Consider the following 137436-nt stretch of genomic DNA (forward strand, 5'->3'; position numbering starts at 1 on the left):
CACAGCCGTTCTTTTTCATGGCTGTGTAGTGTTCCGTGGTGCTGTGCGGTCAGGCATGGAGCTGGCTGCACAGACCTCCGTGTTTTCACGTTCTAGCCACCCGTGGAGGCGTGGGGGCGGGCATCTTGCTGTGGTTTCGGGGTGTCCTCCCCCCCATGGCTGAGGACGGCAGAGCTGCCGCCACATCTGCGCTTGCTTTGGTGTGAATTGTCGTTCCGCTTGCCACCATTGAAGGAAACCCCAGGGGCTCAGGTCTTCCTCGTTCTTCCGAGCCGGCCCTTGTCATCTCTGTCTAGTGAAGCTTGCTCGTTCTGTGTTTATTTTATTTTTTGCCAGTCCTGGGCCTTGGACTCAGGGCCTGAGCACTGTCCCTGGCTTCTTTTTGCTCAAGGCTAGCACTCTGCCCCTTGAGCCACAGCGCCCCTTCTGGCCATTTTCTGTATATGTGGTGCTGGGGAATCGAACCCAGGGCTTCATGCATGCCAGGCAAGCACTCGACCGCTAGGCCACCTTCCCAGCCCTGAAGCTCGCTATTTCTGTGTCTTCCCGGTCTGGCACTGGTCTGACAGCCTCTAGCCTTGGGGCCCAGAGGGTATAGAAGGTGCTAGAAGTGTGCTGGTTGGCCCTTCCCTGCTGCGCTCTGGCCCTGCGCCAGGGCGGCAAGGCCTCTGCCCTTGGCCTCCCTCCCAGCAGTGTCACCGTGAGGGCCCCTCCCCAAGGCCCCACTTCCTTGTCTGTTCCCCTTCCAGAGCGCGAAGCAGGACCCTTTCCTGGGGACCCCATCACCCCCACAGTCACGTCCCCAGGCAGTTCCACTGGTCTCTGCCCTGCTGGCTTCCACCTTTCCACCACCCCGGCCCCTGGGCCTTTGCATGGGCTCCGCCCCCTCCCGCTGCCCTGCTCATTGGCTGCCTGCCGTTCTGGCCCTGGGTGACCCCCTAGTGCCTGGCCAGCCCGGGAGGTCAAAACGCCTTCCCTGCGCACAGTTGTAACCCCACCATCCTGCTTGTTCATTTTGGTTGGTCCTGGGCTTGAACGCTGGGCCTGAGCTCTGTCCCTGAGCTCTTCAGCCCAAGGCCAGCGCTCTACCACTTGAGCCACAGCTCCACTTCCAGTTTTCCGGTGGTTCACTGGACAGAAGAGCCTCTAGGCACTGAGAGACAGGACCGCCCCACGCCCGGGGCCGCGGGGAGTAGCTGCTTCGGGGCGCGGCCCCCTCTGGGGGTGAAAGTGTGTGGATTGGTGTGGAAAAGCCCAGCCCAGCAACAAAGGCATCGGCCTATTTCAGAACCGTGTGCGTGGCCGCCCGGCAGACTTTGCCCTCTTCTTCTCTTGTAACTCTAGAGATGGAGCCCAGGGCCTGGCACTGAAGGCAACTCCTCTTCCCCTGGAGCCCCAGCCCTTGTGTGTGTGCCTCTGTGTGTGTGTGTGCATGTGTGCCTGTGTGTGTGAGCACGCGCATGCCAAAACTGGGCCTTGAACTCATGGACTTGTGTTCTTGCTTCGCTTTTGCTCAAGTCCGGTGCGCTATCAATTGAGCCACAGCTCCACGTCGGCCTTTAGCTGCTGGAGTGAAGATAAGAGTCGTACGGACTTTGCCGCCTGGGCTGGCTTTGAACAAACATCCTCAGATCTCAGCCTCCTGCGCTGCTAGGATGACAGGTGCATTTGCTGCAGTGTGTGTGTGTGTGCGCGCACGTGCACACACACGTTGAGTCCTGGGACTTGAACTCAGGGCCTGGGGTCTGTCCCTGGGCTCCTTTGTGCTCCGGGCGAGCGCTCTACCATTTGAGCCACAGCGCCACTTCCGGCTTTTTCTGAGTAGTTAGTTTATCGGAGGTGAGGGTCTCCCGGGCTTCCCTGCCCGGGCCGGCTTTGAACCGGGATCCTCGGATCTCAGCCTCCTGAGCAGCCGGGATGCCGGGCGGAGCCGCCTTCTGCCGCACTCTGTATGTTCCTGTGCAGGTGCCGCGCACAGGGGTCACGGGGGTCACGTCGTACGTCAGGTAATGAGTGCGCGTCACCCTTCCTTCCCCCCCCACACACGGTGCCCACGGCAGCTTGGCTGCGTTGGTTCACCGTCCGCCGCCCGTTCTGCACCCCGTCAGCCCCCCACGGAAGCAAGGACGCAACCCTGAGGCGGAGCCCACAGAAGAGCGGGTGTCCACTGCCCGCGCGTTCTGTTTCTGCGGCAGACAGCGTCGTGATAACTGTGCCCGGCCGGCCTTGAACTCGAGGCCCCGCTGCCCCGACCGCTGCACCGCTGGGGGGACCGGGGTGAGCCACCGCGGCGTCTCACTTCGCCATGGCCTTCAGGCCCCGCAAGCCCTCCTCCCCCCGCCCAGGCCCCACGGCCTCCAGGGCCACCCCGGGCCCACGGACCGGCCCTGAGCCGCTCCAGGCTGGAGGGGACTCCACCCGCAGGCTCAGGGCCGCCCGGGGCGCCGGGCCTTGGATCCCGGTCACCCTTTGGCTGGACCTGGAGGGGGGCCTGGGGGGGGCCTGGAGGGGGCCCTGGAGGGGGGCCTGGAGGGGGGGCCTGGAGGGGGTCTGGAGGGGGGGCCTGGAGGGGGGGCCTGGAGGGGGCCCTGGAGGGGGGCCTGGAGGGGGTCTGGAGGGGGGGCCTGGAGGGGGTCCTGGAGGGGGTCCTGGAGGGGGTCCTGGAGGGGGGCCTGGAGGGGGGCCTGGAGGGGGTCTGGAGGGGGGGTCTGGAGGGGGTCTGGAGGGGGGCCTGGGGGGGCCTGGAGGGGGGCCTGGGGGGGCCTGGAGGGGGCCCTGGAGGGGGCCCTGGAGGGGGGCCTGGAGGGGGGGCCTGGAGGGGGTCTGGAGGGGGGGCCTGGAGGGGGGGCCTGGCCGGCGCCTGGCTCTGAGTGGCTCAGACACCACAGGCCCCGCCCCCTCAGGTTGACTGACATCCAGACAAACTCCCAGGATGCCCTTCTGCTCTCCACCTCCGACCTTGGGCCGGCGCTCGGCTCCCCTCCGCCCTGGTGTCCCGGCTTCTGTCCTCACTCAGAGGAGGGATCCCCAGGGAACCCCCCCCCCCAGTACAGCCCTCTCTCAGAACCCCCAGGGTCCCCAGAGTAAAGCCCACGCGGCTCCCATGGCCTCGGCCCGTGGCCTCCTCCGCCCCGGCCCTTTGCACGCGCTGTGCCGCCCTCTCCCCCTCTCGGGGCCCCTGCCGCCTGCGGGGGGCGGGGCCCCCTGGACCTGCGCCCCGGCTCCCCCTGGGGAAGCTCCGGGCCGGGCAGGGCCGGCCTGTGACTCAGGAGGGAGCGGGTGGACCAGGGCCCGGGGCTGCGCGCGGGCGGGCGGTGCCCGGCGGTGCCTGGTGCCTGCGAGGCCTCGGCCCGCGCACCGCCCGGGGAGGCGGCCCTGCAGCTCGCCAGGCCTTCGGGGGTGCGGGGTGTGGGGGGACCCCAGCCTCGGCGGAGAGGCCTGCCCCGTGGGGCTCCCACCCGTGAGACAGGCTCCCCCCGAGCTGGGCCACCCCGACCCCCAGGCTGCTGACCCCTAAGCTGGGCGACCCCGCGCTGGAGCCTCCTCCCCTCCTCGTCTCCCCGTCCCTTCTAGAACCTCCCTCTCTTCTAACCTCTTTCCAACCTCCCCCTCCCATCTCTGCTTAACAGCCCCCACCCCACCCGACACCAAGCTGCCTCCTTCAGCCTTCCGGTGTCTGAGGTCCTCGTCCATCTCCCACCCACCTACCCACCCACCCACCCACACACCCATCCACCTACCCACCCACCCACCCACACACCCATCCACCTACCCACCCATCCCCTACCCACCCACCATCCATCCACCCACCAACCACCACCCCACCCACCACCCACCCACCTACCACCCATTCATCCACCCACCCACCACCCACCCACCTACCACCCATTCATCCACCCACCCACCACCTACCCACCACCCATTCATCCACCCACCCACCACCCACCCACCTACCACCCATTCATCCACCCACCCACCACCCACCCACCTACCACCCATTCATCCACCCACCCACCACCCACCCACCTACCACCCATTCATCCACCCACCCACCACCTACCCACCCATCCACCTATCATGCACTCACCCATTTATCACCTACCCTCCCCCCCCCAGTGTGTTGGAATGATGGCTGCCTGTCGGGCACTGGGACTGGGCGTCCTGAGCAGGCGGGCTGGGCGCCCTTGGCCGCCCATCATCCCCGTCCACAGGGCTGGGCTGCAGGCCTCGCTCTTGTCCTCCTGGGAGGCCCGACAGCTTAGTCGTGGAGCAGCTGTGATTTGAACTCAGGGACTTGCCCTGGCCGGGCAGGTGCTGCACCGCTCGAGCCAGGCCCCTGGCGCGCTGTGCGTTTCGGTTCCTGTGCTCCGGCGCTGCGGTCCTCCTGCCCCGGCCTCTCCCGTCCTTGGCTCCCGGGACGCTTGGCCGGCTGGGTCCTCTAGCGCTTGGCCTCGGGTCACCTCCGCCGCCCGGCCCACGGCGGCCCCGGCCCTGACACGGCCTCCTCCCGCGGGGCGGGTTCGGAGGGGCTGTGAGTGTCTGGAACCTCCCCAGTCCTTCCCACCCCAGGGTGAATGAGTCCGTGGCGCCCCCCAGAGGCCCCGCTCGGTTGCCTCCCCGCCCCCCCCCCCCCCCCCGCCGTCGCCCTCCCCAGTGAGAATGAGAAGTGAGAGCGGACGGGGTGGCTGTCAAATGTCCCCAGGGAGCAGAGTGAGTCAGGAAGTCCCCTGGCCTTGCTGCGGACAAGTGACATGGGGGGGGGGGGCGGTGAGACCCGGGGCCTTCCGGAGGCCCAGCGCAGCCCAGGCAGACACAGGGGCCTGGAGAGCCCGACCTCGCAGGGCATTTAGTTCTTATTTTATTTTGTTACCACTAAGACACACACACACAGACACGCACACACAGACACACACACGCACACACACACAGACACGCACACACAGACACACACACACAGACACACACACACAGACACACACACACAGACACACACACACAGACATACACACACACAGACACACATGCACACACACAGACACACACACACACACACAGACACTTTTGCTTTAGTTAATTCTGCAGACAGGTCTTATGCTTTTGCCCAGATCCGGCCTTGAACCCTCATCCTCCTACCTCTGTCTCCTGAGTGGCTGGGATTACAGGCGTGAGCCGCCGCTCCCGGCCCTCTGGAGGGTGTGTGGGTGGTGTGAAATCTGGGCAGAGAGCCTCGGGACTCAAATGGCCCTCGTCGTCTCTCTGGGAAGGCTCACGCACCCTGCAGTGATTAGGTTGGCAGCCTCCTGCACACTGGGTACATGCTAGGAGCTTCGTGTCACTTCAGCCTTCTCTCTCTCTCTTTCCGCCATTCCCGGGGCTTGGACTCAGGGCCTGAGCACTGTCCTTGGCTTCTGTTTGCTCAAGGCTAGCACTCTGCCACTTGGGCCACAGCGCCACTTCTGGCTTTTTCTATAGATGTGGTGTTGAGGATTCGAACCCAGGGCTTCATGTATGTGAGACAGGCATTCTACCACTAGGCCATGGTCCCGGCCCCTCACGTCAGTCTCTTTGCGAGGTAGACGCCTTCTCAGCCCCTAGTCTGTAGATTGGGAAACTGAGGCACTGGGCGGCAGAGGCAGTAGCTGGGCCTTCCGTGGCAGGGCCCTTGGGGGGCTCCTCCTGCCCCCCAACTTCATTCTTCGACCCCACCCTTTGGCCCGTTCACTTGGGAAGCCCCACCCCACCCAAATCCCTCGTGGTTTTTTTAAACCTCAGCACCCGGCGGCCGCCACATCACAGCGCGGCGGCTCCTGAGGCTCAGGCCGCAGCGGCGGGCGACGGGCTCTGTTTATTAGAGCTTCTTCTAGGTGGTTTCCCAAAGCTCTTCAAAGGTGGGAAGTGTCCCCCCCCCCCGCCGGCCACGCCCACCCGGAAGCCCCGCCCCCGGGAGGCGCGCATCGTCATTGGTTGATGTCATTGCACGCACTGGGAGCCGACTCAGGTCCCGGCTCGTCCGGCCGTTCAAAGCCGGGCTCAGGGCTTTCATGGCGGCCGGTGAGCGGGAACCGGCGCTGGCGCTGCGGCCTCGGGCAAGTCCGCGTCCTCTCTGGGCTGGCTTTCCTCGCGGTGGCGGACGGCCCGGAGAGAGGGCGCCGTCCGGGACCGGCGGCTCACGCCCGTCACCCCGGCCACCCGGAGGCTGAGAGCTGAGGATCGCAGTTCAAAGCCAGCCTGCGCAGAAAAGCTGCGGTGGGGCGCTAGCTTTGAGTGACAACGCCAGGGACAGCGCCCAGGCCCTGAGTTCAAGCCCCAGGACCGGCCCCGCGCACGCGCGCGCACACGCCCACCCAGGAAGCCTGTGGTGACTCGCGTGGGAAGGGAGGAGGGCGGAGGGAGCTCTGCTCTGGAGGAGGCTCCGCGTTTGCACCCCGGTGCTGGAGCTGGCACAGTCTGGGCCCAGCAGGATGCCGTCCCCGGGGGAAGGATCTAGAAGGACCGCGGGACCGCGGTGCACCCACACTCCGCCCCACCGCAGCGACCGCCCCCCCGGGAGGACACCCAACGGGAGGTTATGCCTGGTGTCAAGCCATTTATAGAACCTTCTGGAAACCACACAGTGGTAGCAATGGAGAACACGGCTGGGTGGGAAGTGGGTTCGGCTGGGACGGGGCCGCCCCGGGGCTCCGTGTGGGAAGAAAGTTCCGGATCTCCATGGTGCCCTGGTGAGCGTGGTCCGCTGGGGAGGCCGCGGGGTCCGTGTGCGGCGGCGTGTCCAGTCCACGCGCGTCTGGACGAGGCCACGAGGAGATGCGGTGTCCGTTCTACACCAGGCACTCGGGGATCAGCCTGAGCGCCGTGCCTCTGTCACGCGGAGGCCTGCGGGGATCCGGCTGCAGGCCCTCCCTTCCCTGCCTCAGTTTCCCCGTGTGTGGCACCCATGTGGTCGCTGGGAAGCTGCCTTGTGGGCCGCAGGAAGCCTGTGAAAGCTCGCACCGGTCGTCCTGGCTACGCAGGAGGCTGAGGGCCGAGGATCGCGGTTCAAAGCCAGCCCCGGGCAGGACGGTGGGGGGAGACGCTCACCTCCCACGAACCCCCGAGAACCGGGAGCGGCGCCGGGGCGCCCGTGGCAGAGCGCCCGCCTTGAGCCGGGGAGCTCGGGCACAGCGCCCGGGCCCTGAGTTCTGACCCCCCCAAAACCCACACACCTGCGGCTGGGGAGGCCGGGACCCCGCGGCCCGAGAGCCTGGGGGGCCTGCGGCTCCGTCCCCCTGCAGCAGCGCCCCAACAGCGACGGCACCCCAGTCCCTTGTGGTGCCTGCGGACTGAGCAGCTCAGGACGCCCCAGTCTTTGGTAAGGACCACGCAGGCTCCCCCACTGCGCGCCCCCGGGCTCCCCAAGATCTCCCGGCCATCCTGGTGAGCGGGCGATTCCCTGCCCTTTCACACGGGGGAAACTGAGCCCAGGAGAGACGAGCAGCCGCGCCCACGGCCACGCAGGCTGAGATCCGCCCCGGCCCGGTCCGCGCGATCGGAGCCCGCGTGGCCTCCGGGGTGCGGCCTCGGCCCCCCTGAGCGGCGCCGCCTGGCCTTGGTGGGGTGCGGCGGCTGGAAGGGGCCCCGATGGCAGCGGCCACTCCCGGGCTCCGGGTGCTGACACAGCGGGGTGGGGAGGGGGGCCCCCCGCGGGCCGCCCAGACGGTTTCCATACGGCAGGGAGGAAACCAAAAGCCACAGTCACGGGGCGGGGGCCACGCGGGGCGGACGCACAGGCCGCACCGCACCCCAACTTGCTGGAAAGACGCCGCTCAGAGCGAAACTCCCCATTCCGCTTCCTCTTCCAGGAAGCCCGCCGGCCCGGGAACAGCCGGCCCTCCTCCCTCCCCCTTGCAGCCCTCCCCCCTGCTCACCCCGCCCCCCCCTGTCGGCTCACAGTGGCTCCCGTGGGCTGCTCAGGTGCCCAGGGACCTGTGTGTGCAAGCGTGCGTGTGTGCACACTCGTGTGTGTGCACGCCCGTGCCCACCCATGTCTTGCACACCCTGGGCATCTTCTGTGCCTCTCCCTGTGCCCGTGCGTTTGGGGCCGGCTTTGCACACGCGTGCACACTTGGTCCACAAGCTCACACATGCCCGGGTCCACATCTCCCACCCCACGTGTGTCTGGTGTGTGGTCGCCACACTGTGAGGGGGACCCGCCTCTGCTGTGTTCTAGAACCATCCATGCTCCCTTTCCCTCCCCGGAGATCCCTCAGCCTTCCTCCCCCCTCCCCGGCCCTCCCCCCTTCGGACCTCGGTGCCCTCTGCCCCCCACGTGTTTCTCTCTCAGGACGCAGCTCCGCGCACGCGTGGAGTTACACTTACCCATGAGTTGAGTGTCTCTCCTCGGAGCCAGAAGTGCCAGAATCTTCTTTAGGCCGGGCCCAGCCTCTCCCCCCCCCCCAGTCCTGCATTCAGTGCGTTTGGGGCGGGGGCGGCATGGGCAGTGTGGGGTCACGGCTGAGCTTCCTCCTCCGGACTGTCTTTTGGGGCGTCTCCACCCTTGGCCCATGTGGAACCCTGAGCTGACCCAGCACTAACCGGCTCGTCTACGGGACGGCGACCCACGCCGCCAGCCTGCTGTGGCTGAGAGGAGACGACGCCTGAGAACACGGCCAATGGGGGCCCAGAGAGAGCCCGAGTGCGCCTGGATACAGCGGCGCCTGAAGCCCCGTCCCAAACTCCTCGGCTACCTAAGCCCATGCAGCTCTTCGCGCCCTCTCTCTCTATAAAACCCACGGCAGCTGCGTCTCCGCGGCGGTGAGAATTCCTCACAGACATGGGAGCTGAGTGGTAACTTTTTTTTGGCGGCCCTGGGATTCGAACTCGGGCCTCACCCTCGCCCAGTCCTCCCACCACCAGCCCTGGAGGGACATTCCCGCATGCAGCCTGCACCGCCGCAGGCCGGCGCCCCACCCCCGCCCGGGCCCTGGCCCTGGGCACCCGGGACCAGGCCCCTCTGAGAGGACAGAGCTACAAGACCTTCCCAGATGGGTTCTGGAAGCGTCCCAGCCTTTGTGCAATCAATTCCTGGGGCCGAACACCCCGCCCCCTTGCAGAGGGGTTTAGGAGAGGGCAGAGGGCCGCCAGGAAAGGGGAGCGCCAGGTCACCGGGCCAAGGAGGCGGCCAAGGGCAGGGCCCCGCCCCCTGTGCCGTGATTGGTTGAGGCTGGACGTGGAGCAGTGCTGGCCAATGGGATGTGGCGGCAGCCTATCGGGGGCGGGCTCCTCGTGGAGGCCCGTTATGCAAGCGCAGAGCGCCCTGAACGCGCGCACCTGCGGGCTGGCGGCGCCCGGACCCCCGCGCCGGCCGGCGGCCGCGTCTGGGTCAAGGTCCCTGCAATCCCGAGCCAGGCAAAGTCCCCACGAGACTCTCGTCTCCCGTGAACCGCCAGAAAACCAGAGGGGGAGCCGTGGCTCCGAGAGGAAGAGCGCTCGCCTTGAGCGGAAAAGCGCAGGGACAGCGCCCAGGCCCCGAGTTCAAGCCCATAGGCGCGCTCTCTCGTTGGGGAGGGGGTGTGAAATGTGGAGCAGCAGCAGCCTTCTTGGAACACTGAGGCGAGCCCCGTGGAGAACCAAGCCCGGGTCCCCGCGCCTGGGTCCTTCACGAGTCGCCCTTGGTAGCGTCAGGGCCGGGAGATGGAAAGTCCCCAGCTTTCACAGACGCTTCACGTCGAGTTCTTGGAAGCCCGGAGCCTTGGGCCGCGTGCCCGGCCCTGCGGGTCGACGGCGCTCCCCAATGACCCTGACCGTCCACACTGGCTGCCCAGCCGTGCGGAGGGGTATGCCAGCGAGGCCGGGCCCCTGAAGTCTCGCCCGGTGTTGGGGAGCCCCCTGTGTCACCGCGCGGGCAGTGGAGGAGGGGCGCCCGGGTGTTTAGGGGGGGCCCAGTGGCGGAGCTGCGGGAGCTGCTGGGCTCCCGTGTGGTGACCAGCTCAGGAGAGGCCCCCCGTCCCCTCGGGGCTGACCAGACATGCTGGGGGGGGGCCGTGAGCCTTCCCAGAGCCCTGCGAGGGGGTGTGGGCCCGGAGGCACCCCAAGGCGGCGGCTCCCACACCGGAACAGACCCTCATCATGGCGGTGGGGTGGACCGCGGTGCCCCGGATCCCAGTGCCGACTCTCCGCCGGTCCCCACAGGGCGGCGGGGCCGGGGCGGACGGGGCCCCGGGCCTGGGGCAGGGCGGAGGGGCCAGGGCAGAGGGGCCCCCGGGCCTGGGGCAGGGCGGGGAAGCCGGGGCAGAGGGGGCCCTGGGCCTAGGGCAGAGCCAGGCGCCAACCTGGGCTCCACACAGGGGCCAGGGACCCCTGGCTGGGCCTTCGGGTGCAGGCCCTGCTTCCTAAGCTGCCCCACCCTGTCTTGGTTTCTCGGGGTGCCCCATCCTTCACCTCTATAACGAGCGGCGCACCTGCCTGGCCGGGCCTGGGCACCGGATGCCCCCGGGGCGAGTGCGGAGAGCGGCCTTGTGGGGCGAGGTCAGCGGTTCCCCTGCCCCAAGCCCCCCGTCTGGCCACGGAGCTCGCTCCTGGAGTGAGCGCCGGCCCCGCCCACCTCCCCAGGCCACGCCCAGCTTCCTGGAGTGAGCGCCGGCCCCGCCCTCCTCCCCAGGCCCCGCCCACCTTCCTGGAGTGAGTGCCGGCCCCACCCACCTCCCCAGGCCACGCCCAGCTTCCCAGAGTGAGCGCCGGCCCCGCCCACCTCCCCAGGCCACGCCCACCTTCCTGGAGTGAGCGCCGGCCCCGCCCTCCTCCCCAGGCCACGCCCAGCTCCCCAGAGTGAGCGTCGGCCCCGCCCTCCTCCCCAGGCCACGCCCACCCTCCTGGAGTGAGCGCCGGCCCCGCCCTCCTCCTCAGGTCAGGCCCACCTTCCTGGAGTGAGCTCCGGCCCCGCCCTCCTCCCCAGGCCACGCCCACCCTCCTGGAGTGAGCGCCGGCCCCGCCCTCCTCCTCAGGTCACGCCCACCTTCCTGGAGTGAGCGCCGGCCCCGCCCTCCCGCCCAGGCCACGCCCTCCCGCCCAGCTTCCCAGAGTGAGCACCGGCCCCGCCCTCCCGCCCAAGCCACGCCCTCTCCCAGGCCACGCCCCAGCTTCCCGGAGTGAGTGCCGGCCCCTCCCTTCCGCCCAAGCCACGCCCTCCCCCAGGCCACGCCCAGCTTCCCAGAGTGAGGGCCGGCCCCGCCCTCCTCCCAGGCCACGCCCAGGGCGAGGCGGGGCCTGTGAGTCACCGGCAGGTCCAGCGCCTGGGTGCCCCCCCCCCAGGGGCCAGGACGGAGCTGGACGCCCGCTGCTCCTCCAGGGGGGAGGGGAGGCGCTAGTCAGTCACCGGGACAAAAGCCGGCGCGAACCAGTTTGAGCAGAGGAGAATGTATCAATGTATCGGGTTCTACCCCCACCAAGACCCGTGCCCTGCTGCAGGCTCGGCGGGATCCAGGTGCTTCCCGGAGCTCTGCGAGTCGGCTAGGAGGCGGGCGCCACGGCGCCCGGGGGTACTGCCTGGATGTGCCCGACGGCCGCCTCGGGGGGGCGAGCAGACAGGTGCGGGCGGAGATGAGAAGGTGGCGCCTGGCAGAGTGTGCCGAGAGAAAGGAAGGGGAGCCCCGTGCGCAGAACGCTCCTTCAGGCGGATGTGCAAAGGGCCTGGGGTAGAGACGGTGAGCTGGGGTCTGGTTGAGCCCTGATCTTGCTTCTGTGCGGGAAACTGAGGCATGAAGAGTGCAGAGGCCGGGCCCAGGGTCACACAGCTGGAGGGAGGGGGTGAAGCTAGGGGTGTGGAGGAAGAATGGGAGCTTTGGCTTCTGCAGGCTTCTCTTCCCGTCAGAATCTTCTAGAAGGGCAGCCAGGCCTCCTGAGCCATCCCAGCTGTCACGGGGGCCGGGCCTGCCCCTCAATCACACAACGGCCTCTGCGGCTGTGGCGCCGTCCGCCTTCCTCCCCGGGGGGCCGGGGGCAGGGGGGGGGGCTCAGTCCACGCACATTGGCTCTGACAGGCCCGCCCTCCCCGCACCGGCTCCGCACAGGGATCCGTCCTCGCCCGTTGTTGTTTTCGTTTGCTGTTTGCTTGTGGCGGCCACACTGTTGTGCGTTTTCTTTGCCTCCCCCGGAGCGGGGCCAGCGTGGAGCTCTCGTCTCCGAAGGTCACCCGAGGCTCTTCTCCCGCATGAGTGGGGTTGAGAGCGAGGTGTCCGCCTTTTCTTGTTGTTTCTGGAGGGCTCTTTGCATAGGAAGGACCCGAGCCCTTCCCCGCAGTGCCTCGCGCTCCCCGCTCCCCCCCCCCCCCCCGGGCTTTCGGAGGCCGCGCTGGGCCCCGGCCTGGCCCCCGCTCGGATGGACGACATCTGGAAATGAGCTGGGCCATCGCCCACTGAACCGTCCTGCCTCGCTCTCTTCCCCCCCCTCCCTGGCGGGTGGGGGCGGGGTTCACGGCCGCCTCCTGCGGGCTCGGGGCCACTCGACCCTTTCCAGAAGGATCGATCTGATGACACGGTGGCCAGCATTCCCGCCGCTCACAGAAGGGGCCGCTGACGCATGGGTCCCCCTCCCCCCACCCCCAGCCCGGATGACAGTGTCCGGGAGGAGGGAGCAGGGCCGGGCGTGTGGCTCTGCCCACTGCCCTTCTCCGAGGCCCCCCGGCTCCCTGACTGGGACATGGCACACACCCCCACCTCCCCCCACCCCCCCCCCCCCCGTCCTCCCAGCTGGACTCCCATTCTTCCTGTTCTCCACCCCCCTCCCCCCCTCCTTGGTAAATGACAGCTGTTTCTCCTCAGGGCCACAAGATGGCTGCCGCTGCTCCAGGCATCACAGGCAGGATAACATCAAGGAGGGAAGAGGGGGAATACTTCTTCCTTTTAGGAGAAAGCCCCCGCGCAGACTTCCCGCTAACTAAGATTGGATCAAGCCCGCAACTAGGAGACAACTGCCGACCGGGGAGGGAGATCGCTTGGCTCTCGGGTGACAGAACCGACTTTGAGGTGCTCCCCGCAACACCTGGACGGTGCTCGCCCAGGCTTCACTGCGTCCTGCGGAGGAGGAGGCCCCGCAGCCCCGTCAGCCCGGCTCCCGGCCCGCGTGGGCCCTCAGCACCCGGCACGGGGCGGCTTTGATAGCCATTTTCCTGAAAATAACACAGAATCAATGCACCCCGGGCTCTGCAGCCAGAACCCGGAGCCCAAGGGGCAAAGCCCTGCCCTCCGGCTCCGGCCCCGGGCTCCGACGTGCAGGGCCCCCGGGTCAGGGCCGGGCTGGGCTCCAGGGCCCCGGGCGGGGCTCTGCTCCTCCCTCGCGCAGCTGCCCCCGACGCCCCGCCCAGACCCCCGCCCCCCTGCCCCCGACCACGCCTCCTCAGGAAACCCAGCACCCAGCACCCAGCGCCCCAGCCAGTGGGAAGAGAGGGTGGGGGGTGCCCGTCCTGGGCTGGGGCGCCGGGCTGGGCGCCGTCCTGGGCGTCTTCCTCCTTCTCAAGCTGGCGGCTCCCCACAGCTCCCCTGCCCGCTTGTTGGTTTGTTTGGCCCTTTGTGGGGCTTGAACTCAGGGCTGCGGCGCTGACCCTGAGCCACTTTGTGATCAAGGCCGGCGCTCGACCACTTGACGCTCGGCGCCGCACTGGAGATCGGTCTCCCGGGGGCTTCCCCGCCCGGTTCCAACCGCGGTCCTCAGATCTCAGCCTCCTCAGTAGCCGGGACGCCGGGGGAGCCACTGGCGCCCAGCCAGCCCTGCTGGCTCCTCTAGTGAAGAGTCCATCCATTCACACATCCATCCACCCACCCGTCCATCCACCCATCCACCTGTCCATCCACCCATCCACCCACCCGTCCATCCACCCATCCACCCACCTGTCCATCCACCCACCTGTCCATCCACCCACCCACCCACCCGTCCGTCCATCCACCCATCCATCCATCCACCCACCCACCCATCCATCCATCCACCCACCCACCCATCCATCCTCTCATCCACCCACCCACCCATCCATCCACCCACCCACACATCCATCCTCCCACCCACCCACCCACCCATCCATCCACCCACCCATCCATCCATTCATCCATTCACTCACCTATCCATCCACCCACCCACCCATACATACATACATCCACCATCTATTCATCCATCCATCCACCCACCCGTCCGTCCACCCACCCGTCCACCCACCCATCCACTCATTCCTTCCCCAGTGCTCGAGGAGCAGCCCTTAGTCCTGGCCTCAGCTCCGAGTCCCAGAGCTGCAGCTGAGAGCAAGATGGTGGAGACTTTGCAGTCGGCCTGGTGCACACACGGGCGGGACCCCGAGGCGGGTAAGAGGGGGGGTGGCGTGGGGGGGGCTGAGGAGCCCGCGCAGAAGAGGTGGGCTGCAGCACGCCTGCGCTCGCTGTTTTCCACTGGATTTTAAGGAGAGGCTGACGCCTGAGCAGAGACCTGCAGGGGTCGGGGGGCGAGGTTCCAGGGGGGGACCCCGGACACGCCGGGGTCCTGCGGTGCGCATGCGTGGCTGTGCAGGGGTCGAGGGGCGAGGTTCCAGGCGGGGTCCTGCGGTGCGCATGCGTGGCTGTGCAGGGGTCGAGGGGCGAGGTTCCAGGCGGGGGCCCCGGACACGCCGGGGTCCTGCGGTGCGCATGCGTGGCTGTGCAGGGGTCGGGGGGCGCGGTTCCAGGGGGGGACCCCGGACGCGCCGGGGTCCTGCGGTGCGCATGCGTGGCTGTGCAGGGGTCGAGGGGCGAGGTTCCAGGCGGGGGCCCCGGACGCGCCGGGGTCCTGCGGTGCGCATGCGTGGCTGTGCAGGGGTCGAGGGGCGAGGTTCCAGGCGGGGTCCTGCGGTGCGCATGCGTGGCTGTGCAGGGGTCGAGGGGCGAGGTTCCAGGCGGGGTCCTGCGGTGCGCATGCGTGGCTGTGCAGGGGTCGAGGGGCGAGGTTCCAGGCGGGGTCCTGCGGTGCGCACGCGTGGCTGTGCAGGGGTCGAGGGGCGAGGTTCCAGGCGGGGTCCTGCGGTGCGCATGCGTGGCTGTGCAGGGGTCGAGGGGCGAGGTTCCAGGCGGGGTCCTGCGGTGCGCATGCGTGGCTGTGCAGGGGTCGAGGGGCGAGGTTCCAGGCGGGGTCCTGCGGTGCGCGTGCGTGGCTGTGCAGGGGTCGAGCGGCGGCTGCTGTGGGCTCCCGGGTCTTGTGGTTGTTGTTCCAGGAGCAGTGGTGCTGGAGGAAAGACGACCATGGAGAAACGAGTGGAGGAGACGCGGCGTGGCGGCCGCGGGGCCCAGCCCGGGGCGGAGCGGCTCCCCAGCTCGGCCCCCTGCATCCGGCCCCGCGGCCCGGGGGCCGAGCCTGGGCCGAGCTCCTAGGCCCCATCCCGGCCTGGCCTGGCTGGCTTTCCCGGCAGCCCCTGCGTGCCCCCCCCCCCCGCCATGCAGGGGCGCCCCCCCCTTGCACGAGCGTGGGCCGCGCAGGGATTCTGTCACGGGCCGGCGGGGCCTGACCCACTTTCCCGCCCTCTGGGACTTTTCCTAAGCAGGGGCTGTGCCCAGAGCGTCCCCGCTAAAAATAAAGAGGAGACGGGGAGGGGGGGGGAGGGCGGGGGAGGGGACGGCCCGCCCCGCCGGAAGTCCCTCGCGAAGTCTGACCACAGGACACCGAGTTCCCACACGGGCAGGGCACACGCAGTGCCTTCCGACCTCAGCCTCCCTTCCCTTGGAAGCGGGCAAACCCAGGTTCGAATCCTGCCTCTGCCACTGGCCAGCTCGCTCGCTCGCTCATTCATTCGTTCGTTCATTCATTCATTCCACCGTCCGGTCAGTGGGCTGACTTCTGGGATGCTGTGAGTCTCTGAACCAAGCAGACAGGTCCCCCCGCCCCCCCCACCCCCCTACCCCTGGCCAAGCCCGAGGGCGCAGCGAGGGGCCCAGCGCAGCGGGGAGCGTGGGCCACGTGGCTGGAGCCCCATTGGCGGGCAGAGGGCTGAGCGCCCGGGGAGGGGCAGCGGGCGCCAGGCGGGGCGCGGGCGCGGGGGGGGGGGGGGGGGGTACTGCCGGGCTCAGCCACGGGCAGGCGGGCGTCTCAGGGACACCGCCTCGCACGCACTTCCCCCCTCCGGCCCCCCCTCGGCTGGGGCCTCCTAGGAGGGGGAGGAACCCACGTCACGGGTGCAGCGCGTGCAAAGGCCCTGGGGTGGGAAGGAGCCCGTGCTGAGGAGCAGGCGGGGAGCGGGGGGGGGGGGGTGGCCGGTAGGGAGGGCTCGGAGGGCTCCACACGGGTGGGCGGAAAGGAGGGCGGGCAGCGGGAAGCAGAACTGTGGCTCACGCGGCGCAGCTCCAGCCCTGAGTTCGAGCTCACCCTGGGCTGCACGGCGGGGGGGGCGAGGACAACGCGCCAGGCCCCGAGCCCAGGGCCCAGAGGCCCAGAGGCTCGCCCGTCCGGGGACGGCCCCGCCAGGCTCGCGTGGGGGTGCGGCGGCCTCCGTGGCTCCGCGCCCTCCGCGTCGGGCTGCCAGGGTGTAACGTGAGCCGAGGAAAACAAGCGGCACCGCGTGTGGCCGCGAGGGACACGGGGTTGGGGGGGGGTTGGCGGCGGGTGTTCTGGCGCTCCTGTGCCCGCCTGCGCCCTGCGCCCGCCCCCGCCCCTCTCCAATGGGCTTGGGGAGCATCTCGGCTGGCAGCCCCCCCCGCCCCCACCATCCCTGGAAGAGCCCAGGTCGCGGGCCGGGGAAGCGGGGGCCCTGCGCCCCTTCGCCCGGTCCCCCGGCCACCGGGCCAGGGCTGGGCTGACAAAGGTGGTGCCTGCTTTGAAATGAACTTTGGGCACAGCTCGGATCTGGAAGGATCTTTCTGGAAGACTCTGACCTGGTGAGCCAGGCTTGGTCCGGGGGCAGCAGCAGAGCACGGCCCCTGTGGGGCGCGGCCGGTGTGGACGGGCCTCGGCCCTCCAGCCCTGCGCCCGCCTTCCTACCCAGCCACCCCCCAGAAAAGGACCCCGCGGAGCCCGCCCGGCAGTGATGAGGCACCGTGAGAACAAAGCCAGGCCGGGGGCTGGGGCAGTCGGAAGACTCTGGTTGTGGGGGGGGGGGGTCCCCGGGCCAGGCCCTGATCTCACAGGTGACACCAGGCCACCTGGGCCCTGAGAAGCTGGGCCTGGGATTGGGGGGGAGGGCGGAACACCACGACGACGGCCGGCCGGTGCAGCGGCTAGTGCCTGGCAAAGCAGCCTCCGTCCACGCTCACAGACCCCAGCTTCGCGCCCACTCAGGGCTCTGCACCCCCCCCCATGCACTTCTGCGGTTTGGGTTCCCCCACCTGCAAGGTCAGATAAGCATGGCGCTCACCAAGGCCAAGAGGCAGGAAGAGAGCGGACCAGAGCCGCCTGGACTTCCGCCCCACCACCCCCTCCCTCCCTCCCCCAGGCTCTCCTGCTTCCCGAGGCTGTCAGCCGGGGTCTCCCCCCCCACACACAGCTCCGCCTGGTCTTTGGCTCAAGGGGCCCCTGGCACTCTGGGTCTCTGGCGTTGTTACTTGGGTGACTGCTGACCTCCAGGGAGTCCAGGCCTGAACAGCCTGGCCACGCCCCCGGATGACCACGCCCCCGGACGGCCACGCCCCCTGGGCCAGGGGCTTATCTGAGAGTCACAGAATTGTCCGCCCCTTCCGGGTCTCAGGAAGCCCCAGGCCACACACAGCTGACCCGGCCCAGCACCGCAGGGTTTTGCCATCTTTTTCTTTTTTAATCGAAAGCTGTGGGAGCCCTTCGCCGGTGGCTCACGCCGGTCACCCCAGCTATTCAGGAGGCTGAGACCTGAAGATCACAATGCAAAGCCAGCCTGCGTAGAAAACGCCGGCAGACGTCCTAGGTGGACGGGGAGGCGCGGCTCAGGCGGTGGAGCGCCCGCCCGGAGCAGAAAAGCTAAGCCAAGTGCAAAGGCCGGAGCTTCAGCCCTGGCAGAGGAAACAAAACCACCCGTCTCTGGAGAGGGGGCGTTTCATCGAATCCAGATGCCAGCACAGCGAGTCATAGGTCTCCCGCCTCCGCGCACCTCCATCCAGATGCAGAGGTTTCCCGTGAACCCGCTGGAGGTCTGGCCTGTCCCGGGTCCTGGCTCTGCTTCCCCCCCCCCCGCCCCTCCCCACCGGCAGCAATGGTCCGGAGCTGCCCGCGGCGACGGCTCCACTCCCGGCCGTCAGCCCTGCGGTCAGGTGCGGCTGGGCGAGGCTGGCCCAGGCTGGCCCCTGGGGCGTGGCTTCCTGTCACCTTCGGTAGCCCGGTAAACCCCGCTCCCAAAGGTCGGGCTTTGGATGCTCGGCTTCCCAGGGAGGAGAAGGCGGGGAAAGGAGCGGGAAGGTGTGCGCGGCAGAGGGCTGGCTTCCGCCTCGGATCTCCTGAGGTCAAAAAGGCGGGGAAAAGCACCTAAACAGCGGCTCCGCCCTGATAGACCACGGCCACACCCAACCTGGGGCCGGGACCCGCCCCGCCCCCCGCGCAGGCCCCGCCCCCAGAGGGAAGCCCCCGCCCTCCACCCGGAAAGCCACGCCCAGCCTGGGAAGCCCATTCCCCACCTGGGAAGCCACGCCCGGCGCGGAAGTCCCGCCCCCCGGCCCGGAATCCTGGCTCCCGGAACCCTTTCACCTTCCCTGGTGAAGACCGGTGGCCGGCAGACCGCGGAGTCCCCGCCAGGACCCCTCAACTCGCTGCTGGGTTTGGGAAGGGCTCTAAGCCCAGGAGGGACCCTGTCGGCCAGCTGGGCGGCCCGGGCTCGGCCCCTCGCTGTGTGACCTTGGACAGCTTCCTTGACCTCTCTGGGCCTCCGGGTCCTCTGGAAAGCAGGGGCACCGGCAGCGCCCGGGCTGCGGGGCGCAGGCATCGGCACGGGCAGAGAACGTCACCACCACAGGAAGCCACTGGGCAGCACTGCCCGCCCTGGAGATGCCCAGGTCCTCCTCTCCCGTCTGCAGGCATCATCGCGCAGCACCTGCTCAGGGTTGGGCGCCCCCAGCCTCCTGACCTTCGGTGTCTGACATTTGACCTCCTGACCCTGGACCCGCCTCCCTGTGTTGGTGGCTGTGGGCCACCCTTTGCAGACGCACAGGGAGGTGGGCCGGGTGGCTGCGCCCCGGGGGGGGGGTCCTGCATTCAGACCTCAGTTCATTCCTCAAACCCCACGAGGGCCTCTTGGGACAGAGGGACTCGGGGTTCCTCTGAAAACAGCGGGCGGTGTCCCCAGACCGTGACCCGGCTCGCGTTTCAGGGGCGGGAAGGGGAGGAGCTGGTGATAAATCAACCCCCAAAGTCTCCAGGTCGCCCCTGTGCCCAAGCTTCCCACCGCCACCGCCATCCAGGCGAGAAAACACAGGCTTGGAGGAGGACGTGAACTCGCCGCAGCTGGGAAATGTCCAAGCGGGGATCTGAACCCGCACCTGAGGGCCCCCCCCCCCCCCGACCCGGGCCTCGGCCATTTCCCGAAGGCCACACCTGGCCCGCTCCCCAGTCCGGCCCACGAGGCTCAGTGCCGCGGCGGGGGGCTGTGCCTGGCGCCCCTTCCTTCCCGCGAGGCCTGGGGCAGCCCGAGTGCCGCCCTCCCGCCCCGCAGCCCGGGACCTGCAGGGCCCGGTGCGCGGTCACCCTGGCCAGCGCCGGGGAACAGGACGTCCCGGCCCTCCGCCCTGGCGGGACCCACGAGCTATTTCGGGCACGTTTCTGGATGAGAGTCGTCCCCGCCTGGACCCATTCAGGAGGAGGCCCAGGCTGGCCCAGCTGGGCTGCGGGTCGGGGCTGTGCTCCCCGCAGCCTCCTCCTCCCGCCCCAACCCCGGCCCGGGGTGCAGGGCTCCTCGCGCGCTCTGGAAACGGCCGTGATCCCATGGGCACGGATGGACGCGGGGATCACACAGACGGCTGCTCCCGAACCTTCTGGAGCCTGAATCCATTCCTAGGGGTCAGGACCCAGAGTAGAGAGGAGAACAGGTTCCAAGGCCAGACATGTGTCCTCTGCACAGATGAGGAAACTGAGGCTCAGGAAGAGAAATGGTTTGCCCCAGTCATGGCACAGGTCTGGGGTAAAGGAACTTGCTTTGAACTCAGGCCGAAGAGGGAATCGGGTGAGCTGCGCCCCGGACCCGGGCGACCGTCCAAACCCCGCTCCCCTGGCGGCCCCTGGCCTCGGGAGGCGACCTCTGCCCGGCAGCCCCAGCCGCAGAAACCCAGAGAGCACAGGGGCTTGCGAATCCACCCGCCGCTCCCCGCGAATGAATGAATGAACGAGTGAATGAATCCGCCAAGAGCTGCCGGCTCTGGGATGGCTGAGCTGTGGTGGGGCTGTTAAGCTACACGCAGGGGTGCTTGGGGCTGGGCATGGGGGGGTCAGCGACTCCCACAGACAGAAGATAGTGGGGTGTCTTTGGTGTGCGCCTGCGTTTCCGGGGGTTGAGTGTGCGTTCAGCTTGGGGTTCCTCCCCAGCACTCCACTCCCCCCCCCCAAAAAAAAAATCATCTCATGGGCACGGGTGGCTCACACCTGTCATCCTAGCTACTCAGGAGGCTGAGATCTGCGGATCGCGGTTCAAAGCCAGCCCAGGCGGGAGAGTCCCGGGAGAGGGAGGCGCGGGAGGGAAGGTGGAGGGAGGGGAGCGCGCACTGGAGGTCAGGAGCCGTTCAGCAGGGCTCCCGGCTCGCGGCCCCCTCGGGCTCTGCCCTCCCCCTACCCCCCCCCCCTGCATGGGGTGAGGCGGGGCTTGGTGCCCCGCCCTCTCTGGAGTCTCCGGGCTGGGGGCGTGGTCGGGACCCGCCCCACTTCCCATCAGCCCCCGGGTGCCTGGAACTGAATGAGCTGTTTGTTGTTCAGGGAAGCCGCGGTGCGGTCACCCCACGGGGCCGCCCTGCCCTCCGGCCCAGCCCGTGGGAATGCGGGCGGGGAGGCCGGCCAGGGCCCGGGTTTAAAAATACTGCAGGCTCCTAGGGTGCCGCACGGAGGGCGGGCGGGGCGCCGGGCACCGCGCTGACCCCGCGGCCCCGGTGCTCAGGGGCCCCCGGGGACCGCAGGGACAGCGGGCACGTGTGCGGGGGGGGGGGCGTGCGGGGGCACGCGGGCTGCGCTGCGGTCTCCCGGGACCTTCAGCCCAGAAGGCCGGAGCCACGTTTAACAATGACGCTCGACACAGCCCCCCGGGACGGGCAGCGGCTGGCCCTGCCCCAGCGCCCACTGGGTGCCAGACACCCAGAACGGGGGGGGGGGGGGCTGGGGAGGGAGCAGGCTGGAGAGGGGCAGCTTGGGGGAGGGGAGATCTGTGGGGTGCAGGTCCTCACCCAAGTATTCAGAGGAAGGAGATTTCCCTGCGGTAGGCGGGAGCCTCTGGAAGCTGGTGCTCTACCACTCGAGCCACAGCCCCGCCTGTCGCTTTGTGCTTGTTCATTGGAGTCTCGTGGACTTTCTTTTTTTTTTTTTTTTTTAGCCAGTCCTGGGGCTTGGACTCAGGGCCTGAGCACTGTCCCTGGCTTCTTTTTGCTCAAGGCTAGCACTCTGCCACTTGAGCCACAGCGCCACTTCTGGCCGTTTTCTGTATATGTGGTGCTGGGGAATCGAACCCAGGGCCTCATGTATATGAGGCAAGCTCTCTCGCCACTAGGCCATATCCCCAGCCCTCTCGTGGACTTTCTTGCCCGGCCGGCTTCGAACAGCCACGCTCAGATCTCGGCCTCCTGTGTAGCTAGGATGACAGGCGCGCGTGTGGAGAGGAATCCACGGAGGGCCTGTGGCCCGTGGGCGGCGGTTCGGCGGGAATCCAGCTGTGGGTGGGGGTGGGGAAGCCCGGGGTGCTGGGAGGGAGGGTGGGAGAAGCAGGTGGGGACCCACTGTGGCTCCCGAGGGCGGCTCCTGCGTCTGGCAACACCAGATACAGGAGGCAGGCCACGGTTACCATCGACAGACCAAACGGCCCGCGAGTGGCCGGACACGCGGGCTCTGGCGGAAGCCACGAGCTGGGGGACAGAGGAGGGGACGGGTCCGGCCACCCTCTCTGTGTGCCGGGCACAAGGAGACTGAGGCCCAGAGAGGGTGAGTGCGTGTGTAAATCACACTGCGGCCCACGGTGCGCAGGGCCCAGGGGCTCCAGACACATCTCTCCCTCCTCCAAGTCCCTGTGCCGCTGCCGGGGGGGGGGGGGGGGGGGGCTGTGGCCCCGAGGCTGTGACCTCTCTTTCCACCCATGACGAGGGACAGGAGATGGCAGCTCCCGCTCTGAGCCAGACAGCAGGGCCACTGAGGCAGGAGCACAAGACAAGGGAGAGAGGACGCCGTGGGGGCTGCCTGTGGCTGACTCTCACACACACAGACACACTCACACACAGACACACTCACACAGACACACTCACACTGGCTTGCCAGTGTTGATCACTCTTGGTACAATGCACTATTCCAACATTTTTATTTACATGCGTTTGCCAGTATTAATCTTCACCCAAATGCATGAAAGAGGCCCTGCTTTCTGTCTTAGGGGTTTTTGTTTTCTTTTCTTTTCTGGGCCCATACTGGGGCTTAAATTCAAGGCCTTTTTTTTTTTTTTTTGCCAGTCCTGGGCCTTGGACTCAGGGCCTGAGCACTGTCCCTGGCTTCTTTTTGCTCAAGGCTAGCACTCTGCCACTTGAGCCGCAGCGCCACCTCTGGCCATTTTCTACATATGTGGTGCTGGGGAATCGAACCCAGGGCCTCATGTATAGGAGGCAGGCACTCTTGCCACTGGGCCACGTTCCCAGCCTTCAAGGCCTCTTATTCTTGCTTAGCTGCTTTTTCCCCTCAAGGCTGGCGCTCTGTCGCTTGGGCCACACACAGCTCCACTTCCAGCACTCCACCGGGTCTTGGATTTCATCTGCGCGGCGGGGCTGTGAGCCGCGATCCCCGGAGCAGCTGGGATGACAGGCGCGAGCCGCCCAGCCCGGACCGCGTTCCTCTCCCCTTCCCCACAGGAAGGAAGTGCCCAGGACCTTGTTTGACTTTCCCGGAGCTGGCGGCTGCCCCAGCCCGAGTCCCGCCCGGGCAGGCGGCCGGGGCCACCGTGGCCGCGCCGGGCAGAGCGGCCCACGGGCGGGCGGGCTGGGCGTGGGGTGCGGAGCGCCTCTCCTTCCCCTGCTTCCCGTCCTCCCCCGGCCACAGGGCCGTTTTCCCTTTCCGCCTCCCGCGGGAAAATCCCGTACGGGCCCCGCCGAGGCGCGGCCGGGCAGCGTCGGGCCGGGTTATCGGGTTTCGCGGTCAGCGGCCTTCGCCCCAGACCGGAGCTGTCTTTCCAAAACACAACGTCCAGGCCCCGCCCCGCCGCCGCCTCCCTCGCGGCCTGGCCCCGCCTCCTGAGGCCCGGCCCCGCCTCCCTCGCGGCTCGGCCCCGCCTCCCTCGCGGCCCGGCCCCGCCCCGCCTCCCTCGCGGCGCGGCCCCGCCCCGCCTCCCTCCGGGCCCGGCCCCGCCCCGCCTCCCTCGCGGCCCGGCCCCGCCTCCCTCGCGGCCCAGCCCCGCCTCCTGAGGCTCTTCCCGGCATCCTCTGCGCCCCTGCCCTCCACCAGGACAGCGGAGCAGAGCAGGCGGAGGATGAGAAACAAGAGACTGGGCAGGCCGGACAGACAGACACCAGGACCGAGAGGACCCGGCGGCAGGGGTGGGGGAAGAGACAGACAGACATGCAGTTACCCCCAACACCCGGAGCCCGCCCTTCTTCCCAGGGGCCCTAGCCTCCCGCCCTCCACCGGCCGCCTCTCCCCGACCCTGCGCCCCCGCGCTCAGGGCCTGGCGGGTACCCGTGGCTTCCTCTCCCGCCCGTGTCGGGCTAGCCTTGCTTGGCGCGTCCGGCACAGAGCGGACGCTCAGTGGGTGCGGGCTGCCGTGGGGTGTCCTGACCCCCCCACCCCACCGGTCCTCCCATGCGGTAGGGCCGGCAGCTCCGGGTCTGTGTCTGCAGTGTCTGGAAGCCTCCAGCCCAAGAGCCCTGGGCCAGCGACTCCCATACAGCCTGAAGAAATCCTACCGGTCCACGTCAGCGCGTGTGCGCGTGAGCGTGCGCACGCCGGCGTGGGCTGCGCGTGTGTGAGTGTGCACTAGTACTGAGGATTGAGCTCAGGGCCTGCGTGCTCTCCTCTGGTTTTTTGGCTCCAAGCCGATGCTTTGCCACGTGAGCCACAGCTTCATTTCCGGCTCTTTGCTGGTTAAGGCGATGTGAAGTCTCTTGGATTTGTTTGCTCCGGCTGGCTTTGAACCTTGATCCTCAGATCTCAGCCTCCTGAGTAGTTACGATGCCCGGCGTGAGCCACCAGCGCCGGGCTTGAATCATTTTTAAGCCAGTTAAGTGCAGGGCAAATTCTCCCTTCAGCCCTTTAAACGGAACCCAGTCCTAGACGCAGCCGCCACACGCCGCCATCAGGCCGCTGGGCGGGCTCTGCTGCGTGTCCCCCCCCCCCCCCGCCCCTGAGACTCCAGGACACCGTGCTGGGGCTGCCCTCTGCCCTCGCAGCCACAACTCATGTCACACACTTGTTTTCCCTCTGAGCAACTGTCTAGAAGAGACAAAGTGTTTGCACAAACATCTTCAATGTCACCAGTGGGCCTCGGGGCGGGGACGCTGCCGGCCTTGTCCTGAGCTGGGGTGAGGCCCGGTGGGGACGCTGCCGGCCTTGTCCCATGGGTCCTGGGTCGCCCCACCCTCGCTGGCAGAGGCCAGCCTGGGGGGGAGGGGTGCCCAGGGACCTAGCAAGGGGCAAACTGACTGACACTCCAGAAACTTCTTCTGTCCCCTCCCACCCTCGCCTGTGGATCTGGCCGTCCCTGTCACCTAGGCTACCGGGCTCGCTGGGCCCCACTACCCTTTCTGAGGACGCCTGGCCGGGACAGCGGCGCGCAGCGGCCTTGTGCGCTCCTCCGCGCTGCCCCGTCTGCCCAGGCCCGGCGCGAGCACTGTTCCGTGAGGCGGCTTGGCTGACACACCCACTGGGCCCGTGTGAGCGGGGACAGCACAGCTGCACGATGGGGCCCTGCCCGGCAGCCTGGCCGCCTTCCCGCCGCCCGCCACCCTGCCGGGCCTCCGAGAAGCCGGCCATGCTTGCTCTGGACCGCACTGGCCCCCAGCCCCGTGGGGGCCCCATGTGTCCACCATCTCAGACCTGGCCAGGAGCAAAGATGAAGGAGACCAGGGCCTCCACCCCGCGCCCCGGGGCAGGAAGCGCCTGCTCAGGGGTTGTTTGCTTTAGTTGGTACATGTTTGCCCATGCCTGTCACATGCCAGACCTTGGAGGCCTAAGCCCGGGGCAGGGGTGGAGACTGTCCTTTAACACCTGCTCGTGGCCCTCGAGGTTGGGAGGGGAAGGCAGAGGGAGGGGCCGGGGGTGCGTGGAGGGTGTCCCCCACGAGGACCCCACCCCGCCCTGCATGGGATCTGTGTTCCTGGTGTCCACCCCTGGCTCCAGGCAGCACGTGTGTCTGCTCATTCTCCGTTGCAATGCGGGCAGCTGCCCAGGGCTCCTCTGCGGCCATCCTGACGGCCGACGGGCTCAGCGGAAGCCCAGCTGGCAAACTGGGTTTTAGATCTGATAAGTGATGAACTGGGAGGGGGGTGAAGAGGTGGGTGGATGGGTGGGTGGACAGGTAAATGGATGGATGCATGGGTGGATGAACAGATAGATGGACAGGTGGATAGATACATGGATGGACAGGCGAATGGATGGATGGATGGATGGATAAGTGGATGGACAGATGGGTGGATGGATGGATGGACAGGTGGATAGATGGATGGATAGATGGATGGATGGATAGGTGGATGGATAGATGGGTGGATGGATAGGTGGATGGATGGGCAGATGGATGGACAGGTGGATGGGTGGATGGACAGGTGGATGGATGGACAGATGGATGGATAGATGGATGGATGGACAGGTGGATGGGTGGGTGGATGGGTGGGCAGATGGATGGACAGGTGGATGGGTGGATGGATGGATGGATGGACAGATGGATGGATAGATGGATGGATGGACAGGTGGATGGGTGGATGGACGGGCCACCAGAAGCCCTTTGGGAGCTTAGGCACACAGCCGCGAGCATGCGCAGAGGTGATCACACGAAGGCCTGGTTTTCTTCGCGCTCGCTCAGCGGGGAGGCCAGCATTTCGGACGCCCTCTTGGCCATCCTCAGGGACAGGGACTGGCCAGCCCTCCTGCCCGGCACAAACCTGCAGCTCCGGGAGGTGACGTCCCTGAGCGCCCAGGCCGCACGGCCGGCCGGGAGGTGGAGGTGCGGAGACCGCGCAGAGCCGCGTGTGGCTCGGACGCGGCTGCTCGTGGACGGGAGCCCGGGGGGCGCGGCCTCCCCAGCGGGAGCGGAGGGGCGCATGCGCACGCACGCACGCACGCACGCACGGCGGCCTCGGCCCCCTGAGCCATGGCGGGGTCCTGGGGGCTGCCGGGTGATGGGCAGCTCTCCCAGCCTCACCCCTGCACTCCGGGAGCCGGCTCTGCTCCCCAAGGGGCCCCTGGGCCTTGCCGGGCTCCCCGGGCACCGCCGCCTTCCAGCTGTGCCAGCTGCTCAGCCCTCGTGCGCGGGCGTGCAAGCCCGGTGGCACGGCTGGGCGCTGAGAACCCAGGGCCCGGCCCCCATCTTCAGGGGGCCGCGTGTGCCCACGCCCGGGAATGTGTAACGTGGGGACGGGAAAGGAAAAGCGAAAGTGCCCGGGTCCGCCCCGCCGCCCGCTTCCCGTCGGGCCGGCTCTCAGGGGCCACCTCGGGCCTGGGCCGCCGTGGAACAGCGTGAGAAGAGGAGCCCGGGCCCGGCGAGGGTGCAGAGCCACCTCCGTGTGTAAGGGAGGAACCCCCTTCCACTCCGCGCCCCCCTGCGCTGGGGTGGGGTGAGGGCTGGGGAGGGGTGAGCTGTCCCGAGTCTCCCCCTAAGGAGGGAGGGGGCAGGAAGGGTCCAGACGGCCAGCAGCGGGGCAAAGGTCAGCTCCTCTAGCCAAGGCCTGACTGCACCTGGGGGGGGCACCGCTTTGCGCCCGCATCCCCATGGCCCCCGAGTCTCCTGGTGATGCCGGCGGAGCCCCGCAGCGCGTGCTGAAGGTGCGGATGGCGCCCGTCAGCGGGAGGCCAGGGCGGTCAGGCGTGGGCCCGGCGGCCTTCCCAGCAGAGCGAGCGAACAGGAGCCCCCCCCCCCCCAGCATGGCCGCCCACCCCTGGGGCCCCGGAGGGAGGGAACTCCCTGGAGAAATGAGAACCCACGGCCCAACGGGGGAGGCGCGTGGGAACCCCTCCCTCCCTCCCTCCCGCCCTGCCTGGGGCGGGGACGGATCCCGGCCGGGAAGAGAGGGGACCGGAGGGGGCGGCCGCGCAAAGGCCCTGGGGCGGGCGCGCAGCGGGGAAGAGTCAGGGAGCACAGCCCCAGAGCCCTCCCCGGGACGCGGGGCGGGCGGGACGCGGGGCGGGGGGGGGTGGGGGGGGGACGCGGGGCGGGGGGGGGCACGCTGCAGCCTGTCCGGGAAAACAGTCGGAGCTGACCGTCCACCTCGCCGTGGCGCCCGCAGGTGCCCGCCGGCCGGCGGCGCTTGGCGTGGCAGCGGTCAGCGGAGGCGTCTGTCCCAGTGGGGCGGGAGAAGCTTCTGGCAAATACCACAAAGAGGTGAATTGTGGAGCCCGGAGCCCAGACGCAGCCGGGACGCACGGCGGGAGGCCGGGCTCTCGTGGGGGGGGGGCGGGGGAGGATGCGCTCCGCACGGGGGGGCGGGCTTCCCGCGCCTCCTCCATCTTCCCACCCCCTCCACGTTCTCATCCGGCGTATTTCATAACGGACAGACTCCACCACCACCACAACCACCACCGGGCGGGCGGGGCGGGCGGGGCGGGCGGCGGGCATCACGCGCCTGCGGGCGATGCGAAACCCAGGCCGGAAGAGCCGGGCGGCCGGGGCGAGAAGGGGAAGCAGATGATGGGGGGGCGGGGGCGGGGGGCTGGGCTTCCCACGGGCCGCGGGCCGGGAGCCACCGCAGCCGGCAGGGGCGTGTGCGCCACAGTGGCGGAAGCGGGCGGTCGCCGTGGGGACGGGAGCCGGGCTGGGGGGGCGGCCGGGCGGGACCCCTGCCCCCCTCGCCTGACGTCGACACCCTCCAGTGCCCTTCAGGCGACGCCGGGGCCTGGGGACCCCGCCGGGAGGAGGCCGCCAGCGTCGTGGAGCGCGCTCCGAGGCCTCGGTTTCCCGGCCGGGCGCCGCGTGGGCGCGGGCGGGGCGCGGGGTCACCGTGACACCGGGCGCCACGGGGCCAGGCGCGGGCCGGGCTGGGGGCGGGAGGCGCCCCCCCTCCCCGCAGGCCGTGTGGCCGTCCGCGGCCCCGGGCCCCAGCCCGCGCCCCGCGGCCCCGCCAGGCCGGGCAGGCGGCCACCGCGGGGGACCGGGAAGGCCGCCCCCCCCCCCCCGCCTGCCCGGCAGCGGCCCTGGACGGCGGCCAGGCCCCGCCTGACGTCAGGCTCCGGCAGGGACATAATGTGCCGGCTGGGGACAAGGGCTGGGGGGGGGGGGGGAGCGGTGGAGGGGGCGGGGGAGGGTGACAGCTGGAGAGAGGAAGTGGGTCAGGGAAGTGGGGACAGACAGGGGCGGACGGGAGGCCCGCAGAGCCAGGGCGGCCTGGGGTCAGAGGTCAGAGCTGCGGAGCCCCGTGGCGGGGGGGGGGGGGGGGGTGACGGTCCTCGCGGGCCCGCGGCCCCCTCCCTGCCTCCCTCCCCCCCTCCCCGCGTGACTCAGGCTGAGGCCCTGGCGCAGGCCTTGTCCTCGCCGAGCGGGCTGAGGGCTGAGGAGGCCGCGGCCCCGACGCCAAGGCCGGCGGCCCCCCCCCCCCGTCACCCCGCCTCACGAGGACGCGTCCCACACAGCCGAGGGGCGCCCCCCCCCGTCACCCCGCCTCACGAGGACGCGTCCCACACAGCCGAGGGGCGCCCCCACCCCCCGGGGCGCCCCCTCCCCGCGCCCCGCCTCACGAGGACGCGTCCCAGAGCCGAGGGGCGCCCCCACTCCCCCCCCCCCCGGGGTCCCACAGGTTCCGGCCCCTCCAGGCGCGGCGGGCACAGGGGGCCACGCACACCACGCGGGGCCCCCATTCCACACACAAAGCCACCGAGGCCCAGCCGCGTGACATCGGAGGAGGGGGGGCTGGGGTCCCCAGGGGACCTCAGTACCCGGATGATGAGCACAGGCTGGACCCGGCTCAGGGCCCCCCTCCCCCTCCCTTCGGAGGCCTGGGACCGGGTCGCCCCTTCTCTGCCGAGGGTGGGCCCCCGCGCCCTCCCCGCACCCCTCCACCACGAGACCCCACGGCAACCCTCCCGCCCCATCTCCTGGCCCCCCGGGACGGGGTGCTGGTCTCCCCAGCCTGTGGGGGGCCAGGCCCTGGCTCGGGAATGCGAGGGCCCCCAGACCTCCACAGCGCCCCTGCGGCTGCGCTGCCTGTCCTAGAGGAGAGCCCCGGATGTGGCCTGCGGTCCCAGCTTCCAGAACCTTCCATCCCAGCCAAACAAACGCCGAGAGCCGGCACATCCGCCGATGTCAGGAGTTTGGGGCACAGTGGCCCTGATTCCCGCCGGTCCTCTCCGGGCTCTTTGGGGACCAAGACTCCTTCCCTCGAGTGGGGTGCACCTCGGCCTGGGACCAGGACCCCAGGGAGGCTGGCGGTGGCCCCGGCGGCCCAGGGGACCCCAGGGCCTCCGCAGGGGGCGCCCCGCACTCCTTCCTGCCTCAGGACCTTTGTCCTTGCTGCCTGCTCCTCCTCGGCCGGCCAGGGAGAGAGAACGGCAAGGAGCAGCCAGAGGCTGAGATCTGCGGGAGGGGGGGGGGGCGAGGAGGGGGGGAGGGGGAGGCGAGGAGGGGGGGAGGGGGAGCGGGGGGGGGGAGGCCTGAGCACACGGATCGGCCCAGGGCTGTGGTCCGGCTGTGCCCTTGGCGGCCTGGTGACCTTTGACCGCGGTCGGCCGGCGCCCCCCGCCGCCCCCCCCCTCCCCGCAGGCGGAATCAGCGTCCGCAATGGCGGGAGGGAGGAGGGGAGGGGAGGACGGTGAGCCTGCACTGCGGCGCCTCCTAGAGGACGGAGCCCGGGCGGCTGGGGCTCACGGCGTCCTCCCCGCCGCTCCCGAGGCCGAGATCTGAGGATCGCGGTTCAAAGCTGGGCGGGAAACCCCGCGAGGCGCTCACCCCTAACGCACCACCCGGAAGCCCGAAGCGGCGCTGCGGCTCGGGGGCTGAGGAGCTCAGGGACAGCGCCCGGGCCCAGGGTTCAAGCCCCGCGACCAACTGCGAAGAAATGACGTTGCCGTGAAGGGTGCCGGCTGTTTGCACACTCCCCCCCTCCCCCCATCACCAGCAAGGAGGGAGCAACTCTCCCGCACCCGGGCCTCCCATCACAGACGGCTGCCGCTGCTCACTCATCACCTCTTCACACTGCGTCCAGAGCGGGAAGAGGAGGAAAGGGGCGTGAGTCCCCACACCCCGGGCCCCACACGCCGGCCCCACACGCCGGGCCCCACGCCCAGTTTCACACGTGCAGCCTGGGTCGGCTCCAGGAATTTCAAATGCGTCCGGCACACGAAGTCTTGCACGCGTGGGGGGCCGTCACCGGAGCTGCGGCTGCGATGGCCAGACTCCAGGGGCGCGCCGGTGCGTGTGCGTTCGGAGGGAAGGAGCGTGCATGCGTGTGTGCGTGCACGCGCACGTGCCCACTCGCGAGTGGACAGGAAGTCATGTGCCCCGCCGTCAGCTGCTCGGCCCGCCTCTGGCTCGTGGGAGGCTCACGGAGGACAAAGCCTGGCGGCCTCGCTGTCCCGCCGGCCTCCGTCCCGGGCCTCGGCTTCAGCCTCCCGAGCGGCTGGGGCTCCGCGGGGGACAGCTAAGCCACGTCAAACACGCGGCAGTATGAATGCAGCTCCACACACGCGTGCACGTGTGCACACGCACACACTCGGGGGGAGAAGGGACAAAGGCAGCGTTTCTTCTTTCTTGTTTGGTGTTCATCTGTTTTCCTAATCTTCAATAAGCATGGTTTTGATCTGAATGGAAAATAACCAGAGACCTGGAGAAGAAGGAGGGGGAGCCCCTCCTGTCCCGGCCTGGGGGGGCGCATGTGGATGGCTGAGGCTCTGCTGGTGACGGTCTAGGCGCTTCCTCCTCCGGGAAGCCCCCGGGATTGCACAACAGCCCGGCCGGGCCCCGGCTCGTGTGCGGCATGGCTCACGCGTCCGGGCCCGGGCCCCACCCCCCGTCGCGGGCCCCCCAGCCCGGGCCCCCCCAGCCCGGCCTCTGCCCCGAGCGCCCGGTGACTTAGGGTTGGTTTGCCCTCCACACTCAGCTGGGCGTTCAGTTGCCGGGGAGCCGTGCTCAGGGCCGGTCTCATGAACGGTTGGGGTGCCCCAGCCTCAGGAGATTGCTGGCTGGGACTGGGGGGTGCGTGGGGCGGAGTCCAGCCTGGGGGCGGAGAGGAGAGGGGGATACAGAGCCCCCCCCCACCTTCTCCAGCAACGGGGAGGTCCACGGGCTCCGCCTGGTTTTGAGCTGCCCAGCCTTCAGTGCCCAAAGAACCTCGGCCCCTCCTCATGTCCCGGGCGCTAGACGGACGGGGCAATCTAGTTTAACAAAGGGGGGAACAGAGGCACAAGGCTCCGATTATTGGCCCAACATGAGTCTGCCTGTCCCAGCCTTTGTTCCCATCCTATCCCCGTGTCCTCTGCTCATGGCCTCCGGCCCAGACGGAAAGCCCTGCAGAACAGGGCTGGGGGCAGCTGTCACCCCGTCCCAGGCCTGCGCTCTGGCCTCGCCACAGCAAGGAGACCGCAACCTGGAGAGACAAAGTCGTGGGTGGGCGGATGGAGGATGGATGGGTGGGTGGGTGGATGGATGGATGGATGGGTGGATGGGTGGGTGGATGGTGGGTTGGAGGGGTGGTGGTTGGGTGGATGCATGGATGCGTTGATGGGTGGATGGGTGGGTGAATGGGTGGGTGGTTGGGTGGATGCATGGGTGGATGGGTAGATGGATGGGTGGGTGGGTGGATGGATGGGTGGGTGGATGGATGGGTGGATGGGTGGGTGGATGCATGGGTGGATGGGTGGATGGGTGGATGGATGGGTGGGTGGGTGGGTGGATGGATGGGTGGGTGGATGGATGGGTGGATGGGTGGGTGGATGGATGGGTGGGTGGATGGATGGGTGGATGGATGGGTGGGTGGGTGGGTGGATGGATGTGTGGGTGGATGGATGGGTGGTGGGTGGGTGGATGGATGTGTGGGTAGATGGATGGGTGGTGGGTGGGTGGATGGATGTGTGGGTAGATGGATGGGTGGTGGGTGGGTGGACGGATGGACGGGTGAGTGCGTGATGGGCTGATGGGTGGCGGATGGTGATGGACGGGCGGCTGTCTGGGACGCAGTGTGTCACGCACACATCGAGGCCGAGGCCACCAGAACGAGCGGAAGGGTGGGTGGTGGCCGGGACCCCGTGGGCTCCTGGCACCGAGTGCGCCTGTGAGAAAAGTTGCAAACTCTCAGTTCGGCCACGCCATGCTGATAGGGTTTTCAATTTTATTAATTAATTGTCATTATTACCCACCGGGAAACGCCACATTAAAAACGCATGTTTTCCGGCCTCTTTGTGAAAAGGAGGCAGCACAACACGGAAGAAACAGTGCTGGGGGCTGGGGGGCAGGGGGAGCCAGAGGGGAGGGGAGCTGGGGAGTGGGGGAGTCGGGAGGGAAGGGGCCAGGCCCCCCTCCACTTGGGCAGTGTGGAAATTGACAAGTAACTGACATGTCAAGGACAAGGACGGGAACCCACATTTCCTGCCCAGCTCCCAGGGGTGGAGGGAAAGGCCGGGGAGGTGCTGGCTTGGGGGGGGGGGTCCCAGCTGGGTGGGGAGCGGCCGTCCCCCCCCCACGGGCGAGGCTGCGGGGAGTCCCCATGCACAGCCCCCCACCGTGCCCAGCCCCCATGGGCCCCGGACCCCAGGACCACGGTGCTGAGCCCGAGCCTCCAGCCTCCAGGATGGAAACCCGGGTGGGCTGGGCCGCGGCTCCTCCCGGAGGCCAGGCGGTCACCCCGGTGCGACAGGAGCTTCCAGCCCATCACACCCGGGGCACTGGCCCTCCCCCCCGCCCCCCCTCCGCGCAGGGAGGCGTCTCTGGGGCGCCCTCTAGCGGCCCCGGCCCCACACGGCACACGGGCCTGGGGGGGGGGGGCGTGGGCTGGGGTCCCGCTCTGGCGGCTCCACGGGGTGTGTGTGTGTGTGTGTGTGTGTGTGTGTGTGACCACGCGCGGCCGTGACTAAGGGAGACAGAGCCGCTCTCACGCGTGGTTCGGTCTGCGTGTCCACGCGATCGGTCTTAGACAAGCAGTGCCCAAATCGACGGCGTCACGCGGCTCGCAACGCGATGCTAACCGCTCAGGAGCCCGAGGGTCACAGTTCGAAGCCAGCCCGGGCAGAAAAACGCCGTGACGCCCTTCTCTCCAGGCAACCGGCAAAAGGCCGGACGGGGACTGTGGCTCGAGGGGCCGGGCTCCATCTTGGCCTGAGCCAGCTAAGCAGGAGGGCAAAGGCCTGAGTGCAGACGCGCGTATCGGCACCAAAATAAAAAGCCCGATGCTTTCCTGACGTCCCCGCGATGGCGGGAGCGGATGGCGGGAGCCGCGTGGCTGCGGCGGGAGGGGAGCGGCGTGGCCGGCGTGGGAACGCAGGGAGCTTTGCACGGCCGTGTCTCTGTTCAGGACTCTGCCTCGTCGCCATCTCTGTCATGGACCCCAAGCAAGGAGGGCCATTGTGGGGGTGGGGACCGTGGGTCCCAGCGTGCAGGGGCTGGGAGTGGGGGTCGGGCCACGTCCACAGCGTTTCATATCTTGGCATTTTTCTTCATGAGGATATGCTTTCTTGTTATTTACTTATTTTTGTCTATCCTGGGGCCTTGGACTCAGGGCCTGAGCACTGTCCCTGGCTTCTTTTTGCTCAAGGCTAGTACTCTGCCACTTGAGCCACAGCGCCGCTTCTGGCCGTTTTCTGTATATGTGGGGCTGAGGAATCGAACCCAGGGCTTCATGTAGACGAGGCGAGCTCTCTTGCCACCTGGCCACATCCCCAGCCCCTCCCTGTTACGTTTCTTAAGGTTTTGTTGTTATAAAGGTGATGTGCAGAGCGGTTAGTTTTCTAAGTCAGGTAAAGAGTTTCTCTCCCCGTTTCTCCCTCCCCTCCCCCCACGCCTTCTTAGGCCTTAAGCGATGTTAGCGATGAACGCCCGCGCGATGGCGGGTGGCGAAGGATGCCGCTCTGTGCTCGCGAGCACCAGCAGGCGGGGCGCAGGCCGGAGGCATCTGGCCTCCCCTGGGCACGCACCCTCTTCTCTGACTTCAACAGACTTTCTAATTTTAAAAAGCAATCCGAGGGGCTGGGAAGGTGGCCTAGCGGTAGAGCGCCCGCCTAGCATGCGGGAAGCCCCGGGTTCGATTCCTCAGCACCACATGCACAGAAGAAAACAGAAGCGGCGCTGTGGCTCAAGTGGCAGAGTGCTAGCCCTGAGCACAAGAAGCTCAGAGACAGAGCTCAGGCCCCGAGTTCAAGCCCCAGGACGGGCACCAACACACACACGCGCGCACGCACACACACACACCTGAAGTAAAACCTCGTGTTTTCTTGGCAGTCTGAGGAAACCTAAGGCCAACATGAAGCAAGCGCGACTCGCAGGCCCCCTCCCCGGACAGAGTCGTTTCTTTGCCAGGAGCAGGACGGCGTCTTCCGGTCACCCTGAGGAGAAGGAGCCGTCCCTCCGTCCCTCCGCGCGCAGCCCGGGGAGCCCAGCCCTGGGCCCGCCACTCTGCCACCTGCCAAGTCCCCGCGGCTCCCGGCCCACAGCTTGGGAGCAGTGACACCCAGTGGCCAGGCCTGGAACTACAGCTCCGGCCTCGCGTCCCTGGACCAGAAGCGTCTCCAGCTGTCCGCGGGGGCTGAGGTCCACGCAGGAGTGAATTCCCCTGCATCAGAGCAGGGGTGGAAGCCACGTGAAGCCGCACCGCCTCGGGGGCCTCGTCACGAGATCGTGCCAGGCTGCGCCCCCACGGCCTGCTGTCCTCCACGCCACCCCCAAACACCTGCTCACCTCTCGCTCTCAGCTGGTGATTGGAACCCAGGATGGGCCTTGGGGTCACCCCACACTGCGGTCCCCTCTGGGACTTGCAGGTGTGGCCTGTCCTCCGTCCCCTCCCCCCCACACTCCCGCGTGACGGCAGCCAGGAGAATGTGCTTCCCAGCAGCTCTCTCCTTCCTGCCGTGCGAATGGCCTGCGCGACACCTCCAACCTCATCCAAGCAAAGATGATGCCCGGATTCGAGGGGCAGCCAACCCCCGGGCAGCAACTCGCGTGGACGAGGAATGCGCCCTCCTCGCTGTCCATTCACAACCTTCCGACACTCCAAGGTGGTTTTGTTTCTGCAGCAAAACCTAGCCCGAGCGATGGACACGGTAGACAGATAATGTTTCCTGGAATGACCCAATCCTAGGCCGGGCACCGGCGGCTCCACCTGTAATCCCAGCCCCCCCCCCCCATGCCTCCTCTGGGAAGCGCTAGGGTGTTCCCCCTGTAGCTTCCTTCATAAGCAGGTTCTCTCTGACCCTGATAACCCTTGAGGGGCAACTTGAAAATAAGCAAGCGCTTGGAAGGTGGCCTAGTGGCAGCGTGCTAGCCTCGCATGCATGAGTTCGATTCCTCAGCACCACAGACACAGAAAAGGCCGGAAGTAGCGCTGTGGCTCAAGCAAAAAGAAGCCGGGGACAGTGCTCAGGCCCCGAGTCCAAACCCCAGGACTGGCAAAAAGGAAAAAGAAAGAAGCACCACTGGCTCTTGTCTGATCCCCAAAGGCGCACCACAGACCCGAGAGCAGCAGGGGCCTCCTGGAGCTGGCAGTCCTGCTCGTTTGCAGCTCTGGAACCATATGGCCTCGGCGTGAGTCAGCTTTGTTCAGAGTCTGCATCCCCAGCCTCCGCCTCCCCTCCAACACGAGTGCACGGGGCACCTGGGGGGATCCGCTCGCTGGCTGCAGCAAAGACTCCATTTCCCAGCCTCCTTTGGGGCATGGAGGGGTCATGTGACCAGGGGGCAGCCAATAGGATGGGAGCAGCGTCTGGGCGGGCCAGCACGGACCGTGGGACCTGTAGGACCCGGCGCGGTTGGCCTGGGAGTCGGGGGCGGCCGGGCTCCTCCCAGCCGGGCTCACCCCGCGTTCGTCTCCGGCGGACGCAGATGCATTTTACTCTCAGCAGAAGTTGGCCCAGCTTGGAAAACGCCAGGAACTCCGCCGGGGAATGAATTCTCCGTCTTCCTCCTGGGATTTGCACTCAGGGCTTGCTTCTTGCTAGCTAGACTGCCCTGCTTCGGGAGCCGTGCAACCCAACGGGTTCTGTTTTCGTAATTTTCCAGCTCGTCTCTGGAGCATTTGCCTGGGGCTCCTCCCACGCCTGCCTCCCACGGAGCTGGATTGCAGACGTGCTCCATCCCGCCCTCCTCCCCCTCCGCCAGCAGGAAGCCCTGCACAGGCCTGCTGCATTTCAGGCTGTTCACCAAACCCTCCAGAGCACGCGGAGGAGACCGGCCCCGCCGCTCCGGGCCGCGGCTGCCTCAGCAAAGCCGAAGCCAGGCGGAGGCGCCCCTGGGCCCGAGTCCCGCGGCCGGCGGAGCGGCAGCCTAGGCCGGGGCTTCTGAAATCGATTCCTGGGCTTGGGCCAGCTGCCTTGAGCAGGATGGAGACGGGTGGTTTGTAAGGAGGAAAGCACCCACCCCCCTCGTGCAGGCGCGCGGTGCTCACTCGAGGGGCAGAGGCCTTGCTGCCCAGGCTCGCGTGGGGTGGGGCGTGTCCAGGGGGCTCTGCTGGGCCTGGGGGGGGGGGTAGAGAGTGGCACAGATGGAGGGCAGGGCGCTGCCCAGCGAAAGGCCCAGTGCACGCTCTGCCGCCCTCCAGCACGAAGACCGGGCAGCCCGCCATGGCCGAGGAGAACGCCGGCCAAAGCACGGAGGTCCTCAGGATTCACTGAGCCGCCAGGAAAGGGCTTGAGATTCCCATCTCCCATTAACCAGGAAAGAGCCAGAAGTGGCGGCGGTGGCTCAAGCGGTGAAGCACCAGCCGTGACTGAGGAAGCTAAGGGAATGAAGAAATCTACGGTGTGCACCGCGCTAGGGGGCGCACTAGAGCCCGAGCATGCGCACAGGCGCACTAGAGCTCGAGCATGCGCACAGTTGTACTAGAGCTCGAGCAAGGCGCTAGGTGTACCAGAGCTGGAGCATGCGCACAGGCGCACTAGAGCTCGAGCATGCGCACAGTTGTACTAGAGCTCGAGCATGGCGCTAGGTGTCGTACCAGAGCTCGAGCATGCGCACAGGCGCACTAGAGCTCGAGCATGCGCACAGGCGCGCACACGCAGGGCCGGGGGCCCCTGCTTGGAGCTGGGGCTCGAACTCAGGGCCTGGGTGGACCCTGAGCTTCTGTGCTCCACACCAGCTCCACCACTTGAGCCCCAGCGCCATTTCCCACTCTTGGGTGGTTCATGGGAGAGAATCAGAGTCTCACGGACTGCCCTGGCCAGGCTGGCTTCGAACCACGATCCTCAGATCTCACGGCAGTCGTGAGCCTCCCAGCAATGGTGTTTATTTTTAAAGAATAGAATGCACTCATTTCCTCATCTGTCATAGCAAATATTAACATGTTTATTTTTAAACCTTTAAGACACTTCCTGCACTCCCGTCACCGCTCTACTTTGCATTCACATAGCGGATGTGCAGGTCTGTGTATTTATTTGCAGTACCGGCATTCGAACTCAGGATCTCAGAAAGGTGCTCTGCCACTTGAGCCACACCGCCGGTCCTTGTTTCGGTGATTATGTTTTGCTCCCCCCCGCACAGGGCCAGACTCGGATCTCAGCCCTCCTTCCTAAGTGGGGTTGCACGTAGACCTCGCGTGTGCACGTGTTTGTGTGTGCGCGGGGGGGGGGGGGACAGGGCCTTGCACGCTCGCTCGTGCTTGGTGCTCTGCCGCTTGGGCAATGCCTCCAGCCTGGCCTTGTTGCCCGTGACCGTGGTGACGGCGTCTCAGGGACCTTTCTGCCTGGGTCGGCTTCCAGCTCTGCTCGCGGGCTGGGCCTGCGGGGCGGCGGGGGTTGCAGGGGGGGGGGGGGGCGCGGTGAAAGCCCCGACGTGGGGGGCAGAGCCACCTTTATCTGAAATGCACAAATCCCTTCTGTGGATCGCGCCCGGCCTTTGGCGCCCCACGGGGTGCCAGGAGCCCCGGGCGATCTCCCCGGCCGGGTGGGGGGGGGAGGGGAGGAGAGGGGGGGAGAGGGGAGGGGGCGGCGCCTGGGGAGGACGCTGAGTCCCTGAGTCCCCGGACCCCAAACCCGCGCGCAGACAGTGGCGCGGCGCCGGCGGCCGCCTCTAGGGGGCGGGCGCGGCCTTTGCATGGAGGGCGGGCTGTGCGCCCGGGACCTGGGCGCGCTGGGTGGCGGGGGGGGGGGGGGGGGAGGGCGCGGGGGGGGCGCGGGGGGGCAGAGCCTCACACCCGAGGGCCCGCCCGGGGCAGCAGCGCGCTGGGGACCCGCGCAGCCCCCCACATGGGGTGTCCTCCTCCGCGCACAGGGAAGATGGAGACCCCAGGCCAACCCGGGCGGGGAAGCCGGCCAGCCCCCCCCCCCCCCGCCCCCCACCCCCGTGTTCTGGGCGAGCCGGGGCTCCCGCCTGTAACCCCCGCCGCTGGGGGGGGGGGGACCCTGAGCAGCTCAGTTTGAAGCCATTCTAGGCAGACAGAAATTCTGCTTTCTATCGGGTAAAAAGCCAGAAGGGCGCCTGCGACCGAGCGCCCGTGAGAGCACAGGGCCCTGGGTTCGAGTCCCCGGACAGGTGTACACGTGCATGCGCGCGCACGCACACACACGGCCCCATGTCCACCCTAAAGCTGGGTATGGTGGCGCACGCCTGTCACCCCAGCCACTCTGAAAGCAGAGGCAAGAAGATCACAGGCGTCTCAATAACTAAAGCGAAAAGGGCGGACGGCTCCGTCCCCGCACTGAGGGAAAAGGTTACTAAGTCAGCGAGTACTAAGTGCAGAGGTAGTGAGGCATCCGGGGTTCCCGTGGCCAAAGGCCTGCACCCCACTCCAGCGGGGTCCCGGCCCCTCAGGCCCTGGGTCCCGGGCCCCCGAGCATCCGTGCGCCTCTACCGAACGGCGATGGCTGCCGAGGGGCCGACTGGGCACAGACCAAGTGTGCAGAGCGGGCCCCTCAGGCGGGCCAGGCAGCCGAGTCTCCTCAATTCGAATTAGGCTTAGCTCCACAGGACACCAGGGCACGGTGAGCACTGTCCCCTGGGGTGGCCCCGGGCTGCTGTCACGGCGAGCCACCCGGGTCCTTGGCTTCTGCCTTCCCATTCCATCAACCTCAAGGACCAATGTGGCTGCCAGGGTGCCAGCCACCAGGCCCACATCCTTGGTAGGAAGGAGGAAGGGGGAAGCGGCTAGTTATTTTCTGGCACAATCGTTCACTTCGGCTTGCTTCTCCCTGGCCACCCATGAGCAAAAAACCCTCAAGGACAGTGCCTAGGCCCTGAGCTCAAGCCCCATGACCAAAGAAAAAAGGCTGGGGGGGGGCAGATCAGGAAAATGATACAAACCCTAGGGGTACCGACAGCAACTCGTAGGTGTCAGATGCACACCAATGGCGGGGGACGGCAGTGCTGGGGTGCACCCCGCCCTCAGGGGCGGCGCTGCAAGTGTAGCGGGGGAGGGGGTTCTAGTTTCTTCTCTCCTCCCTCTTCTCTTCCTCCCCTCCCTCCCCCTCCCCCCTGTCCCCTTCCTCCTCTCTTCCTCCCCCTCCATCCTCTTGTCTCCTCTTTTCTGTTTCTTTTTTCTTTTTTTCTTTTTTTTTTTGGCCAGTCTTGGGCCTTGGACTCAGGGCCTGAGCACTGTCCCTGGCTTCTTCCCGCTCAAGGCTAGCACTCTGCCACTTGAGCCACAGCGCTGCTTCTGGCCGTTTTCTGTATATGTGGTGCTGGGGAATCGAACCTAGGGCCTCGTGTATCCGAGGCAGGCACTCTTGCCACGAGGCTATATCCCCAGCCCCCTCTTTTCTGTTTCTTTATCGTCTTTGTTGTCAGTTGGTCGTGGGGTTTGAACTCGGGGCCTGGGCGCTGTCCCTGAGCTCTTTTGCCCAAGGCCGGCGCTCTACCACTTGAGCCACGGCGCCACTTGCGGTTTTCTGGTGGTTCCACTGGAGAGGAGAGTCTCGTGGTCTTTCCTGCCCAGGCTGGCTTTGAACCGCGATCCTCAGCTCTCAGCCTCCTGAAGAGCTGGGATGACAGGTGCGGGCCACCAGCGCCCGGCTGGTCTCCCCCTCCCCCTCCCCCTCCCCCTCCTTCCCCTTCCCCTCCCCCCTCATTTCCCCCGTTCTTCCGGGGTTTTGTGACTCCCGGAGTTTCCCGGGCGGGCTGGGGACTTCCGCAGCCACAGACCCGGGAAAGCCTGGCCCCCGGGGGGCACCGGCAGCACAGCCCCCCGCGACCCCCCTCACCCCGTCCTTCCACACACCCCTTGCCTCACGTCGATGGTCCCGGCCGCGCTCGGTAAGCACCCTGGCCACGCCATCCTTGCCGGCCTGGGCCAACTTGGGGACCGTGAGCCCCTCCCCTGGCAGGGTGTCCCCGATCCTCACCCCCCGGTCCCCACGGCCACACACGGCTTCAGAGGAGGAAAGGGAAGCCTTGCACACAGCGGGCCAGGTGTGAATCAGCACGCTCACCGTGGAAGCCAGTAGAAAGTTCCGCACAAAAGCAAGGGAGAGGCACGTGACTCAGCCTCCTCCCAGCTGAGAATCTTTCTGAGGAATCTTCTGGAAGGGACGCTTGCTTGCCTGCCTCGGAAGCAGACGGCCCGCTGGCCCACGACAGCCGAGAACCCCAACTGATGGACGCACGCGGTGCCCGAACGCAATGGAATACTGCTCTGCCCTGAAAAAGAGCGCAGGCGTGTTGTTTGCCACACAGGGGCGGAAGCGGAGGTCGCTCGGTGAACCGAGGCAGGCCAGGCTCGATCGCCCGGGCCCGGGGAATCCGCACGGCCACGTTGATGTCCTGGGCTTGAGTGTGCCACTCACGGGAGGCCGGGACGGACGGGCCGGCCAGCGGGGACCGTCAGGGTGTCGTCGCTCCCGGCACAGTGGGTGACGGGGTAACAAGTGTGCTGTGTGGTTCCGGGAGCTGGGGGTGGCCTGACCCCCTCCCCCCCCACCTCTGCTTCCCGAGCTTTCTCAGCCTCTGCGAGCGGTCTGGGGAGAATTCTAGAACCTCTGCTGACTGCAGGAACCCAGCCCCTGCCCACACCCAGTGTGGCAAGGCGGAGGGGCGCCCCGCTCCTGGCCAGCACCTCTTGGTGGCGGTGGTGGCGGGCGTGGGGCTTGAACTCGGGGCTGGGCAGCTCGAGGCTGGCGCTCTACCACCCGGGCAGCCCGCATTGCAGGCGTGAGCCCCGCTGCTTCTGAGACCTGCAAGAAAGAGCTTGCCTGCTGAGGACGGGGGGCGGGTCACACAGCCCCCCAGGGGAAACATGTCACAAGCGGGGTCCCCCTGAGGGCTCTGGGTCCAGCGGGGGATGAGATTGAGGCCCCGGCCCCCGCTCTCCTGGCTCTGTGACGCTCCGCTGCCTCTGCCGTAACATCTGGATGGCCGTGACCTTGACCTGTGACAACACAGCTGGCCGTGACCTTGGCCTGGGAGGACACGTCTGGCCATGAACTTGACCTGTGACTGCACTGCCAGCCCGTTCCAGGACGCTCCCAACTCTGGGGGGAGGGGGACGATGACGTCATGTTGTCTTCAGGGTAATCGCTACCCGGAACATTCCCTATGGGAATCTCCCTCCCTCCAGGCAGGAGAGGAACGGGCTTCTAGCCCAGGGGTGGGGGGGAGGGGGGAGGGGGGCAGGGGGCGGGGCAGGGCGGGGGGGCACCTCGCATCCCAATCCAATGCACCCTATCTTCCCGGCCCCCTAGGACGACCGAGCCAATGCTCATCCTACCCGAGACACACAGATGCAAGGGAAGGGAATGTGCTCGAAGCCCTGGGGCCCCTGACTAGGCCTCTCAGCCTGGCTCTCTGAGCTCCGCTGGGACAGGTGCACGGCGGGCAGAGCTGGTGGCCTGGGGGTGGGGGGGCGGAGGGCGGGGCAGCCGGGGCTCCCCAGAGCTATCCCCAGCCCTTCGCAAGCCGGGTTCACGGGGGGGGGGGGGGCGGGGAGGCCGGGCTGGACGGCAGCTGGGGCCACCCTCCATGCGGGCCAGGGGGATGGGGGGGCACAGCTGGCGTTCTGGAATTTCCGGGAATTCTTTAAGCTGTGCATTCACTTTATATAGGTGTATGATGTATACATATATCATATATATACAAATACACACACACACCCATGCATATGCTTTCCTGTGTGTTTTTATTTATTTAGTGCCAGTCCTGGGGCTGGAACTCAGGGCCTGGATGCCATCTCTGAGCTCTTATTTTATTTATTTATTTTTTTTGCTTTTTACCAGTCCTGGGCCTTGGACTCAGGGCCTGAGCACTGTCCCTGGCTTCTTTTTGCTCAAGGCTAGCACTCTGCCACTTGAGCCACAGTGCCACTTCTGGCTTTTTTCTATATATGTGGTGCTGAGGAATCGAACCCAGGGCTTCATACATATGAGGCGAGCACTCTACCACTAGGCCACATTCCCAGCATCTCTGAGCTCTTTTACTCAAGGCTAGTGCTCTACCACTTGAGCCACAGGCTCCATTTCCAGATTTGTTCTGGTTAATTGAAGATAAGAGTCTCACAGGCTTTCCTGCCTGGGCTGACCTCCAGGTCCGATCCTCTAATCTCAGCCTCCTGAGCAGCTAGGGCTACAGGCGTGAGCCACTGGTGCCTTTTATAATTATGTAAAAGGGAAGCCCAGCTTGGGGAAGAGGCTCGAGTGGGAGAATGTTTGCTTAGCCTGTGAAAGCCGCTGGGTTCAATTCTCAGTACCATAGCGAAGGAGCAGGAGACCAGACAGACAGACAGAAAAGGGGGGAGGGCAGGAAGAAAGAAGCAAGCGGGGGAGGGAGGGAGGAGGAAGCACTGTGTGCGTTTCACCATATATTTCTTTGGCATTAAGGTTTTACGGACATGAACCTCCAGACCTTTCTTGTGCTCTGGCTAGTTCTGAGATGGGCCAGCCCGGACCAAGATCCTTCTGTTTCTGCTTCCCAACCGAGCTGGGAAGACAGGCGTACATCACCATGCCCATCTATAGGTTGAGATGAGGTCTCAAAAACGCTTTGCCCCACTGTCCTGCAACTGTGTCCTTGTCCCTCCCTCCCTCCCTCCCTCCCTTTCCTTTTAGAAGCCGAAGGTCAGAGTTGGCTGAGTGCTGATGAGAGCAGAAATTTCCAGAATACAAGCCATCCAGGCCCACCTCGGAACTGGGAGCTGGGTCCTCGGCTGGCCTCCCTTTCCTCCCTGAGTGACCCATCTGGCCCTGGAGCACAGGCGGGCGGGCCGGCCGGGGGAGGGAGCTGGGTTCAGGTTTCCATGATCCACTCTTCCACGCTCATCAACAAGTGCCCAGGTACCCGGGAGCCCCCCCCCCCCCCCCCCGGCTCACTGCTGAGCCAGGCCCGGCTCGGGCAACCCTGGAGGGCGGTGCCAGGAGCCCGCAGGGCGGGGATGGGGCCAGGGGAGCAGTCGGGATGGGGAGGAGCCCCAGCTGGGGGGGGAGCACTGGGGAGGAGGAGGAGCCCCAGCCGGGGGCCCCCAGAGGCACAGTTCTGCTTTCAGGGCGGCGTGCTCCTGAAATGCAGAAGTCGGGAGTGAGGAGGGAGATTCTGACTTCGGTGCCGGGGACGAGAGAACACCGGTGCTTTCTGACCAGGAAACGGGGGACGGGGCCTGGGGCTGGAGGGCGCAGGGTGGGAGGACGGCTGGGGTCCTGGGCAGCCGAGGCCAGAGGGGGGCCTGGCTTCTCTTCAGGTCAGAGCGGTGCGGTTGGGGACCGGCACCCCTCTCCTTCCTCCTCTTCCCTGGCACTCAGAGCCCAGACCGCCGCCGCAGGGGGCTTGGAACAGCCTCCGCTGGGCTGTGAGCGCTGGGCTGGTGTGAGCAGATCTGTCGTGGGCTGGTGTGAGCAGATCTGTCGTGGGCTGGTGTGAGCGGATCTGTCGTGGGCTGGTGTGAGTGGAACTGTCGTGGGCTGGTGTGAGGATCTGTCGTGGGCTGGTGTGAGGATCTGTTGTGGGCTGGTGTGAGCGCTGGGCTGGTGTGAGCAGATGTCGTGGGCTGGTGTGAGCGGAACTGTCGTGGGCTGGTGTGAGGATCTGTCGTGGGATGGTGTGAGCGCTGGTCTGGTGTGAGCAGATGTTGTGGGATGGTGTGAGTGGATCTGTCGTGGGATGGTGTGAGCGCTGGGCTGGTGTGAGCAGATCTGTCGTGGGATGGGGTGAGCACCAGGCTGGTGTGAGCAGATCTGTCGTGGGCTGGTGTGAGGATCTGTCGTGGGCTGGTGTGAGCGCTGGGCTGGTGTGAGCAGATCTGTCGTGGGATGGTGTGAGCGGATCTGTCGTGGGCTGGTGTGAGGATCTGTTGTGGGATGGTGTGAGCGCTGGGCTGGTGTGAGCAGATCTGTCGTGGCATGGTGTGAGCACCTGGCTGGTGTGAGCAGATGTGTTATGGGCTGGTGTGAGCAGATCTGTCGTGGGATGGTGTGAATGCCAGGCTGGTGTGAGCGCTGGGCTGGTGTGAGCGGATCTGTCATGGGCTGGTGTGAGTGCCAGGCTGGTGTGAGATCTGTCGTGGGATGGTGTGAGCACCTGGCTGGTGTGAGCAGATCTATCATGGGATGGTGTGAGTGGATCTGTCCTGGGCTGGTGTGAGTGCTGGTCTGGTGTGAGCGGATCTGTCCTGGGCTGGTGTGAGCGCTGGTCTGGTGTGAGTGGATCTGTTCTGGGCTGGTGTGAGTGCTGGGCTGGTGTGAACGGATCTGTCCTGGGCTGGTGTGAGTGCTGGCCTGGTGTGAGTGGATGTCATGGGCTGGTGTGAGCGCTGGGCTGGTGTGAACGGATCTGTCCTGGGCTGGTATGAGCGCTGGGCTGGTGTGAGCAGATTTGTCATGAGCTGGTGTGAGCGCTGGTCTGGTGTGAGCAGATTTGTCATGGGCTGGTGTGAGCGCTGGGCTGGTGTGAGCAGATCTGTCCTGGGCTGGTGTGAGCGCTGGGCTGGTGTGAGCAGATCTGTCCTGGGCTGGTGTGAGCGCTGGGCTGGTGTGAGCAGATCTGTCCTGGGCTGGTGTGAGCGCTGGGCTGGTGTGAGTGGATCTGTCGGCTGGGAGGGGGAGGGGAGAGGCCAGAGGCGGCCAGCAGTTGGCTTCAGGGTGAGGCAACATGGCCAGGCAGTGTTTCTCACCCCAGTAACCCCTAAGTTTCCAGCTTCCCCTTTTATAGCTCCTAATAGGGCCGTGACTAAGAGAGTGGCCTGCGGGCTCTTACTCAGCACGGGGTGGCTGCTCCTCAGCACCCAGGAACCAGCCTTTCGGGTGCCTGGCAACCACCACGCCGGGCCCCCTGCTCACCCAGGGCTTCAGACCCCGGGACCCCAGGCCCAGGAGCCCAGGTCCAGGAGCCCAGGCCCAGGAGCCCCAGGCCCAGGAGCCCCAGGGCAGGCCTGGCCGCCCGCCACACTAGGCCCAAGAAAGAGACGCACGCGTCCACGGGCGGGTAAGATGCCGCCCTCAGCAGCCACGGGGAAAGGGCGCTGCCGACCGTCTCGAGTGTGCAGACCGTCTCGAGTGTTTTCGGGGGTGCAGACACTGGCTTCAGGCTCAATGGGGTGAACGGGGGGCAGGGGATGAAGAGGGGCTGCGGGGGGCGGGAGTGGCCGGCCGGCCCCGAGCTCAGGCCGCGTCGGGGCGGGCCCGTGGGGAGGGGGGACGGCGGGACGGCGCGCGGAGGGCGGGGCTGGGCCTCGGGTCGTCTGGAGTGGCGGCCGTCTGCTTTGAGATGCGGTACGAGGGAACAGTGCCCCCTCGCGGGGCTGGCTGCCTTCCACGCAGAGCGTCGCGCCCATCTTCTCTCCGTCCCGCACACTGGCTGCCGCGAGTGGGATCAGGTCCGCGGGCTTCCGACCACTGATTTCGGCCCTTGGGGTGAGGTCGTGGGCAGCCAGGACGTGTGTGCGGGGTGAGCACATCAGCGGCCCCCCTCCCCTCCCCAGGTCTCTCCCGGAGCCATCAGTGTGCCAGCAGCCTGAGGCCGCGGGGGCAGGCCCGTGCGCGTGCACACACACTGGGTGTGAGCGCATGTGTGTACTCCAGGTCCCTCCCATCCTGTCCTCTTCATCCCTTCCCAGGAGCTCTGGTCGGAGACGGTGGCTAAGACACGCCCACTCCCTTCCTATTGGCCAGCCTGCGGTCACGTGGGAAGCGGGTGACGTAGTTTAGAGGGGGGGAGGGGGAGCTGACCTTGGGACAATTAGCATCTGACCTCAAAGCAAGGATGAGGCCCAGAACAAAAATCTTTTTTTTTTTTTCTTCAAATTTTTATTATCAAACTGATGTACAGAGAGGTTACAGTTTCATACGTTAGCCATTGGATACATTTCTTGTACTGTTACCTTGTCCCTCATACCCCCCTCCCTCATCCCCCTTTCCCTTCCCCCCACCCCCCCACGGAGGTGTTCAGTTCACTTACACCAAACAGTTTTGCAAGTATTGCTTTTGTAGTTGTTTCTCTTTTTTTACCCTGTGTCTCTCAATTTTGGTATTCCCTTTCAATTTCCTAGTTCCAATACCAATATACACGGTTTCCGATATACTCAGATAAGATTACAGAGACAGTGCAGGTACAACCACAGGAAGGTGATACAAGAACATCATCAATAATAGAAGCTATAGATACACATGGGACGTTGAAAGTAGTTACAATTGTGATATAACAATTGTTTCCATAACATGGAGTTCATTTCATTTAGCATCATCTTATGTGTTCATAAGGGTATAGCTATTGGGCTCTTGTGATCCACTGCTGTGACTTGCCTAAACCTGTACTAATTATTCCCAATAAGGGAGACCATAGAGTCCATGTTTCTTTGGGTCTGGCTCACTTCACTTAGTATAATTTTTTCCAAGTCCTTCCATTTCCTTACAAATGGGACAATGCCATTCTTTCTAATAGAGGCATAAAATTCCATTGTGTATATGTACCACATTTTCCTGATCCATTCGTCTACTGAGGGGCATCTGGGTTGGTTCCAGATTCTCGCTATGACAAATTGTGCTGCGATGAACATTGTTGTGCTGGTGGCTTTACTGTGATTTTGTTTGTGGTCTTTTGGATAGATACCCAAAAGTGGGGCTGCTGGCTCATAGGGGAGCTCTATGTTTAGCCTTCTGAGAAATCTCCATACTGCTCGCCAGAGTGGCTGAACCAGTTTACATTCCCACCAGCAATGAAGTAGGGTTCCCTTTTGGCCACATCCCCTCCAGAACAAAATCTTACTGCAGCCTCTGGGGATCAGGTGGGAGTCGGGGTACAGAAAAGGAAAACAGCTGGGCGCTGGTGGCTCACACCTGCCCTCCTAGCTACTCTGAAGGCTGAGAGCTGAGAGCCCCTGTTGGAGGCCAGCCCAGGCAGGAAAGTCCACGAGACTCCTGTCTCCAGTGAATCACCAAAAAGCCAGAGTGGAGCTGTGGCTCAAGTAGTAGAGTGCTAGCCTTGAATGAAAAAGCGAAGGGACAGCCAAGGGCCCTGAATTCAAGCCCTAGCACTGGCATGAAAAACAAAGAGAAAGAGAGAGGGGGGGGGAATGGAATTATTTTCCTGCCACAGATCCGCCCACCTTCCACACAGTATTGCGAGGCCCCTGTGCAACACGATGCAGACGGAGCCCTCACGCCACAGAGCTGGCCACAGGAATGTCCCACCCACCCGCCATCCTAATTACAATGACTGGATCACGTCACGGCTCTTAGACGTCCCCCACGAGCAGTGGCTTCTCCCGGAATAAAGGGACGAGAGCCGTTTAACTCCCTCGAGAACACAAAAACGAGCTATGACCAACCACCAGGACCAGCCTCGGAATCTGAGGGGCTCAGGACAAAATGAGCATTCGGGCTCCATGGTCAAGAGTGGTGAAGGGTGGCAGGCCGCGTGTGGGCGGGGGAGGGGGGAGGGGGGAGGAGCGGCCGCACCTGCCGGGCGCCCACCCTTACCCGTGACGCTGGCGCCAGGGCACTGTGATCGCAGGTCCCGAGGTGCGGAGCGCACCCCCGGAGCTAGCTAGAGGAGACAGAAGCTAGCAGGTTGTAACATGCATTAGGAAAGGGTCCCAAGGGACCGCAGCCTGGTTTCCTCCCACCCAGTGGCCGACACCCTGCTAATCACAACAGCTACACTTCCGGTAAGGCATCAGACCCTGCCCTCTGGTTATCATCCCAGCTAGCCATGGAACCCCTCACCTTTGGTAATAATAGTAATCACTGTCATCATCACAGTGCCACAACCAGACTATCTCAGGTCATACCGTCCCCCTGTCATTACCTGCTTTGGAGTGTTTGTTTTGCATTCTGACAGGAGCTCCTGAGTAGCTGGGGCTGCGGGTGTGAGCTCTTGTGGGCGTTCATGGGAAGTGTGCATGAGTGTGCATAGCCCCCAGCTGAGGACATCGAGGCTGAGACCAGACAGCAGCTCTGGCTCCTGGGTTTTCGTATTTGCCAAGCTCGCCTCTGGACAGAGATTGGCTTAGAGATGGCCCGTGCGCCTCGGCCGGACCAATGGGATTCCAGGCCAGGACACAGGCTAGACCCCACTGCTGCCCCTACGGGAACGAGGCTTTGTCCAGGTCGGCTGGGCTGCAGGGCCGCCGATGGCTGGACGGCTGTATGGCTGGGCCTCCCTGCTTATCTGGAGGAGGGGGTGCGCCCGGGAGTGCGGCCGGCGCACAGGAAGCTGATAAGTGAGCTGGAAAGCACTAGTCATGATGACGTGGCTCCAGCCCCCTAGATCAAACTGTGCCTGAGGCAAGACCTTCGGGCTTCCCATTTTCCTCAGCTAGTAAGTTTCCCGTCTTGCAAAAGCCACGTGGAGTTGGGGTTTCTCATCAGAAGGCGTGGAGGCCGAGAGCAAAGGTACAGCAGCTCCCCCCAAGCCTGGGAGGCGGCGGGGGCGGCGGGCTCCGCGCTCCAGACCAGTCCCCGCCCCGGCGCTCTCCCCCGCCTCCGCTCCCTCCTCTGCGGAGGGGTGCACGTGGCGAGCAAGGCGAGTGGAGCAGGGGTCCCCGTGCTCCTGGCTTCCAGCGCTTGGGCCTGGCTCTGTCGACCAGGCACGTCTCTTGCACCCCTAGATCGGCTCACCCGGCCAGGCAGCCTCCCTCGGCTTCTCAATGAGACCGGCCGCCCCTGCCTGGCTGTGTCCTCGGGGTGGCGGGACAGAGCCAAGGACCTTCCAGCTCTAGTCTACCTGTAAGCTGCAAAAAAGCAACTTCTGGAACCTTCCAAAGATTGGGGATACCCCGGGAATGACCTGAAGTTCATGGAAGACACAACGGCACCAAAGTAACATCCCTCTCCTGTGAGGTTGACATTTAGTGGTAGTGATGGATAAGAAACTCATAAACAACGTATGTAACTGGAACCCCCTGTTCATCATCTTTACAATGAAGATATATATATATGCCGACAAACATAAATACAAAACTAGATACCTAGAAAACCATCAAAAGTCTGGTGAACTGGGGGGCAGGTAGCTCACGCCTGTAATCCTAGCTACTCAGCTCAGAAGGCTGAGGCCCAAGGGTCACAGTTCCAAGACTCCTTTCTCCAACAAACCACCAAAAAGCTGGAAGTGGAGCTGTGGTTCAAGTGACAGAGCACCAGCTTAAGTGAAAAAACTAAGGGACAAGGTCCAGGCCCTGAGTTCCAGCCCCTGTACTAGCACAAACCAAACCAAACCGAAAAGGCAGGGCCTTGGCCACCGTGTGTTGGGAGGGCTGGGCCCCTGGGCCCGGGTGTGGGCTCTCTGGGCAGGGAACAGGGGAGCTTCTCGGGAGGGGGGGACAGGAAGATCTCTGTCCAAAGCCAGCCCAGGCAGAAGACTCTATGAGACTTTATCTCCAATTACCACTAAAAAGCTGGAAGTGCTAGAGTGTCAGTCTTGGCGGTAGGGAGGAGCCAAGCAAGAGAGCAAAGCCCTAGTACTAGCACTGTGTGTGTGTGTGTATTTGTGTACCTATATTGCACATGTATACGTGTATATGGAGTTCAGTGCTATGATACGAAGTGGCAAGGGCTGTGGAAAGAAAGAGCTAGGGCTGTGTTCCATGGAATTTGCCTGGGGAGGTAACACCTGACCTGAGCCATGAGGGACAAGCAGATCTTCCAGCAGAGTGAGTCACGCTGGAGGACCAGCAGGTGCAAAGGCCCTGAGGTGGAAAATGGTGACGTGTCGGTGAAGGGCCCAGGCAGGTGGCGCGTGATGGGGAAGCAGGCAGGGGTGGGTCAAGTGGGTTTGGAGCCAGGATTAGGAATTTGGTTTTCTCTAGGAAGGAGGGGGTGGTCTTGGAGGTTTTTGTCAGAGAAGGCAAAAACATTCTATGTGGAGTATAGGTGTGTGTATGGGCACCTGAGATTAGGGACAAGGCTTTGGAAGTGGGATTCCTAGCCGAGGCCTGAGACCCAACTCCAGGGCTTCCAACACGTCAGGTCTAGCCAGTGGCCCCAATATGCCCAACAGAGAGACCAGGAGTGGTGAGGGGCAGAGAGAGGAGGGGAGATGGAGATCACCGCAGCCCATCTTTGGTACTAGATGTGAGCTTTAGGTGTAAACACGGGGAGGAATGGGACAGGGAAGTGTGCACAATTGAACGATCCTGGTAAAGCAAGGCCTGGCTGATCTGGATCTCAGTTTGGGTCTTTTTTTTTTTGGCCAGTCCTGGGCCTTGGACTCAGGGCCTGAGCACTGTCCCTGGCTTCTTTTTGCTCAAGACTAGCACTCTGCCACTTGAGCCACAGCGCCCCTTCTGGCCATTTTCTGTATATGTGGTGCTGGGGAATCGAACCCAGGGCCTCATGTATATGAGGCAGGCACTCTTGCCACTAGGCCATATCCCCAGCCCTCAGTTTGGGTTCTTCCAGGAGTTCTTCCCAGAGAAGTCTCTTGCTCCAGGGGTAGCCTTGTCATCACAGGAAATTGTCCTCTTTGGAGCACCGTCTGTCCCCAGGGCTCTGCTGTTGCTTGCGGCTCACTGTGATCCTGTCCTTCCTAGACAGCAGGGCCATTGCAGGAGACTCGTGGCAAAGGAGACGGGGTGGGGGTGGGACCCACAAGGCACATGTGACGTCAAGCTTTCCTCCTGCTCTCAGAGTGTTCTAGCAAAGAAGGACATGTGTATGTGTGTACGCACATGAGCCGGTACTGGGGCTTGAACTCGGGACCTGAGTGCTGTCTCTTAGCTTTTCCTTTTTTTGCTCAAGGCTGACACTCTACCACCTGAGCCACAGCTCTGCCTCAGGCTTTTTGGTGGTTAGCTGGAGATAAGAGTCTCACGGACTTTCTTTACCCAGGCTGGCTTTGAACTTTGATCCTCAGATCTCAGCCTTCTGGGGGTAGCTAGGATTACCCAGCATGAGCCACAGCCGTCAAGCTAAAATGAAGGCAGTTTCTGAGTGGAGTCTCCCAAGATTTTCCCCATAGCAGGCAACATTTGTTCATTTCCCCCATGCAACATTTGGTTTCTAAAGGCACACTGCCTGCCAAGCCAACTGTACTACTCGGCCAGAGCGCAGATCTTCGGCCACTTGTGGAGGACGCTAAGAACCTTGGGGGTGAGTTTACCAGGTGTTCACACGTCCCAGTCGTCTCCTTTCACTAAGGAGAACACACAGCCCCGGGATGGGCCGTCGATGGCCCCAGGCCCCTCTGCAGGTACTCACGGGATGGCTGGGATCCGGACCCCGGCAGCCCGGCTGGAAAGCCGGCGCTCGCAGACGCCAGCGTCCGCTCCTCGGGACACGAGGCTGGGCCTCCCGGGCCTCAGGGCCTCGGTCTCTCGCGCGGATCACGGGAGGGTGGTGGAGACGAGCGCACGAGCAGGAGAGGCGGGCGAGCGGGCCGGGGCGGGCAGGGGTCGCCATGAGCGCTCAGCCGCCATCCGGAGTTCGGTCCCGCAGGTCCAGGCAGCTGCTCGGGGCGAGCCCCGCCGCGGGCGACGGGATCCGGGACGCGGGCGGAGCCATCTCGCCTGCCTCCTCACGTGGGCACCACAAGTGGGACTGGCTGGGGATGCGGGCGAAGGATGCGGGTTCCCGGGCCCCAGCCGTCCGGGACCTCCAAGGTGTGTCCAGGATCCGCCTCGCCCGGCGCATCCCCGGGTGACCGTGACGCAGCGCCTCGGTGGGCCGGGAAACTCCCTGAAGTTCCATGGACGGCATCCGGCCGGGGACCGGGCGCGCCCGCCGCCCGCCGGGGAACCCGGCGCAGGGCCTCGGCGCGGCCGGCCCGCTCCTCTCAACCGCCGGGACTCAACTCACCCGCTCCGGGCTTGGACTCGGGGGCGCGCGCCCCGGCGCCGAGGGCGGGCCCTCGGGGTCGCCTAGGCAACGGGCGCGCGCCACGCCCGCGCGCGGGTCCCGGCGGGGCGGGGAACGCGCGCGCAGCGAGACGTCTCGCGGGGCTGGGACCGTTTCTCCTCAGCCCCGCCCCCGGCTCCGCCCCGCGGAAGTGCTTCTTGAGATCCCCGAGCGCTGATTGGCTGTCCCGCGCGTGGGGCGGGGCCCTCGGCGGGCGGGGTGCGCACTTCCGGCTGCCGGGTTGACATGAAGAAGCGGCGGCGGCGCCGGCGGCGGCGGCGGCGGCGGCGGCGGGAGCGGCGGCGGCGGCGGGAGTTGGGGCTGGCGGCGGGCCTCGGGGCTCCGGAGCGCGGCGCGGCCTAGGGCGGCCGGCAGTGCGCAGCGTCGAGGGGGAGGACGGCAGCCGTCCCGGTCCGCCATGGAGATGGAGAAGGAGTTCGAGCAGATCGACAAGGCCGGGAGCTGGGCGGCCATTTACCAGGTACGGAGCGTCGAGCGCCGGCCCCTCGCCTAGGCCGCAGCCGCCTTCCTTCTCCTCAGACCCGGCCGGTGCGCCCTCCGGTCCCGCCCTCCGTCCCGGCGCTCGGGCGCGGCGGGGGGGGCACTCGAGTCCACCGCGGCGCAGGCCGTCGCCGTCTTTGTCCCCCGCCGGGCCCCGCACCACTTTAGGTCCCCGCTCCACGGTGCCCTCCGGGCCCCGCACCCCTTTGAGCCCCACTTCCCGGTGCCACCCGATCTCGGGCCCCGCGCCCCTTGGAGCCCCACTTCCTGGTGCCCTCCGACCCCGGGCCCCGCACCTCTTCGATGAGTCCCCAGGGTGCCCTCCGGGCCCCGCACCCCCTGAGTCCCGCTCCCCGGTGCCCTCCGGGCTCCGCACCCCCTTAGTCCCACTTCCCGGTACCCTCCAGCATCGGTGACCTCTCCAGCCGGGAGCGAGTCCCAGCTCCCGGCCCCGCCCCCTGCCGTCCACCCTTTGTCCCCCAGGTTGATTGAACGCCCCCACGACTTCCTTTTCTGGACGGGACCACCCCAGACTCTCTTCCTTTGTCTCCCTGGGGGAAAGGTTCCCCCACCGCCATCACGCTTCCTCTCCCCTGGCGCGGTGCGTGCGGCGAGGCCCCGGGATGACAGGCCCCTTCCCCCTTCCTGTTCATTCATTTATTGGTTTGAGCTGGCCCGTGATTCCGTGCTTAGGCGCGGCGGGAGGTGGCCTCTGTTGAAGGAGGCAGGCGAGACCCCATCTCTAGCAGAGCCTGGAATGGAATAGGACTAACACAGACACACATAATTCCGGGTGGGGGAAGGTGCAGTGAACGGAATAGCATCCTAGGCGGTGGAGGGTGCCAGCCTGGGGGCCCTGGTCCTCCCCCCCGCCCCCGTGTGAGGGGAGGGATGACAGTCTAGCTATAGCTGTCCTTCCAGCCTGTATCACCCACCCCTCCTGGCCCGGGGCAGGGCACCTTCACGGCTCACCCTCTGAATGGGGCATCTTCCGCCAGGGCTGAGATTGAGCTTGTCTCATCAAGGGGTGGGTTATGGTAGCTGATAAATAGCTTAAGAACACCAAGAGGTCTTTCACAAGCAGCTAGACCTTCTAAAGAAAATGTGTGCTCCTGATTAAATGTCATTGTGGGGGTGTGAGGATTAGCCAAAACCACACTCTCTTGGTGTCTTCAACAAGCCCTGTTCAAAATAGGTTTTGCTATATGTGTCAAGGAAGAGGATAGTTTATTCTGTTTTCAGCTTTTAGGCCCCAATGGAAAACTGAGATCCATCTGCTTTAGTATTAAAATCTATTTCGAAATTGTTTTTTGGGGGGCGGGGGGAACAGTTTAGGCAGTTCTTTGATGTGCTAGCCTAACAAAAGCCTTTTCTTGGCGGCCTTGATTTCAGGTCTCTTTGTCAGGATTCTTTCTGCTTGGCTGTTGGGTAGATGGCTTCTGACAGACTCATCTGTATAAGCGTGACCAATGCTGCTGTAACATTTGTATTCCATGACTAGGGCTGAATGAATTCCACCAGTGACTGGAAATACGGGAACTCATTTTCTGTATCCAGTAGGATACAGTAGAGCACAGAGTGTCTTTATATGCAGTTAGTTATCCCATCACGAGAAGCTCATGACACAGATAAGGTATGGTAGATTGGAGTTTCTTAGGGCCTCAGGTCAGAGTGGTCTGACCTGACACCCAACTGTAACTGTGTTCAGAATGCCACTGCCTGGGTCAAGTTGATCTTCAATTAATTTTCCTGATTATCCTTCCATTTCTCTATTTAAACATCAAATGTTAAGATCTCCCCAGCTGCTTAATGGACTGCTGCTTTCCTTGAAGTGGTTTCTTTTAATCTTAAAAAACTTGTCACTGTGAGGTTTTCTCACCTCTACTGTGCAAATACTATTCTTTTCTAAAATGGAGACTAGAAGCTCTTCTCTCTTTTAAATTTAGAAGCGGCTTTTTATCTTACCATGGTGCCATTTTAAAAAGCAGTTTAAAATGACCTTGAGTGAACTGAACTTAGCTAGTTTTCCACAGTGTATGTAATTTACTGAAACTCATTATTTGTTTTTCAAGAATTAAAAGCGATGTGTTTACTACTGGCAGAAAATGGGAGTTTAGAAAGTTAATATAGCACATCAAAATAAGGGCAGTTTTATAGAAAGTCATTTTGTCTGTTGCAAATAGAAAACTACACATCATCTGTGCAGTGTACTTTCGAGTTCTGACTTCTCTAATTAGAACAAAAGGTGCACAAACTTGGAACAAATGGGAAAAGAACAAAGGGCCAAGTGGACATTTTGAGGGCTGACAACTGGCAGCTTAGAAAACAAATGTTTCAGGCGAGGATCTTTCCTAGCTGTGTTTGACAAAGCGAGTGTGGCCATGCTTTTAATCTGTAAAGCTCCTAGGCAGGGTTGGTCTAATACACAGCCGGGTCCATAAAAAGCCAGCCTTGTCAGCACATGTGGACCGCTTTCAGATCGTTTTCAGTGTGTAAGTGATGCAAGATGGTCTGGTTTGAGGCCAGTGAGCCTCACGCTGAAGTTGGCCTTGCGCCTAAGAGAGCCCGCAGAGGTAAAGGGCTGCTGAGCAAGAGGCAGGTGCCCCGGGAGGGGTGAGTGAAGGCAGATGGCCTGAGCCGCCTGCCCCTCGGTGTGCCACTCTCTTTGTCACCGCCAGATTCTTTGCCACAGGCCACTCTTTTCCACGTGAATGACCTGACTGCCAGAGTAAAGCAGATACCACCGCAGCTGAGACTCTGAAGGCAAGATTGAGTCCAGGTTACAGGCAGCCTTTGTAAAATGGGCCATGCTTCCGGCTGGCATTTGCTTTTACTGCTGGCTTCACTGTGAAATGCAGTGTAATGCCTGACTAGGTTTAAAACCATCTTGCAGCATAGTTATACTGCACGAAAATTTCCTGCTGGTATATAGACTACTTTCCCAGAAGACAAATAGTAAAAGCTTCCGATAATGTTTATTTAAACACCAGTCTCTTTAGAGGAAGGGAACAAAAACAAAACCCTGAATTTTATACAGAGGAGAAAGATCTATGTACTGTGACTCACTTTGATTAAAAACAACAATAAAAAAACACAAACGGAAATGCCATGGAGATTGGGACGTTCTAGTCATCATCATGGGTGACCTTTTAGCCTTACATGCTCTAGTTCAGCCCTGCTTCTTTGCGTGAACTAAATTTAGGTGTCTGGTCGCCACTTGGGAAATGGTGTAAGACCTCTGTGATTGTCTGGGAGCACAAGTTGAATCAATGCAAGGAAGAACTCGGCTGCCTCTGTGCAGGGGAGGTTTGTACTTTGGGAGGAAGTGAACCCTGTCATAGGGTTCTGAAGTTAGCAGGAGGTAATGCTAAAATGGGTGAATGCTTCTACTTATCTTTCTGTCTGTGCCATTTGGCATTTTAGTATGAAGAGCTCTTTGAAACCTATATAGGATACCTGGTATTGAATGATGCAATTAATAGAATGTGTACTGCTCTAGGATAAAGTGAATATGAAACTCCCTGGGGAGGTTTTTGCAGATTAGGAACTACAGATAGAAGTGCTCCCCTTCCCCTCCCCCACCCCGTGGTACAGGAGATGGAACACAGGGCCTTGCACAGAAAACTGCTCAGCTCCATCCCTAGCCCATGGTTTTTTGAGACAGGGTCTCCCTTTGCAGCCCAGGCTGTCCTTGAACTTAAGCTGCCTTCGCCTCCCCCAGTGGTGGGACTACAGGCCTGTGCTACCACACCTGGCTCTCTCTTTTTTGAAGACTGTCTGCTCTGATTGCTTTGGCAGTGTTTGTTCTATGCCATTCTTTTGGTCATGGATCCTCTTTGGAGACCCACGCGAGTGCATATGTGTTTTGCACAATTTGGCATTCTTCCCTGCAGTGTTTATGTTAATTTGTTCCTGGTAACAGCTAATACTGGAAAATAGGCTGGGCTAGTTCCTGATGCTGCCGGTGCCGGGAAACCTGGAACCTACCTGGTCCTTTTCTTCTTGGTGAGGTAGTCGGGCACCAGCCGTGCCGGGGCGTGCTTTGAGTGTGCCGGCGTGCTGGGGACCTTGGAGAGCTCTCCGTCTCTCTCCCACCTCCCTGGGTCAGCCACTGGCGTCCACTCCAGTGTGTAGTTTCCCCTGCAGAGGTGACTGGAACCGCCCCCTGTTGGTGAGGCTCTCGGCACTCTCCCGTGTCCCCCCCATGGGTCACTCCTCTCATTCTCACCACAGCTCTGGCTTGAAAGCAGATGGAGCCCGACACTCCCGCGAGGCATAATGCCAGTCAAGGCCCAGAGTGCTTGCGATGGCAGCCAGGATGAAGAAGTGGGGGACGGGGCTGGGCCCAGCCTTCTCCATCACGGCCAGCCCTGGCTCCAGTGTGGGCAGCTCAGGGGGTTCTCCTCTGGGCCCCAGGTCTTCCTTCCAGACAACTGAAGCCCTGTTCTCGTAGCTACTGCTGTGTGTGTCTCTCCTGGGCCTGGCTGGGGCCCCTGCTGCCCCAGGTCACCTGGGCCGTCTGTCCTGTTCATCGTGCACTCCCACAGGTGTTGGCATGGGTTCCGCTGTCACACTTGGCTGGCCCAGTTGTGTAGCTGTATGAGGCAGCTTCCCAAGTCCTCCTCTTGTAGAAGTAGGGCGGGCAGTGGAGGCAGCTGCCTTTGGACTCTGGCCCGCTGAAGTTGTGTGTGTAGTAGCCTCAGAAGAGAGGCTGGAGATCAGACCCACTGAAGTCACCCATCCTTTTGTCCGGCACAAAGGTTGAGATGTAACCAGGGGTTTGCCCTTGGTGTGGGACAGGCGCAGGAACCAAGACTGCTAAGAGTTCTCGGCATGCCCCGCTTGTCCCCACAAGCCTTCCACGGGGCCTTGGTGAGGAGCTGTTTCATAGAACGTTGTAATTGTGGGGTATAAAACACTTCCCCATAAAGCGGCAACCCTTACGGAGTCTGAGCTTTTCAGACTATAACAAGGAACAGTATTTTGTTACCCTTTGATCAGACCACCTTGGGACCAAGAGAAGGCTGTAGCTTTCTCTTCCTAATGTCTGGTTGTGCGTTGTAGTCTCAGCTGTAGCGCTCAGTGCCGCCAGGGTCCCTTCCTGTCTTCTTTCCGGCTCATACTCTTTTGGAAAACTGGTCCTGGCCCAGCTTACCACTAATGAAAGTAATAAAAGTCCTTAATGTTCTCAAAAGAGCATTGAGTGTGTCTGAAGTCATCCTTGTAAAAAGCTGCAGTGGTTCCTCGATCTTGTACGGGGCAGGCAGGTACAGTGGGCCATCAAGGGCTTGCTAGTGGGGTTAGCAGCCCAGGACTTGGTGTTTTTCTCAAGGGGTGTAGACCACGGAGGAAGTGGGGCTCACTGGGCTGGGGGGAGTCCGCCACATGGCCTGCTTGCAGTCCTTTGAGTGGTGATTGGGTGGTTTTCTTGTAACGATAGAGGAACTGATTCTTGAGAATTCACAGCCGGTTCAGCTGAGCCCTATTCATGACGACTAGCTAGCTGCCCTTTATGCTGTGATTTGAGAAAGAACCCTCCATGCGGCCCTCTTGATTTGAGTAAAGTGCTGCTTTACACATTGCTGTGCTGGGGGAGAAAATCCTGGGGACCCCAGCATTAGACACGGCACTCTGCCTTGTGTGGCATCACCTACGGTCTGTCCTTTCCAGAGAGCTCGCATGCACATTGCATATGGCTGAAAACTGATTTGTCACACTGAGGACAAAGGAGTACAACTGTGACAGGTGTGTGTGTGTGTGTGACTGTGACATTTACAACGGTGAGTGCTTAGTAGGAAAGGGTTATGGTCACCTGTAGTGAGTGAAGAGAGAACTACATTTCTGGGTCCAAGTGGGCTCAGGTAGGAAAGTTCTGTGGCATAGCTTTCTTTAAAAATGAAGACAAAAATCTGGGCTGTTGGTGGCTTTTGTGCTTGAGCTGCCCCCTTCCCAAAGAGTGCATAGCAGGAGGACACAGGAGGACACCGAAGGACGGGAGAGCTAATGGGTCTCCTGGCACGTCTCTTCCTATGGAAGAGTTATTGAAAATCGTCACAGCAACTTCCAGCAAACAGCTCGCTGGTCTTATTCTCATGGGTTCTGGTTGCTCGAGGATTATACGTTGTTGTGGGATTGTTTACAGGAAAGTGAATATCAGATAATTACTCCAAATAGTTGGCATGCTCTTAAAACATGACTTATGTAAAAACATCTAAGGGTGAAATCATGTCTGAATGGAACTTCCCTCAGTAGAACTAGCAGGGCGGCTGTCTGCGTAATACAGGGACTCGGTTGTAAGCTCCCACGACAGCAGGACACGTACCACCCAGATGATCCCTGGTCGTTGTGTCCTGCTTCTCTACGCAGCCAGTCATGGCTTAGTTTGCTTCTGGAAGGATAAAGGCGCACTATACTAGACTTCTCTAAGCCCTAAGTGTTTGTGTATCTAAACGTTGCACAGACCCTGAGGCTCTGAGAAGGCTTCCATCCAGGGGTCTTTTGTGAGGAGGATATTTCCTCTTAGGTTGGTCATTGTTGCCTTGCACAGCATTTGAACAACACCTTCACACGCTACCCATATATCCACTACCTAGACATGGTCCCCGTCTGGCCAGGACCTCTAGGATGGTCTGTGGAAGGGGGCTAGGAGAATCTGCTGAGCTGCATTCAGCCTCCTCAGGTTGACAGGCGTACAACCGTGTCCTCTCTTTTCATTTCTGCTGGGGACTGAGCCCAGGGCCTCGTGCAGGCTGGGCCAGTGCTACACAGGTACCACTTGAGTCACACCCCTGACCATGTTGTTTGAATTTGGGGTTGTTTGTTTGTTTGTTTGTTTTGAGACAGTGTCTTGCTAACTTCCTCAGGCTGATCTTCCTGCCTCTGCCTCCTGAGGAGCTGGGCTTACATCCAGCTCCCAATTTCTTGAGCAGCCCTGAGTTGTGCCAGCTGGTTTAGCCACACTTAATCATTAGCTAGTCGACATCTCTGTTGAGAACTTGAACTCCACCCCCACCCCTTGTGGCTGTGTGTGGCTGTGTGTGGCTGTCTCTCTGTAGGGACTGGACTCATGGCTGGCTGGTCACTTACTAGGCAAGTCCTCTACTAAGCATGCCCCCAGCCCTGTTGCTGGGTGCTCAGGGGCCCTTTAAGCTCTTTTCCTAGCCCCATTTCCTAAGCATTTCTACACACTCCTTCTGCACGACTGGCAATGCCGTTTGTTGTTGTTGTTGTTGTTTTTTTTGGCCAGTCCTGGGCCTTGGACTCAGGGCCTGAGCACTGTCCCTGGCTTCTTCCCGCTCAAGGCTAGCACTCTGCCACTTGAGCCACAGCGCCGCTTCTGGCCGTTTTCTGTATATGTGGTGCTGGGGAATCGAACCTAGGGCCTCATGTATCCGAGGCAGGCACTCTTGCCACTAGGCTATATCCCCAGCCCCTTGTTGTTGTTTTTTAATAAATCCTAGAAGTTTTAGTGCCTTTGGCAGAGTTTTGTTGTGTCTGTTGACACTACACACGCCCAGCCAGGTCTGCCACTTTGCCTTCTTTGCCAGACGGCTCTGCCTGCTCACCAGAATGCGTTGGGAGCTTGAGCTCACCACCTGGTGTGAGTAGTAGCAGGGCTGGGTTTGGGTTCTGTTCTCATCTCTCACCATTGCTCTCTTCCCGTAGGAGCTTAAATTTTCTCCCAAACATGACAAAGCTTGTCAAAGCAATTACTAACAGGTAATCCCGCGTGATGTGAGGCTGAACTGGGCCAAACCTAGTGCCTTTTCCACAAATGCCTGTTTGTCCATTCAGCCTCCTCTCACAACTGTTCCCCTTGACAGTGACCCAGAAACCTTGTCTTCCCCGACAGACGTGGTGTGCTGGAAGATGGGGCTTTCAAAGTAGGCAATGAGTGGCTACAGAGGATGGAAACCCACTTGGGTTTGAGGGAGAGCCTGGCATTTCCTGAGCTGTCAGTGTGGCCACAGCTGGAGATGGGTGTGGCTGGCTTCGAAAATTTCCTGTGTAATGTGAGGAGGTGGCTGCTCTTTTAACGGCATAAGAGCTGTGTGGACCCTGCTGCTTGCTTTGTGGTGAGCCTGGCTCTGATGCCTTCCTTGTACTTGCCTCCAAGTTATAATCAGTGGCATCCTGAGTATTTTCATGTGCCAGCGCCTCTGTGGAGGGAAGAAGGGGCACTGGAGTGAAAGGACCCGGCTGGCATCTACCTTCAGTTTGGTAAATGCCTTTACTGTCTGCTCTTGCAGGCTGATCACACGGAGGTGTTAAGTATGTTAGGTTATTTGTGGCGTGAGCTAATTTTAGGCCCGTTCCCTGCTAGCTTTCGGTCCTTTGCCATTAAAATATGCTTTCTAGAAAGACAGCATCTTGAAGGTAGGGCATAATCTGTACTCTGTATTTGATTACATTTCAGACGATCTTTTCTCAATACTTTGAAAGTTGGACAGTTTGAAATGTGGTGACATTACTCTAAATCATTGATCCCTTTGCTCCATGATGCCTCTCCTTTTCCAGCATGTTAGTTAGATTTTTCTGTCGAGGTCTGGAGCTTTTGCTGAATGCAAAGTTTAATAGGCATAGGAGATGCCAGGTACTGGTGCTCAGGCCTATAATCCTAGTTACCTGGGAAGCAGAGAACTGAGGGTTGTGGTTTGAAGCCAGCCCAGGCAGCAAAGTCTGTGGGACTCTTATCTCCAATTAATGACCAAAAAATTGGAAATAGAGCTGCGGCTCAAGTGGTAGAGCGTAGAGCAGTAACGTTTAGTGAAAAAGCCCAGGGACAGTGCCCAGGCCCTGAGTTCAAGCCCCAAGACCAGCACAAAAAAGGCATAGGGGAAGCCAGGAAATGGTGGCTCACATCTATAACCCTAGCTACTTAGGAGGCTGAGATCTGGAAGACTGCAGGCAGAAAGGTGGTAGAATACCAGCCTTGAGCAAATAAGCTAAGGGACAGTACCCAGGCCCTAAGTTTGAGCTCCAGTTCTAACATAGGTATGCAGACAGGTATGCATGCACGCGCGTGCGTGCGCACGCACACACACACACACAGAGCCCAGTGGATATAGAGGTTTTTAAAAAGATTATGGGCAGCACTGCAGTGTGTTGAAGCAGGGTTTGCTGCTGGGGACAGAAGCACTTCCTCACCCTGCCTGTGACAGACAGACAGCCTTTCCATAAGTAGGCACTCGTCTGCCTGGGTCCAGGCTGCCGTCACTCTCTACCCTGAACCCCTTCCCACCAGGGCTGTGGGTGGCCTGGAGTCCAGTGGCTGGGACTTGCCAGGGGGCCTTGAGTGGCAGCTAGTGAGACCTGTGACCTGGAGTGGCCTTACTTCCCCGTGATGCACTGGGCAGACACTGGGGCCTGTCCTGGGCCCTCACCTGTTAGCACGCATGAAAGTGCACTTGGTATTACTGTGACCTTTGCCCAATTTTCTCTTTTTTCTTCATCCCAATACATATTATTTTATATGACCAGAGGCACATAGGCATTGTGCTTTTGTGTTCCTCCCCTAAGAGCATCTGCCTTTGGTCTCCCTGTATGGATGCCAAGAGTCCTGTATAATTTATCACATCCTAGTGTATTTTAGATGGAGCTTCCACATGCAAGAGAAAGCATGTGTGGTTTGTCTCTCTCAGGTTTCTAACCGCTCACCTGTGTGGTGGCTACCATCCACTCACATTTTGCCTGGTCCACACAGGGGAGAGACGGCATATAGACTAGGGTTTCTGGCCTCTTAGGTAAAGTCACCTTGAGTTGAGCAGTGTGGCACTAGTCTGCTGAGCCAAGGGGCGCTGCTCCTTTCCCACGGGTGTAGCTATGTTCCCTGGGGCTCACCCTGTTCTCTTCCCTGCACCACCTGGCCGTGGGGAGAATTGAGGTCACGATCCCCACCAGGGTGGCCTTTCCCTTGAACTTGCACATCAGTGCTGGAGCTCACGTGATGACTAGCTTTGTGTGTAGCTGTGCGCTGCCCTGAGGTGAATGAGATGAGATCAGGGTAGAGGGCCGGCGGCCTGAGGGAGGGTGTGCCCTTGACTGTGAAGTTCCAGCAAAGGTCCAGACAAAGTCACCGGCATCCTCTCTCCCTCCTGTCCTCCCCACGGGCCTCTCCTGTTTTGAGGAAGTTGAGGCTACTACCCCGGATTTTCCCATCTTGGGCAACTGAGTATGATTAAGTGTTTGTCTCATGTTCAGCCTTTTCCATGAACTATTTTTGCTGACAACTAGAATGAAGTTTGGTGGCCCTGTGGGAGCGGATGAGAAGGGATTTGCCGAAGTTCCCTTGCTGAGCTCCCCTGGAAGCAGTGCTGTTCCTAGCTGGGCCTGGTGGCTTTCTGAGGAATGAGTCCATTCATCGGGAGCCGAGCTCATGATTAGATGGCTTCTCACTTACCCTCTGTCACGCGATGAAGGAAGCAAACATTTAGGCTACAGCGAAGCTGTGGTGTTAAGGCTCTCCATCCTGTTTAGCAACGAAAGTGCTCGTTATGTTGTAGGCTGAGCTTTTTCTTCTGTCCTTAAACATCTGTTATCAGGACAAATTAAAGCAAGTGGCACGCTACCTCCCCCCCGCCCATACTGCCCCCCCCCCAGTCTTAAAAGGACAACACTATGGTCCTGATCTCTGCCTCCCAAATAGCTAGGATTACAGTTATGATCCACCATACCCAACTAAAACAAAGAAAAGGAAAAACAAAAATCTAGCCCTAAACTTTCTATGTAGGAATAGCTTGCTTGCCTTCTGTCTTCTCCCTCTCTCTTTCTTTCTTTCTTTTTTATCTTTCCTTTCTTTTTTTCCTTTCCCTCCCTCTCTTCCTCTCTTTCCCCTTCCTCCCTTCCCCTCCCTCCCTCCCCTCCCTCCTTCCCTCCTTCCTTCCTTGCTTTTCCCTCTCCTCTCCTCTCCTCTCCTCTCCTCTCCTCTCTTCTCTTCTCTTCTCCCCCTTCCTCTCCCTCCTCTCCCTCTTTCTCTCTCTCTTTTTTTCTTTCTTTCTGTCTGTCTTTCTGTCTTTCTGTCTGTCTTTCTGTCTTTCTGTCTTTCTTTCTTTCCAGTACTAAGGATGGATCACAGAGCCTTGCATATTCTCGGCTGGTCTTTACCAGTCAGTTAGCTTGCTAGCCTACTTAAATAGTAAATAATGTTGAACTGGGCATGGTATTGCCTCCCTATAATCCCAGCACTCAGGAAGTGGAGGCAAGAGGATTACAAGTTTGAGGCCAGTCTAGGTAAGGAGATTCTCAAAACCAAGCGAACCCATGCCCCAGTAGTCATCATTTGGCATCCATTGGAGATGTAAAAGGGAAAGGCCTTCTTGGTACGTGGACGGCAGCAGAGTAAGTGGTGCCTAGGCCACGTTTCTCTCAAGGGCAGGGGGTGGTCTTGCAAGTTTCGTCTTCAGGTTCTAGCTTTGGGATCATTTCTGTGCCACTGAGGGGACAACCTGGCACACAGGAGGTGGTGCCGCTTCTCTCGAGGCTCGCTCGCACCCTGGGCCTCCATACCTGCCGTTCCCCATGCTGGGCTTCTCTGCTGAGGCCTTGCAGCCTTGCCCCCACCCAAGTGCCCTGTTGAGATTCAGTCCTGCTGCTCCTCCAGTGACATTCGCTCTCCCCGGTCATGGCACGTGCTCCGTTGTAGAGAGTGGCCTGGCCACTTCTCATTTCTTGTTCTCAAACCTAGACAGCCTTGGGAAGGAAGATATCTGGTGCCTGCCTGCAGGGTGACTGTCAGCCACTCTGAGGACGTGTGTATCTGTGGAAGTGACTGTCAACCACTTTGCACCTGGTCGCATCTGCCCTCCTGTGTCTGGTGGCATCTTCTTCTCTGGTTCCCTCCCCTTATACCTCCTGCTACCCTAGGTCCGGCTCCTGGCCATTGTCGGTTTGTCCTGGGCGTGGGTGAGCAGGTCCTCAAGGGTTGACCCCGGCTGTGCCTTTGCTGTGCCTTTCCTGAGCCTTTGGCCAGGTCCTCTGGCGTGCATTGGCCTCGGCTTGAGAGCTGGTGCTCCACAGCTTTCCTTTCCTGGGAGGTGGCGGCAGTGCTGCCCCCAGCAGCCTGACAGGGCTTCCCTTCCCTGGAACCCCTTCCTTCCACTCCCATGGCAATCTTCTCTTTGGCAGGACTGCGTTTAGGCCTGTTCTGTAATTCCTATGTCTTTCCTTTTTGGCCGTGTTGGGGTTCAAACTTAGGATTCCCTGCTTACTAGGCAAGTATTCTACCACTTGAGGCACACCCCCATCCCATTTTTTTTCCTTCAGTCATTTCTTTTGGCCCAGGTGACCGAGACTATGATCCTCCTACCTCCAGGCTCCATGTAGTTGGGATTATGGGTATGAACTACTGTATCGACTTGTTGATTGGAATGGGACTCTCATGAATTCCATGGGCTGGACTCCCTCTGCAGTCCTGTAGGTCTCTGTATCCCAAGAAGCTGGGACTATAGGTGTGACCCACTGCTCCCATCCAGAGCTTCCAGTCTTTTGTTTTCAGTGATTTTAATCTCTTTTTGCCAGCTAGACATTTGCACTTGTCTAGTGCTGCTGGATGGAATCTCCTGACTTTTGCAGGGCCTGACTCAGAAAACAGAAAACACCTAGGAAGTAGTTCCCTCAGAGCTGTCTGGAAGGGTCATGGATTGGAAACTGGTTAATAGGGAGTGGTTAGTAGAAGGTTATGAGTTTGTGGTATTTTGTGAGTCATGGGTTACTGACCTACCATGAATTCAGCACATAATGTTTTCTCTCATCTTTCACATTAAGTTCCTGGGAGTAGCCTGTCCCCCAATGAGAGAACTAGTGCTTTCTGCAGGTGGGGTTGGGCTGTGGTATAGCTCCCGTGCCCCTGACTGCCTTGCATGTGGCTAGGCTTCACTCATGGCCGTGGGTTCTCCTGGCCATGCTGATTCCTGTGGGCCGTGGCTGTCCACAGGCCCTGAGGCTTCTTAGTCTGCACTCCTGGGTGCCAGCCGAGTAAGAGCGATGGTGGTGACAGGGTAGTCGGTCTCCTTCACGCAGACTTCATGGGCTGGAGGCTGGGCCTGGGCAATGCTGACGGGAAGTCGGAGGGTTTGGTGAAAGCAAAGCTCTGGTAGCATATGATTTTGTGGTTCATTGGCTGGGCCTCGGAACCAGAGCTGGGTGAGAATAGGAGTGTACTTGATCTCCAGAGTTAGCTCATTTTTCCTAAGTAATTTGCTTTGGAGTTTCATTTGTTTGGAATTTCCTGAGATTTTAGTCTTGGGTGAGCATGTGTGCTTGTTCGCATGCTGGTATTGGAGCTTGAACTAAACACCTTGCTCTCTCTCTCGGCTTTTTTGTTCAATCCTGGTACTCTAGTACACCTCCACTCCAGCTTCTTCCTATTAATTGGAGATCTGAGCTTCTTGGGATTTGTCAGTCAGGGCTAGCTTTGAACCATGATCCTCAAATCTCAGCATCTTGAGAACTAGGATTACAAGTGTGATCTACTGGCACCTGGCTTAGATTTTGATCTTACCCGGAAGTTCCTAGCAAAAATTCCAGCTAGGTAAAGTATTGCCACTTGGAATTTTACCATTTTGTCCTCGGTTCAGCCTGCAGTTGACTCTTGTTGCTGTGGTTCTCAACTTGGCCTCCATCTTCCAGGTCTTAGGAAATGAGTGTGTTCTTTAGTGGAGAAGGGAAGGCATAAAAATAACCCTAAATTCCATGTTCTTGTCTGGGCATGCTTCTTGGCTCTGTGTTTTAGAGCTGAAGGGCATGCCATGTCTGTTCTTGCCAGGAGGGGAGAGATTCAGGGATGGATTGTTTTTCCTTGCATCGGACTTTGGTTTTTGTAGGTTTGTCTTAACTGGTATTCTTTTTTTCCCTAGTTGTGGGGCTTGGACTCAGGGTCTGAGCACTGTCCCTGGCTCAGGCTCAAGGCTAGCACTCTACCTCTTGAGCCACAGCGCCACTTCCAGCTTTTTCTGTATATGTGATGCTGAGGAATCGAACCAAGGTTTCTTGTATACGAGGCAAGCACTCTACCACTAGGCCACATTCCCAGCTCTATTAACTGGTATTTTTGTGTGAAATAATTGATTCCCCGATGTGCAGTGCTTTTTGCCATGGTCCTGTGTAAGTGGCGTGGGCTTGTTCAGGCCAGCTGAGAGCAGTGAGCTCTCAGAGGGCTCAGTGAACGCAGCAGACCCCTCCCAGTAGCATCTGTTCCGCTTGGCTGCAGCAGCCTGCACTCCTATGATAGAGGCAGGCGTGGCTGGAGAGATGTTAATTGGCAGCCAGAAACAAAATGCAGTAGACCATAAAAGAGAGCAGACTGTGTTCATGGGGCTTTTAAAATTTGCTTCTTTTGTTGTTGATCGTGGGGCTTGAACTCAGGGCCAGGGTGCTGTCCCTAAGCTCTTTTGCTCAAGGCTAACACTCTCCCACTTTGATCCACAGCACCACTTTTGGTGTTCTGGTGATTAATTGGAACTAAGAATCTCACGGACTTTGCTGCCTGGGCTGACTTTGAACCATGATCCTTAGGTCTCAGCCTTCTGCGTATCTAAGATTACAAGCATGAGCCACCAGCACCAGTTGAAAATTGGCTTCTTTTAAAATATCCTCATATAGGGTTTGGGGCTTGGCTTAGTTGGTAGAGTGTTAGCCAATGAGTGGAAGTGTCAGCTACCAAGTTTCAGTCCCAGTCTTGGACGTAGACTAAAAAGCAAGAAGAAGAATAAGAAGAGTAAGGAGAGGAGGAGGAGGGGGAGGGGGAGGGGGAGGGGAGGGGGAGGAGGAGGAGGAGGGGGAGGAGGGAAAGAGGGACAGAAAGAAAGAAAAGAACATGAAATATTGTCATATAATCTTTTCAATCGAGACAGGCTTTGGTGTAAGAGCAGTGCCCAGTTTGTGTGCGGTGAGGTTGTGAGGCCCAGAACTGATTATTTACATTGAACCCCTTAAATTATCCTGGGTTCGGGCACAGAACGTTCAGATGGACTTTCTGGGGGGATTGAGTCCAGGTGGTCGCTACAAGTAGAAGAGTGCCCTGTGTCACACTCCAGGAGTCCCAGAAGGGGTTGTAAAAGCTCTGCTATGAACGGTGTCTGCATTCCATGCTGGCTCATAGAACCCAAAAATGTGCTTAAAGCTGGTAGGGGTGATGGTGGGCACTGTGTAGAGTCGCACACAGTGGGGGCGTTATGAGCAGGTAGCACCAGTTGTGTCTGCGGAGCCGTGCCCGGGCACCCAGCACGGAGTGGTTTTCCTCACGTCCAGCTTGTTTGACGGCTGCGCTCTGCGGTGGACTCGGAATGCAGGCTGGGGCAGGTGAGCGTCTGAGGAGGCCCACGGCCGTGTCTCGGCCGGAGTGCAGTGACAGTGACTCGGGGACACTGACTGTTGAGCTCTCTGTCTCCAGGGGTCCTCGGCTTCGCCCTCCTCTGTGGTCCCCTGGCATAGGCCGGAGGTATTCCTTTGCTATAGAACAGGTTTTGGCTCAGTCTGCAATTGAACAAAAGCAGTGTCCTTGTCCTGTTTTGAAATGAGCAGGTGGGTTTGGGTTTTTTTTTGCGTGTTCCAGGGAGTTCTAAACGTCAACACCGCCAGGACTATTCCACGTAGACGCGGCCGGGAGGGAGCCGGGGAGCGGCGGCTGCAGGCTCCGCGAAGGCTCACGTGGCCAAAGACCCCGGCACTTGGGGTTCACCTTGCCTCTCATGATGTTGGGGGGTACCTGACCGCCTCTGCCACCTCCCAGAGTCGGAGTGCAGCAGGGGGAACTTGGGGCTGGCAGCCCCAGCTGCACTGCTCGCTGCGTTAGGATGGGGCCTGACCGCCGGCTACAGCAGAGGCACCGGCAGAGCCTCCAGAGCTCGGCCGCTGTCCACGCCACGCCACGGGACGCTGCTGCGGACGCCTGTCCCGTGATACTGCGGCCACTGCGGAAGCTGTGTGGAGGTGCTGGAGAGCTGGACAGGCTCACGCTCGTCACCAGCTCCTGGGCCCCGGCTTGACGCCGCTGCTTCTCGTCTGCAGAGGTCCATCCCTGCCCGCTGCCCACCCAGGAAGGGAGGTGCCGAGCTCCGCGGAGAGGCTGCCCGAGACATGGGTGCAGAGGCTGGCAGTGGACGGCCAGCCGCTCCTCCGGCCCAGAGCTCCGCGAGTGCTGCTGCCCAGGACCGTGGAAGTTTCTGGGCTTTTCTTTCCACTTCATGATTGCAGGCACAGAAGGGCTTGGCTGGGTGGTTGTAGGATCTACTTTTAGCAAACTGTATCCAATAGAGACTTCAAGGCTTTGCTCGCACACTTGCTACAGCCAGTCACTCAAATACGTGGAAATAGGCAATATTCTTTTCAACTATAGCAGAACTGTCAGTTGCTTGTAAAAGCTCTCCTCCCCCTCCCCCACCAGGGCTTGAACTTGGAGCCTGGCACTTGCTAGACAGGCGCTCTACCACTTGAGTCACATCTCCAGCCCTTCTTGATTTCTCTTTTTCTTTTCCAAATAAGATCTCACATTTATGCCTAGGATGGCCTGGAATGGATCCTTCCCTTTACAGTCGGAAATGCCTTCACGCTTGAACTGGGGAGTGTGCAAAGGCAAGAAGAAGTCTTGCAAAACACGGGTGGCAGTCTGGAGAACAGCAGAGCGGGTGTGCGGGGAGAGACGGCAGGCGGGTGGCTGAGGCAGCCCAGCTGGAGCCCAGCGAGCCGGGAGAGCGCTGGGTTCCCGCAGGCTTAGACGGAAGCATAGAGGACACACTTGTAGACTTGGTAGTTTTGTAGTTTCCAGAAGAATTTTTGTAGTGATGAAACCCTTTGGTATTTAAGAATGTATGTAGTTTCTAATATTTCCTAGTTCTATACTCCTGTGCTATTGTCAGGCTACAGCTGTAATTCACTTGTGTAAGCAGTCTGAAATTAGCTAGAAGCTCCCCCTCCCCACTCCCGACCCCGTATGGTTGGAAATATTCTCAGAGGCTGTGGATGACATCCATCAACAAGATTATTCAATGTTCCAAAAATTTGTCTTGGTGGTTTATTGGGGTTTTACTCTGGCTGGGCAGGCTCTCTACCACTTGAACCACGAGCCTACCCCTCACAGTTCATGGTTATGATTTCTGATTCCTTGCACCAATTTTTTAAATTTTATTTATTAATTGAACACAATTTTTTTTTTTTTTTTGGCCAGTCCTGGGGCTTGGACTCAGGGCCTGAGCACTGTCCCTGGCTTCTTTTTGCTCAAGGCTAGCACTCTGCCACTTGAGCCACAGCGCCACTTCTGGCCGTTTTTTTCTGTATATGTGGTGCTGGGGAATCGAAACCAGGGCTTCATGTATAGGAGGCAAGCACTCTAGCCACTAGGCCATATCCCCAGCCCCGAACACAAATTTTTTGACAAGGTGTTATGCAAAAAGCGTACAGTTACACTAGTAGGGCAGTGTGTACATTTCTTGTGATATCTTACACCCTGTTTTTCTATCCCTTCTCCAGGTCAGGTAGACATATATACAATATACAATGTATCAAGAACATATACAGTAGCCACATGGCCACGCCCAAGAAAGTTTGCCTAGGGCTTTAAATGTAATGTCGATATTAGACAATATGTTGACAGTAGTCTTATATGAACGTACATACATAGTTTTTGAGCTATTGTATTCCCCTGAGAGGTCAATTTTTGACCTTTATATGTTGAGTAATTGTTTGGTTTTAGTTACATACTGTTGGGTTGCTGCCCCAATCCTGTGGGGAATACTATTTGACAAGCAGTTTTTGGTTTCACAGACCTGGTCTCTACTGTCTCTCCGTCTCCCTTTGTTAACAGTCATATATCAGGGAGATCATGCCCCTTTGTTTTCTGTGTTCTAGGCTTGTCTTGCTCAACATTATTTGTTCGAGTTCTGACCATTTCCCTGCGAATAACAATATTTCACCATTCCTAATCGCTATGTAGTATTCCATCGTGTATAGGTACCATATTTTTTGGATCCATTCATCTGTGGAGGGGCATCTGGGTTGTTTCCATATTTTGGCTATTGTGAATTGCCTTGCACCAATTTTTAAATCTTTCATTTTTTCTTTTTTTGAGGCATGGTCTCACTCTGTGGTATGGGCGGCCTGCTTGCTTCTACCTCCTGAGTGCTAGGATTCCAGGGGAATGACAGCCACGATTTCTTTGACCTTGCATTCAGATTTATTTCATTTTGTAGCTTCTGTCACTTCATTCCTCGGCCTTTTCCTTCAGCTTTCATGCGTTTGTCCTTCTTAAGGAACGGGTTTTTCCTTCCTTCTCGCTCCCAACTAGACACTATGGAGTTCAGCCACTCTTTCTCTGTGGTTGTTGAAGAGACGAGGCCTCCCCTGGCTTTAGGAAGGAAGGGGTGGGTCGGGGAGGGTTTTCTAGCCTGGGTGGTGAGCTCCTGCTTTGCGAAGTGACTTTATAAACGACCTTGCACTTTCTGAGGCTGTGTCCCTGCACTTCCTCCCATCCTACTGCCTTTATCTCAGCCTGTTCCTTCCTCTTCCGTCCCTGCACGTTCTCTCAGCACAGGACGTCCCTAGCTTCTGTTCCAAGAGGCCCAGGGGACATGGGGCTAGATTGCTCCAACTTTGGGAGATGCCACTCTGCCACTGCCTCTGCCATGTGGCTGGAGTCACACAGCCAAGCCGAGCCCTCAGAAGCATGCTCTGGTTATATCATCCCACACTTTTAAAAACCAGATCAGCAGAGTAAGCCCCTATTCTACCCGCCATGTGCTGCCTCATTTAGCTTTTTTGTATACATCCACACGCACACGCGCATGCGCACGCACGTCCACACGCAAGCGCAGAGATAAGGATCAGAGCAGCACCACCTCTAGTTTGGACTCAAGGACAAGGGCGAGTGTCCAGGACCTGGACCGTCATCACCCCCTCCACCAGCAGGTGCAGCCAGGCTCCAGCTTGGGCTGCGGTGGGTGTGTGTGGTGTGATCTTCTAGGCCCAGGAGTAAATGAGACGGAGCAGCGGGCCCTCCAGAGCCAGGCTGCACGAGGGCGCTGCAGGCCCTTCTGCAGGGGGCTGCTGTGGGCGCGCATGTCTCAGGGGACCCTGGAGGGGTCTTCCTGATGTCCGGATGTGGACCTGCATTTTCTCTGCTTGCAGGGAGGCTGGGAGAGCCACCATCCGTGCCCAATGGCCTGTGGCCTTCTCCAGGGTTGTGCCCTGTCAGAAGGGGAGGGGAGCTGCCCGCAGAAGTGAGTGGCGAGGCACAGTCTTCCAGGAATGGGCCTCTGCCCACACCTGGCCAGCTGCTCCCGACCCCCGGAGCAGGAGAGCCTCATCACGGAGGCGATGCTCCGCCTCTGGCAGAGTGTGCGCCCGTGCTTTGCGCGGCTTCCGTTGTTGCCCTGTCTCTGCTCCCATCATCCAGCCCCACTGCTTTCCCTGATCTTGCGGTGCTCTCCGTGAGTCCCCACTGTAGGAAGTGTGCTGCACTGCTGGCGCGCGCTCCTTCAGAGTACAGCAGGGCTCCTTTGCTCCCTCTCCTCCACTGCCTTTCCAGCCCTGTTGAGCAGAGCAAGAAGCTTGGCCTATGCCTGGTGCTCCCCCAGGAGCCTGCCCAGGAACTTTGAGCCAGGTGTGGTAGCACATGATTGTAATCCCAGCACTGAAGAGGGTAAGGCAGGAGGATTGGGAATTGAAGGCTAGCCTGGTCTATATACAGAGACCCTGTATCCTAGAAAAAAAAAGTATCATCCTTCTCCCTGGCTCACAGGTCACTGTCCAGTGACCCCTGGCCTATTGAGGGAGTTAGGTTCCAAAGAACCCTGTGCTAGGTGAAAAATCTGTGAAGTACCCACATTAGATTGCGGTCCCTCGATTCACTTATTGCTACTTGGCAGATTTTCACCTACCGTGGGGGTCTCTGGAACATAATTCCCATAATAGGTGAGGAATCCCTAGTTTTTTAACCTATGATGCAGTGAAGCCACAATAAATGAACCGTGACAGAGCGAGGGATGGCTGTCGTGGGTGCCAGCTTGCTCTCCAGCCTGGCGGCTAACATCAGGAGCTTTGAGAGCGAGCGGGGTGGCGGGCTGTGGTCTGTGCGCAGTGGAGGGAGGGTCTCGCTGCCGAGCGCGCCTGCGGAGCAGCCGGGCCAGGGCAGGCCGGGAAACAGCTCACACAGCATCTGGCGGCTTTCCTCCCTCCGTGCCAGCCACGGTCTGCATGGCTACATGTGTTCCCCGGACCTTGGGATTTCACTTGCTCATTGGACATCTTCCCCTTCTTCCCTCTGACCTGCCTTCTACTCAGCAGCCTGTTTGTGAGGCCACCTGGTCTCCTCCAGAGCAAGCTCCCTGACAACAGGGACCGTGACGTGATCACTGCCCGTCAACACTTGGCCCGTCCCGAGAGGCAAGGTCAAGAGCAGTGACAGCCCCTGGTCTTGGTTCTGAAGGGGGAGACCCTCAGCGCATGGCTTTGGTGTCCCCGCCCCACCTTCGCTCCACAGATAAGCTGAGCTCATGTGTTGATAAAGGACTCTCTTCCTTCCGGGGTTTGGGGGTCCTTGTTTCTTGACCTTGGTAGGTAAAGTATGTAGCAAATTGCATCACATTTTCAAAGGCTTTTACCCCTCAGCAGCTATTTGAAGGCCTAAGTTATTTATGTAATAGCTCTGCCCCTGGCTGGATCTGGCAATGTGCATATGGATTCTGGTTCCTGTCTAGTTTAACTTGTGGCATGAGATATTGAGCAAGCCCTCTTACGGGAGGGTTGGCTCCTCTCTGCTTTCACAAATGGATCATGTTATTAGCCAAGATTTACTGCTGGCCTCCAGAGTGGAGAAAATGTATTTTTTTCAATGTATTCAACTCTTAAAGTTAAATCACGAGGTAATGTGTGCCGGGTATGAATGGAATATTTATTTTCCTTAGGGAAGAAGGATGATACTTATTTTCTTGGATTTAGGCTTTCTCTATGTAGGACAGGCTGGCCTTGAACTCACAGTCCTCTTGCCTCATCGTCAGTGCTGGGGTTGTAGTCATGTGCTGCCACACCTGGCTAGACTAGTCCCTAAATTTTAACTTTTCATCCCTCTTGATATCTGATTTGCTAATTGCAAAGAGTGAACTTAGGCTGCACAATTTTCTTTTTTTTTAAACTCAGGGCCTGGGCACTGTCCCTGTGCTTCTCTTGCTCACGGCTAGCACTCTACCACTTGAGCCACAGCGCCACTTCTGGCCTTTTCTGTTTATGGGGTGCTGAGGAATGGAACCCAGGGCTTCGTGCATGCTAGGTAAGCACTCTACCACTGAGCCACATTCCCGGCCCTTGTTTAATTTCTTTGCCGTCTTTTGATGGTGGTAGTGGAGTTTGGACCAAACTTGCTAGGACGGTTCTGTTGTTACTGCTCCAGTGACAGTTTTCTGATTATCTACCCTTCTACCTTTAATTTCCCATACATGGAGCTATTTAACTATGTGAACAAGTTGAAAAAGTATTCTCTAGCAGTTGATGTCTTTAGAATATACAAAAGGCTACGTGAGGAATAGCCTAATATGCCAAATGATTAGAAGGCAAAGGTCAGAGAGAGAGAGATACATTGTGGCAGGTTTGGGCGGCTGTGAGTACATTGTCCAGCAGACAGAGTGCTTGCCAGCCAAGTTATGTTGTAGACATGAACAGCCTCCAGAAGGGCAGATGCGGGCTTGAGGGCACACAACTGTTCTCCAGCTTGTAGGAGGTAGAGCGAGGGGGATCATTGTCTGAAGCCCTCCTGGACAAAAAGTGATAAATAACTACAGCAAAAAAGGGCTGGAGGCATGATTCCGGTGGTAGAGCGCCTGCTTGACAGTAGGATTAAGCATCCAATGCCCTTGGGACACTGGGGGGCGGGGGAAATTTAAATATACAAAAAACCCATTTTTTTCTTGGGATGAATTTTCAGAAGATAATTGGAGAGCATGAACCTGCAGTAGGCAGAGTTTCTGAAAAGCTAACGGTGAAGGAGAAGCTTGACGACGTGAGCCACATTTAGTGAGCTCCTCCTCAGGTAGTTTACAGAAGGCCCCCCCCCATGGTGCCCACAGTCCTGGGTGCGATGCCATCGAGCTGTGCGGTCTCTTCCGCGTGGCCGGGGCAGCCTGAGGGAGAGAGAGCATGCGCGCCGTGGCTGGCCCTCCGGACCCCTGGGAAAGCTCCAACGCCCCTGTGGGGACAAGCCCATGCCAACTCGCGGCCACTGAGCCACCAGTGGACCCCATGTGCACACGAGACCCCTCCCCACCCTTGTGCCCAGCTGCGAGCCGTGCCACCCTAGCGCCCCCTAGCCCGATGGCCACGCTGCACAGTCCATGAGACTCTTCTCTCCAGTGAGCCACCAGAAAACCAGAAGTGGTGCTGTGGCTCAAAGTGGTAGAGGGCCAGCCTTGAGCGAATTAAAAGAGCTCAGGGACAGTGCCCATGCCGAGTTCAAGCCCCACGACCAAAAACAAGGAAGGGAGGGAGGGAGGGACAGAAGGAAGGACAGACGGCCTGCTGTGTCACTCTACCTGTGTGCCATCTGGAAGACACAGCTGTGGTTGCCGGGAGCCTGCGGCTCTGTGCAGGTGAGAATCCCCCAATGCCCTGAGGTAGGGACGTGGTGTGCAAGTGTTGGGACAATAGTGACAATAGTGACACATGCCACCAGTCTGCACCCGGGCCCTGCCTTCAAGCCCTAGGACTCCCAAAAGAAGCAGCAGCAGCTGTCCTTCTTCAAACTGCCGCCGAGATTTTCTCCTGACATCCTAAAGCTGTTTATTCCCCGGCATCTTAGTTTGGTAGAGTTCCATCTTATTCATCGATGAGGTTCTGCATGCGTAGGCCAAAGTTACACTTAACTTGCTCATATATACGAGTGCGTATGGGTTTCTGGGTCTTAGGCATGTTCAGTGCTAGAACCCTTTATTTATTCCCCGGGAAGCAGCAGGAAGAGAGGCAGGGCCTGGAGAGGCCCTGCGTGGCCTTGAGCCATCCTCTCTGCCTGTGCCAGTGACCACTCCTGCTGTTTGCCCTGGACAAACTGTTCAGTTTCACTGTTGGTCTTCTGTGACCCTGACTGCCTGTCTGTGCCAGCCCACCTCAGGGCCTGGCGTCTTCTCCACTCGGTCCTCCCTGCTGGCATGAAGCCTGTAGATTCACTGATCTGTATTTAGAGTTCTTTGGAAAGCCATAGAAAGAGTTTGCTTACCTGCTTCCTCCCTCCCCAGCGGGCCGCTGTATTTCTGTGGCCTCAGAACTCTCACTTCAGTGCTGTGGGGCAGCGTCGAGCAGGTCTTGTTCTTTGTTCCCTCTAATGCTGTTGAGAAAGTGCGTGGTGGGCGGGAACGTCCTGATGGACTGATTTGGTCAGTGGTCCTGCACATGCCTTTCTGGAGTTTTAGCTAACAGACCCACTACTGGCTCGCAGAATACTTGAGAAATTCCTCACCAGAATCGTTTTCCTACTAAGTCTGTTTTCCTCCCATTCGCATTGTAAATTCTGCTCCAAAGCATCACAGGAGCTTTGCCCTGATGGCCGAGATACCCAAGAGTGCGCTGTGCGCTACCACATGGGCACCTGGGCACCTGGCCTGGGCGTGGAGAAGAGCTGCAGCTTTGATGTCTGCCAGCTGCCGCGTGGGTCAGCTGCCCCGCTGTCGTCCCTGCAGGGCCTGAAAGCAGAAAGGAACAAACCGAAGCGAAAGGAGCTTTGATTGTTTAGACTACTCTGAGCTTACAGGAAAAGTCCAGCTGCGTCCAACTGTTTGATTGACATCGCTTACTGGAAGGCTGGTTCTTTCTCTGCCCATTGATTTCTGCCCAAGGTGACATTTAACAGAAAATGACACTATTAACTATGGTGAAAATAAGGTTCAAAGTCTGTAAAAGTACAGTGTAAAGTCAGTGACACTTAAAAAAGCAATTTTTATACCTCTTTGTGAGTAGTTACATCTAATTCTCTGTGTCAGCAATAGCAAGTGCTCACTGCAGATACTCGGAAGGCTGGTTGTAAATTCTGGTTTAAGGCATGAATTCATTCATTCTGCATTAAAGTTTCCAATGTAGACCACCTTATAGATGTGCTTCCACTAGTAGTAACAATGTTGCTTTTAAAATGGGTGCTCTAACACCAGAGGATTGTTCAGTGCAGCTGGGAGATAATCTCCAGTTCTGAAACTACATCAGACCTTGAGAAATAAAAATAGCTAGTTACGTACAAAATGTGGCTTTGTTCTTGAAAATTACTCAGGTCAACACTTGTGACAGGGGTCCCTTTTTCATATTTTGCATTTTGAATGGGCTGGATAACCTGAGAGCTTTTCAAAATCAAGTGACAGTGCTGAAACTCTGTTCAGCTTCCAGACAATAGGACTTGCCTCTTGCTTTTCATTTTCAGTGTCTGCAGCTTAACTCCCCCCCCCCTCCCTCTCATCTCCACGCCTCCCTCGGCCCCGCCCCTCTCCTGTCTGCTCCGCTCCCTCCAGGCCCTGGCCAGTCTGTAGACAACTCTTCTCTGGATGTGGCTGTAGGCCGCTGTCCTCTGTCACATTCCTTACCTCTCTGCTCTGTACTGCAGCTGGGGTTGTGCCTTCCTCGTCACTGAATTTTCTCATCTTTCCTTCTGTCTAGAGTTTATGTTGTCTGTTGGGGCTTTTGGAAGCATTTCTAAGTTTCTCATTTGCTCTATCTCCTGTCTGCTTGTCCTGGTTCATGTCTTCTTGTTTTTACTCCTGACATCTTGTTATACCCGTGTCTTTCACTTGTCCCTGGTGTGAAGCACAGTTATCCTTCAGTCCCTGACACAGAGCGGCTTCCTGGTGCCGCTGATCCGCGCTCCTCCTGTGGAGAGCTGGCTCGCTCTGCTTTGTACGCTGCTTCCCTCGCGGGCCGTTGTGTAGGAAGCCTTTCTTTTCCATCCTTCAAGCCTTTTTTTTCCATCCTTCTTTCTGGTTTGGAGCCTGGCTGTGCTTCATGCTTTTCTCTAAATGTAACTGACCAATATCTTTCGTTTAGAGTGGAGGGGGCACAGCACATCGGGTCAGCACGGAGGGTACCGCACACCAGAGTGTGCGTGCTCAGCACGGAGGGCACCGCACACCAGAGTGTGCGTGCTCAGCACGGAGGGCACCGCACACCAGAGTGTGCGTGCTCAGCACGGAGGGCACCGCACACCAGAGTGTGCGTGCTCAGCACGGAGGGCACCGCACACCAGAGTGTGCGGTGCTCAGCACGGAGGGCACCGCACACCAGAGTGTGCGGTGCTCAGCACGGAGGGCACCGCACACCAGAGTGTGCGTGCTCAGCACGGAGGGCACCGCACACCAGAGTGTGCGGTGCTCAGCACGGAGGGCACCGCACACCAGAGTGTGCGTGCTCAGCACGGAGGGCACCGCACACCAGAGTGCGTGCTCAGCACGGAGGGCACCGCACACCAGAGTGTGCGTGCTCAGCACGGAGGGCACCGCACACCAGAGTGTGCGTGCTCAGCACGGAGGGCACCGCACACCAGAGTGTGCGTGCTCAGCACGGAGGGCACCGCACACCAGAGTGTGCGTGCTCAGCACGGAGGGCACCGCACACCAGAGTGTGCGTGCTCAGCACGGAGGGCACCGCACACCAGTGTGCGTGTTTAGCATGGAGGGCACTGCACACCAGAGTGTGAGTGCTTAGCACGGAGGGCACCGCACACCAGAGTGTGACCTGGCTTGCTATCTCCACAGAAGTTCCCTTCACCAACCTTGGAGAGGGCGCTGGGCAGTCGCTGCTCCCATTCCTGCCCTCATCTTGCTCTGGCTTGTGGGGGAATTTAACTTATTTTGGCTAGGTAGCGCTCCGGTGTGCATAGTTGTCGGTGGTGATTTGTAATTCCATTTCTGTAAACGGTGGGCAGACCCTGTTGGAGATACCCAGCAGCTTCTAGAGCTCTAGCTGGTGCCAGCACGGTCACCTACTACCTTTACATGCTGACCTGCTGGCCCTGCTCTTCCTCTCCTCCATCTCTACAGCCGCCCCGGGAGTCCTCAAGGCTTCTTGACTTCTTAGCTGTTTTTACTCAATATGTACTCTTCATTTTAATTTCTAAATAAAAATTGGCTTGGTATTGATCACCTTAATTTTGTTCCTTTTATTCATTACTTAAAACAAACTGGGTGTTGTAATCCTCACTACTTTGTGAGGGTGAGATCCGGAGGCTCTCAGACACTAGCTAACTCAGGCGGAAGAGTCCATGATAGCCCCACCTCAGTAGACGAAGCTGGGCATGGCACATACTTGCCATTCCAACAGCTGTGAGAAGCCTAGACTCGGGGACCTCAGATTAGGTGCCAGTCTGGGCACAGCACAAGATCTATCTCAAAATACCCAGTGCAGAAAAGGGCTGGAGGCACGGCTCAGTGGTAGAGCTCTTGCCATGCTCATGAAAGGCTCTGAATTGAAACCCCAGCTCCACCCAAAACAAAAATATAATACTGAGCACAGTACCAGTTCATGTTAATTATACAGAGTATACAGAAACCAAAAACATCTCCCTTAGGTGTTTCCTGTGGTGCTGAGGATCAAATCCTGGGCCAAGTGTCTGTCATTGATGGACATCTTCAGTTCTTTCCTAAGGTGTTTGTAGTAAATTACATTATCCCTTTAATTCATGGATGTAAGAATACATCTTGCTTTTTAAGACAGCTAACCTCTAGTCAGTTGTATAGTTCTTAGAGTTTACTCTAATGAGATTTTGTGTGCTCAGTGATCATGAGATTCATGATTAACAAAACTTACTCAGCACATGTCCCTTTGAGATCTGGTGTGTAGAATTTGGGGAAAGTCCCCACTTCTGTTTGTGTCCTCATTCAGACTTGCCTCGGCATGCCCCTCTGCTGGTTCACCTGCTTTCTTTAAGTCATGCTTTCTACTTCTGCATTTCCCTGCACGCAGCTCTGCCTGCCCATTTCTGAGAACCAGTAGCCAGTCCTAGGCAACAAGGTGAGCAAATCCCTCTAGCGGCCCTTTGGGGAGGGGCCTTGGGGCAGGAGCAGTAGGAGCCCAGAGCTTTGCCGGCTCTGAAGTTCCAGCCAAGGAAAGTGCCACTGCAGACTTTTCTTCCTGTACCCTTAGAGCAGCACACCACTCCTGGAGCTGTTCAAAAGTAGCCCTTCTGCCTTTTCCTTGCTATTTTTCTTTGTTTTTCTTTCAGTGTTTGATTGTTTCTGGCTTTTGTTTGGTTGGTATTTAGGGTTTTGTGTTGTTTCACTGGGTAGCCCAGGCAGGACCCAGGATCTTCCCACCTCCGCCTCCAGAATCAGTGTGAATTCCACATCTGCTCCCGACTCTGCTTTGGCAGCCTGTTGGTGTGCAGTGTTGGTGTGCAGCCGAAGGCCGAGGACCGTGCCTGGGGCGGTGCTGACAGCCATGCGTCCTCTGAGTGCCTGCTGCAGCCCTGGGCTCGGACCCCACGCCTTATGACCCGATTACTGTCTGCTCGAGGGAATCTCTTCTGCTCCTTAGTGCAAACCGTGCACACAGGCGGACTGGCCACCTCGTCGTGGGAGTGGAGAGAAGCACATTAGAACCAGTAGTGCTGTTTTGATTAGTGAAGTAAAAAAAGAACATGACACAAATTCAAGAGAAGTAGGATCTCCGCTCCAGGCATGTGGTACATGTCTCTAACCTGAGCACTCGGGAGGCAGAGGCAGGGCTATGGAGTGAGACCCTGTCTCAGAAACCACACACGAAAAGAAAAATGCCAGCTTTCACCCATGTTTGCCTTTCTGCCTAATTGGATTTGGGAGATGTAAGTAAATATAACAGCTAGTTCACGGGGCCCTAAGGTGCCCCCTGGGAGGCGTTCTTCAGGTCCTAGGGCCTTGCAGGCTTTCTTGCCTCTCAAGATCTCCAGCCCAGGAGGTGCTTTGTTTAAACTTGATCAAGTGTTGATGACTCTAGCCCAGCTAAACCATCACTTTGGAAAAACTTGCCTTTTCTTCTCCCCTGAAAATCGGAAGACAGCTGATTCAGATCTCTTAGGGTGTCCGGTGTGAGCCTATGTAAATATACAATGGGACTGGATCCACTTACCTGTGGATGCCAGGCCTGTTGTGTGGACAGCGTGCTTGCTTGCCAGGAGGTGTATTATTAGTCTATCACGTTTCTGAAATCTATACCAAGAAGAGCAAGTAGGCTCTTGAAAACACTGGGAGGAAGGGGCCAGGGAACAGAGGAAGCAAAGAATATGCTATTGATTGCTGGCCGGTTTCATTTCCTACTGCAAGGTTTCTGACTGGCATAGCCCACCCCTGGCGTGCTCCTGGCTCTTGTTTGTGGGGGCACTTCTAGCCCTGATTCCATGGCAGATTATTCTTTCTTTCTGGCTCTGATTTGTACTGGCTCTCACTGTCTCATCAGTTCAAGGCCTTTATTTGATTGTTTTCTCTCTAGGAAGTTCATGTGCTGGGTTAGATGAGAAGTATTTGTTTAATCCTTGATCAGCTTCGCAGCACAATAGTCTAGTTTGTTTTCTGCCTGTGGTGGGATCTGGCTAACCTTGTTCCCCAATCAGGAATCTGTTTTTCCTGCAGATGGTGGAAGAAACAACAAGACGGCATCATCTTTTTTTCTTTTTCTTTTTTTTGGTACTGGGGATTGAACCTAAGACATTGTACTTGCTATGCAAGCGCTTTGCCACTGAGCTACATCCCAGCCTGGCATCATCGTTGATGCTGTCCTAGAATCTAAAAATCTTGTTTTGCTGTAAATTTGTAATGTTTTGTGGTATAGAATGGCGTTTTCTTTCTTCTAAACTCTGTTAGTGACCTTGAACTGTATGGGTGCTACCACCAGGCGCGTGCGCGCGTGTGTGTGTGTGTGTGTGTGTGTGTGTGTGTGTGTGTGTGTGTGAAGTTTACGCATCAGGGCCTCTGCCATAGGTCTCACCTGCCCTCTTCACCATCATCAGGCTGGTACTCCTGATGTCCTAATTACTGCCCTCGGGGCACGCCTGTTTCCCATCTCAGCATGAGGGATTCACTGGGAGACAGATCCGCCTTCTCACCACCGCCACCGTGTTTCTGACCAGCTCCTCACTGTGTCCTCTGCACCACGCCGGCCATCTCCCTGCACGCAGCAGCTCTGAAATCCTCAGACTAGAGCCAAGTGCCAAGGATCGCTCTGCCGCCTCGCAGCCCTCTCTCCAGCCACAGTGGCGCCCGCGCTGTCCCGCAGACATGCCGGGCGTTCTTGTGCCTGGCATGGGCTCCTCCTGGCCTGCAGGTCTCCACTCCAATGCCACTCGACTGTGAGCGAGGCCTCTTGTGACCATCCTTCTTACTTCCTGCCTTTCTCTGTTTTGCAGTTTAGTATTACTTGACACACGATTAGCTTTGTCTTTTTTCCTTTAGAGAAGTTAAATTCCATGAAGGAGAGTATTTTTTTTTCTTGGTTATAGCCAGCCCCCAAATCCAGAACAATGCCTGGCACACGGTCTGAAGTGGAAGTTTTTCTTCATGACTAACACTGAATTATGGAGCTATTAGAAATATCACCTGAGTAGACGGAAAGGACTTAAGGTGAGCCCCTGACTAACTTCCTGCCTGGCAGACTTCAGGGCTCGGGAGGCAGAAGTTTGAACTCAAGAGGCCAAAATGGCTACAGCTTGCCCAGCAGACCTTCACCAGTGAGCACTCCGCAGAGAAAGCTCCAGAGGTCTCCAAAGGGATCACCTTTTTTTTTATTTCTTTCCTTTCTCCTGGAGCTTAAGACTCGGGCACTGTCCCTGGCTTCTTTTTCTAGCACTCTACCACTTGAGCCACAGCGCCACTTCCGGCTTTTTCTGTACATGTGGTGCTGAGGAATCAAACCCAGGGCTTCATGTATGCTAGGCAAGCGCTCTACCGCTAGGCCACCTTCCCAGCCCCAAAGGGATCATCACCTTTTTGGCTGCATACAGTGTGTATCCTCTATGGAGTGAGGCTCCTTGAGCCTGGGTGAGGATCAGCTGATGGAGGCGGCCCAGCTGCTGGCATCCACCCACATTCACAGCAGCTGCAAGGAAGACACCGTGGGGATACCCAGAGCAGGCAGTGGAAACGGCCAGGGTGCTGAAATGTGCAGGACCGTGGGAGTCTCCGCCAGGGAAGACTCAGACAAGAGAAACAAACCTACATGTGCCAGATAAGGACCTTAAAACACCAGTGTCAGTAACTCAGGACGTGTGAAGGACAGTAAGACCCCATGAGAGGTAAGTAGAAGATAACCAGAAGTTCTACAGAAGAAAAGAAGATGCCTTAAACAGAAAGTTGCACTTGGAGGATCATTACGAGTACAGGCACTGCAGAAGAAAGCACTCCTGGGACTTGAAGACCCACGAGGAGGACAACACAGAGGGCTGGCAGTGCTAACGCAGCCCCAAATGGTGGAATTGAAGTTCCCTCCAAAATGTTGAAGGAATGCTCTCTAGATCTTTAGAGAAAACTGTAAAACTGCAGATTCACGTTTCCATACACTCTACATAAATCAGCATGAAAGGAAGCCATCAGGCACATCATCACCAAATAGTTTATGATGCACATGCTATTAAAGGAACACATTTGCCAGAGTAGATTTAAGAAGCACATGCTGACTACAAGAATTATGCTTTAAAAATAAGGATATGGCTGGGGGCTGTAATCCTAGCTACCCCGAAGGCTGAGATATGAGGCTCATGGATTGATGCTCACTCGGCCAGGAAAGTCCATGAAAGTCCACTCTTGGTTGCAGTTAACTACCAAAAAATCAGAAGTGATGCTGTGGCTCAGTGGTAGAGTGCTAGCCTTGAGCAAAGGAAGCTCAGGGACGGCACCCAGGCCCTGAGTTCAAGCCTCAGGATTAGCACAAAAACACACGCACACAAAAGCAATATAGATAAGTAGAGAAAAGTAAGGGGATAAAAGTCAAGGGATACCATGCACAGAGTAGTGAAGAGAAAGTTGGGGTGGGGATGTGGCTGAAGTAGTAGAGCCCTTGTTTAGAATCGAGTCCTGAGTTCAGTTTTCATGCCACAAAAAATACAGGTACACACACGGTGCGCGCACACACGTACACATATTAGAGTTTTTATGTCTATTTTTAAATTTTGTATGTTAATCTCAGTGGCATTTATTATTATGATTCCTACTGTTATTGTTGTTTACTTGGGTACTAGGGCTCAATCTCAGGGCCTGAGTACTGTCTTGTAACTTTTTTGCTCCGAGTGCTCTACCCCTTGAGCCACAGCTCACTTCCAGCTTCCTGGACTCTGGACTTTTCCCACTGTGGGGTACAGTGGTGCCTTCTCAGGCCAACTGACCAAGGTGATTTGCAGCTTCCAGAACTCTGGCCATCGTCTTTTCTGCTTTTCCCCTTATGGGCCTCCCACCTGTCTTCTTTTTCTCCTTCCTTCCTTCCTTCCTTCCATCCAGCCATCCATCATTTTTATGCCAGTACTGGAGCTTGAACTCAGGGCCTGGGTGCTGTCCCTTAGTGTTTTCTGCTCAAGGCTGGTTCTGCCACTTGACCAACAAGAGGCCTTGAACTCTGGCGTTTTGGTGGTTGATTGGAGATGAGAGTCTCATGGATGTTCATGTTTGGGCTGGCTCTGATTTTAAACCATGATCCTCAGTTCTCAGTCTCCTGAGTAGCCAGGATTACAGGTATGGAACCAACACCTGGCTTGTCTTTCTTTTTTAATCATACAAAACATAAAACTTCCCATGTGCCAACGGCTCATGCCTGTAATCCTAGCTGCTCAGGAGGCTGAGATCAGAGGATCGTAGTTCAAAACCAGCTTGGGCAGGAACATTTTTGAGAATCTTATCTCCAGTGAACCACCAGAAAACCACAAGTGGTGCCGTGGCTCAAGTGGTAGAGCGCTAGCCTTGAGCTGAAGAGCTCAGAGACGGTGCCCAGGCCCAGAGTTCAAGCCCCATGACCAGAAAAACACATGAAACTTAGCACTGTCACCAAGTGTTGGTGCACCACTTTGTGGCAGGTGTTGCACGTGCACGTTGTTACGTGTGCTTGTCGTTCAGCACTGACAGGGCAGCCCGTGCCTGACGTCTGTGGTGTGCGGGAGGCGGGGCTACAGGCGAACTGTCACTCAGCCGCCAGCCTCCCGCTCCTCTCCCCGGGGGCGGTAGCTTTGTTTGCCTGCTCCCAGGAGAACAGCTGATGGTCGTTGGCGTCAGTGTCCCTGTACAGAAGGTTCCAGTTGGAACTCCCAGGCCTGGCATTCTCGGCTCAAGATCTGGCCTGCCCACCCATGTCCTCCAGGCGTCTGTCGTCCTCCCCACGGCCCACCTACTGTTCTTGGCATGGGGGGGGCTCTGCAGCCCCCGGGCCTTTGCTGTTCTGGTGTTCTTCTTGCCTCCTCCTTCCTACTGGTAGTTTCCAGCCCCCCACCGCAGCCCCCGGGGTCTGACTGGTCCCTTCTGCCCTCCTCCCGCGCCCTCACCTCGAGGCCTCCCCTCCCCGCACCGCCCGGCTTTGGATGTCCGCGCAGCCCCCGTGCCCGGCCCAGGGCTGGAGCTCGTTACGTGTCTGGATGAATTCCTGGTGGCAGAGATTTCAAAAGGGAACTCTTTATCCTTTTTTGTAGGACATCCGTCATGAAGCCAGTGACTTCCCATGCAGAGTGGCAAAGCTTCCCAAGAACAAAAACCGGAACCGGTACCGGGACGTGAGCCCCTGTGAGTACCGCGCTCGCAGCTGCTTCCTCGGCCCGGCCCCGGGCGGACGAGCCCCCGCCGCCGCCGCCCGTCGGAAGGCACTGGGCAGTTACAGTAATGGCTCATCTCTCCACCACTCTAGCAGGGGGAAGGTTTCAGTGTCTGGAAAATTCTGCCAAGTTCAAAGCCCTTGTGTTTCGCTTGGGCTGTGAGTGGTGAGTCATTTTCCCACCCGCTGAAGGGGCGCGCAGCGCACGCCACCTTCCCTGAGTGACTCGGCAGCAGCATTGGGCCGGAGCGTGGCGGGAGCCCACCGTGCCCCACTTGGGCCACTTCTCTCCCCCACCCTCTGCTCTCACGACTGCCTTCCTGGTGGTGGTCTGTCTGTCTGCCGGCACCTTGAGAGGAAATAGCTGGTCGGGTTGGGGTTTGGGGGAGGCAGGGAGCTCTGGAGCCGGTTGGGGGCTGGGCTTCGCCAGGCCCTCCGGGCCTGCGGACATTGTCCTCCCAGGCAGTCACCAGCTCCTGGGAAGACGGAAGAACGGGCCCGGACTCGGTGCCGTGTACACCTCTCGGCCGGTGCCTGGCGCGTCTCAGCTCTGCCACTTCGGGCTGCGTGGCTTTGGCAGATTGCTCCCCTCTGGTTGGCAGTGAAACAGGAACCGCACTTAGCCTGCCGCAAGCTGCTTAGCCCGGGGTCTCATTTGGGGGTGACTCGCAGTGAATATCATGGCCATGTGCGGCCCACCGCTAGGGCCTCAGGACGCTGGATGGTGCCCCGCACCAGCGCTTTGGATCTGGCACTCCAGCCTGCGGCCTCCCTCGCTCGGGGCTGTGGAGTTCTGTCCCGGCAGCTGGCAAGTGTGGCGAGACAGCTGCTGTTGGCCTTTTCCCCTCTCCGGATTGGGCGGGGGCACCGGCAGTTTCCCTCGCTGTGTTTCTCTCGCCCAGTCCCCCTGCCCGCGCCCTCCAGTAGAGATGCAGTGTGCAGGAAGGACGACCGGCTTGGAGGTGGCCTGCCGCCCAGCTCCCAGGGCTGGGGTGACCGTAACAGCGCTGGCCTTCGTCCGCCCCGGAGCAAGGCTCTGCGCAGCCTCCGCTCCCCCCAGCACGCCTTCCCTGTGGAAAAGGCGTCTCCCAGTGCTGCCTGAACCTGCTCAGCCCAGCTCTCCCGCGGACCTCCATTTCCACCAACCTCTGTGGTGCTGAGGGCTGTTCTAGATGGAAGCTGGTTTGCAGAAACTCGGCTTCCTGGGATCTTTAGAACAGAAGCCACACCCCACTGAGCCCCAGTAACGCGCGTCTCCTTCTCCTGTGGCTCAGGGACAGGGTGTTGTACATAGGGGGTCACCCAGCAGGACAAGAAAATGGCCCTGCGTGTCACTGTTTGAGACAGAGTAATGACTGGGGAGTATTTGGCTTTTGTTTTGTCTTTTTAGTAAGCTGGGGCAGAATGTCTAAACTTGTGTGTATGCCTTCAGTGTTTGGGGCTTGGGAATTTCTAATTTTTTCAGTTAAAATCTTTCAAATGTCTTTTGTTCATTTGGGTTTCGTTTTGGTTCGTGTGTGTATGCCTTTCCTATGACTTAAACTCAGGGACTGGGTGCAGCGCTTCAACTGTGTGCTCAAGGCTGGCGCTCTACCACTTGAGCCACAGCTCTACTTCCGGCTTTTTGGTATTGAGTAGAGAGAAGAGTCTCAGGAACTTTCCAGCCCCAGCCAGCTTGGAACCAGGATCCTCAGATCTCAGCCTCCTGAGTAGCAAGGATGACAGGCGTGAGCCACTGGCGCCTGCCTTGTTGATTTGTTTTTCTGAAGTTCAGGCTGGCCTGGAATTCTGAAGCCTCAGCCCCGTCTTCCCAGGTGCTGGGACTTCAAGCATACGCCACTGTGCTTGGCTCCCCTTACATTCTTTTGATCATGATCTATGAAAGATTTAGTTGTTGAAGTTCATTATACTTGAACTTTACGCCATTCGGAAGCTCGCTTCAGGCAGCTCGAGTGATGGCCGGGCTGCGTGCGGACGGACCCCAGCGCTCACCCGAGGCTGCTTTGCCTTGCAGTTGACCACAGTCGGATTAAGCTTCACCAGGAAGATAACGACTACATCAATGCCAGCCTGATCACCATGGAGGAAGCCCAGCGGAGCTACATTCTCACCCAGGTACGCCAGCGGCCCCAGGCGTTTCTTCTGGGGCAGCCTGGGTTTCCGGACGCCGGTGTCTACACCTTTAGAGTGTGGTTTTTCTTGAGCCAGAGAGTACCACAGAAAGGAGGGAAGTCTTCCTCAAGACACTCAGTTTGGTGGCACTGCCACTGTTTCCGGGACATGTGAAATGGGTCACTGGGAAAGGAAGTGGAAGAAAACCAGGACAACGTGGCCCGTGTTCTGGTGCTAGGGCTGCAGAGCTGGGCCAGAGGAGGCCCGAACCTGCGGGGATTCCAGGCTTGCCCCGGCCTTGGGCACTCCCGTGGCCGCTGGGCGTCCAGCAGAGGCTGGCTGGGCATCTCCGGAAGAAAGCCAGCCACAGTCCTCGCCACGGCTCATCGTGTGCTCGCTGGAGTACGCGAACACACGGGGACGTCTCCCAGGGCGCCCGTGGCCCTCCGCCTCTCTGGGAAGGGCGAGGGAAGTGACTTTGGTTTGTAATGCCAAAGTCAAACAGCATGGCGAAATCCCATGGGAGCTCCCACTCTCCTCCTCGCCCCCCCTCCCCTCCCCCCGTTCCCCCCTCAACCCCCTCCCCACCCTCATTACTTAGAATCTGTGGCACTGTGTCCATTTCCTAAGATGGGGGCTACTGAGCTGGAACTGGGTCCTTTCGGCTCGCCCGTCCCTCAGACCCTTCTAAGGAGGGTGGTGTGCGGAGAGCCGCAGTGGTGGGGGCGGCCAGTGGGGTGCTCCTTCCGGGACGGGCAGAGGCCCAGTGGGCAGCTCCTGGCCGCTCGGGCTGGAGTGCACTGCCGGGCTCAGTGCTCAGCCGGACAGGGGCTCAGAGGCGAGCAGGAGGCTGCTGAGGCTGCGTAGGGGTGGGGTGGGGGGGGTCTTGAACTAGGTGCACGGTGACAGCCCCGCTCCTCCCAGGTGGTGCTGACAGCCGAGGTCAGCCAGGCTCTGGCTTCTGGATCCAGTCACTGTCTGTGCCCACCCCTAGGTGGGTGCACTCCTGAAGCACCCCGAGCCCGGGCACCAGGCCCCAGGGCAGCCTGCGTGCACGTCTCTTAGCCCCTTGTGCAGGGCGAAGGTTGCGATCCAGCTCTTCGCTGCCTGTGAGAATGGGCTGGCCGCAGCCCCGGGTCCCGTGCCCGCCCTTCTCGAGATAGAGGCAGCTGGTTTTCACACCGGCGACGTGGCTGCCGTCACCCACACTTGGTGGTTCAGTCCCCATTGCGCGGTCCTCGGCACAGTGCCGGTGGAGCCCTCAGTGGCGGCACCGGCCCGGGGCCGCTGCTTCCGCGCTTGGTGGACAGAACCTTTGCTGCGTGTCAGGTCCGGCTGGACCACAGGGACCGACCGCTGGGCAGAAAGGGGGGTCCTGTGCCGAGTCGGTGAGCACTGGGGGTGCTGGCACCCGCTCACCAGCCTTGTCTCCCCGCTCACGGTGTCTGTGTGTTTGCAGGGCCCTCTGCCGAACACGTGCGGGCACTTCTGGGAGATGGTGTGGGAGCAGAGGAGCAGGGGCGTGGTCATGCTGAACCGCGTGATGGAGAAGGGCTCGGTAAGTGCTGGCGGTCGTCCTCTTCATTGCTTTACCGTCCCCGTACGCGACAGCTTCGGTTTTAAGCACGGAAGGACGCAGAATATAGGCCCATGTTTTATAAACAAGCAGATTATGTGAACAGGGGAGAGAAAAATCGCCCTTGGCCATTGCTCCCGGCCCGGCCCCCCGAGGCCTGCTGTCTGTCCGGCCCGTGCTCCTTGCCCCGCCCCGGGCCATGGACTCGGGCATTGCTGCCCTGCGGAGTCCTCTGGTTGCCCCCCAAGGCTGCCCTCCAGGAGCCCGCGGGCTCGCTGTGGTAGCCTCGCCTCGTGCCAGGGAGCCGCGGCCGCGTGGCTCTTGTCATTTATGGTGAGGGGTGGCAGCGTCCCTGTCTGCCTCGCACCGTCGGGGCGCGGGTTCCTCTGCTGTGTGAGTGGGTGCAGGGCAGTGTGTGCTGTGGAGCCGAGGTTTTCAACTCTGGGTCTGCAGTGTCTCCCACAGCCTGTGGGAAAGCCGGCCTGCAGCCCCCACCCCGCGCACCGGGCAGGACGCACGGGAACCCCTTGCCCTGCCAGGCCTCGCACTTCCCAGAAGCCAGCTCCGCAGACAGGGTCAGCCAAATGACCAGCTCCTCACGGGCCTGCGTTGGAAATTGACTTTGGACGTGTTGGCTAGAGTGCGTGTGTAAGGCTGGCACTGCTGTCCGGACGGGGAGTGAGCTGGGAGCTTAGCCTGGACCTAGAGCGCCACCCTGGTTTCTTCACAGACATAGATGGGGGCCCGGCCCCCGCTTCTCTCTTGGACTCTTCTCGTAGCTCTCTGAGTTGGTCATTGTTTGGGGGAAGCGCAGTTCTCTGTCACAGAGCTGCGGGGCGACTCCCACCAGCTCTTCTTCAGATCCCCGGATGTTTGGAAAGCTGCAAGGACGTGCTAGCCTCTTCCCCTGCTGGGGACCAGGCACGTTGGCTTTGCCAACCCAACCAGGCCCCGGTGAGATCCGGCGCTAGGCTGCTTTCCAGGAAGAGCCGGGGTGGGGTGGCTGGAAGTGGCGATCTTCTGTCCCTTCTTTCTTTTATTTTGTGTGTTTAAAACAAAAATTCCTACAGGCAGTGACAGAGCCAAGCTTGTTCCTGGAGATGCCTAGTTAAATTGGCGACGGACATGGTCTGAAATCTTAGCTTGTCCCCGGGTCACAGGGTGGTCAAGCTTCTCTACCCTTCTAGAAGCAAGTGCCCCCCAAGGCGGGCTGTAACAGCTCGTCTGCCCTTTTTTGGTGGCATTGGGATTTGAATACAGGATCTTAACGCTTGCTAGGCAGGTGCTCTACCACTTGAGCTATGACCCAGCCCCTAGTTAGGGAAAGTATTTTGTTGTTGTTGTTGGGTTTTGGTGCCAGTCCTGGAGCTTGAACTCAGGGCTTAGATGCTTTTGTGTTCAAGGTTACTGCTCTACCCCTGATCCACAGCTCTGCTTCTGACTTTGTGGTGGTGGTTATTGGAGATCAGAGTCTCACAGACTTTCCTGTCCAGGCTGGCTTTGAACCATAAGCCTCAGACTTCAGCCTCCTGAGTAGCTAGGATTGTAGGTAGGAGCCACTAGTGCCCAGCTTGGGAAGAACCTCAAACCTTGAAGTCTCCCCAGTCCCTCTGCCGCCGTCACCTTTGCCTGGGCAGCCATCCACGAGCAGAGGAAAGCACGCCACCAAATTGGAGACCACACCGTCTCTGGTTAAACTTCAGCTGAACTAAACCTTGGGTTTGTTAGTTTCAAAGTAAACCTTAATAATCACCATTGAAGTAAGATAATCAAGTATTTTTTTAACCTGAAAAATCCACCAGAATGCTGGGTGCCAGTGGCTCACACCTGTAATCCCAGCTACTCAGGAGGCTGAGATCTGAGGATCAAAGTTCAAAGCCAGCCCAGGCAGGAAACTCTGTGAGATTCTTATCTCCAATAAACCACCAGAAAACCGGAAGTGGCGCTGTGGCTTAAGTGGTAGAGTGCTGGCCTTGAGCTCAAGAGCTCAAGGACGGAGCCCAGGCCCAGAGTTCCAGAGTTCAAGCCCCACAACTGACACCCCGCCCAAAAAAAAAAAGATCCACCAGAGACTGGATTTCAGAAGTTAAACTAAGCCAGCATGGGGGATGAGCCTGCTCCCCCCGCCATCTCTGAGCTCCTGGCGTCCTTCGCGCCGTCAGCCACTCTGAAGGCCTCCTGCAGCCCGTTTGGCCGTTCTCCCCCGCCCGTGGGCTTCCTCGGGGCGGAAGCTTGGTGGGCTTGGCAGGGTGAGGGAGGCGGCCCCGTGAGCCCCGTGCCGCGCCGCTGGCAGGCGGGTGCAGAGCCCCCCGCTGCAGGTGGAAGGTCTGTCAGGACAGGAGCGAGTGCCCGTGCTGCTCGCCGCGGCCGTGCTGCCGGCTCAGCAAAGCGCTTGCCCAGTAACCCGTGTTCTCTCCTGCTCTAGCTGAAGTGTGCCCAGTACTGGCCGCAGAGGGAGGAAAAAGAGATGATCTTTGATGACACCAATTTGAAATTGACGTTGATCTCTGAGGACGTCAAGTCGTATTACACAGTCCGCCAGTTAGAGTTGGAAAACCTGGCGGTGAGTACGGCGGGGGCGGGGGGGGGGCAGCGGGCAGGGGGGCTGCCCCACCCAGGGTGTTACGGAAGAGTGCACGTCCGAGGGCCCAGAGTCCGCGAAGCCCTCTTCATGGCTTCCTGGTTGGCTCGCATCTAAAGCACAGCACAGGCCCTAGCAGGGCCCACAGAGGCCTGGCAGGAAGGGCCTGGGCTGAACTCTGGGCCTGGGCTCTGTCCCTCAACTCCTTTTGCTCAAGGCTAGTGCTCTACCAAGTGAGCCACAGCGCCATGTCCAGCTTTTTCTGAGTAGTTTATTGAAGATAAGTTTCCTGCCAGGCTGGCTTCAAACAGTGATCCTCAAATCTCAGCCTCCTGAATAGCTAGGATTCCGGGCGTGAGCCACCGTGCCCGGTGGAAGGAGCCTTTCCAGCTGCCCAACTGCCCACCGTGCATTGGGGGAAACAGGATTCACGGCGCGGCAGGGCAGGGCACGAGAGCTCTGGAGCTTGGCAGAGCTCCAGAGAGGCAGAAGCTCAGAGAGGTTTTTGAGTTGTTTTGTTTTGTTTCTGCCAGTCCTGGGGCTTGGACTCAGGTCTGGGCACTGTCCCTGGCTTCTTTTCCCTCAAGACCAGCACTCTCTAACTTGAGCCACAGCGCCACTTCTGGCACTTTTGTCAGGAACTTTTGTTTATATGGTGCTGGGGAATCGAACCCAGGGCTTCATGCATGCTAGGCGAGCGCTCTACCACTAAGCCACATACCCAGCTGAGACTAGCCTTGAACTCACAGTGCTACTGCCTCATCCTCCCAAGTGCTGGGCGTAAGGTGTGTACCCCCACACCCGGCCAGCTCACAGGGGTGGGGGGGCTGACTGCTCCAGTAACTCTGTTGTTAAAGGCCTGACGCCTGCGGCCAGAGCAGAGTCCTTCCTTGTGAGCCATGCTTTCTCGGGTCTTGAAGGAAGACTGGAGTTTGCCCTGCTTTCTTTTTTTCCAGTCTTTCAAGGCTGTTTCCAGTACTTTTCTTCCCTGTCCTGGGGAAAATAGACGCAGTGTTTCTCCCTGTCTACCTGGTTTGGTGGAGTCCGTTTGTAGTGAGAAGAGAGGAACTGCTTCTCCACGCTGCCTTTGGGGTCCCTGGTAGAGGTGTCTGCGTGGAGCGGGCGCGTCCAGCGGGCTGTGTTCTTTGGTAGAGGTGTCTGCGTGGAGCGGGCGCATCCAGCGGGCTGTGTTCTTTGGTAGAGGTGTCTGCGTGGAGTGGGCGTGCCCAGTGGGCTGGGTGGGTTCTTTGGTAGAGGTGTCTGCGTGGAGCTGGGCGTGTCCAGCGGGCTGGGTGGGTTCTTTGGTAGAGGAGTCTGCGTGGAGCTGGGCGTGTCCAGCGGGCTGGGTGGGTTCTTTGGTAGAGGAGTCTGCGTGGAGCTGGGCGTGTCCAGCGGGCTGGGTGGGTTCTTTGGTAGGGGTGTCTGCGTGGAGTGGGCGCGTCCAGCGGGCTGGGTGGGTTCTTTGGTAGGGGTGTCTGCGTGGAGTGGGCGCGTCCAGTGGGCTGGGTGGGTTCTTTGGTAGAGGTGTCTGCGTGGAGTGGGCGTGTCCAGCGGGCTGGGTGGGTTCTTTGGTAGAGGTGTCTGCGTGGAGTGGGCGTGTCCAGCGGGCTGGGTGGGTTCTTTGGTAGAGGTGTCTGCGTGGAGTGGGCGCGTCCAGTGGGCTGGGTGGGTTCTTTGGTAGAGGTGTCTGCGTGGAGTGGGCGTGTCCAGTGGGCTGGGTGGGTTCTTTGGTAGAGGTGTCTGCGTGGAGTGGGCGTGTCCAGCGGGCTGGGTGGGTTCTTTGGTAGAGGTGTCTGCGTGGAGTGGGCGTGTCCAGCGGGCTGGGTGGGTTCTTTGGTAGAGGTGTCTGCGTGGAGTGGGCGCGTCCAGTGGGCTGGGTTAGCGATTCTTCCCGGGGACAGGCGATGCCTGGGCCCCGCGGGGCCCCGCGTAACGGCAGGCACTTGGTAGACAGGAGGAGGAGGTAAGCAGGCCCGGGCCGAGCGCCGTTGGCGGCTGTGCGGCCGGGAGGAGCGGGCGGGCCCTGGGCTCTGTCCCGCCGGCCCTGGGCGCTGCTCCGGACGCGGGCTGCGGGGCTCCGGGCCGGTGGAGGAGGGAGCAGGCTAGACACAGTCCCCCGGCTCTTTAGGACAGAGGTCCCCACCCTGACTGGGCTCATCTGGAAAGGGCAAGGGCTGTGCTGGGCCCCGGGAGGCCGGCAGTGCCCCTCGGTGTCCCCGCTGTCACGATGTCACCTCCTGCGTGCTGAGCCACACCGCACGGCCCCAGCCGTAGAGATGGCGCTCCTGTGCCGCCGCCCGAGTTCTCACCGCGCAGTCCCTTCCTTCCTCCCAGGGCATTACTGCGGGTGGCCCTAGGGTCATCGTGACCTTGAGGCAGCGGGTGAGGACAGGGCGGCGCCGCCATCCCGAGCCGTCTAGATGGAAGCAGCTGCAGCTCCACCTTGGCACCTGCTTGGCACCTGGCGCCAGTCTGCCTGGGCGTGGGGAATGTGAACACACAATCACCCTCGAGGCCACACGCATAGCACGCCTGGTGTGTGTGTGTGCGCGTGTGAGCAGTGCAGATGGTTCTTGTCCCTCATTCGTGTTTTCTCTTTCAGACTCGAGAGACTCGAGAGATCCTGCACTTCCACTACACCACGTGGCCTGACTTTGGAGTCCCCGAGTCGCCCGCCTCGTTCCTCAACTTCCTTTTCAAAGTCCGGGAGTCGGGGTCCCTGAGCCCCGAGCACGGCCCGGTGGTGGTGCACTGCAGCGCGGGCATCGGCCGCTCGGGGACCTTCTGCCTGGCCGACACGTGCCTCCTGCTGGTGAGAGGGGGCGGGGGTGCCCCGCTTCCGCCCTGGTGTCCGGGCTCCCTGCGTGCCCGCCGCGCGGGGTCTCCCGGGCGGCAGGTGTCCGCGGAGAGCTGCGCTGGCTGAGCTCGCTGCTCTCTGCTTCCAGATGGACAAACGGAAGGAGCCGTCCTCCGTGGACATCAAGCAGGTGCTGCTGGAGATGCGGAAGTTCCGCATGGGCCTCATCCAGACGGCCGACCAGCTGCGCTTCTCCTACCTGGCCGTGATCGAAGGCGCCAAGTTCATCATGGGCGACGCCTCCGTGCAGGTGGGCGCCGCCCGCGCAGCCCGCCGCGCCCGTGCTCTGGGTGGCGCAGGGGTGGACCCCCAGTTGCGCTAGCTCGGCAAGTGCCCAGCCACTGGACCCTGCGTCCAAGCCGGTCAGTCCCACCCACTCACGGCCTTGCCCTTGGTGTCTTCCCAGGATCAGTGGAAGGAGCTCTCCCACGAGGACCTGGACCCCCCGCCCGAGCACGTGCCCCCGCCGCCCCGGCCCCCAAAACGCATCCTGGAGCCCCACAATGGGAAATGCAAGGAGTTCTTTTCTACCCAGCAGTGGGTGAAGGGTGAGACAGAGGAGGAGCAGGACGGGCCCACCGAGGAAGAAGCCAGCGCCCTCCTCCACAGCCTGGACAGGTAATGCGTGAGGCGGGGGGACTCGCCTTCCATCCCAGAAACCCCGCTCCGCGCCCCAGCCCCGGCCCTGGGCCGCCCGTGCGCCCTGCCCGGGGCTTCTGGCGCCACCTTGTGGTGACGACTGGAATGGGCGCCGCCACAGTGCCCGCCCCGGCACTCCCTCCACCAGTGCCCGGCAGTCCTCCAGGCCGCATACTCAGCCCCACAGCAAACCTGAACGTTTCATGGCCTCCGATCACCTTAGCCGCGTCTGCTTTCTGGCATTGAGGGCCCACTGAGAATGGGAGGCCCTGAGATGAAGACCGCCCCGGTCTGCGGCCTACACCATGCTGTCGGGTTGTGCACGAGCGAGGCAGCGCCGCTTGAGTAGCAGCGAGTCCCGTCCTGACACGGGTGACCATGGCCGCCTCTCGGGGGGAGGGGGGGCAGTTCTCAGGCAGCGAGCAGATTCCACAGGCAGTGGAGTAGGAGACACTAGACAGCTAGCTGCGTGTGCCACCTGCGAGCCAGCCCCCCCACCCCCCCACCCGTGCCCACCGGTGCCTGGACCGTACTGGTCCTCGCAGAGGCCAGACACGCAAGCGCCCGTCGCCCGCCGTGGCGTCCCGACTGCCCGAGGTGCCGTCCTGCCCTGATTTTCCAGAATTCTCCCACGAGCGCGGCGTGGTCGTCCGTGTTCCCGGGCGACTGAGCCTTCTCTGCCCTCCCTCCCGCAGCGCGCAAGACACTGGAGCTCGGAAGCGGATCGCCGGCGGAAGCGGGGGCCCCCGGGGCCCCCAGGCCGCCTCGCCCGCCCCGGCGGAGCCGTCCCCACCCCTCGAGGAGCGGGAGCCGCGGCCGGGCCGCACCCCGTCCCCCTGGAAGCCCTTCCTGGCCCACGTGTGCATGGCCACCGTCCTCACGGCGGGCGCCTACCTGTGCTACCGGGCCTGCTTCCACTGACCGGGGCTGCGGGCCGCGCACCGGGCTCCGCGCGGCCCGGCCGGGGTTTGGCTCAGAAGCAGCAGAGCCCAGGCTGCAGAGGCCGCGCGCGGGAGGGCGACCCGAGAACTGAGCACCCCGCACGGGGTCGAGGAGCCCTGTGGTCCCCCGGATATCAGAGTCTAATCTCAGGGCCTTAACCTATTCAGGAGTAAGTAGAGAAAATGCCAAATACGTCTGTCTGTTTCTCCGTGTTTCTGTCTTACACACTTTTTCCCTTTTGTTTTAGTTTATTTGTTTTTGGAAAAAATGCAGAATTACAACACATTGTTGTTTTTAACCTTTATATATGTATGTATGTATGTATGTAGCTATGCATACACACACATATATGTATAAACAGCTTTTTGTTAATTTCTGAAGACTAGGCACTTAGAACTTTCTCGTAAGGGAGGTGGTGGAACCAGATACGCGATTGATATGTGGTTCCCTGGGGCAAGAACCCCGAACTTGATGAATGTGTGCTCCCTTGGAGAGGAGGGCGCCTGCTCGGAGGGTCCCCCCCCCCCCAGCAGGTGCACGTGACCGTGTTGAGCGGAGCCGCCAGGCCGGCCTGTGCGCTGCTGCCCCGCGTGCGCATGCGCCCCTCCCTCCCGGCCCCTCCCCCAGCGCGGCAGTGAGGGGAGTCGGTGCTGGGGAGCGGGCGGCCTCGGACGGCTCCCCTCTGCGGGCGGGCGGCGGGCGCCCTGCTCTCCCGGAGGGGCCGGGTTTGAGGGGGGCGAAGCGCCTTGGGTCCGGAGGGTGGAGCCGCTCGGCTGGGGGCGCGCAGTGTGACCCCCCCACCTCAGTGCCCGCCGCCCCGCCAGCCTGCGCGGTGGGGGCGGGGAGCAGGGAGCCTGGACCGGTGCTGCGCCCCCCCCCCCCCCGTGGTGGCTCCCGACACTCCTCCGCCCCGCGCACCCCCCAGAACCAAGTCCTCGCCTCGGAGGAGGGCGGAGGAGGGGCGCCGGGGAATGGCGGGCGCGCCGTCGAGGGCTTCCTGGTGACGCGCCCCCGGTGGGTGGCCCCCGACGCCCGCGGCTCCACGCAGGCGCGGTGAACCTGTCTACTCCGTATTTATTTTACTGTTTCCCCAAAGGCCCCACGGCTCGCGCGTTTCCTGCGAGTTCCGAGGCGTGGCGCGAACCCTCAGGTGGCGCGGGGGGCGTGGCGCCTCCGGGGGGCGTGGCGCCGTGATCACGTGGGTCCTGCCCGGGGACTGGGCGGCGCATGCGTCAGGGGGCTGCCGGGCCTCCGTTCCCCGCTGGAGCCCGCTGTGGAGCACTGTCCTCGCCCGGAACGCACGCACGGTCTCCCGCAGGGCCCGAGCCGCGTGCGTGCCGTGAGGAGCTGCTCCTGCGCGCTGCGGAGCCCCGGCCGCCTCGGGGGCCGCGCCCTGCGCCCCAGCTCAGCAGCCGTCCTCCGCCCGCGAGCCATCTTTCCCTGGGACAGATCTGGGCCTCGTCCTGGCGTGACACTGGTGACTCCCGGCGAGGCCCGGCCCGGATCCCAACGCAACTCAGACATTCCACGGGCGTGGCCCGCCCTGTCCACGCGGACACTCGGGACGGCAGCAGGCGGGGCCGCGCTGGGCCTGGCGGCCCCTTCCACGTCCTCGCCTCCGGAGCTGGCCGGGCTCGACGCCTGCCCGCCACTGCCATCTCCGCCCGGCCCGCGGGGACCGACGGTGCTCACCCTGCCTGCCGGAGCCCACGGCGGCCGCGCCTGCTCGCCAGCATTTCACGTTTTGCCTTCGCCGGGGGAGAAGCCCGTCCAGAGCGCCGGGAGCCCGCAGCCCTCCCCGCAGAGCCCTGGCGGGGGCTCCGCCCAACACCACGCAGGGCGGGGGGCGGCGTGGCCGGGGGCGCCCACCGCGGAGGGGGGGAGCGAGCTGCTCTGCTAGATGCCTTAAGCCGGTCTTCACTCACCAGGCCTCAGCTTTTCCGGGGGCCGTGGAATAAACCGTTTTTACAAAAATAAAATTGACACGCAGCCAGGTGTTCGCAGGTGGTGTATTGGGGTGCATGCCGGGCGCGCGGCTCGGGTTCTTCTGTGACCTCTCAGAACTGTCACTTGTACAGTTTCCCAACTCGCCATATAAACAATGCGTTTGCATTTTAGTTGCAACAATAAATTTTTTTCTGAAGAACACGGGCTCGGGCCTCCGTTTCTTCCGCTCGGTGGAGCTGAGTCGGGCGGGCTGCGCTGGGCGGCTGCGCTGGGGGCTGCACTGGGCGGCTCCCCGGCGCATGGGCCTCCAGCCTGGGCCCGGGCTCTGCCAGGGCTCGGGAGCTGCTGGAAGAACTCCCTGTGCCCGGCACGCACACGCTAGCACACCTGACGCAGAAATGGAGGCCCCCTCAGAAACTCATCCTTGTGTCTGTGGGATTCAGTGCGCACCCAAGGTGATGTGTGTGTGCACGCGCACGTGCACAGGTGCCAGTCCTAGGGCTTGATCTCAGGGCCACGGTACTGTACCTGAGGTTTTATTGTTCACGGCTAGTGCTCTGCCACTTAAGCCACAGCTCCCCTCTGGCTTTTTTGGTGGTTTAATTGGAGATTAATACTCTCATGGAGGGGCTGGGAATATGGCCTAGTGGTAGAGTGCTCGCCTCCTATACATGAAGCCCCAGGTTCAATTCCTCAGCACCACATCGATAGAAAAGGCCAGAAGCGGTGCTGTGGCTCAAGTGGTAGAGGAGAAGGAAGCCTGGGACGGTGCTCAGGCCCTGAGTTCAAGCCCCAGGACTGGTAAAAAAAAAAAAAAAAGTCTCTGGACTTTCCTGCCTGGGCTGGCTTTGAACTGCAGTTCTTAAGTCTCAGCCTCCTGAGTAGCTAGGATTAGAGATGTGAGCCACTGGTACCCAGATCCCAAGTGATTTTTTTTAATGTCCTATTTTGGAGTAACCTCTTTGCACAGACACTTCCTGCCCACGAGGCAGCCTGCGCCTACCGCTGGGCCGGTGTCCCGTCGAGCCGGCATCGAAGCTGTGAAGACAGGGAGGACCACCAGCGTGGAGAAGAACCAGCTCTGACACCGGAGCGACGTGCCACGGGGCAGGAGGCCACTCACCGGGTGCCCACAGCTGGGGGGAGCCCACGGCAGTGCCCCCCTCCCCGCCTGCCCAGCCCCGGTCTCTGTGCTTGAGGCGAAGCAAAGGATCCACGGAAATTGTTTTTAATGGAAACTTGAGAACATAGGTCACATGAACAAAAGCAAATAAATATTAAGCTAAAAGCCAGAACCGTACACAGCACACACAAGCACAAACTGGAGGCGCCTTAGTTGCCAAGCTCAGCCGGCCCGGGCTGGCTCTGCGTGCTTCGCAGGCGTTGCGGGACGCGGTGTTTCTTGAAAGCTAGTCCCGCGAGGTGGGGCTCAGGTGCTCAGTACCTGCCTAGCACGCACTCGCCCCGAGTTCAATCCCTGCTACTGCCAGCAAATAAATAGAAGGCCAGAGCAGCTCTGCGCTGGTGAAAGCCCCGAGCCGCTGGGCTGCCTCCGCCCCGCCGCCCTTCAGATGCGCCCAGACAGCGGTTTCCCCGCAGCGCGCCTTGTCAGTGTCCTCCTGTCCTTCGCCGCGGTCACTCGGCTTGAGGGGCCCGCGGGATCGGTTTCTCAAGCCCCCTCCCCGCCTCTGCAGGGGCGGCTGCTGCTGCGGAGCCCGGCGGGCCGCCCGGGGCCCGTGCCGGGCGCTGCCTTGGCGGCTGCGGGTCTCTGCTTGCCTGGCCCCGGCCTGCGCTGCACCCGAAGGCAAAAGCGCGGTGCGCGCCGGGGCCAGCCGCCTGTGGGGTGCAGGGCACCCTGCCCCCAGAAGCTCCATTTGTGCCTGGGGCTTCCGCACGGCCGCGAGGAGACCATTAAAACACGGTGATCTCCACGTCGGCGTCCTGGCCGCAGAGCCCGGCCATCTTCTCCAAGGCCGCGCGCCCCTTCTCTCCTGCCACAGAAAGCGCGGGGTCCTGCTCTGCTCCGGGGGGACCCCCACCCGCCCGGCCATGGGCCGGTGACAGGTCTGGCCTGCAGGGCCTTGCGGCGCCTCTGGCAGACACAGCACAAGGCCCCTGCGCCGGTCCTCGCCTTCCCCGGAAGGATCTGGAAGCCCCGCCTTACCGAACGACAGCGTGGCTTCCCGCGCCGCTGCGCGCACGGCCTCCAGCTCCGACTGGCACAGGCCGGCCAGCTGCTCGAGGCTCTCCACGCCCTGCGGGGGGACGGCGGGCGTCAGGCCCGTGCGCTCGCCTCTGCGGCCCCGCTGCCTTCCGCGCCCGCCCGCCCGCCGGCGAGCCGTCGCCTGTCTGTCTCTGTGGGTGCCCTGTGGGAAGGAGCCCTGCGCCCCTGGGCCTCGCTGCCTCCAGCCGCCGGCCCCGCCCTCCTGGCGCTGGCCCCGCCCTCTCGGGAGCTGGCCCCGCCCTCCTTACGCCGGCCCCGCCCTCCTGGCGGCTGGCCCCTGAGCACCGCAGCGCCCTCTGCTGGCCCCACGTCACTTCCCACGCCAGGTCCCCCGCGGGGCTTTCTCTGGGCCGCACGCAGCCCTTCCTCTAGCGCAATGGCGACGATGCTTTGAAGTCACCCGCCCGGGGAGGGGGGTTAGGAGGTGACGCAGGCAGCCCTGCTGTGTGCGCCACGAGGGGGCCGCACTGGACCCCCGGACGCCCCACACCCGCCCCGCCCCGCCGGTTCCTCTCGCTCTCCGCTCAGACTCCCCCATGCCACCCCAGTTCTAGACGCTCGCCCCCACTCCGCAGAGCGGAGGAAGGGAACGCTGGGCGGCGGGGTTTCGGGGTGCTCACGTGACAGCTTATGTACTTTAGCACGGGAGTTGGGGGGTTCTGGCACGTGATGCGGGGACGCAGCAGGAGTCGCCGCTCCCGGGGCCTTCGCGGCCCGGAGGGGAAGCGCATGGGCCGCTGCCTTGGCAGTCGGGCTGCCGGGGCCGCTCCCGCTTCCTGGCCCCAGGGGAAGCACCCCAACGCACCCCGACGCTCTCTATTTAGTAGCAGCCCCTCGGGGACGCGGGCCTCACCCTGAGCTGCTGGAGCGCCACGCACGCGGCCTGCTGGAGTTTGGGGTCGCTGTCCGCCAGGGCATTGGTGTAGAAGATCAGAGCCTGGGAGGGGAGGGGTGTGAGCGAGGGCAGGGGGCAGGGGAGAAGGCGGGGTGCAGTGGGGGGCCCCAGCCTGCGTCCTCCGGGTATAAGCAGAGAGGGAAACCCTGCTGCGCCGCGCTGGCGCGTGGGTTTGTTATGCGGCTCTGCCTCGTTGTGTGTTGGAACTTTCCACATGGAGGCTAAGCGCCCCCAGGAGCAGCTGGCCATGTGACTGGACACCCCCGGATCTGGGGTCACCCCACCGCCTCAGGGTCTGCGGCCTGTCGTGGCTGAAGGGCCGACCCACTGGTTTTAGAGTGGATTACAGCCAGTGACCCAGTGCTATCATGGTTCAAAGCCAGCCTGGGCAGAAAAGTCTATGAGACGCTCATCTCCACTAAACCACCGGAAAGTCTTTCGTGAGGCCGTGGCTCGCGTGCTGGAGCACCGGCCTATGCCAAAAGGTCAGGGACAGCACCCAGGCCCCGAGTTCAAGTCTAGGGACCCGCGGTGTGTGACGTCTCGGGGACGCCACCGCTGCCTCTGGGCGTGTGGCCCGCGACGCCTGGCAGGTGGAGCCAGAGCGGATCCTCGGTGCCCCTGGGCCCCAATCTCAGCGGGTGCTGCTGCCCGCGCCCCGTACCTTCTCCCGGAAGCTCCTGTTGCCGGCAGCGCCCGCCAGGCGCGCCCTGGCCGCCCTGCGCAGCTTCGGGGGCCCGTCCAGCTGCAGCAGGGCCCAGGCGCGCAGGGTGTGGGGCAGGGGCTGGAGCCGGCCCAGCCGCCGGCCCTTCAGCTTCCGCAGGGCCCGGGCCTGCCGGCGGCTCAGCTCCTCCCCGAGGGCCACTGCGAGACAGCGAGGGCGGGGCCTGGGTGGGGCGGGCGAGGCCGCGGCCCCCCACCCTGGGGATGCGCCCCCCCCCCGCCCTCCAGGCGGCCCTGAGCTCTGCCCGTCGTCCCCCCCCAGCGCCCGCCCCTGCCCCCGCCCCCTACGCCGGCCCCGCCCCTCCCGGCCCCGCCCCCACGGCCGCCCCGCCCCGCCCACCTTCCTTGCAGAGCTGAGCCAGGTGCTGGTCGAGCTCGGCCACGCGCTGCCGGCGCAGGTAGCCGAGCCACTGGAACCACGTGACCGTGCGCTCGCCCGGGAGCCCGGCCGCGGGCAGCAGCCCGCCGCAGCTCGCCACCTGCTCCAGGAGCCTGCGGCACACTGGCCCGAGCGAGCCGGGAGGGGGAACTGAGGCCTCCTCCGCGCGCCGAGCGCACCGGCCCGGCGGCCGCACTGGGCGGGGCCGGTGACCCCGCGCGCGCCCTCGGAGGGGGCGGGGCCGGCCTCCAGGACCCGGATGGCCCCGCGCCCACCGGCCGCCCCTTCCACTGGCACCCTCGACCCCCCGGGAGGCTAGGGAGGGGCAGGCGCTGAGCCTCTGCAGCGGGCACTTGGGGGGGCCCTCGGGGGTCCCCAGCCCGCACCTGCGTCCAGCTGCCCCGGGCTCTTCCCGCGCAGGCGCGCGCGGGGCAGGAGCGTCCTCTCGAGCTGGCTCCGGAGCGCGCGGGCCGGGCAGGACAGGGGGCGGCCGGGCTGCGTGCAGCGCCCCCAGAGCAGCAGGGCGTCCCTCCGGCACGCGGCCTGCGGGAGGACTGGGGGCGGATCCCGACGCCTGAGGACCCCGGCTGGGGCAGGCGGGGCGGCTCCGCGCACCCCGTCCTCCCGCCCGCCCGCCCGGCCCGCGGCTGGGCGCCGGGACTTACTCTCCTCCACACACGTGGCCGTGCTGGCCTTCTGGAAGTCGAGGTCAGCCAGCAGCTCCAGCACCTGCCTCTGCTGCTCCGCTTCTTCCAGAAGGCAGTCTCGGACCAGGGCCGACAAGTTAGGGGATTGGAGCTTCTGGAAGGGGCCCAGGGTGCTGCGGTTACCAGGCGACGCCAAGGCCCGGGAAGGCTCTCAGGAAGCGGAGCCCAGAAGAGGCCCCCAGGGCCCACCTCTGAGCCAACGAAGGGAGACACCGGGTGTGATGGCATTTGAACCCCTGGATACCGCCGCACCTGAAGCCCACGAGGCTAATCCCTTCAAGCACCGGGAGCTACATTGTCCTGACGCCTCCAAAGGAACACAGCGGCCGGGGGAGGGGGAGAGGCTGCAGAAGTCATGTGACCCCCCACCCCGGACCTCCCCCAGAGGGACCTCAATGTCATCGACCCCAGGAGCAGGCCCCCCCTGCCCCAGGCCCCCCCCCCACCTGCAGCAGGGCCTTGCAGACATGGAGGTGGACGGTGAGCAGCACATCCAGCTCGGGGTCACCAGCAGTGAGCTCCCCATCCAGCTCGGGGTCACCAGCAGGGAGCTCCCCCGACGAGCTGGTGAGCGAGGCGGGGGAGGGCGGGGCCCCGTCCTTCCTGATCAGGAGAAGGGCGGGTCTCAGCCCAGCGCAGCCCAATCTGGTGGGGGGGAAGCAGCCCCAGGGCCCGCCCGGAGCACTAGGCCCGAGGCTGAGCCTGAGCCCGGCTCGGATCCCCACCCAGGCCGCGGGGAAGCGGGCACGGGGCGCACTCACCCGGCCCCCAGGGAGCCCGCGAAGAGCGCCCGCTCGTCCGGGGCGAGGTGGGCCTGCAGGAAGGCGAAGCTCTCCAGGATGCAGTCCATGAGGCTCTCGGCCGAGGCCCGCGCTCCCCACGGCTGCGGACAAGCGGCGCGGCTGAGGCCCCCCCGGCCCCGCCCGCCCTGGCCCTGCCCGCGGCCCCGCGCCGGGGGGGATGGGGGGGGCCGGTCCCCCAGAGTGAAGACCTCAGACCGTGGCCGGGAGGAGTGAGTGGATCGGGGCGCTGGGGAGCCCCAGCCACCCCCGCCCTGTGGTCCCGGGGCCAGGCTGCAGGGGTTTCTGGGTAGCAGCCGTCCAGCGGTGAGCAGGGGCTTCCCACTCCCCGCTGCGGGCAGGGGCCACGGGGGGGGGGGCATGGCAGGGGAGACACACGCGCGCACACGCACGGGCTTACAGGGCTGGAGCTCAGGGCCTCAGGCTCCTCCTTAGCCCTTTCTCTCAGGGCTGAGCCGCTGCCCCTCACCCCATCCCCCCCTCCCCCTGCCTCTAACCGCGATCCTCCCATCTCAGCCTCCGCATAGCCGAGTGGCCCGTGAGCCTGGCTGCAGGGCAGGGTCTCAGCTCCTCGCGGCCCCGCCCACCCAGCCTGCCCTCCACAGTGGGCACCCAGGGCCCCCCCACAACGGAGGCTGCGCGGGGGCGGATGTGGTCCTCCCAAGAGCCCACAGGAGCACGGTGGGCCCGGGCTTCGTGCAGCACAGGCGCCCAGCTTCTTTCTATTCTAGCACATTCTGTGATCACACCAACACTAAACCGCCCAACCTACCGGGGATACCGGGTCAGGGCCTGCAGCCCCCAGGCAGGCCGGTGTCTCCAGCAGTTGGCCGCCATCACACCTCGTGCGTGTTTTATTTAAAGACCCTTTTTGGTGCACGGCCCGCAGGTCGGAGCGGGGATGCGTGTGCACCTGCCAGCTCTGTGCATGGGGACATGCGCAAAACGTCACCCGACGGGCCGTGAACCGAACGCTCAGCTGCAGACGCGTGAAGCAAGAAGGCATGGTGATGCACGCCTGTAATCCCAGCACTGTGGAGACTGGGGCCGGAAGACCACAAATGTGAACGGCCCTGGGCTACATGGGAAATTTGATATGCTGTCTGGTTTTGGTTTTTTTTTTTTTTTAGAGCATATGGATTTCTGAGATCTTCCATTTAGAAAGTCAAACTAAGTGAGGCCCAGCGGCTCACCCGGCAATCCCAGCTTAGGAGGCTGAGGTGGGGAGGCGCTCAGTTCAAAGCTGGCCCGGGGGAAAGGTAAGGCTACATCTCAACCACCAGGCAGGGCACGGCAGTTCACGTCTGTAGCTCCAGCTATGGGGAAGCATTACGCAGGGTGATTGCAGTCTGAGGATAATTGTAGGCAACAGTGCAAGCAGCCTTATCCAAACAATGAATGCAAAAAAAAAAATTTTTTTTTAAGGGGAACGGGATGGTAACCGGACCCAGAATTCTTATTGTTGTCTTCTGGTTGGCCAAAGAAGAGAAGTTCTTCAGAGATAGCGTTGGGAGTTTCATGTCAAGTGGCTGGGGTTTTTCAAAACCCAGATAGGGGAGGGAAGCTGGGCGCAAGTTGGCTCACGTTTTCCCCTGCAGTGACTTCCAAGGAACAAGGGACAGAGCCTTCTCCTGCTCGGATGTGTGGCCTGAATAGTCCTACAGGTCCTTTGAGAAGACCCTAGGGGAGCAGGGCACCGTGGCTCACGCCTGTAATCCCAGCTACTCAGGAGACTGAGATCTGAGGATCGTAGCTCAGAGCCAACCTGCCTGGGCTAAAAAGACTCATCTCCAGTTAACCACCAGGAAAGCAGCGTCCCAGCTCTGCGTTCAAGCCTCGTGACAGACAAATCAAAACACACACACACACAGAGTTTAAATGACTGTCGCTGTGGGCATCCGGGGGCTTGAACTCTGAGCCTGGACGCCGTCCCTGAGCTTTTCACTCAAGGCTGGCGCTCTACCACGTGAGCAACGGCTCCACTTGTGGCTTTTGGGGGTTCGCTGGAGATAGGAGCCTCACACACTCAACTGCGCTCCTCGGGGTTGGGGCGACCAGCGCGAGCCACCGGCGCCGGCCCCACTTAGGGTCACGGGAAGTGACCGGAAGTGAAGGGAGGGGCGGGACTTGCTGCCACCTGCCGGTTCTGCACGCTGAAGTAATTGGAATAAAACAAACCGCAGCTGAGGACGGCCGCTGGCCGCGCTGCGGCTTCGGGACTGATTGCTGTGCGACTCGTTTTATTTTGGGTCTAGTCCACTGATCTAGTAGGCAGAACGCTCCGTCCCCTCCCACGCCGCCCGTGGACTGCGCGGAAGAGGAGGGTCTCTCTCGGTGAGGGGCGGGGTGCGCCTGCCAGGCGGCTGGGGTCTTCCGTGCAGCCAGCTCTGCCCCTAGGCGGGGCCGAGCCACCCAGGCAGAAGGTTCTAGATGGAGCCAGGTTCTGGGCCAACGTGGAAGGACTTATCCAGGGCGAGCCCTGTCTCTCCACCCAGATCCCAGCCCAGGAGGCCTGTTCTTATCCCCCCCTCGACAGATGGGGAAACTGAGGCCCTGGGGGAGGCGGCCCCGCGGCGGGCCGTGCGCCGGTGAGCCCGTTCCCGGCCTCGCGTACCTGCAGCCGGTCCCGGAAGCCCAGGACCTGGTACTCGAGCTCGCGGAGCGGCGGCCGCGCGGGGCCCGCGGCCCTCAGCAGTTCCAGCACCTCCTTCAGGGGCCTCGCGGGGCCCCCCGCGGGCCCGGCCAGCTCCCGCTCCCCGTCTTCTTCCTCCTGGTTGTGGAACGGGGGGCCCCCGGGCAGGGTGCGGCCGTCCACCCCCAGGCCCCTCCGGCCGGGCGGCTCGGGGACCGGGGTCCCCGGCGGGCGGGCCCTCTCGGGCAGGAGGCCCAGGGACAGCGGGGCGGCCCCGGCCTCCTCCCCAGAGGGGGCAGGGCTGACCCCCGAGGGCAGGAAGCCCCCGTCCGGGGCGGACGCCGAAGGGTGGGCCTCCTCCCCGCGGTCCTCCGAGCCGAAGGCGTCCGTCCCCAGCGGCTCCGGGCCCGGGCTCTGGAGGGCGCCGTTGGTCAGGCGGGCGAGGACGGAGGTGGCCCTGGGCGTGCTCGGCAGGGCCGGCTGCTGCGGATGGGGGAAGTGGGACCCAGACGCCTCACCAGCCACCCGGGGCCCAGCAAGCCCCGCCCCGCGCACCCCTGCGCAGGAGGGAGGCCCGGATGACACCCAGGAACGCCCTGTCCCCTGGGCCCCACCCCTCTAGCTAGGATGACTCCTGGACAATGAACCCCAACATTCCATCTGTGTGTACCCCAGGACTTGAGCTGGGGAGGGAGAACGGCAGCAGAGCTCCAGGGCATCCTAAGGGAAGCTGCCCCCACTTCCTGCCCCCAAGGGACAGTCACGTCCCCGCCCCCCCCCGGGTGGCGGCCAGGGCTTACCAGGAAATATCTCTCCCGGAAACTGGGGGTGCTTGGGGGCGTCCAGCTGTACAATGAACCCTTCCTGCTGCCCAGAGAATACTTGCCCGTGGGGCTGGGCAACACCAGGATGCCGTCGGAGCCAAAGGGGCTGCGAACGAGACAGCAGGTAGGTCCTCGACACCTGGGAGGGAGAACTCGGGGAGCCACAGGGGCTGCAGGGGTCGGGTGGGGGCCGGAGGCTCTGTGGTTCCCAGTTGCTGTGCCCCAAACCACCCAGAAGCCCAGGGCTCTGCTGAACTCTTTTTTGGCCAGTCCTGGGGCTTGCACCCGGGGCCTGAGCCCTGTCCCTGGGCTGCTTTTACTCAAGGCTAGCGGCACTTCCAGCTTTCTCGTTCACGTGGTGCTGAGGCATCGAGCCCAGGGCTTCGTGCTTGCCAGGCAAGCGCTCGACCACTGAGCCCCATTCCCAGCCCTCTGCTAAGTTCTTTACATGAAGTTTTCTTTCCTCTCTGCTGGCAGAGGAGCAGCAGCTCCAGGACAAGGAATGAGAAGAGACAACCGAATTGGCACCCGGCTCTTACCCTGAGCCTTAACACCATCCAGCATGGAGGATGCTGGCTTTGAATGGAGCACTGTGCCCGGGAGGCCTTCGCGGGCTCCAGCGGCCGGGCGGGGCCGGGCGGGGCTGCCCAGCGCTGAGCCCCACCCCACCCCCCACCCCCCACCCCCGCCCGGGAGATGGCCAGCCACTCCCCGGCTCAGGCCCAGGGCAGCTGCTAGGGGGCCGGGCCCACTCACTTCCACACCACCTCCAGCTGCAGCTTGACGGTGCCCAGCTCGGTGACGTCCACCACGATGACCTGCGGCTGGGTGGTGAAGAAGTCGGCGGTGTCACAGGCCGCGGCGCCCACCAGCAGGGAGCTCAGGCCGCGCAGCTCGGTCACCTGGAGATGGGGCCGGAGCCAGTCAGGCCGCGCCGCCGTGGCCACGCCCACCCGGCCGCCCGTGTGGACGGCTCCGCCCCCGGCCCCGCCCTCGTCATCTCCTGGCCCCACCCTCGTGCCCTCCTGGCTCCGCCCTCGTCCTCTCCCGGTTCCGCCCCGCCCCCAGCTCCGCCCCGGTCCCGCCCCCGGCCCCGCCCCACCTTGATCTCCAGGCTCTCGTGCACGCTGGGCACGAAGGCCTTCTCCTCCTCCTCCCAGGTCTGGCTGTCGGCGGACTCGATCCGGCCTTTCAGCCTCCAGCGCTGGCGGCCCAAGCGCATGAGCACCTGCGGGCGGTGCCCCGCAGGGGCGCAGGGGCGGCTTCAGGGGGTCTCCCCTGCCGCCTGCCTGGGGCCCCCGCCCCTTAACTGTACCTGCGCTGGACCCCCTCCCACCTCACGGCACCTCAGCGGGGTCCCTGAGCCCCGGCAGCCCCCCGTCCTGCGTGGCTAGGCCCCCCAGAACTGGCCCCGGGGGCTGACCGTACCTCATACTGGTCCCCGGGACAGAGGCGCGCGTAGCCCACCAAGCCTGGAGAGAGAGACGGGCCCCGCCGGGTGAGCCTGGCGGCCTGGAGAGTCCGGCCGTCACGTGGAGGGGGACGGGAGGGCGCCGGGGCACCCCAAGCCTGCGCACGGCCACACGTCACATGGGGACCCCACCGGGGCTGCACCCCTGGAGCCCTGGGGCTGTGGGCAGACCGGGAAGCCTCCCCCCGCCCCCGCCCAGCCGCCGCAGCCCTCACCTTTCATCCGGACGAGGAACTCCCCCAGGTGGACCTCCAGGGCCGCCTCGATGAGCCACATGTCCTGCGGCAGAGCGTGGGGGGGGCGGGGTCAGGTGCCCGCGAGCCCCGCCCCCGCGAGCCCCGCCCCGCGAGCCCCGTCCCCCGAGAGCCCCGCCCGCGAGCCCCGCCCCCGCGAGCCCCGTCCCCGAGAGCCCTGCCCCCGAGAGCCCCGCCCCCGCGAGCCCCGCCCCGCGAGCCCCGCCCCCGAGAGCCCCGCCCCGCGAGCCCCGTCCCCCGAGAGCCCCGCCCCCCGCGAGCCCCGCCCCGAGAGCCCCGCCCCCGAGAGCCCCGCCCCCGAGAGCCCCGCCCCCGCGGGCCCCGTCCCCCGAGAGCCCCGCCCCCCGCGAGCCCCGCCCCGCGAGCCCCGTCCCCCGAGAGCCCCGCCCCCCGCGAGCCCCGCCCCGCGAGCCCCGCCCCCGAGAGCCCCGCCCCCCGTGAGCCCCGCCCCCGAGAGCCCCGCCCCCGCGGGCCCCGCGAGCCCCGCCCCTGCGGGCCCCGTCCCTGGGGCCTGAGGGGGGGAGGGGAAGGGGGAGGCGGGGGAGGGGTGGGGCCGCCCACCTCCGTGCACTCCTGCAGGCTGCGGCCCAGCTCCTGCAGGCTGTCGCGGGAGGCGCGGCTCGCGGGGCCGCTGGAGAAGGCCCGCCGCATGTTGGAGGCGCCGTCGCGCAGGCGCTGCTGGATGCAGTAGCCCTCGTAGAGCTCGTCCACCTGTGGGGCACCGGCCGGGGCTGCAGCCTCACCCCGCCAGACCTGCACCCCATAACCCCCACCAGCGACCCCGCTCCGCTAGCCCTGCGCCCGGCGACCCCCACGGGCGACCCCGCTCCGCGAGCTCTGCGCCCCGCGACCCCCACAGGCGACCCCGCTCCGCCAGCTCTGCGCCCCGCGACCCCCACGGGCGACCCCGCTCCGCCAGCTCTGAGGTGACACCCACAGGCGACCCCGCTCCGCCAGCTCTGCCCCCCCCCCCCCCCGCAAACCCCTCGGGCGACCCAGCAGCTGCTCACCTTGCTGATGTAGAACTCCATCTTCCGGATGTACCTTTCCACCAAGCGCGTCTGCTGCTCCCGGGAAAAGAAAAGATGCTTCAGAACCCTCCCCGAGCCGGGCACTGGAGGCTCGCGCCTGCCATCCTGGCTACTCCGGAGGCTGAGATCTAAGGATTGCGGTTCAAAGCCAGCCCAGGCAGCAAAGTCCGTGAGACTCTTGTGAACTTCCAGAACACCGGAAGCGACGTTCAAGTGGGTGCGCACCAGCCTTGCGCTGCAGAGCTCAGGGACAGCGCCCAGGCCCAGAGCTCGAGCCCCGCAACGGACAAAAACAAACAAGCAAAAACCTCCCGGGCTCCTGCTGGCCCCCGCTGCCCTCTGCTGGATCCTAGCCCGGACACGTAGGCCCCCCTACCGGAGCGAGCCTCAGTTTCCCTATTCCCAACGTGAGAGGCAAGCCAGGATTCCACACAGAGATGCAACACAGCATTCCACGCTGTCAGGAGGACGGAAGCCGAGCCAGGCCCCCCTCCCTGCCAGGTCCCCGCCCGGCTGACACGCGTGTGTGCGGGGGCCCTGCTCACCTTGTCCAGGTCGTAATAGAAAGCCTGTGGGGTACGAAAGGGGCGAGGAAGAAGCGTCAGAGCTCAGATGCCCCCCAAGGCCCACAAGGCCTCATCCCAGGGCACCCGACCCCAGAGGACAAGAAGCCAGTGCCCAGGACCAGGCCGGTGGCCACGCCCGGAATCCCAGCTACTCAGGAGGCTGAGACCCGAGGACCCGCCATCTGGGGATCACGGTGTGAAGCCAGCCTGGGCAGGAAAGTCCCTGAGACTTTCCAGCAAAAAGCCGCAAGTGGAGCTGCGGCTCAGGTGGCAAAGCGCTAACCTTGAATAAGAAAAGCTCAGGGGCAGCACCCAGGTCCTGAATTCAAGCCCCGAGACGGGCGCAGTAAGTGGTAATAATAATAATAGTCATCGTAATCGGTTCATAACTGAGAACCCAGGAGGAAGGCAGCGCCGGCCAGCGTGGCGAACCCGGCGGGGGCGGCATGAAGCTGGTCCTCTCCGCGCTGAGCCCCGGGCTCAGGCCAGGGCGGGCGGGGGCCTCACCAGCCGGGAGCTCCTCTGGGTGTCCGGGTGGCGTCCCCACAGCGAGTCCAGCTCGGCCTGCTGCACACGCAGGTGCTCCCTGGGGACAGCGAGGGAGGCAGGGCTGGAAGCCGGGGCTGGTGGCCGCGTCCCCGCGTGACGGGCAGCACGCCCCACCCCCACCCCGGGACGCCACCCCCCGGGCTCCCACGCCCACCTGAGGCCTCTCTTCAGAGCCTCGAACATCCTCTTCACCTGCTGGGGCCGGGGGTCCAGGAGGACCGAGCCCCTGCGCAGCGTGCCGTACACCTTGGAGGGCCTCGTGAACATTCGCGACCTCACCGAGTTCCTGCCGCTGGACTTCCTGCGACAGGGGCGGGGCGCCCGAGGTCATCGCAGGGCCAGGCGCTTCGGGAACAGAGGCCCTGGCTGGGCCCCAGCACCTCTCTGCTGTGTGGCCCTGAGAAGGCTGAGCCTCTGGCTCTCAGCCTCCTGTCTATCCGAGGGAGGCCTGGCTCTGACGACTAAGAGAGCAACCAACACCTGGGGTGAAAAAGGAGCTTACAGGGAGAAACAAGCATGCTGCCCGAATGCCACGGCTCTCTGTGCAGGTAAAGCTGCATGGAAGGCCAAGTCATATCCCTGTGCTTTATGCCGTTGAGCATCGCCCTGCATCCACCCCCTTCCTCTGTTAGTAACGCCCGGATTCCCCTCTGGTGCGCAGCCCCCAGCTCGGCTTGATAATCATGGGGGAAGTGAGCTTATGACCCTCCATGCTCACACGTGCACACATTGCACACGCACACACACACACACTCACAGGCAAGGGCTTCAGAGATCTCACTTTTCCCGGGCCTGGGAGAACACGGGCACAAGAGTTTGGTTCAGAATTCCCGGGAGGGAAAGAGGTCCTTTCCACTGCCATTGCTGAGGCGGTGGGGTGAACCCCGGGGATACGGGCCGCGTGCAGGAAAGATGGAGACAGCACCGAGAAGCAGATGGAGTCAGACCAACGGCAGGCCTGGGGCCAGGAGCGTCAGGGTCCGTGTGCCGCCCCCACGTGCCGCTAGGGCCGCGGGTCCCTGGGACTCACTCTGTACACCCAGTCTGTGCACCTGGAGCCCTAGACATACGAGAGGCCGAGGCGAGGCAGGAGATCGCCCGAGCCCAAAAGACAAAGTCAGCCTGGGAAATACTTTGAGGCCTCATCTCTGTCTCACTCTCCCAGAAGAGACCCCCAGCGACCACCAGAGAGCAACAGAGACCATCAGAGAGCAACAGAGACCATCAGAGAACACCAGAGACCACCAGAGAGCACCTGTGATCACCAGAGACAACCAGTGATCACCAGAGAGCAACAGAGACCAACAGAGAGCAACAGAGACCACCAGAGAGCACCAGTGATCACCAGAGAACACCCGTGATCATCAGTGACCACCAGAGAGCAACAGAGACCATCAGAGAGCAACAGAGACCATCAAAGAACAACAGAGACCATCAGAGAGCACCTGTGATCACCAGAGAGCACCTGTGATCACCAGAGACAACCAGTGATCACCAGAGAGCAACAGAGACCAACAGAGAGCAACAGAGACCACCAGAGAGCACCAGTGATCACCAGAGAACACCCGTGATCATCAGTGACCACCAGAGAGCAACAGAGACCATCAGAGAGCAACAGAGACCATCAAAGAACAACAGAGACCATCAGAGAGCACCTGTGATCACCAGAGAGCACCTGTGATCACCAGAGACAACCAGTGATCACCAGAGACCAACAGAGACCACCAGAGAGCAACAGAGACCATCAGAGAACACCCGTGATCATCAGTGACCACCAGAGAGTAACAGAGACCATCAGAGAGCACCTGTGATCACCAGAGACCACCAGTGATCACCAGAGACTACCAGTGACCACCAGAGACAACCGGTGATCACCAGAGACAACCAGTGATCACCAAAGAGCAACAGAGACCAACAGAGACCACCAGAGAGCAACAGAGACCACCAGAGAGCAACAGACACCAGCAGAGACCAGCAGAGACCAGCAGAGAGCAACAGCAAGCCCCAGTGGCCCCCAGAAATCACCAGAGACCACTCACAACCCCCAGAGATCACCAGAGAGCAACAGAGACCATCAGAGAGCACCTGTGATCACCAGAGACAACCAATGATCACCAGAGAACACCAGAGAGCAACAGAGACCACCAGTGATCACCAGAGAGCACCAGTGATCACCAGAGAGCAACAGAGACCACCAGAGACCACCAGCAAGCCCCAGTGGCCCCAGAAATCACCGGAGACCACCAGGGACCACCGGTGATCACCAGAGCCCTGGGTTCCAGGACTCCTCCCAAGACCACAGTCCCCGGGACCGCCAGGAGCCTGGGTTAGGGCTGGGGCGGGTGCCAGCCTCCTCCCCAGCTCGGGGTCGGCCCCGCCCCTCCCCAGCGCTCGGCCCCCGGCGGGGAGGGGCGGAAGGTCTGGTCTGGAGAGCCAGGCCCTGGACAAGCAGGACAGACTTCCAGCAACGTGGGCGCGGGGCCACGGCCCGCCCGGTCCCCGGCAGCCGCTCGCCGCGTTTCCAGCCGGGCCGGATGCTGCGCATTCCAACAGACACAACACGCTGTTGACTGCCGCCGTGACCCGGCCAGGCCCTGCCCCGTCCCCACCGGGAGGCACCCCGACACCCAGCTCCCGGGGCCCCGGCCTGCGCTGCTCAGGGCCCGGCAGACCCCAGGGCACCCCGTGAAAGGGCCGGATGTGGGGAGCGGCCAGCCATTCGTGGACAGACAGGACTAAGCTACGATACCTACTGTGCACCTGCCAGCACTCCAGGGGCTACGAGGCGGCAGCGGGGAGGGGGAGGCCATCGCCGTACCGCACGCAGGCCGGGTCTGGTCTGACCTCCCCCCCCGCGCCCCCCTTCCTTTGGGGGAGTTCCTGAGCCCCCTTTTCTCAGCCCCCGGGGGCCGGCAGGCTCAGGAGGAGCCCACCCCGCGCCGCGTGGAAGGGAGATTCCCTGCCGTCCACACGGGAGGCGCCCCCCACCCCCCCAGCCCTCACCCACCTCCGGGACCAGGCCCGCCACCACGCCGCCATCTCGGGAGCCCCGGCCCCGGGTGGGTCTCCCGGGGGCGAGGGTGCAGGGCCCCAGCACCCGGCCAGCGCGCCGTCCGTCCGCCCAGGGCCGCGGGAGCCGCGTGAGTGGCGGAACCGGGCCGGGCCCCAGGGCCCGGGTTGGGGTGCGGCAGCTCCACGGATGTGTCAGCCGCGATGACGCGGCCCCGGCTGGCACGTGCGGGCCACCGCCTCGGGCGCCGCGGGGCTGGGCGGCGGCTCCGGGCCTTCCCGGCTGGCCGAGGCCGGACCTGGGCACACGCCGTCCCCTCCCCCCGCCCCCCCGCCCCCACCCCTCCCCCCGCTCTCCTGTTCCCGCTGCCGTCCCCTGGGTGGGCCCGTCCCCTGGGACGCGCAAGGTACCCCGCGGGAGCCACCGGCTGAGCCTCCGGCCCGGGGACTCGCGGCCTCCTGAGCGAGGACGCAGAGCCAGGGCTCCGTTGTGGAGACAGAAGAGGGTGTGTGTGCACGTGTGTGTGCGTGTGTGTGCGTGCGTGTGCGTGTGCGTGTGTCGCTCCCTCCAGGCTAGCGCTCTGCCGCGTCAGCCACCGCGCCACCTCTGGCTTTTTCTGAGCGGTTCATTGGAGGCGAGAGTCTCACAGACTTTCCTGCCCAGGCTGGCTTTGAACCGGGATCCTCAGATCTCAGCCTCTGAGGAGCTGGGCCCCGGCCCCCGGCGCTGGTGTGTTTTAATTGACGACTTTTCGCGTGTCTAGGAAATGATAGGTTTGTCGTGGCACACGCGCACACACACGCGCACACGCGCGCACACACGCTCCCTGAGCCGGTCCTCAGGTCACTGGCGGCACGCCGGGACTCGAACCCCGGCCCGCGGGCCCGCTCCCGCCCCGGGGCCCGCCGCACTCACCAGCTCCTCCGGCCATGGACGCCGAAGCTGGCGAAGGAGGCGCTGCGGCTCACGGCGCCCACGGTCTCCGCGTCCCCGGGGGACAGGAACCGCAGGCTCACCGACATGGCTGCCTCCTGCAAGCGAAGGGGAGGATCGGCCCGGAGCCGCGGCCCGGGTGCCGCCCGGGGGGGGGGGGCGGGGGGGCAGCCTCTCCCCCGCGGGACCCCTCACTGCGAGGGCTCGACGGCCCAGCGACCCACGGGCCGCTCGGGCGAGGGGCGGCGCCGCCCGGGCAGAGCCGGGGACAAAGGACCCAGCCGCGCGCGCCAAGGCCCTGGGGCACGGGAGCACCGAGTGGCCACGGGCAGAGCAGGTCCACGGGGGGGGGGGGCTGCGGCTCCCAGCAGGGTCAGAGGCGTCTCGGTCCCCAGGGGCCGGGGTGCCTGGGAGCCGTGGGTGACCAGCCCGGCCCGTGGGCTGCGGGCCTCAGGGTCCCCCTCTGACCCAGACCCCGGCCGTCCGTCCCCAAACCGTGTCCCGGTGGGAAATGCCACCTTCCCCGCCCCCCGGGAACACAGCCTTCTAGCCGGCAGCCCTGGCATGGCAGCCCTTGGAAAGTTCTCCTTGGTATCTAACCTAAATCTCTGCAGCCGCCGTTTCACACTTCACTATGTGGCCAGGGGCCGTCAGCCCGTGGGTTCCGGGAACCCCGCGGCCCAGACCCGAGCCACAAGCAGCCACGGCCCGGGCCACGGCCACGGCCCTGCCCCAGGCTCAGCCCCGCACCTGGCGGCCTGCAGTCAGGTCTTGACTCGAATCCGGGGCTTGGCAAGGGGTGAGCACAGCGCGGGGTGCTCCGGGTGGCCCCTGCCGGAGCTCAGCCCCCCTCCCCCCGCCCCCTCTGCCCTCAGCAATCCGCGCCCCGCCCGGCCCCGCCCATCCCCGCCCTCCCCACACTGTGCGGAGCCCCGAGGAGCCCGAGGAAGGCAGGCCGGGCCGGCTCCACCCGCTGGGCCCCGAGGTCTCGATGGCCATGTGAGGACTGGGAAAAGACCCCCCTCCCCGGCCACCAGAGCCCCGGGGGGGGGCACCGAGGGCGGGGGGGTCACCGAGGGAGGGGGGACAGAGGGTGGGGGGGGCACCGAGGGAATGGGGGACAGAGGGCGGGGGGGCAGAGGGCAGGGGGAGCACCGAGGGCGGGGGGGCACCGAGGGCAGGGGGGCACCGAGGGCGGGGGGGCAGAGGGCAGGGGGAGCACCGAGGGCGGGGGGCACCGAGGGTGGGGGGCGCAGAGGGCGGGGGGGCACCAAGGGCGGGGGGGCACCAAGGGGGGCACCGAGGGCGGGGGGGCAGAGGGCAGGGGAAGCACCGAGGGCGGGGGGCGCAGAGGGTGGGGGGGCACCAAGGGGGGGCACCGAGGGCGGGGGGGCACCGAGGGGGGCACCGAGGGCGGGGGGGCAGAGGGCAGGGGAAGCACCGAGGGCGGGGGGGCACCGAGGGCGGGGGGCGCAGAGGGCGGGGGGGCACCGAGGGCGGGGGGCGCAGAGGGCAGGGGGAGCACCGAGGGCGGGGGGAGCACCGAGGGCGGGGGGCGCAGAGGGCGGGGGGGCACCGAGGGCGGGGGGCGCAGAGGGCGGGGGGAGCACCGAGGCCGGGTGGGGGGCCGAGGGCGGGGGAGCACCGAGGCCGGGGGGGGGGCAGAGGGCGGGGGGAGCACCGAGGCCGGGTGGGGGGCAGAGGGCGGGGGGAGCACCGAGGCCGGGTTGGGGGCAGAGGGCTGACCGGGACCCCGGCCCACGGCGCGGGGCGGGAGGTGGGGGAGCGCAAGGTGCGCACGGGCCCTGTGCTGGGGGCTGGGTCACCTCGCTGTTCACGGCCTCCCGCGGGAGCTGCCGACAGCCTCGTGACACAGATGGGGAAACTGAGGCGTGGGGAGGCAATGGGGGCTTCCCAGGCACCCCGGGGTGCTGCAGGGCACGGGCCAGCGGCGGCAGTGGCCTCTCTGCCTGGCCCTCGCCTGCTGTCCCCGGGGGCCCAGACCCACCTGCGCCCCCCAGCCCCGCAGAGCCCAGCCTGAGGGCTCAGGGCCTGGGCAAGGGGCTGGACGGGGCTGGGGTGAGGGGATGGAGGGGGCAGGGGGGAGGGGATGGAGGGGGCTGGAGGGGGCTGGGGGGAGGGGATGGAGGGGCTGGGGCAGCTGAATGGGCCTGGGGGATCTGGGGGTCTGGACAGGGGCAGGGGGGCTGGACAGGGCTGGAGGGGGGCTGGACAGGGGCAGGAGGGCTGGACAGGGCTGGGGGGCCGGAGGGCTGGAGGGAGCAGGGGGCTGGAGGGGGTGGGGGGACCAGAGGGTTGACAGGGCTGGAGAGAGCAGGGGTGCTGGAGGGGGCTGGGGGGCCGGCTAGCAGCCAGGCAGGGACGGGCAGGAGCTGAGATGGGGCCCCACACAGCCCTTGGGGTGCAGGCCCCTCTTGGGTTGCTGGAGAGGACAAGAGGGGCCTGGAGGCGCTGCCGGGCTCGACCCCCCCCCCCCCCGTTCCTGCCTGGGACGTCCACGGAGCTCAAGGCCAGGGAGCCGAGGCTGCGCCAGACCCCGAGACGGCAGGAAGATGGGTCAGCACCCCTCCACCCCCCCCCCCCCGCCATGGAGCAGGGGAGCTGCCGCCCTCCCAGGCTAATGAGGGGGCGTGGCCACGCCCACCCCACCCCACCGGCCCAGGCCCTGCCTGCCCCCAACCCCACACAAGACCCCGTTCCCCTAATAAAGAAAGCGGGGTGCACACAGCGACCCAAAGGCTGAGCAATGAAGACCCCCGTTCAGTGTCGGCCCAAGCAGAAACGTCCGCGAGACTCAGAGCCGCGGGGCGCCGCCGTGGCTCGAGTGACCCCGCGCGAGCCGTGAGCACAGAGAGGCTCAGGGACAGGGCCGGGCCTTGAGTGAGAGCTGGGGGGGGGGGGGCGGGGGGAGGGAGGGGGGAGGGAGAGAGAAACAGAGGCTAAGCCCGCACCCACAGCTCACGTCCATAACCCTGGCTGCTTGGGAGGCTGAGGTCTGAGGACTGCAGTTCAAAATCAGCCCGGGCAGGAAGGCGCGGGGACAGTGCCCGGCCCCGAGTTCAAGCCCCGGGACCGGCGTGCGCGCCCACAAAGCTGAGGCGGAGGCCAGGGCGGCTCCTCCAAGGTCACTGAGGCGCCAGGGCTTGAACCGGAACATTCTGGGCTGCACCCCCTCCCCCGGCGTTCTCGAACACCCCCGCCAGTAGCCAGCCTGGCGGGGGGCCGGGGGGCTGGCAGCGGGGGGCCTGCGGAGCTGGGGGGGGGCGGGTAGAAGCCAGTGTCTCCCCCGCCAGCACCAGGCCGGGGTGTCCAGGCCCCCGGGGGCCAGCAGCCTGTCCCCGTCGGCAGCCGGTGGCCACCCGGGGGGGGGCGCGCTGCGGGCGGCTTGCGGGGGGCCACCCGGGCAGCGGGGGCCCTGCCGGCGGGGGGGGGCCGGGGCAGCCCCGCAGCTCACAAACCTCCGGGGACAGCAGGGCGGCGTCCGGGCCGGTCGGCGTCTCCACGGGGCTCCTGGCCGCTGTGGGTCCCGCCGGGCCTCGGAGGCAGAGCCACCCCGCAATCTGGGCCGCGCCGCCCACGGGGACCGGCTAAATTTAGGCCCCGGGCGGTGGCCGACCCCCCGCCGGCCGCGGCCTCCGGAGCTCCCGGGGCTCGAAAATAACTACTCTGCCCAGGAAGAAAGGAAACGGTGAACAGCCCCGGCGGGGCGGGCCATGTCTGGAAGAGGGGCCGGCCGCCCTGGCAGAAGGTTCTAGAACTGGCCCGTCTGTCCCGGGTGGGCGGGGGGGGCTGAAGGGAAGAAGTCTTCATTTTACCAGCAGGACGATGGGGGGTCCCACACGGTCACGTGACCTGCCCGGAACCCCAAGGGGACAGGCAGAGCCCCAGGACCGCCGCTCCTCTTAGTGAGGTGCTCCCGGTGTCCCCACTGCCGGGGACCCCCGCCGCCCTCTCCCCTGCTGGGGTCACCTCAGGGCAGCTAGCTGGGGTCACACTGAAGCCCCGCCCTGTCCTGGGTCTGGGCCGGCAGCGTCCAGGTTTACGCCCCCCCCCTGCGAGCGAGTGAACGATGGGGGGGCCTCAGCGCAGCGGCTGCCGGCGGTGGGGCGGTGGGCAAGCCCCCGGGGACGTGGCCTCCCCCACCCCGCCCCGCCCCGCACACTGCAGCGAGCTGAGAAGGGCTGGGCGCGGCGGCAGGAAGCCCCTGCCGGCAAAGGGACCCAACGCACAGGGCGGAGCACCTGCTCGCGCTCGGGAGGCTCCGAGTTCAAATCCCGGGACCGACAGCCGCCGTCCATCCCGGCTGCCGGGCCAGGACGGTCCCCGGGCCAGAGGGACACAGCTGGCACGGCGGAGCCTGGGGCGCGGCCAGGCCGCCGGACCTGCGTGCCCAGCCCGCCTGGGGGCCCCGGGGCCTGCGGAGCCCGGGAGGCGGTCGAGGCCCCTGGGGCCGGCGTGCACACCGACGTCCCTGAGCCCTGGCCCATCCGTGGGGGCCGCCCGGCTCCTCCCCGCCCCCCCCCCCCCGCGCCCCAAGCACAGCGCAGCTCCTCCCCAAGGGCTCTGCTTAGAGAACCTTCTGGAACCCAAAGCTTTCCACTGCGGGGCTCCAGCCCTGCTTCCGCTGCCGCCGGGCGCCCCCTGCTGGCCGCTTGCGGTATCGCAGCCCTGCTCCGCCAGTCCCAGGAGGGCAGCCAGGAGGGGTGGCGGGTCCCCAAGGGGTGCACCGGGCGCCGGCCTGACACCCCGAAGCAAGCAGTGGGGGTCGGAAGCGGGGCGCTGGCGCTTCCAGTGTGGCCGGGCACTCCGGCAGACTCTGGGCCGTGCCCACGCCACGCGACTTCTCCACTGAGCGCCCGGGACCAGGGCCGGCGTCTCTGTTCTCGGGGAGGGAAGCGCACGGGGCGGGAGGCGCCCACAGACACAGAGTCGGGGAGCCCATGCCAAGCGCACGAGGAGGAAGAAAAAGGGGGCTCGCGCCTGGAATCGGCCTCCCTCCCCAGGAGGCTGAGATCCGAAGGTCGAGGTTCGGAGCCAGCTCAGGCGGCAAAGTCGGCGAGACTCATCTCGATAGACTTGGCGCGGGCGCCAAGAGCCTTGGACGCGGAGGGAAACATCTGGGCCCCAGGCCTGGCCAGATGAGGCCGGCCCGGCTCGGTTCCTGCCTCGGGTGAACCGGGGATAGAGAGCCACAGCCCTCCCCACACGCGGCCTCCACCCCCCTCCCACCCACAGCCTCCGCCCCCCCCCCCGCCTCCCACCCACGGCCTCCACCCCTCCCCCCGGCCCCCCTCCTCCTGCCCAGCTTCTAGAACAACCCGCCCTGGGCCCAGGCCCCACGCGTGACCCTCAGGCGGCAGAAGGACGGGAGGGCGGCCCCCTAGGTCACCCCACGGGGAGCCCACCCGCGGCCCACCCGCCGGGGGTCGCGGCAGCCGGTGGACGCCCCGCCGCTCCGCGCCCAGCTTTCCCCGTGGTTAACGAGACTTTCCCGCCCCCGCTGGCTTTGAACCGCGATCCTCAGGTCTCAGCCTCCCGACTGGCCGGGATGTCGGGCGTGAGCCCGGGCGCCCAGCCCCGGCCCTGGGTCTCTCCCGCAGATTTTCCCCGCCTCCCGCTGGGAAGCTTGGCTTCCCCGTTACCAGCGGGGCTCGGGGGCACCAAGTCGTGGAGATGTATCAGAAGGAGAAAGTCGGGGACCCCCACACATCTGGGGGGATCCAGGGAGCTTGGGCAAAGCAACCCTCGGGCACAAGCTCCTTCTTGTCCTGCTCTGGGCCCCGGGCCCCCCGCCGACTGTGGAGAAACAGCCAGGCGCACAGACACCCCCGGCCCCCCGCAGCCCTGAGTGGGGCAGGATGGGCGCCCAGCGTCTGGAATGAATTGGGGTGTCACGCCGCCGGCCTGGGCCTCTCCTCACAGGAAAGCTATTGATCTCATGAGCTGCGCTCTTTGGAAAGCGGAGCCCAAGCGCGTCCGCATCCATCCGGAAGGGCTGTGGCTGCTGCTGGCTTTCTCTCGCGGGCGTGTGTGTGTGTGTGCACGCGAGTGTGTGCGTGTCTCCACAGCACGCATTCCCATGGTGGCGCCATGAGCCCCACCGCTCGCCTGCGGTGAAGACAATGGCGGGGGCGGCCCGTGGCCTCACCGTGGCTTGGGCTCCGTGGTGAAAAGCAAGACGGACATCTTGCCCGGTGCAGTGGCGCCTGCCTGTCATCCCCTGTGCCCGGGAGATGGGGGTGGGGTGGGGGGGCGGGGTTGAAGTTTGAGGCCCCCCCCCCAGACAAAAACACGGCTGCCACCCCGTCTCCATCAGTAAGCCGGGAACTGAGAAGAAGGACCAGGGGATGAGGCCGGGCCCAGGCGAACACAGGGGAGACCTTTCCGGAAAAGAAAGCAAGAAGGGCTGGGGGGCGTGGCCCACGTGACGGAGCACCTGCCTGCTGGCTGAACGTAAGGTCCCGGGTTCAAGCCCCAGTACCGTCCTCACCCAAACCCCAAGAAGTGGACGCTGTGAATGCTGCCCCTCCCCCCTCCTTGCAAGGACAGGGACCCTGAGCTCAGAGGGGTCACACTCTCGAGCGCCACCGGCTCCGAGCCCGCGTGGCCCGGATTCGAGGTGGCGGCGCCAAGCAGAAGCCCCTCCCTCCCTGCAGGCCCGGAGTTCAGTTCTAAATTTATTCTCTGACCTTCTTGTGGGTTCTAAATTTGGCCAAACAAGTTCTTCCAGCCCAATCGATGACCTAGGTGAGCACGCTGTTTACCCAACGAGCTTCCGGCTGTGGGCTGTGCCAAAACAGCCCTGTCTGGAGAAGCAGCCGCCGGGCATGCGCCTCCGACTGCCAGGTCTGAGTCCCCCCCCCCCCCCCCGCATAAAGATCATCTAGAACCAAACTTACTTAGGCTCACTGTCCTAGAAGGATCCCAAGAAGCGTGTCAATTAGCTGGATCAACCTTTACCTGAAACCCAGTTCCGTGAACCAAGCCCTTCTTCCAATTCATTTCACTGGGTTTCCTGGGTTTCAGTTTTCTTTAATAGGCAATGAATGAATGAATGAATGAATGAATGAAGTCTGCGCAAGTCCACGTCATCCTGTTCTAGCCCAAACTTGTTGGGAACCACAGGACCCCCAAGGAGACTTCATTCAAGCGGGAGGCAGCTCCCGGAGGGGGCAGGGGCCCCAAGCCGCGTCCCTGCTCACAGGGTGGGCTGGGGAAACTGAGTCTCAAGGGGGCCAAGAGGCCTGGGGAAACGGAGGGGTCGGGCTTGGGGCCGGTGTGTCCCCCCCCTCCCGGGGCCCACCCCCTCCACGCGGCCACGGGGCTCCGCGGCCGGGCTCTGCGGGGGCTGCCCGCCACGGCTACCCCTCCAGACGGTTCTGCCATCAGCGTCGCTCCGGAAGCCAACCGCGCGGGGGAGGGGAGGACGGCAGGGCTCCGGCTCCTCCTCTGCCCCCCGCGGGGCCCAGGCCGCCGGATGCGCACGCCTGTGACCCCGGCTCGGCCCTCAGCCTCCCCACAGCCGGGATCACAGCTGCCCCTCCCGGCCTCCCCCGGCCCCCGCCGTGTCCAACGGGGAGGGGGGGGAGTGACCCCCATGGGGCCTGACCCCCAGCTCAGGGCCCCCGCCTGCCGTTCCTGGGGCCCCGAAACCCCACGGACGCCCCGTGCCCCGCCGCCTGCTGGCATCTCTGGGGCCAGACACGGGGGGCCCAACACCCCCAGCCTGTCCCGCCTCGAGCCCCTTGGGGTGTCCCCGCTGCTCCTCGGGCTTCTGTGAATGGAGGAGCCGGGGGGGGGGGGTCGGGACCCAGATCGGCCTCCCCGACGCCCCTCGGGGCCACAGAGATCTCGTGTCCGGGGCCCCCAAAGGGAGCCAGGTACACAGGGGCTAAATAGAGCCGGCAGCAGACGCAGCCCGGGCGCTGGGCGAGGGAGGAATCCCGGCAGGCTTCCCGGAGGAAGAGGCTGAGCGACGAGGGACTTCCGGGGACTCCGGGGGGACTCGGGGGTGGGAGGCCCCTCGGTGCCTGTGTTACAAGTCATCTCCACGTAAAGGATGTGCGTTTCACAAACAACCACCCTCACGCGCGTGGCGTGGCGGCCATGGCTGTGATCCCAGCGCTCCGGGAGCTGAGGCCTGCGAGTCTCGAGTTCGAGACCAGCCTAGGCCACGTCGCAAGATCCTGTCTCCAATGAGCAGGCGCACGCATGGCGGCGATCCCGCCCGCTGGGGAGGCCGAGGGCTGGAGGATCGGGATGGGAGGCTGCGTCCTCAAGACCCCAGCTCCGAAACAACCAGCCAGACGCTGGGCTGGAGACGGGGCCCGAATGGCGCCGGGCCGGGCCGAACCCACAAAGAACCACGGCACTGAGGCCAGCGATGCCGCGCTGCTCTCTTCAACCCACGCAGGAACGCGTCCTCCTCCCTTGCTCAGACCTCACACAACCGGCCCAACAGTCCGCCATCTTCCCCATCGTGCCGCCCGGCCACCGCTGGGCGGCGATTCAGAGCCGAGCTCCCCAGGGGAAATCGAGGCTGGGCTGGGCTGCACAGCCCCCCCCCCCCCCGCCGTGACCAGCGGAACACCTGAGGAGCGGAGCGGATGCCACACAGGCAGAGCCCGGGCTTTGAACTCCCGACGCCCTGGGTGCACCCCACCCCGGTGTGTGTGGGGGGGAGGGGGGGGTCCAGAGCCGGCATGGAGCTCAGCAAGTGTGTGTGAGAGAGAGAGAATGGGGCAGACCAGTGTGGGGGTGCACCTGAGACACCCCAGGAGCTCCTGAGAAAGAACGGGGCCCCGTGAGCACGTGGTGTTCCCAAAACAAGTGGGGGTGCTGCGCCCGCAGGCCCCCGTGCAGTGCGGTACCCCGAGCGTCAACATCCTGGGCCTCTGTGGAGTCCCCGGGCTGCCCCCAACTTGCTTAACGCAGGTGGGAGCCCCTGCCCGAGCCACCAGCCCCCCGGCCCCCCAGCCAGCCCGAGGCACCCCGGGGGTCCCCCCTTCTCTGGTTTTGAGTGGAAGTTCTCTTCCACTGGCTCCTCACCCTCAGAGTGGTAGAGACGTTTGTCTGAAACATAGGGAGACCAGCGCAGGGAGGGGGGAGGGCTGAATCCCTGGGGGGGCAGAGTGGGGCAGGGAGGGGGGAGGGCTGACCCCCTGGGGGGGCAGAGCGGGCAGGGAGGGGGGAGGGCTAACCCCCTGGGGGGGCAGAGCGGGCAGGGAGGGGGGAGGGCTGACCTCTGGGGGGGACAGAGTGGGGACAGGCCTCCCGCAGGGCCGTGTAGGGCCAGGGACCACACAGGGGCTGTGATTCACCCCCAAGACCTACGGGGGGACCTGGGTTCTGAGCCAATCCCGGGGCAGGAAGGAGGCCTGGGCGTCTCCAGAGCCGCCCGAGGCTGGAACTTTCCACCGGGAGTGCAAGGCCTCCGTTCCCGGCCCTGCGTGGGGTGCGGCTCCCCGCAGATGCACACGGAAGAGCGGAAGAGTTTGGATCACCCGTGGGGCGGGGCCAGCGGCTCACACCTGCACCCCGACCCCAGGGCCAGCGGCTCACACCTGCACCCCAACCCCAGGGCCAGCGGCTCACACCTGCACCCTGACCCCCAACCTCAGGGCCAACGGCTCACACCTGCACCCCAACCCCAGGGCCAGCGGCTCACACCTGCACCCCGACCCCCGACCCCCAGGGCCAGCGGCTCACACCTGCACCCTGACCCCCAACCCCCAGGGCCAGCGGCTCACACCTGCACCCCGACCCCCGACCCCCAGGGCCAGCGGCTCGCACCTGCACCCTGACCCCCAACCCCCAGGGCCAGCGGCTCACACCTGCACCCCGACCCCCGACCCCCAGGGCCAGCGGCTCACACCTGCACCCTGACCCCTGACCCCCAGGGCCAGCGGCTCGCACCTGCACCCCAACCCCAGGGCCAGCGGCTCGCACCTGCACCCCGACCCCAGGGCCAGCGGCTCGCACCTGCACCCTGACCCCCGACCCCCAGGGCCAGCGGCTCGCACCTGCACCCCAACCCCAGGGCCAGCGGCTCGCACCTGCACCCCAACCCCAGGGCCAGCGGCTCGCACCTGCACCCCGACCCCAGGGCCAGCGGCTCGCACCTGCACCCCGACCCCAGGGCCAGCGGCTCGCACCTGCACCCCGACCCCAGGGCCAGCGGCTCGCACCTGCACCCCGACCCCAGGGCCAGCGGCTCGCACCTGCACCCCCGACCCCAGGGCCAGCGGCTCGCACCTGCACCCCCGACCCCAGGGCCAGCGGCTCGCACCTGCACCCTGACCCCCGACCCCAGGGCCAGCGGCTCGCACCTGCACCCCAACCCCAGGGCCAGCGGCTCGCACCTGCACCCCCACCCCCAGGAGGCGGAGCCTGAGGAGGAGCATGGCCCTGGCGGCGGTCAAGCAGACCAGGCTCGGCTCCAAGTGACGGGCAAAGCACGGACGGGAGGCGCGGCTCGAGGGGGAGAGCGCCGGCCTGCAGGGGACAAGCGGAGCAAGCGCAGGGGCCCTGTGACACGCGTTCACACGCACGGACACACGCACGCACACGCGCATACACGCACACGCACGCACCTCACACCCTAGGTAGGCGGTGCATGGTGAGCCCCAGCCCTCGGGACGCCCGGGGTGCAGGGTGAGATCCTGCGGACCCCCCTCCCCTGAGGAGTTGGGGGGCGGAGGCCCCGGGGGCGAGGAGCCGGGGCGGTGAGGGGGGGGCGGTCCTCCTCCCCCGCGCACGCGCGGACACACCTGGCGCACACCCCAGCTGCACACGTGGCGCGCACCCGGCCCCCACGGCAGCGCGCGCGGGCGCTCACTCCCCGCGGGGTGCCCTCGGCCCCGCGAGCCCGGCGGCCACGCACTCACCGGCGCGGGCCGGGCCCGCCGTCGGGGGCTGAGTCCCGCGGTCCCGCCGTCGGCCGCGCGCAGGGACGGGCAGGCCGCCTCCGGGTCCCGCTCCGGCTCCGGCTCCGGCTCCCGCTCCGGCTCCCGCTCCGGCTCCGGCTCCGGCTCCGGCTCCCGCTCCGGCTCCCAGCGCCTCCCCCGGGCCGGCGGCTCCCTGAGCGCCGCGTTATCGCCCGCGGCGGGGCGCAGGCGGCGGGGCCCGGGGCTCCCGGAAGCCGGCGGGGTCGGCCGCCCGCCCCGGATGCCGCCCGCCCGGGCTCTGGATCCGCTGATTGCGCCCCAGCCCCCGCGCCCGGCCCAGCCCGCCGGCCCCACCCCCGCCCGCGGCCGCCACCAGCGCCGTCGAGCCCGCCCTTAATCCCGGACCCCGCGGGGCTGCCGGCTCGTCACGGGTGGGGCCGGCTCCCCGGGGCGCCCCGTGCTCCCCCAGGACATCCCGTGCTCCCCCAGGACGTCTCGGTGCTCCCCGGGCCGCCCCGTGCTCCCCCAGGACGCCCCCATGCTCCCGCAGGAGCCGTCCCTGCTCCCCGAGAACGTCTCTGTGTCGTCCCCCCCAGGACCCCCCCAGGAGCAGCCCCCCTCCTCTCCTCCACCGGACCCCACCCTGAACCCCCCATCTTCCTCTCCCCCACACCTCCCGCTCTCCACTCCAGAGGAGCCGCTCAGGCCTCTTGTGACTGTGCGAGGCACTACCGGGACTTGAACTCAGGGCCTCACCCTCGCCCGGCTTCCTCACTCCAGGCCGGCGCTCTACCGCTTGAGCCGCGGCTCCACTTCGGGCTTTTGCTGGTTAATGGGAGATGAGAGCCCCTGGGACTTTTCAGGCTGTGATCCTCAGCCCTCAGCCCGCTGCGGAGGAGCCGGGATTACAGGCGTGAGCCCCTGTGCCCACCGCGGCCTTTTATTTTATAACCACCTTACTATTCTCAGGGCCTCACTGGCTTTGAACCGTGGTCCTCGGAGCTCAGCCCTCTGGGTGCCGAGGCTTACGGATGGGAGCAAAAAGAATCACACGTTTGCTGTGATCCTGTGCTTAATACTATTCTACTCTAATATATATTATATAATGTATTATAATAAATGTATATTATAACATATTATATATATACGTGAGGCCAAGTTGGCCTCAAAGTCCTAGGCTCAGCTGATTCCCTGTGTCTACCTCCCAGGTAGCTGGGACTACAGGTGTGACCCACGGCACCTGGCCAAGACACTCCTGCGTGTGTAACACACCCACCCACAGAGGATGAAGTTCCAAGATGGAGCACACTGGAAGCCGGAAGGAGGGTACAGATGAGCAGACGGGACAGCGGCCGCGGAGGAAGGGCTCGCCGCGCCCTCACTGCCACGTTGCATTTCGGGGAGCAGGAGCCCCGACGTGCAGGAGCTCTTAGTCCGTGCCATCAGGAGGGCTCAGGGGAGAAGCCCACCGCCGCCCTTGGAATGAGCCAGAAACTGGCAGGCCGCGCCCCCTCCCTCCCCCCCCCCCCCCCCGTGAGCCGGTGGGCCCTCAGCAGACCCGCGGGGAGGGCAGGAGGGAGGGGGGTCACTCCGCGGGAGGGGGGGGCGGCACACGGGGAAGGGGCTGCGCTACACAGGCGAGACGCGGCCGCCAGCTCAGCGGTTAGGGCGGGGCTGTGGAGAGGCCCCGTCCGCCTCCCAGCCTCCTGGGGGGCCTGGGGGGCTGAAGGAAGCCTGTAGGGGGTGCTGCGGGGTCCCGTCCTGGGGGGTCTGGGGGGCTGAAGGAAGCCTGCAGGGGGCACTGAAGGAAGCCTGCAGGGGGCGCTGTGGGGTCCCGTCCTGGGGGGCCTGGGGGGCTGCCGGATCCTGCACTGCCCCTCACGGGGCCCCGGAGCTGAGGGAAGTCCAGCATTGCAGCCCTGTGAGACCCAGGGTCCCCGTCCACACAACAATGCACAGGGCCCGGGCTGGGAAGGTGACCTAGTGGGTAGAGTGCTCGCCTCGCATACATGAAGCCCTGGGTTCGATTCCTCAGCACCACATACATAGAGAAAGCCAGACGTGGCGCTGTGGCTCAAGTGGCAGAGTGCTAGCCTTGAGCCAAAAGAGCTTCCTGACAGTGCCCAGGCCCTGGGTTCAAGCCCTGGTACTGTGAGAATAGATAAATAAATAAGCTTGTTGCTATGCCCTTTCCGTTTCCTCCTTTAAAAAATATGTATTTCCTTTGTGGTTCTGAAGATGGAACCCGGGTTAACACGTGCTGGCCAAGCACTCTACCACTGAGCTGCATCCCGCCTTATTTAAACAGATTTTTAAATGAGCCAGAAACACAAATGCATAAACGCACACAAGGATTGCAGGGCAAGAAGGTGAGTGGGGCGAGGTGTCAACCCCGGGTGCATGGGGGTGCGTGGATGATTTCTGTGATGTTCATCCGACGCCTCTGGAGGCTTGGGATTCACCTCAGCTAACAAGTTGGGGAGGGCTGGGAACGTGGCTTAGCGGTAGAGCGCTAGCCTAGCACGCATGAAGCCCTGGGTTCGATTCCTCAGCACCACAGACACAGTAAAGGCCAGAAGTGGCGCTGTGGCTCAAGTGGCAGAGTGCTAGCCTTGAGCAAAAAGAAGCCAGGGACAGTGCTCAGGGCCTGAGTTCAAACTCCAGGACTGGCAGAAGGAAGGAAGGAGGGAGGGACAGAGACAGAGACAGAGAAAGAGAGAGAGAGAGAGAGAGAGAGAGAGAGAGAGAGGCGAGTGTCTCCAAGAAGCCAGCGTTGTCACTGTCACGCCTGCATTGGTGGCACCGGGACCCTAGCGAGCAGCGGGGTCATCGGGGCGCGTCCGCCTGACCTCTCAGGTCCCCGAGCCCCGCGCCCACCGCCCAGGACTCCCTGCCACCGGTGGAGAGGGCAGAGGGCACGGTGCCGCCGGCCATGGGGGAGGAAGTCCGGCGTCTGCTTCACCAAGAAGAGTCCCTGGGGATCCCCCCCACCTCACCCCCACCCCCTGGGGTGGCCCGGGCATCTTCTCACACTCAGAAGCCTGGTCCCCCCCCCACATCCCCTGCTTCCCTCCCCCACCAGGGACACAGCCGCTGGCCGGAACCGTAAACAAGTGTGGGTTCAGCGGAGGAATGAAACCCTGGAATCCGGGAGTCTTATCAGCCTGGGGGAGGGGGGGGTGAGCCGAGGCCTACGCCTGGCCCCCCCAGATGCCTGCCCCCCCCCGCATCCCCGACCCTGCAGGGCCCGGTGCAGGCAGCCAGTGAGTCCACTTGAGTAAGCAGCCGGTGCACGGCGTGCCCAGAGGGTCCCCGAGGACTCCGGGGTCCCCACAACGGCGACGGTCGTTTCCTCGCCAAGGCGAGAATCAAAGTGATCCCCGCATTCCCCGGATGACTGAAGAATTCCAGCTGTCCCCCCCCCACCCCCCACCCCCCCAGTTCAGGGCTTCTGCTTTATCTCTTCTTCCTGACCACACCCCCGCCCGCGCCTTCCCCCCCCATGTGATACGAGCCTTCTGCACACGCACGCACGTGTGCACACACACGCACAGGCACACAGGCCACGCCCCGGGGGCCCCCTCCGCGAAGCCGGCGCACAGCCCACGGCACGCGTGACGCACACGGTTTGTTTGGCTCGGCTGGGTTCGAAGCCGGCTGGAATTCACTTTGGGGGAAACAAGCTTTGTAACTTGTATCACAAGCACCGAGGCCTCGTCGGGAGCCGGGGTGACACCCAGCGACGGCAGCACACGCCGCAAGCCGGGGCCGCTCAGGAGGGTGGGCCCACAGATTCTTCCGCAGGCGACCTTGCTCCCCAAACACACCCCCCCCAGAAGCAGGGGAGGCTGGACCCCACATCCCCCCCCACCCCGCCCCGGACACGTCCTCCCAGCCAGCTTACCCCACTCTGGGCCCCGTCCCGTGCGGACTCTGTTTAGTCCCTGACATTGGCGGGTGCCGATGCTCTGCATGGTTGTATTAACAACACCCCCCCCCATCCGCCCAACCCCTCTACGCATTCGGCGCCCTCACTAAGTGAGGGGGAAACTGAGGCAGGGAAGATGAACATTCTCGCCCAGGGTCTAAAGCTCAGAATGCACACAGACCACTATTCCATCTTCTCTCCCGCCACCCGGGGCCCGGCGCAGGCTGGGCAAGCGCTCGCTGGAGCCAGGCCCTCCGGCCCGGCAGGCCCTCCGCCCTGTTGTTTGTTGGGTTTTTGTTTGGTTTTTTTGTTGGAGATAGGATCTTGCCATGCAGCCCAGACAGGCTTTGAATTCACAATCCTCCTGCCTCAGTCCCTGGAGCACTGGTATGACAGGAATGCACCCCCCTGCACACACACACACACACACACACACACACACACACACCAGTGCCCAGCCAGAGCCCAGGCTTTCACTCCACCAGCCCTGCTCTGGAACCGCAGTCAGAACCGGCTCAGGAGCCGGAGGTCAGGTCTATAGAACGGCCTGGAACACTCGGTCCCTTCAAGCTCCCCTTGCAGGTGAGTTGGGAGGGACACAAGACAAGGAGCACTAAGACAAAATAAGCCTGGGCTGGGGAGGCGGCTTAGCGGTAGAGCGCTGGCCTAGCAGGCACGAAGCCCTGGGTTTGAGTGAACCCCGCAGTCCATGCCCGCCTCCCTCCCCGCAGGGCTGAGCGAGACCTCCCTCGAGGCTCTGGCCTAGTTCGCCCACAGCATAGCAAAGCTGGAATCATCGTTTGCACCGCCCCAGGCGTGAGAACCCCAGCACGCCCCCTCCGCGGAGCACGGAGCCCCCGTGGGCCAGGCTCCTCCTGGCCGTCCTGAGCTCGCTCCTGGGACACGTGTCCCCGCGGGGCTTTCTATTGCTCGTTCATTCTGTTCCGTTTGCGCCCGTACTGGGACTTGAACTCGGGGCCCAGGCACTATCGGCTTTCTCGCTCGAGGCTGGAGTGCTACCACGCGAGCCACAGCTCTACTTTTGGCTTTGGTGGTTATTTAGAGATAAAAGTCTCCCAGACTTTCCCGCTTAGGCTGGCTTTGAACCACAATCCTCAGATCTTAAGATCCCGAGTAGCTGGGCGTACAGACAGACGTGAGCCACCAGCACCCAGTTGTGTTGTGTATCTGATAGCTGACCGCACCAGACCTGGGGTAGGGCCGGCTGGGGAAGGAAATGGCGCGCCGATAAGATCAGTCATTCATACGATGTTTGCGAGTGAGGCACCGCGTCCCGGGCTGGGAGTGAAATGACAGGCATGTCACAAATCCAGCCCTCCGGGGCTCCGGGTCCCGCGGGGCGCAGACACCAGGGCAGACACAGGAAAGCAGGGGCGTGCCAACGGGGTTAAAGGCCGACCGGGGGCCACTCGGCAGTGGGACCGCGCCCAGGCCCCGCGCGCCCAGCTGAGGGACACAGGCCTGACGGCGCGCACGGCCAGAGCAGGGGAAAGGATGCCCGGGCCTGGCGGGCACCGCGGCCCACGCCCGCAGCCCTCGCCGCTCACGGAGCTGAGATCGGAGGACGCCGGTCAAGAGACCAGCCTGGACAGAGAAGCCTGAGACAGGGGCTGGGAGCATGGCTTAGCAGTTGCCTTGCACGCATGAAGCCCTGGGTTCGATTCCCCAGCACCACATATATAGAAAAGGCCAGAAGGGGCGCTGTGGCTCAAGTGGTAGAGTGCTAGCCTTGAGCAGAAAGAAGCCAGGGACAGTGCTCAGGCCCTGAGTTCAAACCCCAGGACTGGAGAAAAAGAAAAAAAAAAAAAGGAAAAGAAGAAAGGAGGAAAAATAGAGAGGGTGGGGGGAGAAGGAGGGAAGGAAAGAAGGAAGGAAGGAAGGAAGGGAGGGAGGGAGGGAGGAAGGAAGGAAGGAAGGAAGGAAGGAAGGAAGGAAGGAAGGAAGGAAGGAAGGGAGGAAGGAAGGGCCGTGCGGGCCCCGGCCTGGCCCCACCGTGGCACAGCGTCTTCCATGCCAGCCTCCTGGGGGGGAGCATGGCCGGTTGAGGCCCCCCGTGGCAGGACGGGTTTTCCTCTACAAGCGCCACAGTGGAGACCGGGCCAGGCCGGGCGGCAGCGCGGGCGCTGGGGGAGGAGGAGCCGCCCGGAAGAGGAATTCGGGAGGAGGGCGGCTGGAGATAAGCCTCCGCCGCTGAGGTCCCATAAGATAAGATCCGCCACTCCGGTGGCCCCTGGAAGCCCTCCGAGGGGTGGCCTGGGAACAGAGCCTCCCCCCCACACCGCGGGGCCTGGGGCGGGGCCGGGGTGGGGGGCCGGGATCTGAGGCCACAGCTGCTGGGCCCTGGAGGATCCGTGGGGCGGCCGAAGAGCCCCCCCAGAGGCCCAGACTCCTCCAGCATGCAGAGGCTTTATGAAATCACGGTCAATAAACTCCTTTCTCTCCCGGAGCCCCGCACCCCGGGGGCCTTGTTCCCAGAGTTCCATTGGCATGCCAACGCCTGACCCTCTCTGCTACTTTTTCAGAAAGATCTGCCGAGGGGGCGCGGAGGCCCCGGCGCCCCCCGAGGGTGGCTGCCCGCAACACCCCATCCTCTGGCCCCTGCCTCCCAACGGCTGCTTTGACACCTGGATTTGAATACATTTTTTTTTTTATTTTCCCAGTCCTGGGCCTTGAACTCAGGGCCTGAGCACTGTCCCTGGCTTCTTTCTGCTCACGGCTAGCACTCTACCACACAGTGCCACTTCTGGCTTCTTCTGTGTATGTGGTGCTGAGGAATCGAACCCAGGGCTTCACACATGCTAGGCCAGCGCTCTACCGCTAAGCCACACTCATAATCCCACTATTTTTGTGTGTGTGTCTTTTCCTTTTGGGTACTGGGGATCAAACCCAGGACGCTGCACGCGCGAGGCAAGCGCTTTGCCACCGAGCTCCATCCGCCCCAGCCCCGCGAACCTTTCCTAGATGCACTTCACAAAAAGAAATGACTGAATCTTCACAGCTGGCATCCGCACGGAGTGAAATAACAATTCAACCAATAGGATCTGGTCTGGGCGTCTGTTGCAAAGTCAGGGGTGACGGCCGGGGCTCGGATCGCGTCCCCCCGGTTAAAGCAGCCGTGGCGCGGGCGGACTCTGCGCTCGGCCTTCCCAGCGCCGCCGGGGCGCAGCCGCCTGGCCTCCGGCCTGCGAGGCCCCGTGCCCCCCGCTCCTCCCCCGGGAAGCTTGTTATTGACAGTCCCCGGGGTGGACACAGGTCACAGGGCGCGCGGGGACGGCTCCCAGCTCCACTGATCTCCCCGAAAGGGAAGCCAGGGTCCCACTGTGACAAAATCCCATGAGCCTCCGCAAGCCGCTCCGCCGGGGACGCCGGGTCGGCGGCCCCCACTTCCGGCTCAGCGGCCGGGAGCCAGGGCTGCACCCCGCGGGCCCTCGGTTTCCTCCTCCAACTGGGGCCTAATAATAGCATCTGTCCCCTAGGACCGACCCGCCGCCGGTGACACACACACACACACACACACACACACACTAGCATCTGTCCCCTAGGACCGACCCGCCCTCTGCCGGTGACACACACACACACACACACTGCACAAGCAGCCGAGGTCAAGGGGCGGGCTGGGGTAGCCGTTCTAGGAGCTCTGAAGGTCCCACCCAGGGGTGCTGCCGAGTGAGTCCAGGGAAAGGCGGGGTGCTGGATGGTCCCAAGTAAAGCTGTCACCCCGGATGACCTGAAGGGCTCCGGAGAGAGACGGGAGCCCCCCGAGAGCCAGGGGTGCTGCCGGCCATTGCAGTGGGGGGCTGCTGGGGAGCTTTGGGCTGTGGACACGTGTTGTCTCTGAGTGGCCGAATGTGCTCCATCCTTATCTTTGCTGAAGCAGGGATGAGAGAAGCTCCGCCCCGGGGGCCATGGACTGGGGGGGGGGGAGTCAGGATGGTGACTCGTGATGACAGCGCCCCCTGCAGGGGCCCCTGGGTGGAAAGAGGGAGGGGAGGGAGCAGCCCTCCCCCACAGCCTGGGCCTGTCTTCACCAGGGCTCGGGGAACCACGACCGTTTCCAGGGAGGGGAAACTGAGGCCCCGAGGCGGAACGCCGAACCCCAAAGCTCAACACCAAGGCAAAGCGAAGGACAGAACTCACCCCGCACACAGCACTTACCCCTCCCGGAGGTGACAGGGTGTGATGGGGGATGTGATCTGAAGGACAGTTCACACTTGATGTCAGCACAGCTGCACCAAGCCAGCCACACACACACACACACACACACACACACACACACACACACACACACACGAGTTTGCTTGTATACCCATTAGAGGTGGTGAGCTGTCACCTCAGGACTCTGAAGGCTGAGGAAGGATGGAGAGTTCAAGTCCAGCCTGAGCTTCATAGCAAAACCCTGTCTCCAAGCATCCGGGGCTGGTGTGGCGCTCAGGGTGGGGTGCTGGCCTGGCCTGGCCGGTACAAGGCCCTGGGTTCCATCTTCAGCACTAAAAAATAATTTCCCTATACAATATTTTTTCATAATTCATTATCCTGTTTTACAAAAGTGCCCATCTGCGATGGGATGGAAAAGGGAGGATAGTTTTAGAAACTGGCCTCTCTGCTGCTCACCGGGAACGCACAGAGCACGCGAGCAGTTCACACCGTGGGGGGGGAGCTCCCTCTCCCGCCCCCCCACCCCCCACCCCCCGGAAGCCCAGTGAATGAATGAATCAGTCACCAAAGGAATGAATGAACCGGATGAAGCTGCAGAAAGAAAAACTCAGCGGGGCATCTGTGGTTCCCTGCTGCAACCCCAGCCACTCAGGAAGCTGAGATCTAAGGATGAAGGTTCAAAGCCAGCTCCGGCAGACAATCCTAAGAGACTCTCTTCTCCAATGAACCACCCGAAAGCCAGAAGTGGAGCTGTGGCTCAAGGGGTAGGGTGGCAGCCTTGAGTGGAAAAGCTAAGTGTGAGTGAGTGGCCCCGAGGAGGGGCCCCTGTACCCACACAGCAAGAAAACAAAACCCTGGAGTGCGCAGAGGGAAAACAATCTCCAGAGGCAGGTAAGGCCTTCCCAGCCCCGAGGGAAGACAGGGACCGGAGCCAGACAGCGCTGGCGGGAAGTTCTGCTGTGGCAAAGGGAGCGTTTCCCCAGGGCGAAGAAAGTGAGAGGAGGACTCAAAGCAGGTCTTAGGGGCTGCCCTGAGGCCTTTAGGCTAGGTGGGGCCCTCCCTTCCTCCCCTCCCTCCCTCCACATCTGCAGTGTTTGCCTGCCTGGGAGGGAAAAAGCTCCCCAGTGAAAGAGGCTGCCTCACATACCAGGTTCCATCTTGAAAATTCCCCAGGCACTTTCCAGAATCGAGTGGGTCTGAAGGTATGAAAATGACTGTGCCAGGCGGAGGGGGCAGATCTGGAATCTAATGGCGGCTCTGCCCCCCGCCCCCCGCCCCCCGCCCCCACGCCAATCTTTAAGGCAATGACTTGACAGGTGCCGCCCTTCTCTCCTGCGGCGGTGTTGGGACAGAACTCGGGAGCTGGCACCGGCCCGTCAGGACCAGCATTGGGGTGGGCTGCTTTCTAACCAGCCCAACGTAAAACCCCAGAGGATCCCTGCCAGTCCTGGAATTGCCTAGCCCGCCCTAGCCCTGCGCCAGAAGTGCAGCTAGGTGAGCCGGTACAGAGACCCGAGCCCTGGGCTGAGGCCGGCTCCCAGCATGCATTGCACCCGAGGCCCGCCTCCCAGCATGCATTGCACCCGAGGCCCGCCTCCCAGCATGCATTGCACCCGAGGCCCGCCTCCCAGCATGCATTGCACCTGAGGCCCGCCTCCCAGCATGCATTGCACCCGAGGCCCGCTCCCAGCATGCATTGCACCCGAGGCCCGCCTCTCAGCCAGGCGCCGGCTGCCTCCCTCTTCCCAAGACCACCCAGTCCTGAGCATCCTGTTCTGCTGGCTTTGTTGCCCATTCATTCATTCATTCACTCATTGGGGGGCGGGGCTCCAGTACCAGGGCTTGAACTCAAGGCCTCACACTGTCAGCTGGCTTTTTCCCACTGGTGCTCCACCACCTAAGCCACAACTCTACTTCTGGCTTTTTGGTGGTCCATTGGAGATAAGGGTCTCACAGACTTCTGCGGGCTTCAAACCCAGATCCTCAGAGCCTTCCGTCTTGGGCGCTGGAGGGGCTAGGATTACAGGCGTGCGGCGCCAGCCGTGCGACTTCATTGTTCCCAAGACTCTGTTGTCACCGGGTTCATTTTACATAAACTTGGCATTCCTTAAAATTCTTCCCAAAATATGCTCACTTCTTAAATGTCACCTGAGAAAAACAAGGTTTCACTAAATGACTGTGTTCTCCTCCCCTCCGTGTTGAACTTCACAGTCCCTGGGCCTCTGTCAGCAGGCTGGGTTGTTGGTCAGCTTATTTTTATTTGGGAAACCTTCCTTAAAAAAATTAAAATTAAAAAAAAAAACAACATCCCACAGCCAGGCGCTAATGGTTCACACCTGTAGTTCTAGGTACTCGGGAGGCTGAGACCTAAGGATCCTGGTTCAAAGCCAGCCTAGGCAAGAAAGTCCAGGAGACTCCTATCTCCAGTTAACCACAAAAAAAAAAAAAGCAGAGCTGTAGCTCAGATGGCGGGGCACCAGCCTTGAGTGAAAGCTAGGGCCAAGGGGCCAGACTTGGAGTTCAAGCCTCAGAAGGACACAAAAGAAACACAAAGCAGCAACAACAAAACACCCCCGGGGCAATGGTAGTTGGGCAGTAAAGCAGATTCTCCATACACCGCCCCCCAGGGTGTTGTTTTTCTAGAAGACTCTAGAAGCCAGCAGGCTTTGCAACTTGACTCCTCTTCCCCAAGCAGAGGGGGGCCAGGGTCGCCTTCTGCTCTTGCTGACAGGGTCACGGAGGGAGAAAGGGCTCCAGGCAAGTCCTGCAGTCCTGCCTGGCCCTGAAGAGGCCGCGGAAGGGCCAGGCCGGTGGCCCTGGGCTCAGAGCAGCCGCCGTCCCTGCCGCCTCCCTGAGTGAGGCTGGGCTCGCGAACCCACCTACCTCTCCACGCTGGCAGAGCTGAGGGAGGACGGTCCCGCCACCACAGGCGTTGGGAAGACAGACCAGGGTTTGCCAGGGCCC

At 62.7% G+C, this 137436-nt stretch overlaps 3 protein-coding genes across 3 annotated transcripts; 2 read left to right on the plus strand and 1 right to left on the minus strand.

Moving 5' to 3' along the window:
- Positions 1–52910: 52910 nt before the first annotated feature.
- On the plus strand, positions 52911–97337 carry Ptpn1 (protein tyrosine phosphatase non-receptor type 1). Its single transcript, XM_048349617.1, has 9 exons — positions 52911–53089; positions 85691–85781; positions 87824–87924; positions 89381–89479; positions 91923–92060; positions 94681–94890; positions 95024–95185; positions 95342–95553; positions 96270–97337. Exons 1-9 carry the CDS (start codon positions 53027–53029, stop codon positions 96493–96495), a joined length of 1302 nt encoding a protein of 433 aa, XP_048205574.1. The 5' UTR covers positions 52911–53026; the 3' UTR covers positions 96496–97337.
- A 3037-nt stretch (positions 97338–100374) lies between these two features.
- Ripor3 (RIPOR family member 3) lies at positions 100375–115555 on the minus strand. The gene is made up of 21 exons (XM_048349413.1): positions 115444–115555; positions 111673–111819; positions 111477–111555; positions 110949–110972; positions 110383–110436; positions 109934–110083; positions 109334–109397; positions 109076–109119; positions 108750–108875; positions 108404–108549; positions 107624–107753; positions 106806–107306; positions 104153–104274; positions 103838–103994; positions 103350–103485; positions 103071–103238; positions 102646–102807; positions 102247–102446; positions 101541–101624; positions 100628–100718; positions 100375–100454 (listed from the first exon to the last, which is right to left on the minus strand). The coding sequence occupies exons 1-21, from the start codon at positions 115548–115550 to the stop codon at positions 100375–100377; spliced, it is 2772 nt and encodes a 923-aa protein (XP_048205370.1). The 5' UTR covers positions 115551–115555.
- Positions 115556–123079: 7524 nt separating this feature from the next.
- LOC125353758 (basic proline-rich protein-like) lies at positions 123080–126765 on the plus strand. Its single transcript, XM_048349414.1, has 3 exons — positions 123080–123258; positions 125489–126011; positions 126268–126765. The coding sequence occupies exons 1-3, from the start codon at positions 123080–123082 to the stop codon at positions 126763–126765; spliced, it is 1200 nt and encodes a 399-aa protein (XP_048205371.1).
- The last annotated feature ends 10671 nt before the right edge of the window (positions 126766–137436 follow it).

The sequence above is a fragment of the Perognathus longimembris genome, chromosome 6, assembly GCF_023159225.1.
Source record: "Perognathus longimembris pacificus isolate PPM17 chromosome 6, ASM2315922v1, whole genome shotgun sequence".
Taxonomy (NCBI): domain Eukaryota; kingdom Metazoa; phylum Chordata; class Mammalia; order Rodentia; family Heteromyidae; genus Perognathus; species Perognathus longimembris.

Coding starts and splice junctions, on each gene's coding strand:
- LOC125353758 (XM_048349414.1), top strand. CDS start 123,080: ATGGGGCCTGACCCCCAGCTCAGGGCCCCCGCCTGCCGTTCCTGGGGC. Junction 123,259..125,488: donor CCGCTGCTCCTCGGGCTTCT/GTGAATGGAGGA, acceptor CCCGACCCCCAG/GGCCAGCGGCTCGCACCTGC. Junction 126,012..126,267: donor GGAGCAAGCGCAGGGGCCCT/GTGACACGCGTT, acceptor CGCACACCCCAG/CTGCACACGTGGCGCGCACC.
- Ripor3 (XM_048349413.1), bottom strand. CDS start 115,550: ATGTCGGTGAGCCTGCGGTTCCTGTCCCCCGGGGACGCGGAGACCGTG. Junction 111,820..115,443: donor GTCCATGGCCGGAGGAGCTG/GTGAGTGCGGCG, acceptor CCCCTGTCGCAG/GAAGTCCAGCGGCAGGAACT. Junction 100,455..100,627: donor GGAAGCCACGCTGTCGTTCG/GTAAGGCGGGGC, acceptor TTTCTGTGGCAG/GAGAGAAGGGGCGCGCGGCC.
- Ptpn1 (XM_048349617.1), top strand. CDS start 53,027: ATGGAGATGGAGAAGGAGTTCGAGCAGATCGACAAGGCCGGGAGCTGG. Junction 53,090..85,690: donor GCTGGGCGGCCATTTACCAG/GTACGGAGCGTC, acceptor CCTTTTTTGTAG/GACATCCGTCATGAAGCCAG. Junction 89,480..91,922: donor GCGTGATGGAGAAGGGCTCG/GTAAGTGCTGGC, acceptor CTCCTGCTCTAG/CTGAAGTGTGCCCAGTACTG.